General features: G+C 44.3%; 4 protein-coding genes across 6 annotated transcripts; 3 read left to right on the forward strand and 1 right to left on the reverse strand.

Annotated features, from left to right (window-relative positions):
- Positions 1-43,967: 43,967 nt before the first annotated feature.
- On the reverse strand, positions 43,968-50,942 carry PTTG1 (PTTG1 regulator of sister chromatid separation, securin; the record flags this gene model as incomplete). Its single annotated transcript, NM_001310196.1, is given in 5 exon segments — positions 43,968-44,110; positions 44,836-44,994; positions 48,925-49,018; positions 50,320-50,501; positions 50,842-50,942. Coding segments are annotated over 5 exon segments (603 nt in total). The 3' UTR covers positions 43,968-44,033.
- Positions 50,943-54,869: 3,927 nt separating this feature from the next.
- SLU7 (SLU7 homolog, splicing factor) lies at positions 54,870-71,191 on the forward strand. Its single transcript, XM_004737688.3, has 16 exons — positions 54,870-55,000; positions 57,537-57,722; positions 58,991-59,144; positions 59,477-59,557; positions 59,846-60,010; positions 60,887-60,955; positions 64,370-64,417; positions 64,603-64,734; positions 65,007-65,104; positions 65,275-65,342; positions 65,474-65,613; positions 66,478-66,639; positions 68,206-68,310; positions 68,470-68,541; positions 68,653-68,769; positions 69,616-71,191. Exons 1-16 carry the CDS (start codon positions 54,876-54,878, stop codon positions 69,793-69,795), a joined length of 1,902 nt encoding a protein of 633 aa, XP_004737745.2. The 5' UTR covers positions 54,870-54,875; the 3' UTR covers positions 69,796-71,191.
- A 1,666-nt stretch (positions 71,192-72,857) lies between these two features.
- Positions 72,858-79,633, forward strand: ZBED8 (zinc finger BED-type containing 8). Its single transcript, XM_004737689.3, has 2 exons — positions 72,858-73,309; positions 77,220-79,633. The coding sequence occupies exon 2, from the start codon at positions 77,269-77,271 to the stop codon at positions 79,051-79,053; it is 1,785 nt and encodes a 594-aa protein (XP_004737746.1). The 5' UTR covers positions 72,858-73,309; positions 77,220-77,268; the 3' UTR covers positions 79,054-79,633.
- Positions 79,634-98,007: 18,374 nt separating this feature from the next.
- C1QTNF2 (C1q and TNF related 2) lies at positions 98,008-119,959 on the forward strand. 3 transcript variants are annotated; one of them, XM_004737690.3, is made up of 3 exons: positions 98,026-98,131; positions 114,922-115,174; positions 119,175-119,959. In XM_004737690.3, exons 2-3 carry the CDS (start codon positions 114,931-114,933, stop codon positions 119,786-119,788), a joined length of 858 nt encoding a protein of 285 aa, XP_004737747.1. In that variant the 5' UTR covers positions 98,026-98,131; positions 114,922-114,930; the 3' UTR covers positions 119,789-119,959. The 3 variants fall into 3 exon arrangements, with proteins under 3 accessions (XP_044931574.1, XP_004737747.1, XP_044931573.1); XM_045075638.1 differs by lacking the exon at positions 98,026-98,131 and adding an exon at positions 98,174-98,195; XM_045075639.1 differs by lacking the exon at positions 114,922-115,174 and having other exon boundaries at positions 98,008-98,131.
- Positions 119,960-138,433: the final 18,474 nt, after the last annotated feature.

Here is a 138,433-nt window from a genome sequence, read left to right on the forward strand (position 1 = left end):
GTCATCTCTGAGCTGACCTTCAGGCACTGAAGTATTTGCTGAAATACTGGATGAATGGGAGGAAGGATAAGCCAACCAGAAAAGTTAAGAGTACTCTTAACCAAACCCACATTGAATTAAGGAGTTGATGACCTACTTGTGAAACTTTTATAAAAAGCTAACAGTGTGTAACATCAATCAGTGATTATCTTCAGATGAAATGTGAGGTCATTTGGATCCAACGTAGGGGACAAGGGCAGGCTCCCCCAAAATGGGCCACTTTGGCATATTGGTGATTTTAAATAAGTTACCGAAGGGACAGCCTACGTAAGGAGGACACTCAGACCCTTCCTTCTCTGTCCCCCTTGAGAGCAGGAAATAAATCTCCCACGTGAAAGACACCCTTCCTGTACCAGGAGGTAGAGAGACAACCTTATCACCAGAGAGAGGAAATTTAGAGCTCAGAAGTCTGTATAAACAACCCTGCTACCTTTCACTAATTTACTACCGCAGCCCAAATTCTGATTGCAGCTCCCAGAATTAAGTCTGCTTTGTCTTGCCAACTCCTCCCCAATTTATTGCCCCTTTGCCTAAAAAGTATAAAAACTGCCTACCTTGATCATTTCTTTAGGTCTCTGATTCACTATTGGGCCTCCATGCATGTATTATACAACTTTATCGTTGTTGTTGTTGTTTCTATTAATCTGTGTCATGTAAGTTTCATTCTTAATCTGCTGGAAGACCTGGGTAGAGAGGAATTTGTCCTTCCCTTCACCATTAACTGGGACTAGACTCAAACAGAAGGAAGAGGAAGAACCCAAGCCTGGATGGTTTCTGCTACCAAGTCCATTACCCCATTCCAATTGGTTAACCTGACTTCTGCATTCCAAATGGCTCCCTCATGATACCTGGGGCCCATCTGGTGCAGTTTTCCAGACATATGCAAGGGGCAGGATTTAACGTCTACATGCCACCAGCAGTAGGCATCTCCATCTTGTGTCTGCTGCTTCAGTAAGAACAGACTTAAAATCTTGAGCCAGGTTTTCATGGGCAATAAGAAATTTAGCCTCATCCTTTTATGATCAAAATTGATTATACCATTTTTGTTTTATTTTGTTGGGGGCAGGTAAAGTGGAGGCGAACTGAAATACCATTCACCATTCATGGAACCTATATGCCAGGCAAAGAGCTAAGGACTTTTCCTACATCATCTCATTTAATGCTCATTAAATGGGTCTCACCATCTCTATCTCACAAATGAGAATGTACACATGATGGACGCTCCTTCCCAGGTACAGAGTTAGAAAGGCAGTGATAAGAGGAAGGGACTTGTGGGATGGGTGTGAATCTTCCTGCCGGACAAGGACACTGCCTTTCCTGGTTTGGAGTCTCAGTCGAACCGAATGCCACACTATGCTCTTTATGGTCACCCACAAATACAAAAATTAATAGGATTATTGAGTCGGAGCCATTTTCTACCCCTTTACTTGGAGAGCAATGGGAACAACATCAGTACAAAAAGTTTTGAGCCTTGCATTGTTTAATTCTAAATCCAAGCTGGATTTATCAGCTTCCTTTTGAATAATTCATTCACTGCCCCCAACCTCTACCATTGTATTAGACATTTCCAAATGCATCCATATCCCACAGTTAATATCACATAGAGGCAGGTCTTGATTTTGCATAATATTGTATTAACTGAAATGAATGTTAATATACAAGTTGAGTTAAAGCTCATAACGTTCGTAAAAAGTTATGATGCAATGTTGGGGAGGCATTTAATTAAACAGTTGTTAATTTTGATTTATGTGAGTTTCTTTGTGAATTTTGGCACCAGTTTTTCCCCAACGAGCCACTGACAAGCACATATACACTCCTATTGTCCCGAGCCGCTGGTGTGTTATCTGGTTCCATGTGTAAGTAATGGCTTTGCTCCATGTTTCACAATGCACAGACAGGAAACCTGAGAATCTTGCCACTATGCACCTTAAATATCACTGTGTGGGCCCAGGGGTGCAAAAATGTCAAACTGGAGAGAGGACCCTCAAAAACATGCCCATGAGTACCATAAGCATGTCTCCACCTGAGGTCTTTGGCCCTCTGCCTCTTTGATCCAATACTGGGAAATTGTGACATAGAGAGCTATGAAAGAAAATACCCCCAAATGTCATGGTGATGGTTGTGTTTCCAGCCCACTCAGTAGCTAAGATGCTTAGGGTTCTTGAACCCAGGAAATCCCCCAAAGAGACAGCTTCTGTTGGGGTAAGGGTTAGAGTGGTACCTCCATCAGCTTATAGTTCAGCTGGAACCCACAGTCAGGATTCAGACCCCTGTCTCTGCAGGTTCAAGTGAGGGTTGGCTGTGCCTGGTGGACTGCCGCCGCTCTCTGAAGGAAAAGTCCATGTAGCCAAGTGCCCTTCGGCTCAGGTGCTGTATACAAGGCATAACAAGCAGCAGCCCAGCTTCCCCCTCCTCCCATCATAGCACAGTACTGTCCGGCACGAATGCCCTGTCCAATGTTTTACCTTCTCGTCTGTGAATAACCGGTCCCTCCAACAAGGTTAACACCTGTAAAGGCAACAAGGAGTAGTAGAGAGAGCCAAACATCAGACTCCAGTTGAGAAAAACTAACTCAACCTCTAATTAACTTCCGACCCAATCAGGAATAACTCCTACCTGACACAGCAGAGTTAAAAAGTTAAATTTTTAAAATCAATAAAGTGCCAAACATAATACATAGTCCATAACAGACCCTGAAAATGACAGAGCAAGAAGTCCACCTACTAAATATCTCAGTATTTCTCGGGTGGCCCTTCTATGAGCTGGACTCCCAGACAGCTCTCTCAAACTTGGCTCCAGGGAAAGAGAGCATACTACCCTGTTAGAAAAACAAGCAGAGGGGGCTCCTGGGTGGCTCAGTGGGTTAAAGCCCCTGCTTTCGGCTCAGGTCATGATTCTAGGGTCCTGGGATCGAGCCCCACATCGGACTCTACGCTCTGCGGAGAGCCTGCTTCCTCCTCTCTCTCCCTGCCTGCCTCTCTTGCCTACTTGTGATCTCTGTCAAATAAATAAATAAAATTTAAAAAAAAAAAAAAAAGAAAGAAAAAAAACAAGCAGGAAGACAATGATAATGCCAACAGCATTCCTGCATCTGGAGAGTCTGCTCCTGAATTGAAAATGTGGGAGTGGACAATCAAGACTCCCTAGAGGTGGGAACACCACAGCCGGCCCAGAAGAGAAACAGAGTGTGCCTGCCACCAGCAGGAGACAAATGCTGGAGCTCGGACCCAACAAATGAAGGAAGTCATCAATAATGTAGCAAAGATTTTGCCAAGCAATGCTCATAAGTAAAGCTGCTTTAACATCCAAATACTGGCAGCAAATCTCATCCCCCAAAATAAAGAATTGATCAAACCAATTACCAAATAAGCATTATCTACTCTATTTAAAATGATGATGATAAAGAATTCTTTTTTTTTTTTGATGATAAGGAATTATTGATAACATTTTTTTTAATTTTTTTCAAAAGGGAAAAAATACTATAAAATGTTTGTTGTCATCTAATTTTTAAGAAAAAGTGAAAGTAACACAATAAAAAGGTAAGAGTAGTTATTTATAGAAGATGTGACTATGTGAGATCATTCTGACATTCTCTTCGGTACTTGTACTTAAAAAAAATGAAAAATAGAAAAAAAATCCAAGTGTACTACCTTTATAAAAGGGGGGGGATATTAGTTTGAGTGAGAGAAAAAGGAAGGAGAAGAAGGGAAAAAGGAAAAGCGGTCAGAAAGCAGGGGTTCATAAACATCTTCCCAGCAAGCTGCTGCTCCTCTGCAAACATTTCTGCTCCACTCCCTTCAAAGCTTTGGCTGGGGAAAACACCCCTAGCCATGCTGCTAGTAAAAAATTACAGATAAAAGGCTAGAAACATATATCCAACGCATTAACAGGGAGTAAACATTTATAGATCAAAGTAAAATGTAAGAGTTATTTTAAACAAAAAAGTATTTTGTCTTTCCCGTGTACTCCAGAAAGCACGGAAGAACCCGGAAACTATCCAGAAGCTTTCAACTACATGAAATGATCCAGAGAAATATAGGAACATCATTATCTTTCTTCAAAAAAAAAAAAAACACCCAAGACAAAATATCATTTACAGCAAATGGTATTAAGGAAATGATTTTGTGGAGAATTACTTATCAGTCCCAGTCTGGGTCTGGTAAAAACTGTGGTGTAACGTTGAAGAAAGGGGTCCAGACCCAGACCGCTCCGTTGAATTTTTTCACTTCCACTTACCAAGGGGTCAACTTACTTGATCTCTTTGACCTCTGTTGTCTTTTCGTAGGGATAGAAAACATTGTAGTATCTTGTAGGGTGTTCATGAGCACTAAGAGAATTGATATGTGTAAAATGTTCAGAACCAAGGCCAACACACAGTTGGGTACTCCATAAATGAATGTTTGATTATTCTCATTGACAGTTATTATGTACTGGCTGCCTAGCATCCATTTCCCTTCCAGACACTATTCCAGATCTCTTTTATGAAATCACTTCTCCCCTTTTGTCAACCCTATCATTTCGAGTGGAATTAATCCTACACTCCCCTCCAAAGGTGCTCACTGATTGGCTTAAATCACTGTGTGGTAACAAAGATGATTGGCTCAGAAAAGGATGTACGACACATTCAGCCAATGAGAGAGAAGCAATCTGATGCTTGTGAAGAGTCTCAAAAGAGACCCTCTCTCTCTCTCTCTCTCCCACTAGACCATGAACTCTACGAATGGGGGGCTGAGACTGCCCCAGCCATGTGGCTTTGACAGAAGGAGTCTGGAACTGCCAGAAAGCCCCAGGTAAGAGCTGAAAATGAAGCCATCACTAAAGAAAAGTCCTGGGGACAGCGCTGCTGGAGTCCCTGGATCAGGCCTAACCTGAGGCTTGCCTACTATTCAACAATTCAGTTATATGAAGAAATGAACTGCTATTTAAGCCAGTTTGGTCTGGCCTTCTGTAACTTGCACATAAGAAGCTCTAACTGATTCACTTTTCAGAGATGAATCATCTTTTGCATTTCTTTCTCTGGAACCTGACCCATGCTGTAGCCACTCTCTACCTCAGAATTTGAAGGAGTCTTGACTCTCTGTGAAGAAAGTGAAAGAAAATAAGCTTTCAGCTGTCCTCACCCTTTCTGCCCCAACTATTTCAACCGACCCCAATTTCTAAGCTAAACTGTTGGTTCCAAAACCAACAATACGACTGGAAAAATGGTCCAGGCATTTGGAATAAGAAAAGCACAGAAACCAAGTCAAATGCATAAAAATCCATGGTGAGTGTCTGTGTCTTTTAATGCAGTAACTACCCAAGAAGAGAGAACAAGAAATATTATTTGCAACAATATCTTTAACCATTTTGATAAAATTTCACTATGAAATCGATGTCTCTGGGATTTAGTGAGGAGTTACTTGAAGAACAGATCATGTTATCACAGTTTCAAATCACCACAGCCCCTAAGCCAACGTCTCCCCTCCAGCAGACCCCCAAGCCTCATTCATCGAGGGGAAATGCCCACCATTGAGGCTATACCCTGCTCAAACCACCAGTGTCGCCATTTACTCAGCACCCACTGTCCACCAGGCACTTTTCTGGGCAACTTGCACATATTCTTTTAAATAATTTACCTCAAAACACATCTGCCTGGTAGTTACTAAACTCCCATTCCTATTTTTAGAGGAGGAAACAGGGCCAGATTGCCCCAGGGACACACAGGTAATAAACGATGGCACTAAGATTAGAACCCTGACTTAATATGTAAAAGACACACTGACAGTGAAACACACATCACGAGTATGGGGAGAAGAACTACAGATCATGTGGTTATGAGATGTAAAGGTCAAGCGTATTTGAGGGGAGGCAGTGTGATGTAGAGGAAAAAAAGAAACGAGAGCTCACACCCGTCTGCTATGATTGATCTTCATGACCTTAAACAAGAAAAAGAATCATTCATTCGTTTGTTCAACAAATATCCATTAAAGGTCTACTATGTGCTTAATATTCAAGAAACGATAGCAAATAAAACAAACAAGGTCCCTCTTCTAGTGGAACTTGCAATCCCATGAAGATCCTAGAAACGGAAAGGCCCTTCGGGTTCACCAAGTCCAATTCTCCCCTTTGAAAATCAGGAAGACTGAGACCCAGAGCCAGGGAAAGACGTGCACAAAGTTACACAATGAGTTGGGGAGTGGCAGAGCTGGACCAAAGCCCAGATTTTCATGGGACCTCCTGCAAACTGTCACAAGGAGGAAGAAGGTTACTGGCACCCTGACCCCATAAGACTCCCCAAGCAGCTGAGATGGGGAATCTGAAAGTAGTTTACTGTCAGAAGAGGTGCACACAAGCATGCTCATACAAAACCACTTCGATGTGTGCCAAGTAGGGGCTTCTAAGTAAACCATGGCACGTTCATATAATGGATGCTTCTGCACTAAAAAAAAAAAAAAAAAAAAAAAAGTGATAATGCAAGTGTTAATTTTATTGGCTGGGTCCAGAGGGTTTTGAGAAGCAGAGGGGAAAGCAAGTTGCTTAATGGATGTAACATAATCCCATTTCTTATTGGTTTCTTCATTTTAAGAAGAAAACATAGATGTGTTTACATGTTTTATATATTTATATTTAAACAAAGATGTGAAAAAATACACATCATGCGTTTTCTCAGGGATTAGCACTGGAACAGAGAAGGGGCAGATCTTAACCTCTTTACACACAAACTCTTATCATCTGACTTGGTACAAGCAGGTGCACTCCTTACTTTTGATCATTGTTTTTTGAAGAGGTAATATATTCACATGGCTCAAAATTCAAGGGACAAAGCATAGAAAGGAAGAAGTATCCTACTCGCTCTATTTTCCAAAGGCTCTACGTTCCCAGGGGCTGTCAGGTTTTTCTGTATCTTAATGCAAATACAGTGATCTCCGTATGTATACAGACACAAAACGCTGCACTTTGCACTTTTTCACTTTCCAATGCATCTTAGATACCGTACCATCTCAGTCAACTTGGACAGCTGTTACAGAACTGGGGTGGGGGGACACAAACATTCAGTCCATAGTATGGATCCTACTCATACATAATGAGCTTTCTTTTCTATAGCTGCATTTATGTGACTGACACCTCACTAATTGTCACCTAGGTTATTCCAGTCTTTATTTCAATGACCAATGCTGAAGAGTAACTTTTTAGAAATACTGTTCTAAAGTTACATCAGATTGTATCACTCTGCTATTCAAAAACCTTTAGTGGAACCTGGTTTATTCAGAGCAAAAATTAAAATCCTCCCAATGGTCTGCACAGCCCAGTGAGATCTACACCCACAGCACCTCCCAGCTCTGGGACCTGATTTTCTACCTCCACCCCTGCCCAATCCTGTGAATGGCAAAGGCCTCTCTACTGTTCCTCAGAACTCTGTTATGTCTCTACCACTCATTGCATCATGGTTCTGATCAAATCTCAAGATTTGTCCAGGGAGTCCCCCTGCATTTTGAATAACACACACATACCCCAGTGCTGTCTCCCATATGCACCTGCCACCATTTGCCCACAGCATTTATCGCCTTCCAGCATATGACACGGCTTTCTTGTTTAGCATGGTGGCTGTCATCTGAACACAGCAAGTGGCACACAGGACAAGCTTAAAGAGTATGTGTTAAGTGAATGACTGTGAATTGCACACACATGTGAGCATCTTTTATTATACACATATTTTTAAAAATTAAAGGACATTAGAGTATAGAAAAAAGGAAAGACACACTGTATTTGGAGAAGGGGACAGAGGAGTTGTAGATACAGTCAAGTCTTTCAAAACAACCCCTTTGCATCTAACCATAGGGCATAGTTTGTGTGATTTGCTTGGGTCACCTTGTGCACATCTCAAACAATCCTCATAGGAACCTGTGAGTTAAGTGAGCACCGTTGTTACCCCCCTTTTAGGACTGTGGGAACTCAGAGCAGCGCAGTGATTTGTCAAAGGTCACTTAGTTGTGGGGCGGGGCAGGGTCATGGGGGAGAAGAATCCACAGCCACAGCATGGATCCAAAAACGAGGGCCCTGGTTCCAGAACCATGCTTTTACCTACCAAGCTTCAGCTCAGACTTCCGGTCAGACCAGTGGCCCTTTTAATGCAAGTGAAATCCAAGAAAGTCACTCATTTATCACCAAAATCCAAAATCCTTAGCTGCATTTTCACACGTGCCCACAGACTCCGGAGAAGTGCTCGAGGCTGAGAAGTAACTCACTCGAGGCCACACTAGCATGCCGTGCAGACGCGATTTGAACCCTGATGTTCCTCAGTCTTGAGCTTGCCCTTACGCACCACCCCACACTGTCTGTGCCTGGCCCAGAATGAAGAAAACAATAAATAGGAGGGTCATAGGCTCAGAAAATCCAAAGAGCTCCCAGAAGGCTCTTTGTCCCCAGGGACTCCCAGCAGCTGCCCAAGCTGCCATGCATGGTCTCTGGCAAGTTTAACTTACATGGTTCTTTCAACAGGAAGTGTCGCCAGCTCAGATCTTACCGTGATCAGTGCAGTAGCTAGGAGCTCTCGAAGCCACATGGACAGGGCACGAGAGAGAGAATGCCATAGCCACCCTTGAAATGTTGTTTGAGAGGCAGTGGACAGTCATCCTCCGGCCATCAGAGTGACAGAGAGGCAGGTGGTGTCAGCACACATCAGGCCCTCGGGACCCAGTGACTGTCACTCTCCACATCTCCCAACAGGACAGCATAAATTATGTGTCCGTCTCCAGCAATGCATCCTTTCGGGGCAGAGAGCAGCCGACATTGAACGTGCCACTGACCTAGAACAGGCTTATGAATCTCCTGATGCTGTTCGCACTTGTGAAATAAAAATGAAGCCTTAGGGCTACACTTATTTATAGGTGGTTTCGCTTACTTAAAAAATGCCACCAGCCTGAGAGTTAGGAGGCCTGTGTTAAGATGATATCAATTATTTGCTGACAGCCGCAAGACATCTGAGTCTCAGTGTGTTTTTCCATAGAGTTAGAGGCTGGGCCAGGGTTGTGAATTTAGGCTCCGTTCCACTCTGAGCACTGGCCCTGGCTGATCCCAAGGCCTGGGACCCCCTGTTCTCCCTGTAGCTCCATCTCTCATTCCAGCCAGTGCTGGAGGCAGGCTAAGTCCCTAATTAGGGACTCAGAAAAATCAGGGACATCAAAAAAGGAATGATTTAAAAGCAACAGATAGTTGAACAAAAGCGTTGAGGTGGGCCCTGTAGGGTAACATCTGAACTTTTTTGTTATATTAATTGGTGATTTTCACTAACAGGTAGAAGAGGCACACCATAATCATTCCACGCATATACCCTTCTTGTCTGACCCTGTTCTGAAAATGTAGGGGCTTCTGACCTCCTCCCGTCCTCTCTCCTTTCATCTGAAAAGACTGTTCAAAACCTCTGCGCCTTGGTCTCCTATTTTTAAAAGTGGAGCCATTGCCAAGAGTTACCCCATAATGGGACATATATACATGTGAGGGGATGGAGATCACTCACCGAGAGGGTAAAGAAAGGTGTGTGAGGTACCCTTCGCAGCATTGTTTGTAAGAGCAAAATAGGGGAAATTACCTAAATGCCCATCAACACAGTGTGCATTAACTCAGTCATGGGCACATTCATTCTACAAATACTAGGTGCCCTACAAGTGAATGTGGCCAATCCATATGTGTGAAATAGAACATTCTCCAGAACCCATTTCTAAATGAAAAAAATCAAGATGCAGAGCAAGGCATAGTAGACTCCCACTTGTGTTTCTTTTAAAGAAATCTATATTCACATATGCTGATTTATACATGGAATATTTTCAGAAGGATAAACAAGAAACTGTTACCAGTGGTTGCCTCTGGGGATTAGACTAGGCGGCCTGAATGAGAGTGAACAAAGCCTCATTTCCATTCTATATGCTCTTGTACCGATTAATTTTTTTTTATTACTCATGTGCAGAACTTCTATTTAAATAAACCAAAGGGTCACACTTATATGCCCTATTGTTATCAATATTAATGATACAAGATAATGAAAGATCATATTCTGTCAACACCAATCAGAGAGAATTCCTTCATTTCAAAGACGGTGGAGCATTTATTATGTGCAAGGCAACGTGCTGTGTGCACAAGCCACTGGGAGAACCCCGAGGCTGGCTCCTGCCCTCAGTAGGGCACAGTGGTCACCAGCTCCCGCGCACTGGAGGGACGCAGAGTAGAGCTGAGCAGTGCCAAGGATCTACCACTGGGCAAATGTGGGGAAATCCGGTCACCTTGAACTTCTGTTTCTTCATCTGTAAGATGAGGATAAAGAGCCTGCTCCTCCCCCAAGCCCCCCACCTCACTCTAAACCATTGTTGTATAGAACAAAGGAGACCCAGCAGGTGAAACACACAGCCCCAGGGGTATCTGGGTGGCTCAGTTAAGCCTCTGCCCGTGGCTCAAGTCAAGATCCTGGAGTCCCAGGATCAAGCCCCATACTGGGCTCCCCACTCAGGAAAGAGTTTGTTTCTCCCTCTACTCCTCCCCTCCCCGCTGCTCATGCTTGCTCACTCTCCCATAAATAAATAAAATCTCTTATAAAAAAAAAAAAATGCACAGCCCCAGTTCTTAGTAAATGGCAAGGAGCATAGGCCACTGCTCTCTCTATTTGACTGTAGCTTCTGGCTCTTCCAAAGTCTGGAACCTCTTTGTTTTGGATAACCCCTACCACGCCCTATCCAAACCCGCTATCTGAACTCAGGAACAAAACCAACTCAGAGAGAAAAGGGTATTCTTTTTTTTTTTTTTTTAAGATTTTTTATTTATCCATTGGACAGACAGTAGTAGCAGACACAAGTAGGCAGAGAGGCAGGCAGAGAGAGAGGAAAGGAAGCAGGCTCCCCGCTGAGCAGAGAGCCCCATGCCGGCCTGATCCCAGGACCCTGGGATCATGACCCGAGCCGAAGGCAGAGGCTTTAACCCCCTGAGCCACCCAGGCACCCCAGAAAAGGGTATTCTCACACTTAAGACTTAGAAACAGAATCCAATCTCAGCATTGCCAGATAGTTAAGCAGGTTCGGTGGGTGTGGGAGGTGGGAATTCCTTGCTGCGGAAGCAGCAGGGATTAAGAGAGCAAGGTACCAGGCAGCCAAGGAGCGGGTAAGAGCCCAGTGTGGGGACCTGCACCCCGAGAGACCAGTGGACCCATCAGGGTAAGGTTTCAAAGGCTGTGATGAGGAGCTTCCAAAACAAACTGATACTGGGCGTCGAGGAGCAATGGAATTTCTTGACCTAACAAGGGGATGATGAGGGCAGCGGCAGTGAGGATGAAAAGGAGAAGATGAAACCTTAGAGACCCAGGATGTGGACTGTGTAGGGTCTGGATATTTAGCTAGGGAAGATGAGGAAGAAGCTGAAGACAAACTCCAGAGTTTTAGTTAATGCAGTATATCTGAGTTTTCCATAGTGGGTGGCGGGAGAAGTGGGGGACCCGTGTGAGTACGTATAAATGTTGCTAAACACAATTCACTCTTTCTGTTTTAATTTCCAAACTGCTCAGAGGATTTTAATTCATCCAATAAATATTTATTGAGCACTTGAGTGCATTAAGTACTATGCCATGAACCAGAAATATAACCGTTAAGAAAACACAGCGCTTCCGGGTGATGTGTGGAATTGTTGAATCACGAAACTGTACACCTGAAACTAATAGAACACTGTATGTTAACTGGAATTAAAATAAAAGATTTTTAAAAAGAAAGAAAGAAAGAAAATACAGAGCTTGATCTTACAGTCTTAAAAATCTACTGTGGAGTCCAGGCAGGTTAACAGTCAATCACCACGCTAGGACAGAAGAATTCATGCGATATTGAGATTTCATGAAGGGCACTTTCTCTAAGCTGGGGGTCAGTGAAGGCTTAGGAAATCATTTCAAAGCTGAGAACAGAAAGAGAAGTAGGATTTAAGAGGACAAAGAGCCAAGAAAGAATATTCCAGGGTAGACAGCAAACATAATGGTCACCAGATATGGAATAGTCATAGAGGTACAATACCACAAGATAGAGAGTGGGAGGTGGGCAGTGAGCAGAAAGGAGCCCACAGTGGGACCAGATCACTTTGGAAGGTGTTAGGACTCTGTGCATAGGTATCACTCCCTGGGCATTTATTTCTTAGCACCATCATGACATAGCCCAGACCATGCCCCTGCAGCTCCAGTTTGCACAGTTAGAAGGATTGCCTCTGGGCACATGGCCCTGGGAGATTCCCCTCAAAGCCTGTGCAGAAACACTAGTCAGGTCAATGAGTTGGAACTAAGTGGATTTGAAAATGATGACTTTGCTTTTATATCAGATTTCTAAATAGGGATTTTTTTTAGCCCCATCAATGTCATGTGCACTGAGTTCCTTCTTTCACTCCCTCTAAAAACAAAACAAAATAAAAGTCATGCAAAATCCACGTGAAGGTGGGTGGCCCGGTGGTGTGATGAGGTGGGACATTCATAAGTACAGAACCTTGTCTACAGACTTCTCCCATCCCTCCATTTGACAATAATAGCTCCCAAGATTCCTACAATCATTTTCTCACCCTCAGGATACAGAAAGTAAGAACTAATTTTATTTTCAAGTTGGTTCTGATGCTTGAAAATATGGTATAGCTTGCCCAAGTTCATCTTGTACTTTGTGGGTCTACCAGCAGGACAGCCTGAGGTAGCCTCTTTTTCTACTTCTCTCTCCCACTCTCTTCCTTCCCATTCATTTTCTCTTTTCCTTTCCTACTCTCAATTGCACAAAATGGAGATGTACTTCCTTGCCTTTACTGTGGAAGTAGGGGAGAAAGTGCAAGGGAATTAAGGCTGGTCATGGAGGCAGATCTAAGACCTGCAGTGCGGCAGCAAGAAGAGCTGGAGCCTTCCACAGACACTGCTCTGGATCCAAGGAGGCTGCAAGAACAGCAGAGCAGGAGTCCTTGCCCTTACATCTCTGCCCTGCCACCCCTGTGATTCAGCTGTTTTCAGGGAATTGACTCTCTCTCCTCCCCCTGCCAAATGACTTTACAGCAGTGTTTCTCAAAATGTGATCCTTGGGACATTAAAGAGACAAGACAATCGAGTGGAATTCATGACCCTGGGTAGGCTCCCAGGCCAGATAAAGACACACTCAGGATAACTGATGAGATCAGAATAACAACTGAAGAGGAGAGAATAGTATTGTATCCATGTTAGATTTGGTTACTCTACTATGGTTGTGTAAGAGAATAGCCTTCCTCTCGGGAAATTCATTCTGAAGGATCTAGGAATAAAGGGGCTTGAGATATGCACACTACTTTCAGTTCAGGGGAAAAAATGTGTGTCTTTTGTATGGACAGAGAGCAAGAGAGAGAAGCAAATGTAGCAAAATGTTTACAGCCAGTCAATCTGGTTAATGAGTACAGAGAATTTCTTACAACTACTCTTGCAACTTTTCTTTAAGTTTGAAAGTATCTTTAAGTGAAGAAGCTAAGTTACAGGAAAAAAATTAATTTTAAAAAGAAGAAAAATGTTGTCCTGGACCAGACAGCTGCATCAGAATCCCCCATGGAGTGAATTAAAACACTGGACAGTTCCCAAGCTCCAACCCAGAACCATGGAATCTGCACCTCTGGAGCTGAGCTCTGGGGAATGGGCATGGCAAGGATCTCAGGTGACTGAGTATGCCCTAAAAGGCATAACATCCATCAGCCACATTAGGACCAGCCCAGCTGGTCAGCTCTCTCACATATTTCTTATATCAACACTCTCAGTAAAGAGACACCCCAATGGCCTAGCCCATATTTTCACACCAGCGTGCATCACAGGCTGCTACAAACCCATTAATTGGCTACTTTGGGGTCAAATGTCTGGTCCAACATTACTGGCTGAGGACCAGGGTACCATTGTCCTCTTTGAGATACATCTTTTGACCAAACTAGATTTATCCCTTAAAAGGTTATTAAAAGAAAAGCCCCATCATTGACTCATGTAGTACATTCTTAATCATGATCCCCACAGGAAAGCCTTTTAACAGATGCCATGTGTTTCCTTCCCCAAAAAGAATATTAGCTCTGGAAATCACAGGTAACAGGGAGGTTTTACCCAACCTACCTATAATCTTTGACAAACAGAAACTCAGGAAGTCTATGCAAATTGAGAGCAAATATTTTTCCCAAGTACCAACGATTTCATTCTGTGGTCATCGACCATGTCATGCATTTGAGTGTATGAGATATGAAGTGGCCTACCAGTTTACCAAGTCTTCATGAACATCCAGCTTTCCCATGAGGAAATCCCACCTGGATGATACCGCTTGGCTTTAGGAACTATATCCTTGAAATACCATATTGCTGATTTGAATCGAGAGCTTAATTTAAACCCCAGCAGGCAACAGGTCAAGAAGGTGGGATGTGAAGACCATCTTGATTCCTTTGTTTCCCTCACACCAAGCCTCACACCCATTGCTGCCCATCTAATCCACCAGCCAGTCTTGGAAATTCTATTTATGAAACAAATCGCCAAGGCAACTGCATCTCTCCAGCTTCACTGTCACCAGCCAATTTCAAATGACCATTCTTTCTCCTCAACCATATGTCTCCTGCTTCTATTCTTTCCATATACACAGCAACTAGAATTTTTTTTAACTTCCTTATTTTAAATAATGCCAAACCAACAGAACACCTACTGCTGGCCACGATGGAGTAACTGGGACAAGATTTACCCTCCCACATGAAACAAGTGAAAACCAAACAAAATATATGAAACAAAGGTTTCTGAGATCCTGGGCATAAGGCAATGAAAGTCAGTGATGCCTCAAAAATGGGAAACTATTGAGGGAAGTCCCACAATTGCCCTAGCTCACTACATTATGAGACTTTCCAGGTCGTAACATGGGGAGGCACAACCCAGGGAACACCTCAAGTTGAGAAAACATATCTGAAAGTCCTTGAAGTCCACAGTGGTGAGAAGTCACGAGACAGAGTGCTAGCAAGAAGGTGGTGGCACAGAGAGAGCCCCAGAGTTCCACACAAGGTCCTGCTTGAGTGTTCAAGAGAGTACTGATCCTGGAAGGTATGTGAGAAACCTATTCAAGGTTGGGGGAAGAACCAAAGAAAGGATTCAAGTGAAGAGTATCTGTCATTCACTTGGCTTCAGCAAAACTAGCAAGCAGCTAGTAACAAAGCAAAACTAGCAAGCAGCAAAACTAGCAAGCAGATTCCTTCCAGAGCCTGGCCCCACAAGCAGATTGGGAAATATCTTAATTAACTGGGCATAGGGAGAGTAATAAGAAGGGTCTTGTCTTAGTAGAGAGCTATGGTTAACCCTAGAGTAGATGCCAATCTGGTCTAACATTTCCTAAAAAGATCTAAAAGGATTAAACTATTTCTAAGTAACCACATCCTGGAACAAAGCTCAAGAAATTTCCTATAGGAAAAGAAAACTATCCGGCACCCAAAAAGTTAAAATCCACAATGTCTGGCATCCAATAACAAGTTATCAGGCATGCAAATAAGCAGGGAAACAAGACCCATACCAAGGAGAAAGATCAATTAGTTGAAACTGGTCTAACACAAATGTTAGAATTAGCAGACAAAGGCATTAAGTCATCTACCATAGTCTATATATTCAGAGTTAAGTAGAGTCAGAGAATATATTTTTAAAAGACTAGACTTGAAAACTGTATCTGAAAGGTATACTGGAAGGGATTAAGAGCAGATTAGAAAAAATGAGTATTTTTCTGGAGAATCATATTTGTCTTTGGACATTGCTTTTTTTCTCCTCCTCTTTCTCCACAGTCCTACCCTTTCTAAAAAAGTAATCAAGATATATGCTTAAAACTCACTGTTTTAAACAAACGAGTGCAAAAAAGCCAAGAGTTTAATGTTTTCCCTCAAAGTTTCATAACTACTTAATGAAAGAATCCGAACTAGAATCAAGGGAAATTGGCATTCAGAGATATTTCCCTGTTATATAATAGTGCTTCTTCTTTAGGATTAGTTATATAATAGCAAAGCAGTGATGAAATATTTTGATACAGATTAGTAGATAAAACAATTCAGATATTGCTCTTGGAAATGGACCTCAATTTACGCCAGAGGAAGTTGTTAAAGACATAAGAAACTGTGTGCTAAAATTAAAATATAATTGTAATTAGGGCTATTAGATCATCCAGGAGGGCTATTAGAAGTATTTCTCCTCCTGAATCTTTAAAAGAAGGATGTTTTTAAGTCCAACTTTGAGGAATGGTATAGGCAAAATCATGCATATGGGCACATTGTTTCTGCTTTTGTAGTTAAAGAGCAATAAAGATTATAGCTTCTAATTTTATATGAAAACTTTTATCACCATAATTTTTGGCAGTTCCAAAAAATCATAATACATATTTTTAAGATCTTCATTGGAATTCTCCACCCATGTTTGTTCTGACATGGAGTTAATACTAATGATTTTAGATATAAAATTGTGTGTCAAAAAGGAAAAAAATAAAAAAAAGGAGGGGGCACCTGGGTGGCTCAGTGGGTTAAAGCCTCTGCATTTGGCTCAGGTCATGATCTCAGGATCCTGGGATCCAGCCCCGCATTTGGCTCTCTGCTCAGCAAGAAGCCTGCTTCTCTGCCTACTTGTGATCTCTGAGTGTCAAATAAATAAATAAAATCTTTTTTAAAAGGAAAAAAAGCAGATTAGAAATTGTGGAAAAAATATTAGTAAAATTGAAGACCCAGTAAACTACACAAAATGGAGATACACAAAGCAAAAGATTGGGAAAAAATGAAAAGAAGCATCACTGAGCTATGAGACAACTTCAGAGGCTTAATACATACATAATTGCAGTCCCAAAGAAGGGGCTGAGGGAACAGAAAGAAAAGACCACTTGAGGGACGCCTGGGTGGCTCAGTCGGTTAAGTGTCTGACTTCAACTCAAGTCATGATCTCCGGGTCCTGGGATTGAGTCTCACATTATACTCCCTGCTCAGTGGGGAGTCTGCTTGTCTTCTTCTGCCTCTCCCCTGGCTTGAGCTCTCTCTCTCTCAAATAAAATAAAATCTTAAGGAAGAAAAAAAAAAGACTATTTGAAAAAATAATGGATGAGAACTTCCTAAATTTGATAAAAACTATAAACCCAGAGATCCAAGAAGCTAGCAAACTCCACACAGGAGAAACACAAAGAAAACATCATAATCTAATTGTTCAAAATCAGTGACATGGGGGCGGTTTGGGGGTGGGGGAAAGTAGCTATTAAAAGAAAAAGCCGTTGGGCGCAGAGCAACAGGGGTAAGAATAACAGATTTCTCCTCATTGAAAAATACACAAGAGGAGAAGCAGTAGAGCTTCGTCTTTAAAACTCTGAGAGAAAGAAAAAAAAAAAAACTGTCACCCTGGAATCCTACAATAAAGACTTTTTCAGACATTACAAAAGCTGAAAGTGTTCATCAGCTGCAGATCCACATGTCAAGAAATAAAGAAGTTCAGCTCATAGGAGAGGAGACCCCCAGCCGGCAACGTGGGGCGTCACAGGGAGTGAAGAGGGGAGAAAGCATGTTTTCTGATTTCAATCTCTTTAAGAGCTAATTGTTCAAAAAAAATGATGACATTGGAATATGGGATTTATAACATAGGAGAAAGTATAAATTCATGACAATAAGAGAAATGCAAGCAGACTCCCCAAGCTTCTCATGCTGTACATGAAGTATCAAGTGATAGACTATCACCTACAAGTGGGCCGTGATGCGTTTAAGAAGCAGACTATAAATTCTAAAGCAGCCACTGGGGGAAAAAAAAGAAGAAAAACAGCCACACACGAAGAATTACAGCTAATAAGCCAACAAAGAAGTTAACGGAAAAAAAAGAATTACTGTTCCAGGATCAAACAGTAAGTTTGACAGGCGCATCTCTTTAATGGGAAAATGTCCCTCAGCCCTTCTTTGTCTTTCACGACCTTGACCTTGCTAAAGAGTACAGACCAGTTGGGTTGTCTTTGTTGTTTAGTTTTGGGTGGTTGTAGAAGGCCCCTTGGTTTGTGGTTCTCTGTTAAAAGCAATTCTCTTTTACTGTCAATGAGATCGCAACAGGGCCCTACTGAAATGGCACCCACGGCTTCCCGACCCTTCGCACTCAGATCAACCACATTGTCACAGAGCCTTTCCTGATGTGGCCTCGGCCTTCCCCCCTCCCCTGCCCTTTTATGTCCCGTCACACTCACCCTGTCCTGCACCAACCACAAGGCTTGCTTTCCTTCCTTCCTTCCAGCTTGTTCTCACCTCAGGGCCATTGCACATGCTCTTCCCTCTCATCCTTCCTTTCTCAGTTCATAATCACCACCCCAAAGGCATCTTGCCTGATCACCACTTCGAAGCAGCCCTCCCACAGAATCAGCCCCACCACTCGCCACTCCTGGTCACCTCCTTTGGAGCCCTTCTCCCTGGCAAAAATGCTCTTCTGCGCTTGCCTTCTCTTGCCTTGGGCAAAGAGGCGTTCTTAGTACGGAGAACAGTACCAGGCACACAGAAGGCCTTCAGTACATATGTTGGCTGGGAGAGGCTGGGGGAGGGGGAAGGAATGAAGAAGGGACAGAGGAGCCAAGAAAGAGAAAGAAAGAAAAAAAAAAAAAAACAGGAAAGAAACATGCTTTGGAAGAAAAGAGATCCCAGGGACATAACATCTGCTGAGAGTTTACCCACATGCTGAGCAGGCTTCCATGCTCTGGATGTGGACCAGCTCGTTCACAGGACAGTCAGAATCTCGAGTCACTTAACTTCTAAGACCCCAGACCCTCTGTCAGTAAACCGAGGAAGATATCTAACCGCAGCCTCAGAGAGACACGCATGTTCAAGTTACCTCAAGCGACCTGCACAGTGGGTGAAGGCCATACAGAACAGCACAGACCCGTCCTCAGAGGCCAGAATGAAGGTGTGAGGGGGTGGAAACCACCTCTTGTAGTGAACGCCGCCTCGTTCTCCTTCCTGGGAGGGACCCTTAGAGCCATAGGAGGGGGCTCTAAAACCCCCATTTTTTCCACAAGATCCTGCCTCCTGGACTGAAAAATTAAATGTCAGAATGAAGAGAGAGAAAATGAAGGAGCAGCCTGGAGAAGCAGAGGGGAGAGCTGGAGAAAGAGGTCTGATTTTCAAGTACCTGGTTCCAGGCCATTACAGAGGTCTGGCTTCCCTCTTGTCCTTGGTGTCCTGAAACACTTTGTAGCCTCTAAGAATCTTTTTTTAGTAAAGCTAGCTCTGGCTGTTTTCTGTTTCTGCAGAATGTCTGTTGATTTGGAGAGTTGCCTTCAATTATTTGGGGGGCCCCTCCCCCTTCCTGGTCTCAGTGGGAAGCAGAGAGCACCTCCCACCACAGAAATGGGAAATGTCAGTCACTGGCTTTCCCAGTGTCCCTTGCAGCTGGGACGGTTAAGCACATGACCCAGGTTTTAGCCAATGAGATGTGTATCTGCAGGGAAGCAAGGCCCTGGAGAATTCATTTTACTGGGGTGGTGACAACATCTTCCATCCCATGTTCCCAGGGGCAGCAGCATAAGCCTGGTTTGCTTGAGGACAGTGGCATCTATGCCAGACTGGGGCTGCGTCATCACACTGACTGCTGTTGCGACGGACACCTGACCTCCCTTGCCACTGCCCTTTATCTCGTGCCTGATCTGTAGCTTGCCTGACATTTCTGTGAACCACCCAGTGTGCTTTCAATAAATTCCTTTTCTGCTTAAGTCAGAGAATTGGTTTCTGTTACCTGCAACTAAGAACTCCAACAAATCCAGATGCTGTCCACAAGAGTCCTAATTCAAGGACCTCGGTGTCACCTGAGTTTTAAGTATATTTCTGGCCTTTCAACCACCCTTCTCCCCGGCCTCCAGTGAATACTGCCCAGGGAACTCACGCAGGGAGAGCAAGCCCTCGGGTGGAGCTGTTTTGGTGCCCGAGTATATGTTGCAAAGTCTGCTGCTGGCCCATGTCCCACCTTTATGTGAACGAGGAGAAGGCATGGCCGTCAGCCGGGATGCCCTGTGCCAGGAATGACCTTCATGGCCACGAGCAGATGCCCAGGTGGCACATCTCTCCACGGCCTTGCTGGACTGAGGCTAACAGCACAATGTGCTAAGCACATGTTTACAAATGGACAGAACCTTCACTGAGTCTGTGCTCTGTAGGAAAGTCAACTTGGAAGGCACGGGCTTCACAGAAGCTTGTAAGCTGAATAAAGCACAGACTTAGTGGCTGGCAAGTTGGACTCCAAGGATGGATTCCCAGGGGAGTCTTAAAACACCCTGAATTTTATATAAAACGTGTGAGGACATATATTCTTCTGGAGAGGTTGTCTAATTATCATCAGCTTGTCAAAGCCTCTGTGACCTACTCCCCCCCCCCCCCAAACACACACACATCTTAACTCTATAACCACTGGGATGACCTAATCTTTCAATTTGCAAATAAGGAATGGAAGAAACAGAAATGTTCAGAAAGGTCACAGAGCTCATTAGTGGTTAAGTCAGAATAAAAACCCAGGTCCACAGCTTAAATAACAGAATTTTCTCTGCTTTAAGTAGCACACACACATGATCATGCCAACAAGGTAGCTCATTGAGAGAGAATTCTCCCTGGTCTAGAATGTCCCGGAAGTGGTAGCTAGAGCTCACAGACAGGTGTTCCTAAGCCTGGGTAGTGCTGGTCTTTCAATCCTCAGGCTCCCAGTGCCCCAGCCACCCTGCCCACCCCCATCTGGCCTACCACAGGCCTGTGTTAGTGGTAGGGCAGATCAAGGGTAAACCCTGGTCCTCTACTGTTTCCCCCCACTCTCCCGTCCTAGCCACACACTTGCAGGCACCTGTACCTGGAGGCCAGTCAGAGATGCAGGAAGCCTGTAGCCTGGAAAGCCACAAGTTGCTCAGCTAGCGATTTAAAACACCAACAACAAAAACTTTTTAATTTTTTTTTTAAGCCCTAAACCCACATAGATATGCCTGGCCCCCACATTACCTTCAAGGCCATGTGTGGGTGGGACAACCTTGTACATTCACATTCACCTCTGTGGGACAAGGCCTTCCCTTTGCAGGTGCCTATAATATTCATTTCATTTTATCAGTTTAAAAATACTGGGAACAGGGCCACCAAACAGCATCCCCCATGGCTTATTTCTAGGATTTACCAATTCCTTTTTTAAAAAGTCTCTTAGGAATTACAACACACAGGAATAACTGCCAACATATGGGCCAGGCATTATAGTAAGCACCTGACATACATATTATAATTTCATCTTCACACTAAGGATAAATACTATTACCATCCCTATTTTATATTAGGGAAGTAAGGCCAAAGAAGTAGCTTGGTTAAGGTTGAAAAACTAGGAGGAGACAGAGAGAGCAAGGATTTATATCCAGGTCTTGTGAATTCCAGAGCCTCAGCTCTTAGCGGCTCTGTTAAGATAAATTGCCTCTTCGGAGAGAGGGTGCTGGTTGGGGTTTGTGAGAACCCTTGACTTCCTCCAGTGCCCTTCATCAAAATGTCTAAGCTTTACAAAGCGGAAGAATGCTCCCCTCTTCAGGGAGTCTTCAAGGATCAGGTCCAGAAGAACTGCAGAGGTCTCTTCTAACCTTCTCAAGTTACAGGTGAGGACATAAAGAACCAGAGAAGGTAAGTGACAGTGGGCAGAACCCGCCCCCAGTAAGTAGTCCACTGACCCTAAATCCAGAAAAACACCTGCTGAACCAGTGTCCGGGAGTGAGAGACATTTTGTCCTCTGTTGTATGGGAGATGATTTTAGGGACACACAAGAGAAAAGCTTTAAATCATGTGGATTCTCTTAACTAATGAGAAAAATATCCCTTGACTTCTCTTTTAGTCGGGATCGAGGAGTCTCAGCTCAGTGTGAATGTGACTGCAACAGCTCTTTAATACATTTCCTTTTTCCTAAGAGAGAATGGACCTTTGGTGGGAAACCAAGAATCACCAAGAATGTAGCAACACTGCTTTATGTTGTTCTTTATGGGTTACCCTATAATTATGCTAGGTGATACAAGTTTTCCATTACACATTAAAGTTTCCATTTAAGCGTATGTATTTAGCTTACAGAAAAGTCGAATCAATTTAAAGAAAAATATTCAGTGAATACGGATCGCTTGCTGTGATACAAAGTAACCTCGAAAATGTCAATGAAAAGAAAACAAAGGGGTTACTTCATAATCCCTGTTTAAGCAAATGACAGGAACTACAACTTTTAAGCATCGGATTCTAATCGTGTTCACGCGACGAGAAATCCACGGATTCTAATCGTGTTCACACGACTAGAAATCCACCACGCTCACTTGAGGTGGGGCCCCAGGCTCTGCGACTTCCTGTGTGTAGAACCCCGCCCGCACCCCTCAGGGGCCCTGGGGGCGACCCTCCCGCCACCCTGGGAGGAGTCTCTCGGGGCGCGATTACCGCGGTCGCTGCGGAGGGACTGGGTGGGCGCCGCTAACCGCCGCGGCAGGGGTGTGCCGCCCCCTGGTGGACAGCTCGGAAACTGGGCGGCCAGTTGGCGGCGTTCCGGGGCGTGGGCGCCGAGGCCAGCCCGAAAGTCGGCGGTCCTGCGGCCTCTCCCGTGTCTTCTACGTGAGCAGACTTGTAAACATAGACCCGGGCTGCCTTTGAATTTCACGTCAGGATGGTGAAGAGGGTTTTACGTGCGCTAAGACTGAGACCCACCGTCCTACAACAGGAGGGTCGCTCGCTCCTGTGAGGGAGGGGCCGGTGAGCCCCTCGGGCGGACCTCGGCCGCGGGAGGCCGTCCGGCCCCGCCTCCCCGAACCGTCTCCAGCCGCCGTCTTCGGTCCCGCTTCCCACCGGGCTCGGACCTCCCTCGCCGCCGCCGCCGCCGCCGCCGCCGCCGCGCTCGCCCTCCTCCGTCAGCAGCACCTTCTCTGGGAGACGCCTCAGGGCCACCTCCGGAGCCACGCCCCTGTCCAGAGCGCGCGAACGAGCTCCCTCCCCACGGACCCGGACGCGAATCACCTCACCAGGCAGAGCCAGGCGGCCCGGCGTCTAAAACCACCGCCGGGTGTTGCCCCGAGGTCCCCCCCCCGCCCCCCGGGATGATTCCGTGAGGCAGCGAGCCGGGTCCCGGCGCTGCCTGGGGAGGCTGGGGTACCCAACAGCACCCCTTCCGCCAGCCCCTCGCCCCCGGGTGTATTTCCAGAGGCCTCGGGAAATGTCGACTGATAAAAAACAGAGTCAAGATTTTCAGATGAAACTTACCACACTCACCAAGCTGAGACTGTCCTGAAGACAGAATCTGCACTTACCGCCCAACTCGGCTCTACGGCTCCCAATTAGAAAAAGCAGCGAGGACGGAATGAGAAGGCAGGGAGCGCCCCCTAGCGGCGCGGTTACCCTATCGCAGGAGGAAAAGCGGGCTCCGGAAATGCAAAGCGGAGGATTTAGCCTAATTTTCAAGGAGAAGGACAAAGTCAAGTGTTAAACTGAGGCAGGAGGCAGTGATGCCTGAAAGACACAAGTGGGACGTTACTGTCTCCTCAGTGGACCCGTGTGGATGACTTTTTTTATCTGACTTTACCTCACAGGAAGTGGCTCACTCAAGGTCAGGTCCTTACTCAAGGACAGGCCTGGAAATTAAATCCAAGGGTGCCAACCACAAATCTGGAACTCTCTCCCCTGATGGGTGACAACCCCTCCTTCCCCCAGAGTAAAAGCCGTCACTTAACGCATTTTACATCCTTCTCAGGACTTAGCACAGTCATGCATGTAATAGATATTTGATCCGTTATATAATGAAATAGTCATTTTATGAAATGATCATTCTGTGTCCAACACTATACAAAGTACTAATAATAGATTATTCTATTTGCTGTTCATAATAACTGTATTGAGGTAGCCTACTTTACAGAGAAGAAAACCAGTTCTCAGAGAGGTTAAGTAACTCACCTACGATCACAACGCCTGAGATCACACCCAAGTGCACTAACTCCAGAGTGTGGTCTCTTATCTACTAAACCACGAGTTATCAAACTCAGGAATCCTTTATGCTTAAAAATTATTAAGAGCCAGCAGCACCTGCTCAGTCAGGTAAGCATCCAACTCTTGATTTCAGCTCAGGTCCTGATCTCAGGATCTTGAGATCAAGCGCCCATGTCCAGCTCCTTGATGGGCGTGGAGCCTGCATAAGATTCTCTCTCTCTGCCCCTCCCACCAGCTCTCTCTCTCTCTCTCTCTAAAAAAAGAAAAATTATTAAGGACAACAAAGAGCTTTTGTTTATAAGGATTATGGCTATCAATATTCATAGTATTAGAAATTTTTAATTTTTATTTAAATTCAATTTAGTTAACATATAGTATATTATTAGTTTCAGGGATAGAAATTAGTGATTCATCAGTTGCCTACAACACCCACTGCCCTCTTTAATGCTCATCACCCAGTTATCCCATCTCCCCACCCAGCTCCACTCCAGCAGCCCAGTTTGTTTCCTAGAGTTCAGTCTCTATGGTTTGTCTCCCTCTCTGTTGGTTTTTTTTTTTAAGATTTTATTTATTTATTTGATAGAGATCACAAGTAGGCAGAGAGGCATGCAGAGAGAGAGAGGAAGGGAAGCAGGCTTCCTGCCGGAACAGAGAGCCTGATGCGGGGCTCGTTCCCGAGACCCTGGGATCATGACCTGAGCTGAAGGCAGAGGCTTTAACCCACTGAGCCACCCAGGCATCCCCCTCTCTGTTTTTATCTTATTTTTCCTTCCCTTTCCCTATGTTCATCTGTTTTGTTTCTTAAATTCCACATGAGTGAAATCATATGTTATTTGTCTTTCTCTGACCGACGTATTTCACTTAGCATGCCTTCTAGTTCCATCCACATTGCTGAAAATGGCAAGATTTCATTCTTGTTGATGGCTGAGTAATATCCCATTAAATACAATATTGTATATAATTATACATCTGCTTTATTCATCTATCGATCGACATCTGGGCTCTTTCTATATTGGGGCTGTTGTGGACATGGCAGAAATTAAAATGCGAATTTAAAAATCATTGATTTAAACATTGCAAACCCTCCTAATATTATATTTTTTATGAAAAAAAATCACTATTTTCCCAGATTTAAAAAAATATTTAGTGAGAAGACTGTCATTATTTTTTTGGATTTCTTTATGACCTGACTTTTTTTTAAAAGATAGCTAGATTCTCTATCTGCTTCTGCGTTCAGTCTGCTGGGATACCTCTCTTCATGTAGCTTCCACCAAACTCCACTGTCCACTTATAAGAGAACAGGGATGCAAAGGGCAAATAACATCTTAGTATTATTACTGAAATAGTCTTGACCTTATGCACCCCTGAAAGGGCCTTTGGGACCCCTGGGGTCTCGGGCTGCTGTCAGAGAACCACCACTCTCTATAGGGCAAATGAGCCAAGGGCCCTGCCTTCCTAAGAGTCACTTCTGGAGGGAGTTCATTCCACTCAAAGCACTCCTGTGGACATCTCAACTGCATTTCCTTCCTTTTTTCCTCCACTCTTACTCTTTTCCTGGCAATTGCATGTCGTCTCAGTCGACTTTTTCTTCCTCCGTGCCCTGGATGCAGCCTGTCAGGGAGATGATGAACCTCGAGACAGGATCCTACGAGCACTAAAGAGGGGCTGTTTTAATCTTAGATGCCTCAAGCTAAAGACCAAGAAGTATAAACTGTTAATTCCTATCATTCCATTTCTAGGGAAAAGAACTTTTAAAAGATCCTGACTCAAATTCATCAGACTAAGAAACCTAGTATTGAACAATGATACTCCCACTTGGGTTTCACTGAGATAAGTAGTTCTATACAGCCGTATACTAAGACACCCACCACACCTCCAGGGAACCTTGGCTCCCAGGTACCACCCCACCCCCAGCCTCCCATCAGCATCAGTGAAGAGGTCACACCATCCACCACCACCAGGGATCCTCACTGCTGCTTCCAGGCCACTGTCCCTTTCTCTGCCCCAAAACCCAGCTTGGAACCTCATGTCATCAGACTATACCGTCCATTGGCCTGCCTTGTTGTGAAGACCTGGGTCACTCCCTCCCCACCTTGGAGATTCTGGCTCCTGGCTCAGTACCGATCTAACACCACTCCTTCATTCTGTTTCTTCCTCTCAGAACCCTGCTCTCAAAATTACTGGGCTATTCTCCCATGAGCTTGTCCTCCATCTGCCTGTCCCTCATTCCTGTGGTCATCTGCTAGACATGCTCACTACCAATAGCTTCAAACTCTCCGTAATCTGACCTTCAAGCACCAAAGTCTCCATCTTCCCAACTCAGCACTACCCTATTCTCAATAATATTTTGACCACCCCCGCCCAGGGACTTACACTTAAAATCCAAAGTCATTTTTATGGCCTTCAATGTCCTAATGATTAGGCCCCTGCCTACCTCTCTGGCACTGTCTCCTAACCCCCTATTACTCATTGTGCTCCAGCCCCACTGACCTTTCAGCCATTCCTCGAACATGGCAAGTCCATTCCTACCTCAGGACCTTTGTACCAGCTCCCTCTTATGCCTGGATAGTCCTACCCCTGGATATTCTCAGCCTTTCTTTCTCACCTCCTTCAAATCTTTGTTAAAAATTACCTTCTCAATGAGGACCTCCATAAACTATTTAAAATCCCACCCATACACCCATCCCCTCACCCACAGGGCAGTCATCCCTCCTCTACTTTATCTTTCCATGGCACCCACCACTTTCTAGCCTATAGTAGACATTACTATTATTTTGTAGAGAGGTGGTTTCTGGCTGAGGGCAGAGATTTTTATCTGTTCTGGTTAGTGCTATGTCCTTAGTACTTAGAACAGTGCCTGGCACTTAGGAACCATTCAGCATTTTCTGTATGAATGAAGGGAATTGGATTGTGCAGATTTTGAAACAATAAAAATAAGAGCTCATTAAGTCATCTTATACACATAGTTTTAAATAATAAGTACCTGCTCTCCCTGTCTCTCTTTATGCAACTATCTCCTTCAGCATCTCTCCACACCACCCTCAGCCCTCTGCCTCCACCGACAATGTAGGACAGAAAGATGATTTGTTTTACTGCTCTAGTTACATGCCCAGTTTTCAACCTACCAATGCAGAACACTGCATTCAACTAGCTTTTGATCTTTCTAGGAAGATGAAGATGCTTCCTAACTACGCGCTCTCCCCTCACACCTCCAGGTTAGTCTCCCATAGTGCCCCCAAAGGGCTGTGTCCCTTCCCGGGTCAGTGCAAGGGTGCAGGAAGCCAGAGCCAGCTGTGGCCTGGGCTCTGAACAGCATACCGATGGCAGGCAGCTCCCACCTCTGCAGTGGCCCTGCAAGATGGAGGGGAGGGACAGTGCGTGCCATCACCATGGAAACCCCCTCCCACTCCTCAGGCACCAGAGGAAGGCAGAGCCTGCAGGCTGTTCCACTGTGTTCTTAGAGAAGTGGCTCATCAATCCGGCCTCTTCTCACAGGAAAAGAGGCCTCTTCATAAGGAGTGTAGTCACAGATCCTCCCGGGAGCCTGTGCATACAGGCATACTGGCAGCCACTTTGCTGTCTGACTTCCTGCTGTAACCAGTCCCACCAACTGTCCCAGGCAGGGCTGTGGGCTTGAAGGCTGCAAAGATCAAGCACCCTTCAGAGCAGAGGACTGGAAGATGGGCCTCTGATTGCTCCTGTTGCTTGAGCACATGTGGCTAAGGCCCTCCAAAAGTCACCTCGTACAGCCTGTCCTAAAGCTAGCTCTGTGCTTGCTTTGAGGGGCAGAACCAACCACCAGGAGAGGACAGAGGCCTAGGAAATGGAGTGGTCAGCTTTTGATGTCTGCAGGGAAGACACATCCACCGTAGGAGAACAGGTTTCCTCCCCCTCCTGTGGCCAAGACTGGCTCCAGATGAACCACACCTGAGGACCGGGACCTGCAAGAAGAGGGGAATGGTTCTTTGTCCCCCAGAGGCGTGCCTGCTGAGCTGCAGAAACTGTGGGCCCGTCTGGTGCCACCCACGCAGCCAAGCACTGTGAGACAGGGCTCCAAGGGGAGCATTCTGGAAGCCTAAGAATATGGTTCTTTTTCAGTCTTCTTACCAAGCAACGGAGAGAAAGGGAGGATCATTGGCATGTGGGGACTTGAGCTTAAATATTGGTGGCCACTCCTGGTCCCAAGATTTCTCCCCTGTTGGAATAGCCCAGCACTGTAGGGCCTGAAGATCCTCGAATATGGTGTGCCCAGGAAACCTACACCCCATCCTGCTCTCTATGGCCCTCAAAGGGTATGAACAGGACCCCAGTGGCTATTAAGGGAGGGGGGCCCTGGACAAAGCAGTAGGAAGCAGTAGGAAGCCCCACCCAGGAAAAGTACAGAGGAGGCATGGCTGCTATTCTCAAAAGGGCAGGAATCCTCAGCCATATGGAAAGCCATATGGAAACTCACAACCACACACACCTCTACACAGAGTGGAGGCCACCAGCCCCACACAGAGCTCAACATCCAGACCGAAGCCAGGACACTGTCCATAACCAACACGTGGCCTGTCACACGAGCACAATCGTTTCTCCCTCCAGCTGTCTTCCCTAGCGTTGGGCTGCAGGAGGCCCACACAAGCCCAACATCTGCAGGGGGGAGGGGAGGTGTGTTCACCCCACAGGCTCCAGTCCCCGCTCTACTCCATGCAGGGGTGGGGAGAAGAGCTTGCGAGGAGTCTGAGTCTGAAGTTTTAAAATGAACAAGATGGAGGTTTACATTCCAAGTCAGAAACTGATTTTAACCAAGAGGAACCAGAAAGCTATGGAATCTAGTAAGATGCTCCTCTCCACCACCCAGCAGGGAGGAGAAGCCGACCAAACCCCAGTGGTAGCAGTTACTGAAGAAAGAAAACCAGCTCCCATTTCCACCCTGTCGGTTTGGACCTTCTCTGCACACAGGCAGGCAGTGCTAGGAGAACACAAACAGGATGGGAGCTGCCCAGCAGGGGAGGCGAGAAGCTGGCCCCATGGGCATGTGTTCTATCCCTGCCTCTCTCCCTAAGTGGACCTGGGATAAAGGCAAAGTCCCTGGGCCTGACTCTGCACGATGCTAACAGTGAGCTTGGTGCAGTCACTGGGTCTCTAGAACCTGGGTCCCCAGGAACAGATGACACATTCCTTCATTTTGGTAAATACCTGAGAACCTACCATCGCCAGGAATACAAGAACAAACAGGGCTGACCCGAGCTGGCCCCCAGTACAGCAGAAGAGACAGACAAACAGGCAGACACAGCTCAGCAGGTGACATGCTGGGAGGAGTTTCAGTGTCTGGAGTGGAGCAAATAGGAGGGAACCCAGCCCCCTCTTTGGGGTATCAGGAAAGCCTCCTGGTCAGAGAAGTAGCTCAGTGGAGAGCGAAAGGGTAGATAGATGTGAGCCAGCAAATCAGAAAAGGTTTCCTGGAGAAGAATCACACTTCATCGCCCTAGGACCCACGGGGCAGCACTGGGAGTCACGTGGGCTTTCTCCCAAGGGCAGTGCGGCACCATTTAAAAATGAAATGAGGAATGGCTGCTTGATGGGTACAGGTTTTCTGGGGGGAAGGATGAAAATGTTCTGAAAGTAGGTAGTGGTCATGTTTGTACAATACTGTGAATGACTTAAAAACCACTGAATTGTACACTTCAAAATGGTTGAAATTTTTAAATGGTGAATTCTGCGTTATGTAAATTTTACATCAACTCAAAACAAAAGGTAAATCACACCTGGAGGGAACTTTCGATGCTAGCCAAGCTGGCAGAACAAGGACCAATTTCCCTTCCTGCCCAAAACAACTGAAAAACAACATATGAAACATGGTTTCCAGGAGAATTGATATTAGGCAACAAAGGACAGTCGTCCCTGAGGAATGGCGAATAAATGAGGTGAGCCCCCTATGATATGGCCCAGCTCACTGGTCTGAACATTTCCAGGCCAGAGTGGGGAAGAAAGAAGAGCAGAGCCAACTCTTTGAGCTGAAGAGACAGAGTCAGGGAAGACCATGTAGCTAGTCAGCCGGCCAGAACACTGGCGAGGAAGGCACTGCACTGAGATGACCCTGGGAATCTGCAGTCTCCTGTAGGGCCTCATTGCTTGCAGGTGAGGAAACTACCTGAGAGCTAGAGAGAAGAGCACCAGAGCTCACAGAGCACTGGGAAGGCTGTCTGCTCCCAATAGCCAGGCTAGAAAACCTCCCAATCCTTGAACAGTGGATGGAATTTTAAGAGTCTTACTTCATTCCTAAAAAAAAAAAAAAAAAAAAAATAGAACCACCATATGATCAAGCAAGCCCACTTGGGTATAGATCCAAAGACCATGAACACGGCATCTCGAAGAGATACCTGCACTCGCATGTTATTGTAGCACTATTCCCAAGAGCCAAGATGAGGGAACAATGTAAGCGTTCATCAACAGAGGAAGGGGAAAAGAAGATATGGTGTGTATACACATACCATGGAGTACTATGCAGGCATGAGAAAGAAGGAAATCTACCATGTGCAACAACACGGATGGACCTTGAGAGCATTATGCAAAGTGAAACAAATCAGGAAGACAAATACTATATGATCTCATTTACATATGGAATCTAAAAAAAGTCAATTTCAGAATGGAATACTGGTTACCGGGGGCGGTGGGGTGAAGGAAATGGGGAGATGCTGGTCAACGGGCAAAAACTTCCATTTTTCTTTTTTCTTGAGGAGGGAGGGTGCCTGGTGTCCCAATGAGTTGAGCCACCAACTCTTGGCTTTGGCTCTGGTCATGATCTCTGGATCATGAGATGGAGCCCCAAGCTGGGCTCTGTGCTCAGCCTGGAGTCTGCTGGAGTCTGCTTCTCTCTCTCGCCCCCTGCCCCTCCCCAGATCACACAAGCATGTATGTGTGCATGCTCTCTCTCTCTAAAGTAAATAACTCTTTAAAAAAAAGATAGAGCACAAGCTGGAGGATAGGGTGGGGAGGAGCAGGGGAAGACAATCTTAAGCAGGCTCCACACTCAACACAGAGCCCAACACCCATCTCATAACCCTGGTATCACAACCTAAACCAAAATCAAAAGTCAGACACTTAACCAACTGAGCCACCCAGGTGCCCCCAAACTTCCAATTATAACATCAGTAAGTTCTGGAGATGTAATGTGTAGCATTATACACATTACATTGTGATTATAGTTAACAATATTGCATTATATAATTATATAATTGTAACTGGCTAAAAATAGATCCCAAATGTTCTTATCACCAAAAAATGATAATTACATGATATAATGAAAGTGTTAGCTAACTATACACATGTACCAAATCAGCACATTATACAATGTTGTATGTCAATTAGATCCCAAAGCTGGGAACAACGATAACCAAAAAAAGCCTGGCTCCTGGGGCTAGACAGACATGAGTTTGATTCCAGACTCCTACAACCTACCAGCTGTGCCACTTAAATTTTGGGAGCCTCAGTTTGCTCATCTGTAAGATACAGATTCATTTGATTCTTGTAAAGATAAATGGAAGAATATGTTTTTCTTTCAATAAAGCATGACCTCAGTAGAAGGGGGAAAATTAGCCCTTGTGTTGCCTAACAAACTTAAAAGCAAGACTCAAATGAATCAAATTGTTTCCGAGCAACTTAACTACATCCCAGAAAAAGATTTGGGAATGTTTACAGAAGGGACACCTGGGAGGCTTAGTAGGTTGAGGGTCTGCTTTTGACTCAGGTTGTGGTCTCAGGGTCCTGGGATCGAGCACCATGTCAGGACTCCCTGCACAGCAGGGAGCCTGCCTCTCCCTCTGCCTCCTCCCCTTGCTTGTGCTCTCTTGCACAGTCAGATAAATAAAATCTTAAAAAAAAAAAAGTGTACAGAAATATAAAAATACCCAGCACCAAAAAAAAAGGTAAAATTCTTCTGGCATCCAATAAAAATTGCCAGATATAGTACACAGTAGGAAAATAAGGGGGTAAAAAGCCAAAACAATTGAAACTGACACAGATCTGACAACAGATGTTAGAATTAGTAGACGAGGACATTTAAAACAGAGATAACTGTATTCCATATGTTCAAAGTTAGGCATAAACATGGAATATTAAAAAAATATCAAGCTTTTAGAGTTGAGAACTACATCTGAAATTAAAAGGAAATGACACCATCACATTTGCTGAATGGGAACACTCACCCTGGCTGCTCACAGAGAATAGCTTTGGGGAAATCATATGAAAGCAGGTGTGAGAAGCTGTTAGAACATCTCAGGGGAGAAATGGTGGCCCGAAGGGGAATACCAGTAGCAAAGGAAAGAATCAAACCCTTCTGAAATATGCAAGCAGGGGAAGTGGCAGGACTGGGTGACTACTCAGGTGAGGAACCAGAGGACGGACCAGGTGGCATAGATGAAGGGAAGCAATGCACTCCCTCTGCTTCAGAGCTGCCCCTGCCCCCTCAGGTGTAGTCAGCAATGGTTAGAGGAATCAGAAAAAATGCAATTCAGGAGGCAAGAGGGATGCATGTGTCCAGCAGGAGCTGCACCAGGAGCAGGAGTAGTGCCTCAGGAACTAGAAGGTAGGGAGAGGGAGACTGGAACAGGGGACAACCAAGCACCAGGCAGGACTCAGATCATTCAACGCCTCATAGGTTGAGGAGAAGAGTTCACCTGCTACCCAAGGCCCAGTAAGAATCTACTAGAAGGCTTCAAGCAGGGGACAAAAAAGAGTTGCATTTAAAATGTCACTCGGGGGCGGGATTGGGGGGGCACCTGTATGGCTCAGTCAGTTAAGTGTCTGCCTTTGGCTCAAGTCATTATCTTGGGATCCTGGGATCAAGCCCTGCATTGGGCTACCTGCTCAGTGGAGAGTCCACTTCTCCCTCCCCCTCTGCCCGTCCCCACTCCTCACACACATGTGCTAATATTTTAACCCACTGAGCCACCCAGGCGCCCCATGCCTCCCAGATTTTTAATGAAAGAAACACATATATCTACAAAAATAAGGGTAAACAGGATGAAGGGATGGAATATGACTGTAAAGATGAAAATTTAAAAAGATTCTAAAAAAGGAATTGATAAGTTGGTTAAAAAAAAAAAAAGGAAGAATGTGATCATGCTGCAGACTAGAACAAAACCATGTGCTATATTTAGGGTATATTTTGATCTATTAGAAGAAACTATCCCCAAATTTTAAAGAAATAAAAACACATGCATACAAAAATACAAAAAAATAAGTCATATATAATATGACTTTAACAATTAAAAATTTAAAAAGATTTTTAAAAAGGTATTGATAAAATAGTTAAAAATGTTAAAATATGAAAGAGGAAAAATTTAAAAAATAGGAGAAACGAAAATTTAAAAAATTTAACTTTGAAAGCCTAAAGAATCATGGGGGAAAAGCCATGAATTCTATGCGTTGCTTTCCCCTAGCTCAGGAGTTCTGTAGTTCTCATTGATGAGTGAACTTGGTCTGGATGTTCTTGCTGATCTCCTGGCAGAGGGGCCTGTTGCCATGATTCTCAAATGTCTGCCTGAGGCGGAATTGCACCACCCTTGCCAGGGGCCAGGCTAAGTAATCTTCCTGGTTTTGCTCTTGGTAGCTTTTGTTCCCTGAATGCTTTTCGTATAGCTTTGGAGGCAGGGAATGAAAATGGCACAACTGTTCAAAATCTGTGGGACACAGCAAAGGTGGTCCTGAGAGGAAAATACATGTGATATAAGCCTTTCTCAAGAAACAACAAAGGTCTCAAGAACACAACCTAACCCTACACCTAAAGGAGCTGGCAAAAGAACAACAAAGAAAGCCTAAACCCAGCAGGAGAAAAATAAGAAAGATCAGAGCAGAAATCAATGAAATAGAAACCAAAAGAACAGTAGAACAAATCAAGGAAACTAGGAATTGGTTCTCTGAAAGAATTAATAAGACTGATAGAACCCTGGCCAGACTTATCAAAAAGAAAAGAAAAAGGACCCAAATTAATAAAATCATGAATGAAAGAGGAGAGATTACAACCAACACTAAAGAAACACAACAATTATAAGAACATATTATGAGCAACTATAAACCAGCAAATTTGTCAATCTGGAAAAAATGGATGCATTCTTAGAGACATATAAACTACCAAAACTGAACCACGAAGAAATAGAAAACCTGAACAGACCCATAACCAGTAATGAAATTGAAGCAGTCATCAAAAAATCTCCCAAAAAACAAGAGCCCAGGCCAGACGGCTTCCCAGGGTAATTCTACCAAACATTTAAAGAAGAATGAATACCTATTCTCCTGAAACTGTTCCCAAAAATAGAAATGGAAGGAAAACTTCCAAACTCATTTTATGAGGCCAGCATCACCTTGATCCCAAAACCAGACAAAGACCCCATTAAAAAGAAGAATTACAGACCAACATCCTTGAAGAACACAGATGTGAAAATTCACACCAAAATACTAGCTAATAGGATCCAACACTACATTAAAAGAATTATTCACCACGACCAAGTGGGATATATTCCTGAGCTGCAAAGTTGGTTCACCATCCACAAGTCAATCAATATGATACATTAATAAAAGAAAGAACAAGAACCATATGATACTCTCAATAGATGCTGAAAAAGCACTTGACAAAGTAAAGCATCCTTTCTTGATCAAAATTCTTCAAAGTGTAGGGATTGAGGGTACATACCTCAATATTATCAAAGCCACCTATGAAAAACCCACAACCAGTATCATTCTCAATGGGGGAAAACTGAGAGCTATTCCCCTAAGGTCAGGAACACAGCAGGGCTGTCCACTATCACCACTGCTATTCAACATAGTACTAGAAGTGCTAGCCACAGCAATCAGACAATAAAAGGAAATAAAAGGCATCTGAATTGGCAAAGAAGTCAAACTCTCACCGTTTGCAGATGACATCATACTTCATGTGGAAAACCCAAAAGACTCTATTCCAAAACTTCTAGAACTCATACAGGATTCAGTAAAGAGTCAGGATATAAAATCAATGCACAGAAATCAGCTGCATTTCTATATACCAACAAGACAGAAGAAAGAGAAATTAAGGAGTCAACCCCATTTACAATTGCATCCAAAAGCATAAGATACCTAGGAATAAATCTAACCAAAGAGGCAAAGAGTCTGTACTCAGAAAACTATAAAGTACTCATGAAAGAAATTGAGGAAGACACAAATGGAAAAACATTCCATGCTCATGGATTGGAAGAGCAAATATTGTGAAACTGTCTATGCTACCTAAAGCCGTCTACACATTTAATGCAAATATCAAAATACCATCAATTTTTCTCAAAGAAACAGAAAAAAAGAGTCCTAAAATTTATATGGAACCAGAAAAGACCCCCCAATAGCCAGAGGAATGTTGAAAAACAATTGCATCCAAAAGCATAAGATACCTAGGAATAAATCTAACCAAAGAGGCAAAGAGTCTGTACTCAGAAAACTATAAAGTACTCATGAAAGAAATTGAGGAAGACACAAATGGAAAAACATTCCATGCTCATGGATTGGAAGAGCAAATATTGTGAAACTGTCTATGCTACCTAAAGCCGTCTACACATTTAATGCAAATATCAAAATACCATCAATTTTTCTCAAAGAAACAGAAAAAAAGAGTCCTAAAATTTATATGGAACCAGAAAAGACCCCCCAATAGCCAGAGGAATGTTGAAAAAGAAAACCAAAATTTGCAGCATCACAATTCCAGACTGCAAGCTTTATTACAAAGCTGTCATCATCAAGACAGTTTGGTACTGGTACAAACACATAGATCAATGGAACAGAACAGAGAGCCCAAAAATTGACCCTCAACTCTATGGTCAACTCACCTTCAACAAAGCAAGAAAGAATGTCCAATGGAAAAAAGACAGTCTCTTCAACAAATGGTGTTGGGAAAATTGGACAGCCACATGCAGAAGAACGAAACCAGACCATTTCCTTACATCACACACAAAAACAGACTCAAAATGGATGAAAGACCTGAATGTGAGAAAGGAATCCATTAAAATCCTTGAGGAGAACACAGCTAGCAACCTCTTCAACCTCAGCCGCAGCAACTTCATCCTTGAAACATCACCAAAGGCAAGGGAAGTGAGGGCAAAAATGAACCATTGGAACTTCATCACAGTCAAAAGTTTTTGCACAGCAAAGGAAACAGTCAACAGAACCAAAATACAACTGACAGAATAGAAGGTGTTTTCAAATGACATATCCGATAAAAGGCTAGTATCCAAAATCTACTTATCAAACTCAACTCCCAAAGAACAAATAATCCAATCAAGAAATGGGCAGAAGACGTGAACAGACATTTCACCAAAGACATCCAGATGGTCAATGGACATATGAAAAAGTGCTCAACATCACTCGGCATCAGGGAAATACAAATCAAAACCACAATGAGGGGACGCCTGGGTGGCTCAGTGGGTTAAGCCGCTGCCTTCGGCTCAGGTCATGATCTCAGGGTCCTGGGATCGAGCCCCGCATCGGGCTCTCTGCTCAGCAGGGAGCCTGCTTCCCTCTCTCTCTCTCTCTCTGCCTGCCTCTCCATCTATTTGTGATTTCTCTCTGTAAAAAGTAAATAAATAAAATCTTTAAAAAAAAAAAACACAATGAGACACCACCTCACACCAGTCAGTATGATTAAAATTAACCAGTTCGGAAATGACAAATGTTGGTGAGGATGTGGAGAAAGGGGAACCCTCCTACACTGTTGGTGGGAATGCAAGCTGATGCAGCCACTCTGGAAAACAGTATGGAGGTTCCTAAAAAAGTTGAAAGAAAAGCTACCCTACGATCCAACAATTGCACTACTGGGTATTTACCCTAAAGACAAAAATGTATTGATCTGAAGGGCACATGTACCCGAATGTTTATAACAGCAACGTCCACAATAGCCAAACTATGGAAAGAACCTAGATGTTCATCAATAGATGAATGGATAAAGAAGATGTGGTATATAATACAATGTAATACTATGCAGCCATCAAAAAAACTGAAATCTTACCATTTGCAATGTGAAAGGTACTAGAGGGTATTATGCTAAGCAAAATAAGTCAATCTGAGAAAGATAATTATCATATGCTCTCTTTGATATGAGGAATTTGAGAGGCAGGGCAAGAGATCATGTGGGGTGGGGAGAGAAAAAATGAAACAAGATGGGATCAGGAGGGGGACAAATCATAAGACTCTTAATCTCAGGAAACAAACTGAGGGTTGCTGGGAGCTGGGGGGAGGGGTTGGGTGTCTGGATTATGGACACTAGGGAGAGTATGTGCTACAATGAGTGCTGGGAATTATGTAAAAATGATGATTCACAGACCTGCACCCCTGAAGCAAAAATACATTATATGTTAATTTTTAAAATAATGGTAAATAAAATACGATTCACTCTGGCAATAGTGGAGAATGGGTTGGAAGGGGCATGAGTGGAAGCAGAACTGCCAGTTAGAGGGCTTTGGTCATCATGAGAAATTAAAGTTTGCACTTGAGGGGTGGGAAGCAGTGAACAAACCGGGAATAAATACCAGAGGCAGAATTATCAGGCTTGTGATGGGGATGGATGTGGGGAAAGATGGAGGTGACAAGGATAGCCCCAGGTTTGTGGCAGGAGTAAACGCCACTTATTAAGGTATTGAAGGCTAGCAAGGTGCAGACTGGAGAGGGGAAAAACTAGACCTCCAGTTTAGACAGAGGAGACTTGAGATCTAGTAAGCAACTACAGAGTTTAGGGGAGAGAGCTGGGTCAGAGACGGCAATGCGGCAGAGAGGTGGGATTCCAAACCGCAGGACTGCAGAAGATCACGCGGAGTTTGCCACTGGAAAGAGGTGGAGACAAAGAAGGAGTTTTAGGTACAAAAGGGAGACTGCAGAGGCTGGAGTCCCTCCTCAAAACTTCTTGGCCTCCACAGGATTAAGCCCCACATCGGGCTCCCTGCTGAGCAGGGAGTCTGCTTCTCGCTCTCGCTCTGCTCCTCCCCCTCCTTGCTCTTCTTATAAATAAAATCTTAAAAAAAAAAAAAAAGTATGACCTCAGACAATCTCTCCAGCCTCCAGAGGGAGGAGTATTTTCTCTTTCTTTAAATGGTGAAATCCTATAAATATATAAGTTTATATAAGTAGAAGGGGGAGATAACCAAAGAGGGGACAAGGGGACATGAGCCAGGCAAGACATCCGTTGCAAGATGTTGTAGAATACATGGCAGCAAGAAGAGGACATTCCTGACTGTGGGCTCCTGCAGCTTCTACTAGTGGGAGGTTCAGCACCTGAGAGGCAGGGGTGGTAGCAGACAGACTCAAGTTTAAGGAGTGGAGAGGTAGGAATACAGTGGCCTCCAAGTGGAAGAATGATATCAGTGTAAAATTTCCCAGCAATGTTGCGTGTCCCAGTCAACACACAATGTTGGTTGATCATGAATCTGTACAGATGCTGACTGGCGCCACTGGGTGATCTGCCCCAGGAAGGCTCTTCAGCTCTTGAAAGGCACTAACACCAAAGCACCGTCTCCTACCCCAGCCAGCCTCCTATCAGGCCATTTCAGAATCAGCTGCACGAGGCCCATCCCAACTCACGAACTGGGTGTTCAGGCATCCCTGAACCTTAAGGGCTCAAGGTAAGGCTCAAACCCAATGCCCCCAACTCCACAATAAAGCTCGTGGGCAAGAACATAGGGATTCATTTGACTGTTATCAAGACAAATGGGATAAATGTTTTTCTTTAAAAAAAAAAAAAAAATTACTGGGTGCCTGGGTGGCAAGGTTGGTGAAGCATCTGCCTTCGGCTCAAGTCAGGATCTCAGGGTCCTGGGATTTGTTATACCCAAGTTTTCGTGTCTGAGCCAACACTGATGCAATCACACGAGGGTTTATTTGACAAGCTTAAGCTTGGGCCCAAGTATACCCAACACAGAGGAGTAGGGACTTGGACCCCGAGCTGACATGCTTAAGCTTGGGCCCAACTATACCTGACACAGCGGAGTAGGGACTTGGACCCTGAACTGGATTACAGTCAGAGTTTTTAAAGGCAGAGTGGGGGTGGACTTGGCAATAGATATTTGGGCCATGACTGCTGGCTCAGCAGTAGGTGAGGACAAAGGGAATGTTCAGAAGGGCTATCAGGGTAAAAAAGACTGCCAGGATATTGGAGACCTGGTTATTATCAAATCATGGCCATTTCTCCCTCTGATAAGGCACTAACATGACAATTGGGAGTTTCCTGGTGGAATGTCACATTTCTCCTATCAAGTGTTCTTGTTAGTGAGATTTAGGTTTAACTTTGTTTCCGTTTTCTTCCGCCTCGGCCTCATTCAGTTTTATGGAGGGGAGGGCGATGTTAGGGCTAGACTCGAGGTGGGTACAGCCTTGTTTTTCTTGGCCTCCACAGGATTGAGCCCCACCTCGGTCTCCCTGCTAAGCAGGGAGTCTGCTTCTCGCTCTCGCTCTGCTCCTCCCCCTCCTTGCTATTCTTATAAATAAAATCTTTTTTAAAAAAATGTATGACCTCAGACAATCTCTCCAGCCTCCAGAGGGAGGAGCATTTTCTCTTTCTTTAAATGGAGTAATCCTATTAATATATAAGTTTTTATAAGTTTAAGCTGGTCTCCCATATGCACACACAAGATAACCTCAGTAAGGCATGAATGTATGGTTTTATGGATATTTTTATGCTCACAAATAACCTAACCATAATTGAAACTAAAAGACTTACTACAAGTCAAGCTGGTTTTGTGTTCATGCAGTAGCTCACGCACGTACTCTTCCTGACAACCCTTCACGATAAATTCTATCAAGGATCTCACGAATGAAAAAACAGAAGTTCAGAGAGGTTAAATGATATGCCCAAGGTCACAGAGGAACTACGTTGCTGAGCCACAATCTCATTTTTCACTTCTTGTCACTATGCTTTTCTGTCTCATAATATGTGTATTTAAATAAAAGTGAACCTAGATCCTGTTCTGTAACCCACTTTTGATAACGAAAAAGTCCCATGGTTATCTTTTTTAAAAAAGATTTATTTCAGAGAGAGCGAGCGAGGAAGCAAGTAAGTGGAGGGGAGGCATAAAGGGAGGGGACATCTCAAGTCAACTTTGTGCTGAGCACGGAGCCTGACACAGAGCCTGATCTCACAACCCTGAGATCATGACCTGAGCCAAAATCAAGAGTTGGTCACTTAACCAACTGAGCCACCCAGGTACCCCTAGCTCCCTTTTAATGAATATATTTAATTCCAGTGTGCGTCTGTATCATATTTTCCAATTACAAACTATGCAGCAAAAAACACATTTGTAAACACAACTGGGGAACCCCCCCCCACCCCATGAGGTATGCTCCCGGGCATCACTGACTCCTCCCAGTGCTTTCTCCACACCATCTGCCGCCCTGCCAAGTCCGACTCCTGGATCCCTCCTGAAGCCTTATTCCATTCTCCATGGTCACCTCTTCAAGTCATTTCATCAACATCAGCTATGGTAGACTCCAGAGCAGTCTCCCTGCCTCCACAGTGAGGTTCTGAAACACAAACCTCACCCTGTCACTCCCCTCCTTAAAACCTTTCCATGGCCCCTAACATCCCATCCCTAAACAGATGCTAAGCCCCCTGCCAGAGCTTACAAAGCCATGTGGCCCCTGCTTAACTCTCCAGACTCCTTTGTTACCAACCACAGTCCTTGCCCAAACCTTAAGGAGAAAAAGGAAAAAAATAAAAATAAAAATAAAGGCGGGAGTGGGGATGGGGGAGTTGGTTTTCATTCAACATTCGACAAGCTGTGTTCTCTTGCCTCCTGGCATTTGCAGAAGCTGTTTCCTCAGGCCAGAGCACGTTTCTTCCATCAAGTGTCCATCCATGGTTTCTCCTCAGGAAGCCTCCTCTGCCCTTCCCTAAACTGGGCTGGAAAGTGCTTCCCCAGCAGCTGGTTCTTCCTGCCCCTGAATTTATTTTCCTGTATCCTGATAGAATTTCCTGCCAGTGTCCCCCCCCTGGACAACAGGTCTGAGAGCAGGGGCAATGTGTCACTTAACCATCACAGCCCTGGTCCCTAGTACAGAGAGGCCTGTGTATATGATTGGTTAAACTAATGGAAAGAACAAAGTCAACTTGGAAATTTTAATGGTTGTACCGACCCTTCTGTGGCTTGGTACCATTGCTCAGAATTGGTTTGAAAGAATATTTACATTAACATATTTAAAAAGCTTTGTGTTCCTATTGAGAGTTCATCAAAATTCAAAGCCTGAAAAATGTCAATGGAGGCATATGCTAGGTATGGGTGGACTTTTCATATATCAGAGCACCCTTATGGTCCGGTGTGGTGGGACTGCCTACCCCAAAAACAATCAACTTAAAGAATTATCACTTGGACAGACTAGAATTGCAAATAGGACTTCTTGTAAGCTTTAAGTAATGAAGCCAAACACGTGATACTTAGTAAAATGTATACAAATAGCAGCAATCCCCACAGAATAAAAGTTACCTATATTAATGGAGAAACTTCTGTCTAAAGTTCTCAAAGCCACGACCATTAGTCACTTTTAACATTTTACTTATTTGATGGGATGCCTGGGTGGCTCAGTGGGTTAAGCCGCTGCCTTCAGCTCAGGTCATGATCTCGGGGGTCCTGGGATAGAGTCCCGCATCGGGCTCTCTGCTCAGCGGGGAGCCTGCTTCCCTCTCTCTGCCTGCCTCTCCGTCTACTTGTGATTTCTCTGTCAAATAAATGAATAAAATCTTAAAAAAAAAAAAAAGATTTTACTTATTTGAGAGAGCGTGAGAGCCCACACGTGGGAGAACAAGGGAAGAGGAATAGAGAGGGAGGGAGAGGGACAAGCAGACTCTGTGCTGAGTGTGGAACCTGACATGGGGCTAGATCCCAAACACCCTGGATCATGACCCAAGCCAAAATCCAAGTGGAAATCAAGTCGGACAGACTGAGCCACCCAGGCACCCCAAGCACTTTGTATTTGGATTAATAGCAGATGAAGAGAGATCACCAAGGACAGTTAGCTGGTAAAGGACTAACTAGCTACCAGGCTCTCGGTCCTTTGTTCCTTCTACCACAAGAGACCCCTTTCCAAAGCTTCTAAATTTATCACCGAGTATGAAAACCACTCACAATCATACTTTGTTTTCACAGGGCCCTTCTATATCTGAGGATGGAAGATCTAATACTCTTCCTTAAAAACAAGTGTCCTAATAGTCTTATTTTCTCTTTTAGGAGTCTACTAATTACAGAAGTTCAGACTGATTCAGTTATATTTTGAAGATAAAAATTTTTTAAGATCGAGATCAATGTATGTGTTCCTAGTATTTCATGCCTATCTTGCCACTTCCTTGTTTGCTTCTGAACAGTGGAGGCAATAAAGTACACATTGAGGGGTTTAGGTTTCAGGGATAAGTGGCAGCTTCTAAAATAAACCATTAAGGGGTACCTGAGTAGCTAATTCAGTTAAGCGTCCAACTCTTGATTCCAGGTCAGAGTCAGGAGATCAAGCTCCATTGGACTCAGCGCTGGGCATGGAACACGCTTAATATTCTCTCTTTCCCTCTCCTTCTGCCCTTCCCCACTCACACTCTCTTGCTCGCTCACTCTCTCTCTCAAAATAAATAAATCATTAAAATAAACCAAAGGGTTTTAAGTTTTTTTTTTTTTTTAAGATTTTATTTATTTAACAGAGGGAGAGAGATCACAAGTAGGCAGAGAAGCAGGCAGAGACAGAGGGGGAAAAAGCAGGCTCCCTGTTTAACAGAGAGCCCGATGTGGGACTTGATCCCAGGATCCTGAGATCAGGACCTGAGCTGAAAGCAGAGAGTTAACTCACTGAGCCACACAGGTGCCCCTAAGTTTTTCAATAAGATAAATGATGGTCAGATTACAGACCCTAGTCTGTTAAACACTTCTGCTAGCTTTCGGTTTCCAGCAAATTCCATAGAATACCAATTGCGATAACGATGGAAAAGGGTTCAGATTCTGACTACAGATGCTACAGACCTTACAGGAGAGAGGCTTCCTACATAGGCTGGTATTAAATAAGGATCCATTCAATTGGACCCCATGGCCCAGGCAAGTAAAGGGAAGGAAGGGAGCTGGAGCGAAAAGACACAGTAAAAGGACACTTCAGTTGTCCCTTCGGGCTATTTCATTTAGGGTCTATAGCATAGAAAGCTCACCTAAAAGGCAGTGAGCATTCCACTGCCAGTCCAAGTATTCGAAACAAGGGTCAACTATTGCCAGATCTCCTTTACCAAGAGAAGCTCCAAAACCAAAGGTATGTGATACATTGGAATTTTAAATGGTGGCCACAATTTTTTTTTTTAATATCCTCCATCCCAGCCCTCCAAAAAAGAAAATCCATGAGCAACCATTTATAATCTGATATTTTGATCCCAATCCCCAACTTGGGAGCCAAAGTGATAGCTCTTCATGTCTCTGGCATATCAAGGAGTTTCTGCACTTCACAGTTCTCATAAACTTGAAACACAATAATGCTTATTAAATACTTAAAGCAGGTCCCAAAACAGTGTAAGCAACTGAACAGAGTTTCCTATAGGTGAAGAGTGGTTATTACTAACCATAAATTATCTGCTGCACTCTTGAAAGAACCTAATTGAAGATCCCAGGGAGGAAGAGTTCTCAGAAGATTTAGAGCCTTTCAAATTCTGATTACCAAATAGTGAGTATTAAAGTCATTAGAAACCAAATAGAACCAGCAATAAAGAATGCTTAGCAATAGATATTTAATGAGCTAGAAGTGGCTCTTCTAATTAAGAGATCTAATAACTGTCACTAGTTAATGGCCACAGAAAGGCAGTAAAGTACACATTGAGGGGTGTATGTTTCAGGGAGAACAGTGGCAGCGTCTAAAATAAGCTGTTATAACAAACCGAAGGGTTTTAAGGGTAAGCTTTCAAATGAGATACTTCTATTGTCAGATTATAGTTCCTTGTCAAACACTTCTACTAATTTTCATACCATTTTAAGCAAATTCCAAAGAATACCAACTGCAAGATTAGGAAGAGTCTGTTAAAGAGTTGCTTTATTAATACAAAACATACAAACTATTAAACACTAAGTAGTTTAAATATCTAAGTCATAGCAAACAGGTGGCAATTCAACATCCAGGGTCGACAGAACACTTGGAGACTGCAACAGATCTAGAAAACAAATTTTTTTATTCAATATCTGCAAATGCTTTTAGTCCATCTCAACAAACATTGGTTGTCAATTTTACTCACAAATTCTTATTTTCCCCTTTGTCTAATGAATCCCTAGCCCCACCCCAGCTAGACACACACACACACATACACTCAATTCTTGAAATGTGGCTAAAACCCCAGAATTAAACTTCATTAGGAAATAAATCTTAGACATACCTGAAACTCCATTACTCTGAGAGACCCAAGTAAGAGCCAACAATACGACTATGGTAATTTATAAAATAGTATACGCTATCCCATCAGAACAAATCGAAAACATACAGAGGCCTCCCACCTTGGTAGTAAGATTTTGCCGTTCTGTGCTATTGTGCTCAGGTGTCTTGATCCTAGGTTAGCTTTGGATAGAACTTGGAATTCTCATTCCAAACAAGTTGATTACACTTCAAGTTATAAGCTATGAAGCTGTATCCTAAATTTACTCTTATTTTCTGCATCTAAACTGTCCAGATTCCAGAAGGACTTAATTTTACCTGGGCATTTGGGACTGAAAACAATACCAACTGAAAGCAGTTTTCATTATTCTGAAACTTTAATTAATCTCTTAAGTTTGAAACAGAAATTACTTATAGGCTAATCTTCTACACAATTCTGCCCCCACAGTAATGGAACCATTAGGACACAAATAATCCGCAGCCCTTCTAGAAGGGCACTTGTTCACTTACTAGACTCCCATGGTGGAGAGGGTATCTTCAGAGGTGAAGGGGGGCCCAGGTGTAACAGCTTTTCAAGCTCCCTCTCCTCATCAAGGATCATGAGAGGCACTCCATTCAAGGGGAGGTGTGCAATCTGGTGTTCTTCAGGCAGGTCGAAACTCTCAAAATCTGCCACAAAGACAAAGCACTTTATCAAGGCAGTGGTTCTCAGAGTGGTCAGGGGCCCTTTGGGGGTCTGAGACACTTTCAGTGGAACAGTGAGGTCAAACTCTGTGCTTAATAACATTAACACCTTCTTCTGCTGTGTTGACATTTGCAGTGATGGTACAAAAGCAATGATGGATGGAACTGCTGTGCCTTGGCACAAATCAAGGCAGTGGCAATAAACTATATTTTATAGTCACTACTCCACAGTACCATTCACTTGCAGTAAAAAATTGCCAGCTTCACGTCTCACTTTGCCATCTGCAGTAAGAAGTATTAATTTTATTAGCTCTCAACCCTGAAGAACAGTGGTCTTTTTAGTATTCTGTATGATGAAATAAGTACGCCATAAAGCACTTCTGCTGTATACCAAAGTACCAGGTAAGCTCAAAGAAAACGAGATTTGCATGATTATTTGGTTTGCAAGCTAAACTAGAGGCCTTTTTCCTGGAACACTATTTAGTTGAAATAACAATGGATAGACAAACTGGTTACTCAAACTTGGGTATTTGTAGCACATTTTCTGAGAGGAATGAAAGTTCTATCACTTCAAGAAACACGATATTCATTGCCAATGATCACAATTCCAAGAAAAAAAATAAAACTAGAATTCTGGAAAACTTATCCGCAGTCATTAGCTTGCCAACTTCCTAATACACTTTTTCTGATGAGATCCGTGGTGGCATTAATGTGTGTTTGATACTGCATAATGACACACTTCAACATTTGGATGAGCTACAGTTCCCAGTGAATCATTATTTCTAAATGATCAATGTGTGATAAATGCAAAAATAAAAAATACATTCAAAGTGCAGAACAGCCCAGTGTATTTTAGCACTTATTGTCAGAGTACAAAATGTTCACTGATAAGGTTTCAGATTACACATTGCAACCCTACATTTGGAAACTGCCACTTGTTGGGTTTTAGTCTAGTAAGAAAGAAAACTCTCCACATTTATTTGAAAAGACTATTGAAATGCTCTTCTTCCCTTTGTTTTATTTTTTAATTTTTTTTAAGATTTTACTTATGTGAGAGAGAGAAGGATTACAAGTAGGCAGAGAGGCAGGCAGAGAGAGAGCGAGGAGGAAGCAGGCTCCCGGCTGAGCAGAGAGCCCTATGCGGGGTGCAACTCAGGATCCTGAGACCATGACCTGAGCCAGAAGGCAGAGGCTTAACCAATGAGCCACAAAGGTGCCCCTGCTCTTCACTTTCTTAACTGTGTATCTGTATGTGGCCAGAGTTTTTTTCAAGTACTTCAACCAAAACAAGAGATACAATAGATTGGATGCAGAATCAGAGGACAACCCAGTGCTTTATGTTAAACCAAATTAAGCAAGTTTTCAAAAATAGAAAACTACACAATTCTTCTGTTTTAAAAAAGTTATTTTTAGGTCTTAGAAAAAAGTTACTTACATTAATGAATGGGTTTTTTTTTTTAAGGAATTCATATTTTTTATTTAAATATCCTGCATTAGGAATCAAAATTGATAAATGACACACAAAAGTTCTCTGGTGTCTTCATTAGCTTCTAAGAGTTGTGAAAATCCCACAACAAAAATAAGAACTACTGGGTTAAGTCACACTCCTTCTTATAATCCAAGTGCCTTACTTCTTAGGATTAGAGTAGATTTGGGGGGGGGGCACCTGCCTCAGTTGGTAGAGCATGATATTCTTGACCTCAGGGTCTTGAGTTTACTGAGATTACTACAAGAAAACTTTTTAATTAAAAAAAGAATACAGCAGGGGCGCCTGGGTGGCTCAGTGGGTTAAGCCGCTGCCTTCGGCTCAGGTCATGATCTCAGGGTCTTGGGATCGAGTCCCGCATCGGGCTCTCTGCTCAGCAGGGAGCCTGCTTCCCTCTCTCTCTCTCTCTCTGGCTGCCTCTCCGTCTACTTGTGATTTCTCTCTGTCAAATTAATAAATAAAATCTTAAAAAAAAAAAAAAAGAATACAGCATATTTTTCTTGATAGTAACAGAAATAGAATTTAAATATTCTTTCCTCTTTTTGAGAGGTTTAGCATTTCCTCAAAAGAACAAAGACGGAAGGAGAACCCATTGTTTTCTGAAGTGTGAAAGTTCTTTAAAGCCTAAATACTAGGAATTAGCCTGCTCTTTTAAAGACTGACTAAAACCCAGAAGTTAAGAAGGAATTGAGTGATATGGAACTATTTAATTTAAAACCATTTAATTATATGGGGGTACTCAAGTAGCTCAGTTGGTGAAGCCTCTGCCTTTGACTCAGGTCAGGATCCCAGAGTCCCAGAAACAAGCCCCACTTCAGGGTCCCTGCTCAGCAGAGAGTCCAGTTCTCCCTCTTCTTCTGCCCTCTCCCCCTGCTTGTGCTCCGTGTCTCACAAAAAAATAAAATCTTTTAAAAAAAAACAAAAAACACTGAATTATAAAGGAAACCATAAACAGACAAAAGACTCCAGAGGGAAAAAGTCTGCAACATATTAGGGTTAATTTCCTTTATCCACAAAAGCTGTTACAGAAAAGGAAAAAGGAAAGGAAGACCTATTATCAAAGAAAAACAAAGCTACCAACAGGAAATTAAAAAACAAACTATAGGAGGCCGATAATCAAGTATGCTCACCACACATACATGCTCCCCAATTTAAAACAATAAGATACCCATTGCCCTTTTGATAAGTTTAAAACATCTGCTGTTAGAGATTAGAGAAGCAGGCATCAGCCACTGTACATGAATTCAGTAATTTATGCTATTTTGGAGGACAACTTGGCCGTATCTCTTTCCTCAAACACAGCATATGGAAGTCCTCCTTCCTGATCAAGATGCATAAATCTACCTCATTTTCCTTAATGGCTGAATGGTAATCATCAGTATGGAAGCACTCCGTTTTATCAAATCTTAATCACATACCCTCGGAGACTCAGCTATCCTGACAATCTCATAACAATACAATTTCAAGAAAACTGCAGAATTGAATTATATAAAATGTATTATATAAAAGCCAGAGACAACCTGGATGTACAGAATGACTAAATGCCCTTTGGATGAAAGGGCAAAAATGCCAGCTCAGAAACCTAGAAGGTGCTGCAGGACCTGCCCACAGTCTCACCTCTGTCGGCCTTCCCTCTGCCTTTGTCCCAGAACCACTCCAGTCCTTTGTTCCACCTCGGGATCTCTGCACACACATAGGTGTGGTGCTCTTGCCTGGCCCCTCCCTGCTTCACGTAGCTCTCCCCTGTTACCCTTTAAAAGGCCACATCATGGCACTTCCTGAGAGAAAGCCTCCCTGCTCTTCCAGGTGAGGTTCAGTTCCCTCTAATGGGCTGGTTTCTCCTTCTCAATTACAGTGAGAGAATTTGTTCATGTTTGACTTTCCCTCCAAATCATAGGCTCCATCAACGTGGGCCTGTCTTATTAAACACTGCATCCAAAGCCTGGATACAGTAGCCTCTCCTCCAGTGGGAGTAGATTAAAGCTTGAAAAGGTGCTTCTATAACAGAAAATACTCCAGATACATTAGCAGGCTGACGGAGTAAAAATACACATGCTATCACGGACTATGTGGATTTTTTTCAGACACTGTTCAATTTAACATAAAACTCACTTTCTAAAAGGCTTGCCACAAAAAACAGTCCCATTTAGACTTATTCAATGTTAGTGAACAAATCTTATCTCCCTTATGTTTTTGAGGTCAGGAACAATGTTCTCCACATCTTTGTACCAATTCCCCTTCTGACCTAAGATGTTCCTTACAAATAAATCTGTCAACAAGTACGTTTGTGGAAAGAAACCCAGATTTAGACAGTCTTATTACAGTTTTGGGTCACAGTTCACATTCATATCCATATCAGATTAGAGCTGAATCGGATTCTAAGAGAAACTCAAAACTAAAGCATTTTTGTAATACCAAAAGAATACTACCTAAAGGATTGAAGGGAAAGAATTTTTCTATTTCTGGGTAGGTGTCATCAGAGGCAGGAACAGAGCTTTTTGCTTTGACAGTCTTCTCAGTCACCTAAAACCATCCAAGAAAATATGAATTAGTGAAAGGCAAGCCTTGTCAACTGATTAGGACAAAAGATCATTAGTCTTCTTCAAGACATGTGACTGCTTCACCAGCTTTTCAATCTCATGCTGACTTCTAAAAAACCATAATCCTTAGTTCTCATAATTACATACCAATTCTGCCAGCAATTCTAGTGGCATGGCTCAAGAGTTAAGTCTGAAATTTAAGTACCCACACCTCTCAGCACAAGTCACCAAGAAGGCAGAATTAATTCAGAACTAATCAACTCATTCACTCAACCTGTCAAAGAAAACAGCATGACTCACCCACACAGAAGCTAATCTGAGAAGCCATTTTTGGGTTTTGGAAGTGTGATTTCCATCTATGTTTCCCCATCAGTGCTCCCTTAATTATTTGCTTAGTTATTATTAAGTTGAAATACACATACTGAGTAAGATTCAGCAAAAGACAGTTAAGCAGTTTAGAAGCCTGGATAATTCCCTAATCTTAAATTGGCAGATAGGCAGTGTACTATAGCAGGCCAAAGCAGAAGCCTGCACATTCCTGATCCAACCTTACGTCATATGTGCATACCTATAGAAATCCTTAAAGCAGGGTTTCCCCACACTTCAGTTCTGTGTCACATTCTCATTATTGTTGCCATAGCCTTCCAATACTTGAACCTAACATTTCTCTTACTCAACTTAGTTTAAAAAGATATCTTGTTCTAAACCACACCTCAAGTCTTATTTTAATATAAAGTACGAGGGGTTTTTTTTTTTCCTAATACATAATAAAACCACTTATTTTAGCAAATGAAGTGTAAATCTATGTGCTGAGTCATCTTTCACAGCAAAGTCTCCTCAGTCGGGGATGCAGAGGCTGTTAACTCGTGCACACACACTAAGGTCAACATGCTAGCAGAGTACCTGGTGCTTCCTCCAGGAGGCCTTTGGGAGGAGCATGGTACCTCCTAAGCTATTATATTAGCTCCATGACCTCCGGCAAAGAACCCTCCCTCTCAATCCTTTCTATGACCATACATAGATACTACCAATCAATCTTCTCCACACTTATTAAGAACAGGTGAGGCAGAAATATTCACCAGCTGCTTCTGAGACTTCTGATCTTGCGGCACAGAGGAAGACCACAAAGAGTAAGCTTCCCATGTTTCCCTCCTGTTAATCCATATCGGGTAGCCTACATTTCCTTGCATTCACAAGAGAGAAAGCAAAGTAGGAGGCCTATAGTCACTTTAAGAGTCATAAGCGCTAAAGTGTTTCAACAGTGACTTTGTAGCCAACACTTACCTTTTTGGCAGAGAAGGTTGGCTGCTTCTGTTTGAGAGGTCCACTAGTCTTTACTGAATTTTCTGTGGCTCTGTTGACAGTTCCCAAAGCCTTTCTGGCAACTCTAGGTACGGCTGCTTGAGTATCAAACATTTTGCCTACCCGTGGTGTTGAAACCTGAGATCTCCCATCTAAAGCTTTGACTGCTGAGGAAAAAGGCTTACCATAAGATTATTCAGGCAATAAACACGGGTGCAGCTAGAAGGCTGGCTGTGTAAATCAACCCGGCCTCATTCTCATCCCCAAACTCAACCTCCACTTTTGTTGGTGGCATGGCCATAGGCCTAACAGTACTTCGGTTCTGTACCCCCTTAATTATCTGAGGTACTGAACATGAAAAAGAGACCCAGGAGCACGTTGCAATAGTGGTATTCGGTAATACCTAACTCAAGCTGTCAAGTACACAGAAGGCCGCCCCAGCTCCGGGACACGCCCACAATTGATTGACAATACCGGACTCGGGTTGCAGCCGGTTTTACTTACAAGGCCTCGACCCCAGCTTCAGCCCGTCCTTGGGAGGCACACGGGTGCTTGGTTCTCCATTTTCCTTATCAACAAAGATCAGGGTAGCCATTCTGTACCAGCTGCGGGTATGAAACATACATTAGACCCCGGGGGTTATGGAAGAAGACAGAAGCGAAGGTGTAGCACAGACCAAACTTTCTACCCTGAGCACGTCCACGCAAAAACTAGAGCTAAGGAGCGAGCTTAGCCCGTTCTTGAGCCAACAGGCATTTAATCCAGCTCTTAACTCTTGAAACCTGCGCCGGAGGCTCTAAGTTCCAGACGACTGGGCGGTTTGGGGCTGGCACAGGTCCTGGTACTCATCAGATGGAGGACTGCCCACGCAGAACGAGGCCGTGGCTCAACCCGGCTCGGCGACGCAGACGACCCCGGGAAGCCCCAGACCCCGACCTCCAGGCCCTCCGGCTTCCAGCCCCCAGCCCACCGTCCTCCTCGCGGGACCCGCGCTCCCAGCCAGTCACTAACCCACGGTCCACCCACGTCGGGACCAACAGCCAAACTCATCCGAGACTCAGCCTCCAGAGAGTTCCCCGGACTCGGAGTTTAAACCACAACTCACGCTCCTATTGGTTCATCTTCCCAGGAGGCGGGACCGTGGGTGGGGCGGAGGCTCCCAGGAAGAACCAATGGGAAGAACCCATGGTGGGGGGGGGGACCCAGGCTCCCGCAGACCCGCAGGAAGGTTTTTCCCGGGAAGTTGGTAGTTTGCTTGCTGGGAAGAAAAAGACCGAACCTGCGGACACCTTTGACTGTAGGTCATTTAATGGGACTTATTTTAAACCTCTTAACTTTATTTTAAACCTCTGTATCTTAACAATACATTCATCACAGCTGCCTGGAAGGGCCCGGTGGCGGAGGGCACAAAGGCGAGGGAAAGACCTGGGGAATAATAAAATTATAGATAAGGAATTCCAATTCCCAAGATAGGGGGAGAAATAATGCTTGAAAAAGTTAATGACCCTTATTCTATTTTTGTAGTAAATGGAAATAGATTAAACAAATACAAGGTAAAGGAATAAAATCAAAAGACCAATACTGGGGCGCCCAGTGGCTCAGTGGGTTAAGCCTCTGCCTTCAGCTCAGGTCATGATCCCAGGGTCCTGGGATCCAGCCCGGCATCAGGGCTCTCTGCTCAGCAGGGAGCCTGCTTCCTCCTCTCTCCCTCTTTACCTGCTTCTCTGCCTACTTGTGATCTCTCTCTGTCAAATAAATAAAATCTTTAAAAAAAAAAAAAAAAAAGGACCAAAACTGATCTGTATCATCCCATCCCTACTCCCCACAGGTCACTAGATACATGCTAACTTGTAGGGAAGTTGAGAGAGAACTGTTGAGCCTACATTATTTCACAAAAGATTTAGCACCACACCTGGCATAAACGCAGTTCTCAATATATGTTAGTTCATTTGCCTTTCTTCCCTAGTATTTCAGAACCAAAATTGGTTGAATGATTAATTCATTCAATATATATTTATTGACTATCGTTTAAATGCTAGACACTGGGCTAGGCATCAAGAAGAAAAGATCCTAACTCAAGAGGGCAAAAAGGACAAAAAAAAAAAAAAAAAAAAACATGCACACCTTTATTGCCCCTTCCCTGTCCTTTTCCTTTTATTCCCACTCCTCTCCTTGTTTTCTCTCTGTATCTCCCTCTAAATATTTCAACTCTATATTGCATCATCAGCACATGAAAGTGCTCACTTTGAAAACATATCTGTACAGCACTTATAGCTCCGAAGTGGGGAGTCTCTATCTCCTAAGGTCTTTGGATGCAAGATTTCTATCTCCCCAAGTTAAGTCTTCCCTTTATAACAGTAAGTACTGTGTCTCCCAAGTTCATACAGAAACTGAAAAATGCTTTAACCACCTCCTCTTTGAGTGATTGTTGTTTTGGCACCAATGATGCTCCAGACCCACTTTACTACTCCCTACTATTACTAGATTACCCAATTAGTAACCACCCTCCACTTATCACAACACCTAGATGCTAATTAATCCCAGTTTATTCTAATCCTGATTTACAAACAGCAGCCCATCTAAAACTCACCCCTTGCTTCCCTATGCTCTCCTCCAAATCCTCCATGGGGGACCCCAGCCTTACAAATCTATTTCCATCTCTTCTAGTACCATTATAAGATTCCTCTGTGAGATGTGTTCCCTGACTTATGCCTGGTGGTTTTAAAACAGGCCTCAACACTTCCAAGCATATTTCAGAAATTGTTTAAAGAGATGAAAACAAAGTGTGGGTGATTCAGAGACTACTCACTTTCAAACTATTGTCTGACTCTGTCCCTTCACCTATTGCCCTGTAAATATCAAAGTTAGTTATTTACATTCCTGAGCTCTAGGCACTGCAAATTTTTAATAAGAAAAAATATATGTTGTATTATAAGAGGCTTTTATTGAGGCAAGGATGTGAGCTATTTTCACTTTTGCTTTTTTTTATTTTTTTATATATTTACTTGAGAATGTGAGAGAGAGAGCATGATGGTGGAGAGAGGAGGAGCTGAGGAATGGGGAGAATCTGACTCCCCACTGAGCAGGGAACCTGACATGGGGCTCCATTCCAGGACTCCAGAAAGGGAAGGCAGACACTTAATTGACTGAGCCACCCAGGGGACCCTTGCTTTTACTTTTAAAAGCAATACATGTTGGGGTGCCTGGGTGGCTCAGTTGGCTAAGCAACACAGTCTTGATTTCAACTCAGGTCATGATTTCCAGGTGCCAGGATCAAGCCCTGCAATCAAGTGGGAAGTCTGCTTGAGGATTCTCTCCCAATCCCTCTGCCCTCCCCCTGCTCGCTCGCTCACTCTCTCTCTTTCTCAACAAATAAATAAGATACCTGATATCTTTTAAAAATTTTTTAAATGACAACAGCACAAAGAAGAAAAGCACAAGAAATTCTATGAAAATTACTGCTTATTTTCCAGTATTTTATCTTACTTAATACATGAACTTTTTTAAAAAGATTTTATTTATTGTTGAGAGACAGAAAGAATGAGCATGGTGGGGCGGGGGGGGGGGCGGGGGGGGGCAGAGGGAGAGGGAGAAGCAGACTTCTTGCTAAGCAGCGAGCCCCATACCAGGCTGGGCTTGATCCCAGAACTCTGGGATCATGATCTGAGCAGAAGGCAGACACTTAACTGAATGAGCCACCCAGGCGCCCCCATGCCTGTGCTTTATTTTTATTTATTTGTCAGAGAGAGAGAGACAATAGGCACAGGCACAAGCAAGAGGAGTGGCAGGCAGAGGGAGAAGCAGGCTCCACACTGAGTAAGGAGCCCAGTAGGGGACTCGATCCCAGGAAGTGGGATGATGACCGACCTAAAAGCAGGGCTTAATCAACTGACCACCCAAGTGTCCCCACACATGTACTTTCAAAGGAGGCTTGGGATGTCATAGATACTATCGTTTTCCCAAAATAGAAATTGTTTTGTAGTATTTCTTTTCCAATGATAAAACGCGAGATCACTCCGGTGCAGAATGTCACAATTATCAAATAGTGCCTTACGTTCTCATATCATCTGGTATTCCTTTCACAGAGACTTTTTACAACTAAATTACTTGAATAATCATTTTAGTGTTTCACTCTGTATGATGTAATTTCGAAGAAATACTCTTTTTGCTCACCACGTCTCCAAAGTGTTACACAGTATCTGCCTAATTAACGCTAGTTTTATCTGTTTGTTTGTTTGTTTGTTTTAATATGTCACGAGGTTCCCCATTCATTTCATAGTTCCGTAGAGAGCCTTAAGTTGTCCGTTCTCGGTACTTCCAAAAAACAAACAAACAAAAACACACATCCTAACGCTCCCCGAGTCTAAAATAAACAACAGCGCAAACTCTGGGAGCAGAAAAGCATCTACTCAAAATAACCTCCTCCTCTTTCCCGAGGTAAATAAAGACGCTCTCGAGATCCCGCGATAACAACATCGCGTGGGAGGCTAGGACCGCCCCCTCCCCGCCCCGCTCCCGCCGCCTCCGTGTTAGTGCGCATGTGTCGCTCGCCCGGAAACTACCGCAGTGGCTGCGGGGAGAAAACTGAAAGCCCGGAAGTAAACATTGACGGATTGACTTCATTTTTGTCGGGTGATTTCGGGGTGGCCTGTGGCCCGACTGGGTAAGAAAATGTGGGAATTTGGGGATCGGGAGGATCTGAAGCTGGAAAACTCTGGGAAATAGAACAAGGGCTCCTATTTCTTAGACACATCCTTACAGAAGTGATGAATTCCAGGTCGAGGAGGGAACGGGAATTGGGAACCGTGAAGAAAGCCACCGTCCTAGGCCTTAGACACTATACTGGTGCCAAGTCCAACCAGGACTGTGTCTTTTTAATGGTTTTTAGAGTAACAGCTATCAGATTTATTGGAGTTTCACTTCCCAGCTATTAGCTACTTGGGGCTCCTGAGCACTTGATTTATGGCTAGTCTATTTTATACCTGTAAAATTTGTATCAGATTTTAAAGATTTACTTTATTTTTTCTTATGTTCATTGCATGTTAAAATAATATGTTGGGGGACGCCTGGGTGGCTCAGTTGGTTGAGCGGCTGCCTTCGGCTCAGGTCTTGATCCCAGCGTCCTGGGATCGAGTCCCGCATCGGGCTCTCTGCTCAGCGGGGAGCCTGCTTCTCCCTCTGCCACTCTGTCTGCCTGTGCTCACTCTCTCTCTCTCTCTGACAAATAAATAAATAAAGTCTTTTAAAAAATATAATAATAATATGCTGGCTATATTGGATTAAGTTAAAATATTGTAAAGTAATTTTACCTGCTTTTTAACTATCTTAATATGACTACTGGAACTCTTAAAGTGATGTATGAGGCTGGCATTGTATTTATCTTTGCCCTGTATTGAGATTTTAGGCTTGTGTAATGGGATATGACATAATCAAATTTATGTTCTGAAAAAATAACACTGCAGTGTGGAGAACTGATTGGAAAGAAGGACAGGAGACCAATAAGGAGGGGAAAGTAATAATTTTTATTAAAATGTTAGCATTGAGAATAGATAGAAGTAAATAAATCTGAATGCTATTCAGAAAGCCAAAAAAGCAGTAGTGATGAAATATTTATGGAGATTAGCTGGAACATATATGTTAAGGTATGAGTGGTATTTTTCATTAATAGAGGAAACAGTGAATGGAGATGCCATTCCATGGAGACGCTTATGAATTTGAATTAAGATTTGCTGAGTTCAGGTGTCTCTAAGACGCTCTAAATGGAGATGCTGTGCAGTAAGCAGTTGGAATATATGTATCTGAAGAACAGATAAAAGATCTAGAGAGGAGCAATAGGTTGGAGAGCCAACAGTAGTATATTGTGGCTATTGAAGCCTTAGAAAGAGATGAGCTTTCTACTTATGGAGTCCAGAGTGATGAAAGAGACTAGCCTTGTGGAATCCAAAATTAAATAAATGGGCAGAAATAGAGGAACTTGTCAAGAAGACAGGAGCAGCAGGAGAGATTCAAGAAAAACCAAGAGATAATAGTGTTACTTAAGCCAAAAGATACACATGTTTCAAGAAAGGAAGGAACAGGGGTACCTGGGTGGCTCCATTGGTTGAGCGCCCAACTCTTGATTTCAGTTGATGTCATCATCTCAGGGTGGTGGGATTGAGACACAGTCTGCCCAGCTTCCCACTCATCAGGGAGTCCACTTCTCTATCTCTCCTTCTGCCCACCCACCCATACCTACATGCATGCTCTCTTTCCCTCTATAATAAGTAAATCTTGGGTCACCTGCGTGGCTCAGTTGGTTAAGTGTCTGCTTTTGGCTCAGGTCATGATCCCTGGGTCCTGGGATAAAGCCCCATGTCAGGCTCCCTAGAGTCTGCTTCTCCCTCTGCCCTTTGCCCTGCTCATGCTCTCCCTCCAAAATAAATAAATAAAATCTTTAAAATAAAATATTTTAAAAAGGGGAAGGAAGAGAACTGAAAAATATCTAGTGGATTTAGCACATCGATCCTTGATGACTTAGTGGTAACTCTTCAGAGAGATGGGGGTGGAAGCTAAGTTAGAGTGACTGTGGAAGGAAGTAGAAGATGGGAAAATAGAGAATGGATATAGATAACTCTTCAGGCATTTCATCTTTAAGGAAAATGGGACACTGTTTACTCATGTACGGTTAACATGCTAGAAAAGCCTGAGACATACATAGAGAGATTCAGGAGTGTTAATGAGAGAAAGAGTCTTATGAAATTTTAAGTATGCAGGATGTATGCAGGATGCCTGGGTGGCTCAGCCTCTGCTGTCGCCTCAGGTCATGATCTCAGGATCTGGGGATCGAGCCCTGCATCAGGCTCTCTGCTCAGCAGGGAGTCTGATTCCCCCTCTCTCTCTGCCTGCCTCTCTGCCTACTTGTGATCTCTCGCTCTCTCTCTCTGCCAAATACATTTTTTAAAAAATAAAAAAAAAAAAAAGTACACGTGTATGCTTCTCTCCATTTGTAAATTAGAGTTGAGGAAGGAACTGCAGACAGTACATAGAGACTTTTTGTAGAAAGGAAAGAGACCCTTCCCTCACAGATACTTTAATAACATATGAAATACTATGTATAAATGAGACTGCAGTATGTGTTATTAGGGTGTACTTTTGATAATTTCACTGATGAACTCATGAGGGCCTAGTTTATACTAATATATATATATTTCTTTTCGTAGAGGGGTCCAGATAACCATGTCAGCTGCAGCTGTAGATGCAGTTAATGCGGCCCCCCTGTCGGGGTCCAAAGAAATGAGTCTAGAGGAACCAAAGAAGATGACCAGAGAGGACTGGAGAAAGAAGAAGGAGCTAGAAGAACAACGAAAACTGGGTAATGCTCCAGCAGAAGTTGATGAAGAAGGAAAGTAAGTACATTGTTTGCATGATCTGTTCATTAAAAATTCAAATTTATGTTCACTTAGTAATTTCTCATGTTTTGCTTTGACAGTTTTTATTATTTTATCAGATTTTTATATGTAAGATTTAATAATAGAAATGCATTAAAGAACTTCTAATGAACAGCAGTCATCCCTTTCAAGTCTTCCCACTCCCTGTCCCACTCTGCAAAAGTGACTACTTTTAAATCTTTCTATTTTGAGTTTTTCTGGTTGATAGCTCCACATCTCTAAATAATGTATCTACATGATTATTTTAATCAACTCTAGGCATTATTAACTAACTTCTTGATCTTGTATAAGGTTTATCTACTCATATACATCCCTATTTTCCTTATCTCTTTCCTGACTTCAGTTCTGTCACTACTATTAGTTGCTATATTGGAAATGTTTTCACTCTAAAATAAATTACATTGTTTGGGGCACCTGGGTGGCTCAGTGGGTTAGGCCTCTCCTTTGGCTCAGGTCATGATCTCAAGGTCCTGGGATCGAGCCCTCCATCGGGCCCTCTGCTTAGCGGAGAGCCTGGTTTCCCCTTTCTCTGCCTGCTGCTCTGCCTACTTGTGACTTCTCTCTCTGTTAAATAAATAAATAATATCTTTAAAATAAATTACATTCCTTATCTTCAGGTTTTTTTGTTTTGTTTTCTACTATATTATAGAGATATCAGGCATATACTCTCCCCCACCCCACTACACTATCTCTGTTTTTACAGTCTGTTTTGGCTACCTTTGTAATTGTAATACCAATTATTTTTAAACTTTATTTTTTTTTCTTTAAAGATTTTTATTTAATTGATGGAGAGAGAGACACACAGCGAGAGAGGGAACACAAGGAGGGGGAGTGGGAGGGGGAGAAGCAGGCTTCCCACCTAGCAGGGAGCCCAATGCAGGCCTTGATCCCAGACCCTGGGCTCATGACCTGAGCCGAAGGCAGTGTTTAATGACTGAACCACCAGCACTCCTCAAACTTTATTCTTTTTTTTTTTTTAACTTTATTCCTTCTTTTCTTTTTTTTTAAAGTTATTTGACAGAGAGGGAGATCACAAGTAGGCAGAGAGGCAGGCAAAGAGAGAGAGAAGCAAGCAGGCTCCCTGCTGAGCAGAGAGCCCAATGCAGAGCTTGATCCCAAGATCCTGAGATCATGACCTGAGCCGATGGCAGAGGCTTAACCCACTGAACCACCTAGGCGCCCCCACAAACTTTATTCTTAAAAAACATATTTTTTTTTAATTACAGAGACATCAACCCTCATATACCTCAGTATATTTCTTCAGTGCCATGGTATATCGATCCGTCAAAAAGACCTACTTTAAAGCACCAGAGACCACAACCAGAGAAACAGAAGCAATACAGCTCATCTGGAGAATGGTACAAGAGAGGTGTAAAAGAGGTATGTAAACAACTTTTATATATATCCTTATGAAAATGGAAATTTTATTTTAAGAACTTAATTTAAGAACATTTAATCAAGTTATATCAGAATATAGAACCTTTTACCTGGGATTAAAATTTACAATACATACTACTTTTGTTTCTGTGTTTTCTTTTCTACATTTTATGTTGCTAGAATACTTAAACTTTCTCATTTATAAAAGTGTGGAGACTTTAAGTAGTTTTACTCTTAATGAGTAAGTCACTTCACTAGACAATATAGTAATGAGAACCAAAATTATTTCTTATTCAGAAATAAAACATTTTGTTTTTCTTTATATCTATTTACAGAATTCCATAACTACTAAGTACCGCAAGGGGGCATGTGAAAATTGCGGGGCCATGACACACAAAAAGAAAGACTGCTTTGAGGTAAGTTCATCTTTGAGAATTCTAGAAACTTGTCAGAGAGTCTCTTTTTTCCTATCAAAGAGCTTAATTCTATTTTTCTAAAGTTACCTAAATTTTGGTACAAGTTAAATAAGAATTTGAGTGAGATTAGTTTAGCACCATCGTAATTTTCAGCTGGGAGAGGAACTGATAATTGAACAGACCACAAACTCCCATGGTATGTTTATGCTTGCTTTGTAAAGGTTATCTGAAATTTTCCTCTAGGCTACAGGAACTTGGGGAAAGGTTTGATTTTATTCTATTTCCCAGAGACCTAGGCGAGTTGGAGCAAAATTTACAGGTACTAATATAGCTCCAGATGAACATGTCCAGCCTCAGCTGATGTTTGACTATGATGGGAAGAGGGACCGGTGGAATGGCTACAATCCAGAGGAACACATGAAAATTGTGGAAGAATATGCCAAAGTTGATCTGGTGAGCAAAGTAACCTGCTTTCCCACACTGCTTAAAGAATGTACATTAAGCGACTCTGGTTTTGAGTGTTCGAGCAATATAAAAATGGTGGCATTTTTATTATAGTAGTGGAAGGTCTGATAGAATAGTGAAAATAAAGTGTGCTAACCGTATTGGCAGCAGTTTCTTCTTATTTGATTCTTGTCTTTTTTATTTAACTCCCTAATGGAGGCTGCAGAAGATATTGGAAGCATGAGAACGGATTAGTATCTAGGGCTTTTGGATTTTTAAGGTTATGAACTCCTTCCAGCCCCACACACTGCATCTTGTCTGGGCCTGTTTTACAGATGTCTCTAATAGCGTTTGAGAGAAGTGAAAGAAGAACAGGATAACACATATCAGAAAATTGAATTTTATTTTAATTCAACTTCAGGTTTTTTTGTTATGATTTTATAAGCTTTCCCCCATTTCTTCAAATCCACAGTAAGGCTGCTTTTTTTTTTCTTAAGTAGAGTGTACATTTAAAAGTCATGGGATTTATATAATGTAAATTTCATCTATTCTTGAACAGTGGAATATGTGGTAATCCTGGGCCTGCCAGGCAAGCATCAGTCATTTGGGGTCAGGTTACAGCTGCCCCTTTTGGATAGGGCTTGTTCTTTGAAGTTTAATCACTAGTGCTGTTTGGCTCAGTTTACATTAATGCCTGACTCGAATAGGAGTTTGTAAATCCTGTTATTTAGGAATCATACATCTAGAGTTACAGGAAATCTCAAAGAGATGACCTTGTTTATTGACCTTTCTGGAAACTATAAATTTATTAATTTTAAAAATATAAAAATTAAATGTTCATTTGAATGTTGTAAAGTAAATTTCAAATGTTTCCTTTTTTGTTAGGCAAAACGAACCCTGAAAGCCCAGAAACTCCAAGAGGAATTAGCCTCAGGAAAATTAGTGGAACAGGCTGTAAGTAATGAAAATGATCCATAAAAACATTAAACTCGTAGTAAACAAAAAATGAAAATCAAAACAAGAATTCATTTTATATCTGTCTAGTTAGGAAAGACTTAGGAAGAGAGAAGTGCTATTGAGAGGAAAGACTAAAACTGGCACTTCTCTAATATTCATGGGAACATACCTTGATGCAGTCATTTTGGAAAGAATATTGCCATAAGATATTTATATACATTTTCTGGAATTAAGTCAGTAGGTCCTTCTGTCCTAAAGAATTTCCTAGTAATCAGAAAAAAGATCACATATGCAAAGATATTCATTGTAACACTTTTTAAAATGGCAAGAAATTGAAGTAGCCTAAATAGGAGTAAGGAGTTGGTGAAGTAAACTGTCTTGCATCTGTATAATAGAATGTTGCATAGTTCTTAAATGACTTTTATCAACACTTGTAACAAGAATGGATAACACTTATATTTAAATAACATATGAAAAAAATATTGTAATATCACATAGGGAAAAAAAGCCAGAATACTGATTCTCATTCACTGTAGAATTAGTAAATTTTTCTTGGTATTTTTACTAGTATCTTCTACTAGTATTTTCCATAATGACTGGAATAATTTTATAGCTGAGTAAAAAAATCTATAGTAAAGCTGTATTGCCAATTTTTTATTCATTACAGCTTAATAGTGCATACTGTGCTTAGTAAAGGTTTTCTTTTTAACAGATTGATGGCACACATAAATGATAAGTAAAACATTTGGAGTTTAAATTCCTAAAAGGGACTCAGCAAATATGAGTTACAAACAGACCTAAGTAAGTAATTACCAGCTGAGCAGTCACTGAGAACCCCTGGCAAGAAAGTTCACAGCACAGGTTAACAGAGAGATATCAAAATACAGCTCTGCCCCTGGCCAGTTAGGTGGTCACAGAAAAAGTAATTTATTTCTCTGAGCCTCATTTTATCATCTCAAGTAGAGACACCACCACCTACTGCCTAGGAGGCCTAGCATCATATCACAATGTAAGTAAACACTTGATAATTAGAAGCTGTTACTATTACCAGCTCTGGAAAAGAAAACATGCTGTTTCTCTTGTTCTAGTATATTCTCTGTTGTTTGTTGTAACCTGGTCTAATTTATTTCGCTGGTAAGCATACTTAAATGTGTATAGAAGACGGATGATTTGTGCCCACTTCAGTACTTGGATATTAATATTAATTACATGCAGTAGAATAGTCTACTATAGAGATTGAATTTTTGTATGGCAGTATAAATGTTTTTTGTTGAACTAGCAATTTGTGGGAACAAAAAACATTTCTGGGGTGCCTCGCTGGCTTAGTCAATAGAATGTGCAACTTTTGATCTCGGGGTTGTGAGTTCAAGCCCCACATTGGACCATACATAAAAAATAAAAAATAAAATATATATCTATTATGTTAATAGAAATATATATATATATTTCTGATGCTGAAAGTAATACATACTGAGTGAAAAAATAGAAAATTATAAAGAAGGAGAAAAAGTATCTCTTATGTTAATTATTAACCTTTTGAAGTGGGCCTTTCCAGGGCCCACTCCGCCTCCCCACATGTATCTATATGTGTGTAATTATAACATGTTTTTAACATGGATTTCATCTTTACATACTTATTTATCGCCTACTCTTTCAATTAATATATAGTGCAGTGAACTCATGTTTTCACTGTCATTATAGACCTATCTATTTTTATATTAATTCACATGGTTCAAAACTCAAGATACGCAGTTATCTATTAAGAAGATATACAGTAAAAAGTTTCCCATCCTGGCCTCCATCTACCCTATCTCTAAAGCTCACCCTGCCATAATCTGTTTTATTTTTCTTGTGGATCCTTTCAGAGTTTCACAAACAAAAACAAATAATACTATTCCCACCTTTCTCTCCCCTTTTTTTTTAACAATAACTGCAAAAAAAGAGGAGCAGATTCTGTTTTTTTCCTGCAAATTGGATAAAATCACTTCTAATGGATGTTAAGTATTCACTGAGTGCAGTAATTTATGTAACAATTGTCTATTATTAATTTGACTTGTCCCAGATTTTTGATACTATATACAACACTGTAAATAACATTGTTTTACATACCTCTTTATATAATTTATTTATATAATTGACATATTCCCTTAGGACGAATTCCTTAATGTGTAATTGATGCAGTGAGTATTTTTATTTAAAATTTTAATGTCATGGGGCGCCTGGGTGGCTCGGGTTAAAGCCTCTGCCTTTGGCTCAGGTCATGATCCCAGGGTCCTGGGATCAAGCCCCACATCGGGCTCTCTGCTCAGCGGGGAGCCTGCTTCCTCCTCTCTTTGCCTGCCTCTCTGCCTACTTGTGATCTCTGTCAAATAAATAAATAAAATCTTTTAAAATATAAAAATAAAAAATGAAAATAAAATTTTAATGTCATATCACTTAAGTACCATTCAGGAAAGCTATGCAAATTTATGTGTATATATATATATAATGTCCACATATGTATAGTCATTGTGTTTACATAGAGAGGATAGATACATTCGTACACACTCCTATTTCCACATCCCCCCACTAATGCTCTAAGGTAGTCTTTTTAACTTTGAAGACTTCTAAAAGGATGTGATAAGATGCTGACTACTTTGCTATAGGCCTTTTGTGGAGTTAGAGAAAATCCTAACCAATGCTAATGAAGGAAGGATGTCTTTGTGACAAGGATCTCAGACTCTCCTTAAATTACAGTACAGTGGCATGCCTGGGTGGCTCATTGGGCTAAGCCTCTGCCTTTCGCTCAGATCATGACCTGAGGGTCCTGGGATCCAGCCCTGCATCTGGCTCTCTGCTTGGCAGGGAGCCTGCTTCCCCCTCTCTCTGCCTGCCTCTCTGGCTACTTGTGATCTCTCTCTCTCTCTCTCTCTGTCAAATAAATAAATAAAATCTTTTTTAAAAAATTACAGTATTGTATCATTTGAGTAGATTCCTCATTGCGTGATTTTGCAAAAGTTGTTTTGGCTCTAAAGATACTTTTTACATGATTCTAGTAACATTTTCTTTTTAGACTTGATAGAAAAACTTCAGTGAGGCTTGGCAAAAATGGTATATGCCTGAAGGTTAACATATAAGAAATGAATATATATTGGATACATTGGTCATTTTTATGTCCTTCCTACCTTTGTGCAGTTATAATCCTGTATCACTGAAAATTCTCTAGAAATTTTCTGGCTTTGTAGACAGTCTGGTACAATTATTCACAGTGACATACTGGTATTCAGAATTTACATGCTGATTACAATGAGAAATAGGATTTGTTCAGCTAGATTTAATTTATGATGTTTTACTTATATATTTAAAGTGTTAAATAATTAGTAGATTCAATGGAATAAAATTACAATTCTTTTTTCTTCTTGAATGATGCAGAATTCTCCAAAACACCAGTGGGGAGAAGAGGAACCAAATTCTCAGACGGTAATAAATATGTGCCCTGTCTGGGTATACATTAAATTTTTCAATTTTTGACAGCTAATAACAATAACAATAATAATAATAGCTTTAAGAAATATAAGTAAATAAGAGTTTGGTTAGAGGGAAAACAGGAACTAGATGTTGCTCTTTTTTTCTTATTTGTTTTTCCTTCTTTCCCCTTCCTTCAGGAAAAAGATCATAATAGTGAAGATGAGGATGAAGATAAATATGCAGATGATATTGACATGCCTGGACAGAACTTTGACTCTAAGAGGCGAATTACTGTCCGGAATCTCAGGATTCGAGAAGATATTGCAAAAGTAAGCCTTGCCAACTCAACATACACATCCAAGAAAATATTTGTGTTCCCACCCCAAATTTTGTCTACTCAGCTGGTATCTGAGCACTGTATGGGTTGATACATTTTGTCATTCCAAGATTAAGTATCATTCTGTTTTTTCCTCTTCATCTGTACCCCACCAATGCATACACACATGTAATTGATCATGATTAATTCCTCCGCCTAGTCTGCTGAAATCTTTTTTTGACAGACGTAAACATTAATGCAGTCTTAAAACATTTTCCCTTCTAGTATTTGCGGAATTTAGATCCAAATTCTGCTTACTATGATCCCAAAACTAGAGCGATGAGAGAGAATCCCTATGCCAACGCAGGGAAGAATCCAGATGAGTAAGTATCAAGTTAAATGTATAGGTTTCATGGTGGGGGAGGAGTGTTTTTAATCGTAAAACTGAATCTGAGTTAAAATGAACAATATCTATGGCTGGGTCAGAAAAGAATGAACTTTCCTTAAAGAAAGCAATTTCTGAAACAATTTGTTTTTTAACTTGTGTTTACAGAGTGAGCTATGCAGGGGATAACTTTGTAAGATACACAGGAGACACCATTTCAATGGCTCAGACACAGTGTAAGTGTTTCTCTGTCAAGGTATTTTATATCCACTCTAAAGAAATTTGGCGGCATTTTTAGAAGCTTGTTTTCGATAAGTATACAATAAATGTAGCTGAGAACTCATTAAGATACTTTTGATTATTGTAGTGTTTGCTTGGGAAGCCTATGACAAGGGATCTGAAGTGCATCTGCAGGCTGATCCTACAAAACTAGAGCTGCTGTACAAGTCCTTCAAAGTCAAAAAAGAAGACTTCAAAGAACAGCAGAAAGAAAGCATCTTGGAAAAGGTAATTTTGATCAGAATGTAAAGAAAAGAATGTTCATTGACGAGAAATGACCAGTTCATCATTTGATTGACATGTGGAATACAACACACAGAGAGGCTCTTTTAGTTCATTAGAACTAGTTCTATCCTCCTATTAACTTGATCAATTGTATACATTGTCACTATATCCATATCAGGAAGCTTTTGGAGCAAAACAAACCATGGAAAAACTTAGTAGTTTAAAATAAACATTTGTTATTTCTCACAGTTTTGTATGTCAGCTGGGTCTCCTGGTCTGGGCCTGCTCATCTGAAGATGGATGATCTAGAATGGTCTCATTCCAGTCTCTAGCAGTTAGCAGGTTAATTATCCTAGGAGCCCACCTCTGGAACAGCTCATCTGTACCGCATGTGGGCCCTTACCTTGTAGTAGGCTAGTCCAGCTTCAGCAGGCATTCTTGGTACCAGAGACTAGTAACAAGAAGCACGATGCCCCAGTGTACCAGTGCTCTTCAGGGCTTTGCATCGCATTTGCCAGTTTCCAACAGGCCTGAACAAGTAACATGGCCAGGCCCAGATTCAGAGGTTGGAGAAACTATCTCTTGAGGGGAAGAGTAGCAAAGTCATGTGGCAAATACGCATGCATACGAGAATAAAAGGAATTAATGGCCATTTTGTAATCTACACACTCAAAAGATGAATAGCAGCTGGAGACATCTTTTATTTCCCTCTAAGATTTTTGTGCCTTTTTTTGACGGTATTTTGTATAACAAAGGCCATAATGATTATTCCTTTCATGTTTCTGATTGGAAATAAACCCATCAATAGAGATTTGAATGTGAATCTTTGCTGTAAAATGTATTTAATAATGTTCACTGTTCTTTTAGTATGGTGGCCAAGAACACTTGGATGCCCCTCCAGCTGAATTGCTTTTAGCTCAGACTGAAGACTATGTGGAGTATTCAAGACATGGGACAGTCATCAAAGGACAGGAGCGGGCTGTCGCCTGCTCTAAGTATGAGGAGGATGTGAAGATCCACAATCACACAGTATGTGCTAAACCAGAACTATTTGGTGTCCTTGTTAGCATTTTGCTCTGGGTCATATTTTCTTACTACAACAGTAGCGAATCATTGTTGTGCTTTTCTTTTTTTTTTTTTACATTTTAATTTTGTTTTATGAAATTTTTCCAAAAATACAAAAAATGTGGAAGAATACTATTATGTTCATCCACATAGCTACTACTTAGATTCAGAAATTTTTTGCATGTCGGTATATATGCTTTGGGGCATGTACATGCACGCGTGTGTGTGTATGCATGTAAATATAATATATATATGATTTATATATTTTTTAACTAAAACATTTGAAAATCACAGATACTATGATATTTCACCCATAGAAACTGTATCATGCATCTTCTAAAATCAGGGATATTCCCCTCCATAACTATCACACTTTATAAATTGACACAACTCCTTCATAGCATCTAATCTCTGGTTCTTAATCACATTACTAAAATATACACAAAAATGTCTTTAAAGAGGTGGTTTGTTTTTGTCTTGCATCAGAATCCAATCAGAGTTCATTTTGGTTGTTGTATCTCTTTCTCTATCTTCCTCAGTCGTATCTCCCTTTTTTCATGACAGCAACTCTTTAACAGATAAGGTCATTTATTTTTTAAACTGTGTCATATTCTGTATTTGACTGATTCCTAGTGATACTGTAGGATTTATTCCTCTATCTTCTGCATTTCCTGTAAACAGGAATTCAGAGCTAAAGGCTTGATTAGTTATAAGTTCAAAATTATGACAAGAACATGTGATGCAGAATTCATAATTCATACTTTTTATGATGAATTCTACAGAATTCATAATTTTTATGATGAATTGTACTTTTTATGATGAATTCACATCATAAAACATACATTATTTGCTATACTCTTGAAGTACTCAAACTACAATTGTCAAAGTCAGATCAAAAACTGAACTAGCTATAGGAGCCAGGCCACTAAATGTATATGATCGAAGTGACCCAGGCACACACACACACACAACACAAACCCTGTCTAAAAGGGGCATCCAGGGCACCTGGGTGCTTCAGTCGTTAAGTGACTGCCTTCAGCTCAGGTCATGATCCCAGGGTTCTGGGATCAAGTCCCACATCAGGCTCCCTGCTGGCCTGCTTTTTCCTCTCCCATTCCCTCTGCTTGTGTTCCCTCTCTCTGTCTTTTTCTTTGTCAAATAAATAAAAATCTTTAAAAAAAATAATAATAATAATAAATAAATAAAAGGGACATCCACTGGTCACCAACAGCCAGTTCTTGCCAAGTGGGAATGTGGGCCCAGAATTTCCCAGTTCTTAATTTTTGAAGAAAAGTCAGATAATCCTAAATTTTTTTTTATATAGTTATGGGAATGGAAAGCAAGACCATTATAATTTAATGGCTGCTTCTTACACCTGAGGTCAGGCCAGGTGTTACCTTGCCATGGAATCACCATAGTTTTCCTCCCAAATTACCTTGTAAAGGGCTGTATTATTTGGTACTCATATCAACAATATATGAGAATCCCTAGTTTCGGGTTCCTTTTTAAGTAACAACTCTCTCTCTGCAGCATATCTGGGGATCTTACTGGAAAGAAGGCCGATGGGGATACAAATGCTGTCACTCTTTTTTCAAGTATTCGTATTGCACTGGAGAAGCTGGCAAGGAGATTGCTGTAAGTAATTGTCCTCTAGTTCTTAAACTGTAACACAACCAAAGCTGTTAAGTCAGAATCTGTATTAAGTATGTTTTCTCATGTTTCAAATGTTAACTTTTTCTTCAGTGATTAGTGATCACTGACTGTGATACCCAAGTCAAATATCTTTTCCCACAGAATTCAGAGGAATGTATTATAAATGATATAACTGGAGAAGAATCTGTGAAAAAACCTCAAACCCTCATGGAGGTAAGTCTGATCATTTGTCCTGAATTAAGTCCTGGAAGGCTGACTTTAAAATTTGTGCCGGAGCTTTGTTTTTGCCTTAATAACACTGTATATTTCAACCCTCCCTTTCAGATGCATCAGGAAAAATTAAAAGAAGATAAAAAGAAGAAAAAGAAGAAGAAAAAGAAGCATCGAAAGAGCAGTTCAGATAGTGATGATGAAGAAAAGAGACATGAAAAATTGAAAAAGGTCTCTGTGAACTCTAAATAGTCAAAGTGATGACAGTATTCTTTATTTGTAGCAACCTTAAGAAGTGAGGAAATAGGGGCGCCTGGGTGGCTCAGTGGGTTAAAGCCTCTGCCTTCGGCTCAGGTCATGATCCCAGGGTCCTGGGATTGAGCCCCGAATAGGGCTCTCTGCTCAGCAGGGAGCCTGCTTCCTCCTCTCTCTGCCTGCCTCTCAGCCTACTTGTAATCTCTGCCTGTCAAATAAATAAATAAAATCTTTAAAAAAAAAAAAAAAGAAGTGAGGAAATAAGCCCCAAGTCTGGATGATTTGTTTAGGTTACCTTGTATCAGGTCTAGAATGCAAAAGGAGATTTTTGTGTATCTCAGTATTCCCTGTTTCTGGAATGTTTGATAAAAATTACCAACATACTGAAGAAATGTGCTTTTAAAGCTGTTATTTTAGAGTTACTGGCTGCCTAGAAAGAATTGCCTTTTAGCTCTATAATTTGTAAGTTTCAACAAGTCCTTGGGAAAAGTCAGAATGGTAGTTTCCACAAGAAGCATCAGTTGTGGACTTCTGTTAGTGAAATCAATATCATTGAATCTTTGTTATTAAGTAAATTTTTTTTAACATTGAAAATGTGGTAGAATGTTTTGTGCTACATGAAAATACGGTATCGGCCAAGTAGTGATTAGTTACAGCTTGACAGTAGAAAGGCTGACACTTGAAGCTCTTTTGGACAATCTAGGTTTTTGATATGACAATTTATATTCAGTGGGGTCTTTGGTATTCTGCTATTTTAGAACAGAAGAGATCTGATGTAGAGCTGTGGTCTCAGAACATCTCGTGTTTTTCCTCTTACTATAGGCACTGAATGCAGAGGAGGCCCGCCTTCTTCATGTCAAGGAGATCATGCAAATTGATGAGAGGAAGCGGCCTTACAACAGCATATATGAAACTCGGGAACCCACTGAAGAGGAAATGGAAGCCTATAGAATGAAACGTCAGAGGCCAGATGACCCCATGGCTTCCTTCCTTGGACAGTAGTAACTAGTTATAGACAGTCACCCAAGATAGACACAGCTGATACATTCTTTTCAGCTTCTTGCTGATGATTATAGATGGAAAAAACCCATGACTAATACTCTTGCTGCCTGACTTTAATAAAGACTCTGGAAGTCTCATAGCAAATTCATTTCTTTACACACTGAAGAAACAAAAACAAAGAGGAAGTACATTAAGTGTATATTTTTATTTTACTTCCAGTTTTATATTAGGTGATGTGCAAAGAGGCCTTGGCTCTCTACCTAACAAGAACATCTTCTACTCAACATTTATTAAGTCTCTAACTTTATTTCCTCAATTCTTACGGCCCTTTATCTAGTGCTAGTACACATTTTAAAGACAGATGAGTTACTCTTTCTCAAAATCACAGTTTTGTTTTTTCAAATTACTAGTAACTATAGTTGTAGTTATTTGAGTATCGTTTGTTTTTGCCTTCTAAGGTTTTCCTGGTCTAAAGCTAAAAATAAATCAGGTTACTGAAAGGAAACCTTTAGAATATATGTATGACTTTATCCCCCATTTCAGTCTGTATAGTAATAATTCTGTTTTCTATTTGGTTATATAATTTTGATTTTTAAAATATTTCCTTATACTTTATACCCAGAACTAAATGGATTAGTCTTTGAATGGAAAAATAACTCTTTTGTTATCTTCGAGTCACTGATCAGTACTAGGTGTTTTACCATTCTGGACATGAGCCTTTAGACACAGAAACCCTTTCCTCTATCATAGAGTATGGTTTGAGGTACTGTTTGTTGTTTTAATTGTGATTGCCTTTATATAATGATCATGAATATTAAATTTTAGAAGACTGTAGAGTATCCATTGTACCTAATCTTTACAGAAAGCAAAAATTGCTTGTAATTGTATAAAAATTGCAGAAAGCAAAACCTGAAATTGAAGGTTTCTTCAGAGAATTACAAGGATAGCTTATAGGGCTATTAATAACTGAGACTACCATGATCCTCAGGCCTCTTCTAAGAACATTGTGAAGATAATACAGTGAGAGTGGGATCATGAAAACAGCCTGTTTCAAACCCTGACACAAGTAATTGGCTTTTAACAGCTCTCTGGCTTCTAAGCTACCAAAACCCACTAGGATACCACATTAAGTTACCATCTAAGAAATTGTGCTGGTGAGAGTAACAATCAAATTGTCAAGTACTATGGATACCATAGCTAGATTCAAACTAGTACTAGTACGAAGTTCAAACAGCAATGCAAAGAGAGCTCATTCTTATCTATTTCAAGAAAGTCAATGATTTACGTTTTCATACTCCTACCATAATATGGAGTGGTTCAACATAAAGTCTAACAATGTCTACTTTTTATTTTATTTATCTTTTGTTAATAAAGATATATAATTGAGAATACTTAACTGAGTGGTTTATAGTATTATTTCAGATATTTGGCAGAAAAGTAGTTTATGGCAAGGGATTTTGAATTAGAAAATTTCAGGATCTAACTCAAAAAATGTGTCGACTTTTCTGGCTCTCTGTTCCCTCTTCAGTGAAATCTAATTTACTGATTTTAGGAAGACTTCTATACTACCTGAACTCACGTCTTATTTCTCCATTTTGGAAAACAAAGATAACACCTGGAACATCATTCATTATGTGAACTTCGTGTTTATTAATAATAGCTGCCTTTTGAGCGTTGAAACTGTACTGTAATTTTTTGTATGTTACTTCTGCAAAAAGAACTTCATGGTGTAAAGGATAATACCCCTATCTATCTTACAAAAAGCACATGGGCTTAACAATTCCAGGTAGCTTGCTCAAGTCCTGACAGTTAAAAGTGCTAGAGCCAGGACATAAAGCCAAGTAACTCTGACTCCTAAATCCTACTCCTGTCTCCAGTATTTAAGACCCTGCTTTCTGGACCAGGAAGACTGGTCTTTTGCAGGCCTCAGTTGGCCAGGTTCACCCTGGACAGCTGATAATGATGCATCTGTCCCACATTCTTTGATAGTGCCCCTTTCCCCAACCTTGTGGCATGTTTCTACCAATACTGACTATACAAAAATGAATAAATTGTCCTTTCATTAAATTTGTAACAATTCTGGAAGTACTACCACCCTCCCACCCCCACCATCACCCCAATTTCTTTCAGCAACGTTTTCTAGTTTCTGCTTTGGGATTTTTCCTATAAAATCTCTCTAAGGGTGCCTGGGTGGGTTAAGCTGCTGCCTTCGGCTCAGGTCATGGTCCCAGAGTCCTGGATAGAGTCCCACATGGGGCTCTCTGCTCAGCAGGGAGCTTGCTTCTCCCCCCCCCCCACCCCACCCTTTCTGCCTACTTGTGATCTGTCAAAAAAATAAAAAATCTTTTAAAAATAAAATAAAATCTAATACGGATTTATAATTTTAAGATCATGTTAAAACGAATTTTAAGGGGCACCTGGGTGGCTCAGTGGGTTAAGCCCCTGCCTTCGGCTCAGGTCATGATCTCAGGGTCCTGGGATCAAGTCCCGCGTCAGGCTCTCTGCTCAGCAGGGAGCCTGCTTCCCTATCTCTCTCTCTCTCTCTCTGGCTGCCTCTCCGTCTACTTGTGATTTCTCTCTGTCAAATTAATAAATAAAATCTTTTAAAAAAGAATTTTTAAATTGAAGCTCTTTTCTCTAAAGTGATAATTCTGAGGAAATTCATCCTCACGCTCTAATTTATGGAAAGAGGTGACTTGCATGGACAAGAAGACACAAGCTCTAGACGCTCTTATCCACTCTGAGTATCTTCATGGAGTTTACAGCCTGTCGCATTTGCTTCAGTGTTTAATTTGGGAGTTCAATGAGCTTCCTTCTCTTCACTCCTTAATCACACACAGAAAATGCTAATTACTGGAGTGTTAAAAATTTATTTCAGTGCTCTGAAGATCTACGTAGACTTTGCCATACTTTCCATTCCTTCGATTCTACGACTCATTCTTTCTGGCAGACACACACACACACACAAAAAACCTCCTTGCTACGTACACAATTCAAAAAAAAAAAAAAATTGGAGAGGAACAACGCGCATGCTCTTTACTCAAGCCTGCTGAGTCCTCAGCCGGTGGCTAATGCGCCTGCGTGCGGGGAGAATCCTCGCCCCGTCTGCGGGCGGGAAGCCACACGGAGAACCCGGATGGAACCGCGGCGCGGCTGGGGTGGAGGTCGCTGCGGACTCTTCTGTTTCCCTGCGCCCGGTGGGTTCCTGCTCGGGGACCGGACCTGAAGAGCCGCCGCCCTGACTGGTTCCGGCGCCTAGTGGCTGGACCCCAGCCCGATCGGAGAGCGACCTGGAGCTGGAGACGGCCGAGCATCCTTTGGGCCTGCGCCCAGGCTCGGAGACGGGCGGGTGGAGTCCGAGCGGAGTCTTCCTTCCTGGCCGCTGGCGCGCGTAGCTCCCCCGAGCCGCTTCCCAAACGCGCCGTCCTTAATACACCAACAGGTCCTACCATTTACGAGCTGCGTGTTCCTTACATGCATGCTTCATAATTAAAGCTCCCAACAACCCTCCAAGGTAGGTACTATTGTCCTCCCCACTTGAGAAATCGAGGCTTGGAAGGGACCCAGCCTCCAGGTGACAAAGCCAGGATCCCAGGCGTTTGCCTCTGGAGCGTTTGCTCAGCTACTGTTCGGTTTTCTTCTGCCCGTTGCCTTGAACTGCAGAGTGTGTTGATGAAATTCCGTCCCCCAGACACCCGCACCTCCCTTGGACTGGAAGAGGTAGTGGCGAGATAGAAGTTGAATTGGGTTTGATTTGGAGTTTTAGGTTTACAACTGCACTTGGGTGTTGTCACTGCGAAATATATATGTTAGCATTTCCCAGAAATTTCAGTTATGTGAATGCTCACTTTTAACTGGCTTTTCATCAGTTGTGATACTTTTTGTGATCCTTATCTACCCTTATGCCTCATAAACTTGCAAAAACATTTTACTTAGTGATAATCACGTCTTTAACTCCGCATCTTAACTCTCAAAGGAATCAAATTATGTCTATTTTATAAGATAATGCATTTGTTCATTTTACTGTTTACTATGGAACGTTTTCCCCATAACATAAAAATACTGAGTGGTGTAATGTAACAACCATCATTCAGCTTTGTTAACAACTCAAGGCCCATCTTTTTTTTTTTTTTTTTAAGATTATGTTCATTTATTTGACAGACAGAGATCACGAGTAGGCAGAGAGGCAGGCAGAGAGAGAGGAGGAAGCAGGCTTCCTGCTGAGCAGAATGCCCAATGCGGAGCTCCATCCCAGGACCCTGGGATCATGACCTGAGCCGAAGGCAGAGGCTTTAACCCATTGAGCCACTCAGGTGCCCCTCAAGGCCCATCTTACCTCTCCTATCTCCACTCCACTTTGTTTGTGTGTATACAGTATTTCAAAGGAAATCACAAACGTCATTTCACTTGTAAACAACTAAGTCTGTATCTCTGATAAATGAGTACTTTTTTCACACAAACATACCATTATCACATCTGTTTAACAATAATGTCTCTTTTTTTTCTTTTTTTCCTCCCCATTTTTTAAGCAGTCTCCACATCCAGCATGGAGCCCAAAGTGGGGTTCAGGCTCACAACCCTGAGATCAAGACCTGAGCTGAGATCAAAAGTCGGATGCTTAACCGGCTGAGCTGTCCTGGTGCCCCAGTTAACAACAATTTTTTAATACAATGATGCTTTTTTAATGTTTACATATTTTAGGATATTGTGATTACTAAGGAGCAAGTGAAAATTGAGAGGTTCTAAAACACAAGAAAGCCTCTTGGGCAATAAATTCCTCTTTGAGAATCATGAAAATTCTTGCCACCTATTCTCCCTTTTTGAGGGGGATGAGGAGGACTACTGCAAATGAATTTTTCTAAAAATCCTTTTGTTCAAAACAGGTAAATTTTCAATCATACATACATACTTGAGTAGCATAGTCAGGGTGAATTGGAATGGACTCTTAACTGGTCCTGTAATAATTTCTAATGAGACTAAAGGAAAGCTTTTTCATTCACTTCTGCTCCCCAAAACATACGTGGTGAATACACATAAGAGAATATAGAAAGATAAGCATTTTTTATGACAGTGTCATAATTACACTATCAGTCAGGAGGTTCTAAACAGTTGGCCCTATCATCATCACTTGACAGAAGAAAGTTTAAGATCAACTTTTAAACTTCATATCATCTTTCTTGATGGGCAGATACCTTCCAGTTTTTAACTGACTCATACCAGACACCTATATGGTATGTCAACTTACTAACTTACATAGAAGTTCATTTTATAGCTAGTTAATTGTGGCAGAGCCACTAGAAAGTTAGTGTTTTAAGTTAATGTTCTTGCCTTACTTATTGTGAGGGTTGTTTATGGCCAAAGTGGGCATTTGGACTTAAATGTGTCCCTGTTAAATTATCTCTGCCACATTCTGTAGTATAGAACTTTGGAAACAGGGGATCACTTGTTTATTGGGAGACAGAATTGTTTTCAAAGGTATATTTGAGCCTACCTGTGGGCTATACCTTTGCTCATTGCTAAGGAGGAAGAAAAGTAAAAGGCATGGCTTTCTTTCTGTCCCTTAACTTTCTTAGGAGGTTGTTACCAACTCGGAAACTTAGAAGCCCATTAAAGCATTTACTTAGCAACCTAGCATATCAGCAAGCTAGGGTTTGGCCTGAAGGATATGTTTTCATTATTCTAAATCTGACTGAACTAGACTATGTATTAGAACCACCTGGACAGGGGCGCCGGGTGGCTCAGTGGATTAAGCCGCTGCCTTCGGCTCAGGTCATGATCTCAGTGTCCTGAGATCGAGCCCTGCATTGGGCTCTCTGCTCAGCGGGGAGCCTGCTTCCCCTTCTCTCTCTGCCTCTCTGCCTACTTGTGATCTCTCTGTGTCAAATAAGAAAATCTTTAAAAAAAAAAAAAAAAGAACCACCTGGACAAGATTTAGAGCCTTTTTTTTTTTTAAAGTAATCTCTACCCAATGTGGGGCTCGAACTCACAACCCCAAAATCAAGAGTCCCATGCTGTACCAACTAAGCCATTCAGTTGCCCCAAGATTTAGAGTCTTTTGTCCTTCTAGAAAAGAAGATTTATTAGTTCTAAGGGAGGGAGATGTATAATTTCAAAGAGGTTCCCAGTGATTATGATGAACATCTCTTATTAAAGATTACTGTTCTGGGGCGCCTGGGTGGCTCAGTGGGTTAAGCCGCTGCCTTCGGCTCAGGTCATGATCTCAGGGTCCTGGGATGGAGTCCCGCATCGGGCTCTCTGCTCAGCAGGGAGCCTGCTTCCCTCTCTCTCTCTCTGCCTGCCTCTCCATCTACTTGTGATTTCTCTCTGTCAAATAAATAAATAAAATCTTAAAAAAAAAAAAAGGTTACTGTTCTAGTTATCATTCATAAGAATTATCTAAAATGTTTATGTAGAATACAGATTCTGTACCCCTACTGTAGAGCTAGGGGATCAGAATCTCTGGGAGCGGGTACCATGAATCTACATTTTATCAAAAGATTTCACTGATTCCTCCATTTGCTAAAGTAGGAACCATTACCTTCTAATTCCTGTTCTCAGATTAAAATAAATTTAATCTTGGGAATACTGCTTATTTTCATTCCATTGTTGTGGCTTCTTTCTTGACCACTTTTATTGAGGGGTAGCTATATGAAAAAGCATCATGAAATTCCTATTGTAACTAAGGATGTCCTATGAGAGATATTTTTCTGAAGTCTCAGTAACAAAAATAGTTGTGTTTCTCCTGAACAACTTGTTTTGCTTCTCTGTATGGACAATATGAATCATGGTTTGGTAGTGTGTTACACTTTAGCGGCAAGGAAGCTCTGAGCTGAATTTGTATCCTACTTCTGTGTCAAAGGCTACTTAATCCAACCCACTTGAAATTCTCTGCTTACATTGGAATCAGAGCCAGTCAAGAATCAGATAGTATTACAGACCCGTTTAATCCTTAACTATGAAAATGAACTGGCCACTATGTCAAAATATCTCCTTCGTAAAAGTATTTAGTGAATTACTCCCTTCTCTATTCACTCGTTCATAACTGCCTACTGGCGGAGAATGGAAGGAGGGGGTAGTATAGTTGAGATGCCCTTTTAGGGAATACAAAGTGTACCAGATTTGCTTGGAACGTACATCACTGAAAAATTAAGCCATAACTTCAGTTCACCAATAGAGGTTTTATAGGTATTCACCACCTACATAAATGCAAATCTCCCAAATGTAGCTTACTGGTAAGTCATTTATTCTGGGGCATTAGCTGTGAGCTGATAGTTCTAAGTTGGACCGTCATGCTCTCATGGTTTACTTTCAACTGACGTGTTACAGGACGTGTCTTGACATGTACAGATGGCATGTGATGTGGCTTTGTTTTTGTTTGGCTAGCCCGTGGTTTTTAATGTGTGGGTTATATTTTGCTCCCAAAGCAAAATTCTGCAGCATCTCTGGAATACTGCCTGAGAATTTGGGGGTGCCATGTCGAAGAAACGCAAATGGGATGATGACTATGTTCGTTACTGGTTCACCTGTACAACGGAGGTTGATGGAACTCAGCGCCCACAGTGTGTGTTGTGTAACTCGATATTTTCAAACGCTGACCTCAGACCATCCAAATTGTCTGACCACTTTAACAGACAGCATGGTGGTGTAGGTGGGCATGATCTCAATAGCCTGAAACATATGCCAGCACCATCGGATCGGAGTGAAACCTTGAAAGCATTTGGAGTTGCATCTCACGAGGATGCCCTATTACAAGCATCTTATCAGTTTGCATATTTATGTGCCAAGGAGAAAAATCCTCATACAATAGCTGAAAAACTAGTGAAACCTTGTGCGTTGGAAATAGCACAAATAGTTTTGGGACCCGATGCACAAAAGAAGCTTCAGCAGGTACCCTTATCAGATGATGTGATCCATTCTAGAATTGATGAAATGAGCCAGGATATCTTACAGCAAGTTCTAGAAGACATCCAAGCCAGTCCTCTGAAAGTGGGTATTCAGCTTGCCGAGACCACGGACATGGGTGACTGCAGTCAGCTAATGGCGTTTGTACGATACATAAAAGAAAGAGAGATCATAGAAGAATTTCTGTTCTGTGAACCACTGCAGTTAACAATGAAAGGAAAAGATGTGTTCAATCTCTTCAGAGACTTCTTTCTGAAGCATAAGATAGCATTTGATGTATGTGGCTCTGTTTGTACTGATGGTGCCTCCTCTATGCTAGGAGCGAATTCAGAATTTGCTGCTTGTGTGAAAAAGGAGGCACCTCATATCGTGATCACGCATTGTTTGTTGAATCCTCATGAACTTGTCACAAAGACCTTGCCTACAAAACTGAGAGAGGCTCTGTTTACTGTGGTGAGGGTGATAAATTTCATCAAAGGACGAGCTCCAAATCATCGCCTCTTTCAAGCTTTTTTTGAAGAAATTGGAATCGAGTATAGTGTCCTCCTTTTCCACACTGAAATGAGATGGCTTTCCCGAGGTCAGATACTCACCCACATTTTTGAGATGTATGAAGAAATAAATCAGTTTCTCCACCACCAAAGCAGTAATTTAGTCGATGGCTTCGAAAATAAAGAGTTTAAAGTTCACTTAGCGTACCTTGCAGATTTATTCAAACACCTGAATGAACTTAGTGCATCTATGCAAAGGACTGGGATGAACACAGTATCAGCCAGAGAAAAGTTATCTGCTTTTGTTAGGAAGTTTCCATTTTGGCTAAAGCGACTTGAGAAAAGAAATTTCACCAACTTTCCTTTTCTTGAAGAAATCATTGTTTCCGACAACGAGGCAGCAAGCATCGCAGCTGAAATACCACTGCACCTGCAACAGCTGAGCAACTTCTTCCACGGGTACTTTTCTGTCGGCGATCTTGCTGAGTCAAGTAAGTGGATACTGGATCCGTTTCTTTTTAATCTGGATTTTGTCGATGATGGTTATTTGATGAAAACTGATCTTGCTGAATTACGAGCTAGTGGCCAAATCCTAATGGAATTTGAGACGATGAAGCTCGAGGATTTCTGGTGTGCTCAATTCACAGTGTTTCCAAGCCTAGCAAAGACAGCTCTAGAAATCCTTATACCATTTGCAACTACATACCTTTGTGAATTGGGATTTTCATCACTTTTACATTTTAAGACAAAGTCCAGAAGCTGCTTTAACTTGAATGATGACATCCGTGTGGCTATTTCAAAAAAAGTTCCTCGTTTCTCAGACATCATTGAACAGAAGCTACAGCTACAGCAGAAGTCACTGTGAGCGGATACATTTTTAATGTATAATTCTTAATATATTTTTAATTCCATTGTAAAATTAAGTTATAATTGTGTCTCTTTTATATTTACGGTCTACCAAAGCCCGAGAAAAAGTTTAGCATCTGTAACTTCTAATTCTCACAGTTTTGGTATTAAGAACACAGGCAGCAGAGAAGATGATGTATCGCCTGGTGGATACTTAGAATTCTTCAAAGTGTCTGTTGAACCTGCTGATATGATACATAAAAAGACACATAAGCCCTAGAGTATCCAGCTAAGTGGTACAGTAGGCTAGGAATGGAGTCCATCGAAAAGAGAAGATCTCCTAGAAAATGGATCTTCATGTTAAAAGTAAAAGTTGAAGGACAAAATGACAGACTGAGTCCCCACATCTCTGTGAGTGTTGTTATGGGGAGGTTAATGGGATCAGAAGAGGATTGTGAAATGTTATAGTGGGAGAAGGGATGATTCTAGTTTATATAAGATATACTTTTAAATGTGTTCTTTGGAGGTAGTCTTATAATATCCAGTCCTCTCACTCCCATGCTCTAAATACCACGACATTAATAAATGTCCTAATAGTCTATTAGTCACTCTTTGTCTTTTTTTAAATTACAGCAGGACTCTAAGTCATTGGGGCTGCTAAAAAGAGCCTTGCCATAGAGATTCTGATTTAGCAGGTCTGGGCCTTCATTCTCAACCAGCTTCCAGATAGTTCTGTTGGATTCTTTGGGCTTCTGTTCTCATCTTATTTTCCCTTTACCCCAATTTTCTCATTTATTTTACATCTTAAGCTATGTGAATTTTCCTAACTTAGTTCAAAGCTTTTGAATGGACCAGAATATAAATACTAAATAAATTGACATGAAGTCACTGTGGTAAATCAAGGCCATCAGAAAATTTCCTGTGGGAATTTAAATTTATATGCTTTTTCTAGATAATAATTTGGTAAAACCTTAATGTTTACATTTTTATTTCAAAACTTTAATATCTTATCGAAGTGGTAGGCTAAAATATGAGTCCTATAATGAAAAGCCAGTCCCTTTCCTGCCCAATTACTTAACCAATTCTGTTTATCTCTAAGTAATGTGTTTATACCAAACACATATGCCAGTTCTGTGTTTTGGTTTTTTAGTTTTTTAATTAAGCAAACTCTATCCTTAGTATGGGGCTCGAACTCACAACCCAGAGACCATGAGTCACATGCTCCACCAACTAAGCCAGCCAGGCATCCCCACATACGCCGGTTTTGATTTATCAGCTTTAGAAGTTATATATTGACTCCTCTAGATAATAGGTAATTACTGAATTTATAAAATGTTCATTTCCTTTCCTACTATTCCTAATATTTTATTATGGTAGTATTAATTTTAGTTCCTTTGTTGATTATTCATAGCCCTTTGATTGGGGATTTTTCCCTCTAGGAATTTACATTCTGGGAAGAGTCAGGGATATCCTGATTTTATTTATAAAATGGGTAATTGCAGCATTTTTATGATAGTGAAAAATTGGAGGAGAAAAGACTGAAGGGGAATGGAATCTGACTAACAGTTATCACCTGAGTACTACAAACTGAAGTTTGTATTGTCTACACAAAACAACCTGATCACCATCCATCAAAATATTTTTATCAATAAACATAAATACATGGCTTTCATCTAAAAATGTATTTATAAAATATAAGTCCTAATTTTTTTCTAGTATGATCTAACATCAAAAGCAGTGGGAAGAATTTCCAAAGCTAATGTAGGAATAAATCTAGAAGAGTATGTATAAAGTTTCATTCGTGTGTGTATCTAGAGATGGGAAGGAAGAAGGAGGGGAGCAATGTAGGCATGTATGAAGCATGGAACCTAACAATACAAAAAAGCAGGACTAGGATGCACTGCCAGAAGCAAATGACCTTTGATGGCCAGTCTTTCATTAAGTCCACTAGAATTCTCTTTTAAACTAAATTCATTCATTTCTGCTATGAAACAAAAATTCAAAGGATATTTTAAAGGGAATCGCTGAGGTTTTAATTTATTTTTAAATTCTACAATGGTTTATTTTCCCTGATCAAATACAGAGACTGCAATATCTGCTAAAATGAAGAAGAAACTTGGTTTGTTGTTGTTGTTGTTGTTGTTTTTAGTTTGAAAAAATTTCCCGCAGTGGTACATACATTGGCACTTACAAGTCTTGTGTTGGTTTCTTTTTCTCCCAAAGAAGGAGATAATTGTCCTATATTTTTTCTATAAGGGTCATATAATTAAGGTCATTGGTCAATTGCAAAAAAGAATCAGGATAAAAACATAATCTTTATGACCAGCAGATGTCACTCTCTATGCATGATTGGTTGAAAATAAATTTAACCACATAGATTTTGCCAAATACCTTATTTTAAACATCTGTAGAAAAAGTATTTTTAGCTCAAATTAAAAATGCCCCACCTGAGGGGCGCCTAGGTAGCTCAGTCAGTTGAGCTGCAGGTTCTTGATTTTAGCTTAGGCCATCATCTTGGGCTCCTGGGATCCTGCCCATGTGGGGCTCCATGCTCAGAGGGGAATCAGCTTGAGAATTCTCCCTCTCTTTCTGCCCTTCTCCCTGCTTTTGTGCTCTTTCTCTCTAAAATAAATAAATAAATCTTCCTCTTTTTTTTTTTTTTTTTTTTTTTAAAGAAAAACTGCCCCACCTGAGCCCCTGCTGGCTCAAAATTGGCAAACAGAACTATGGTGGAGCATTGGGAAATGAGGGTGGGAAAGAGAAAATACAAGGAGCTTTTTCTCCAAAACTGACTCGAGCATGTGGATGTTTGACATCTCAACTAGTTTTTCTAAGCCACCAAGGGCTACTTGAAGTGGGTGGATAGGTCAGCACATACTCCTTTGCTATTCCATGACAGTAAGGCTGAGAAGTACCAATAACAAAGCCATTCCCAGATAATGTGTCTTTTCCAGTGAGAGTAAATTGCTGTCCTTTCCATGATAGAAGGGATCTAATTTAAGTAATCTGTCACTAAGTGTGCCCATATCAGGGCTCAGTATTGGTCTCTGGTCTCTGCTGTTGGCAGGTCAGGCACTCAGTAGGTACGTCTTGGTGAAGGGAGGTCCATGTCGCTAAGCCTATGTATAAGCCTCTGTCCTTGCCAACATGGCCACTCTTGTCCATGGACCCACTGAACAGTCACTAGGATGACTAGAAAAAGAAGCTGACTAATAGCTACACAGTATGTCATCTTGTCCTGATACTGAGAGCCTCCTCTGTCTTAATTTAGGTTCAGCAAGCCCTTCAAGGAGTCCTCAAGCCAAGACCGGCTATCACAAGAGACCCCTATATGCTTTAGTATTCCTGTTACTCTCCGTCATTTGCTGGAAGCAGCCCAGCTGGGAAGCATGAATCAGCACAGGTGTGATGAATTTCAAGAGCAACAGCTGGGGCCCATGGTCAATTATGTTCCCTATAGTTGCATGTTTACAAAGTACATTCTTATGGATGTACAGTGTCTTTTGGTGAATATTAGCCAGGAGCAAAATAACCTTCAATTCTCTGCCTATTCTGAGAGGTCCCTCTATATACTTTGTTCCAGACCTCGTCACTTGTCTTACATATCTGTTCTTCTCAAATCCTGAACAATCATCCAATCGTTAGTTACTGCTCTTGAACTCTAGAGTTCTTTTTTGTTTTGTTTTGTTTTTTAAAGATTTTATTTATTTACTTGACAGAGAGAAATCACAAGTAGATGGAGAGGCAGGCAGAGAGAGGGAGAGGGAAGCAGGCTCCCTGCTGAGCAGAGAGCCCAATGCGGGCCTCGATCCCAGGACCCTGAGATCATGACCTGAGCCAAAGGCAGCAGCTTAATCCACTGAGCCACCCAGGTGCCCTGAACTCTAGAGTTTTGATGCATACTTCTGGGTAGTGCCCAGTTCAGACATAGCAGACAAGCAGTTGTACAGCTCGGAATTCTTTGGAAGACTCCCTGCATTCGGATCTTTCAGAGATGCACCCGATTGACATTCTAATGCTACAGCAGACTTTGCAGCTTCCAGCTGCACAGCCTAGCGGGCAAAATAAACTATAAACCAGACTTAAATTTCTTGTTAGTCAGCTGGTCAGAAGTAACTCCTCATGCAGCCAAAGTTAAAGACAGAAAAAGGAAGACTTGTAACAGGAGTAGGTGTCAAAGAATTTGAGCCACCTACTCAGGCAGCTTGCTTATGCGTTCTAGACCTGCTTGATCTCTCTCCCTTACATACCACTGCCGCTTGAGGAGAGGGAGCTGCTGTGCACATTCCAGTTTTTGGCTTGCTGAATCACACAGCAACCAGTGCCACACAGCTGTTTCTAAAAGGAAAATCAGTTAGCTTCAAAAGAGGGTATGGATTTGCTCCCTAGCCCTAGAGCTATATGCTCCGCTTCTCCTATCGGCATTTGCCAGAGGCTCCATACGGAATCCTTATTTGCCACACTTAATGTCATTGAATCTACTGGTCTTCAGTTTCAGGGGGCAGAATAGCTGGCCCTACACTTGCTACAGAGCCTTTTCACTCCACTCAAACCGGCAGTGTTATGGTAAATGGGTCAGAGTGATACACTCAAATGTGGTATGTGTTGCCTCCAAAAGCCAAAAAAGCCCACCAAGGATCAAGCCTCCCCTTGCAGTGAGAGGTGATACAAGGTACAGCAACTTACATTTCACCTGGAAAGAACTATTGCAACATGCTCCAAACCATTAGCACATCAGAAATCCCATCAAGGTGCCTGCATCCCTGGATTTGTATGGAGTTTCCCTCCCGCTCTCCGACCTCCCGTGCATTTTACGAAGGCATCTGAAGTACTGGCCACTACCTTCCTACCAGGTCCAATCTACATGTCATCAGTGAAGTGGACCAGTGTGATGGGACTGTGACACATCAAGATGATCACGATCTCTCAGATTATGACAGACAGGAGGCTGAGGTCACCCTAAGGGAAAACTATAAAGGCGGTTTCAGTTCTGCAAGGTAGAAACAAGCTGCTTCTGGTGGCCATTGCAGATTGTTACAGAGAGAGGGGATAAACAGCATTTGCCAGATCACTACTGGTACGTGTAATGCCAAAGGTTATGTTGATTTTCTCCCATAAAGATAGCACATCTCGAGCAGCAGTTGCAATAGGAATCATCACCTAATTACTAATTACTAATCATCACATAATTACCTAATCATCACCTAATTACTAATCCATAGTAATTCTCAGATCCATTGACATTTGGCACAGGACAAACAAGTAAATTTAAGTGGAAATGTGAAGATACCAAGCCTATGGTGGTGGCACTAATCTCTGCAATTTCCTCTAAGGATGTGTTATTACTGTTGGCTTGGTAAGGAGAGATTTTCTAGTGGCTTCTCCTTGGCCCTTTTATACAACAATAACCCTCAGTCCATGGATCAGAGAGGAAATTTGGGGAATCTGCCAGTAATTAAGTATGTCTAGTGCAATGACGTTCAAGAACTAGAGATGTAACCACTGGGTTCACAGACCTACTAGGCTCTCTGTAATTTTAACTTGGGTCAATATTCCATTCATCATCTGACCAACATTAGCCCCCACTTTAACTGGTGGACCAGAGTACTGTTTTAGGTTCCCAGAAATTCCTGCCAGTTCAGGGCCAGTGCTTATTAACGTCCAAAAGATATGAAGGGTTTTTTTCGGTACATGGTCACCCTATTAAAGACTGCAGGTCTCTGGGGAAGTCTTGAAAGACAGTATATAGTAAATACTGTGGCAGTGTTGTGGAGTTCTTAAGAGAACTCAGCATATCCTTCAGTCAAGGGGCTCTGGGCATGATAGCTGGCTTAGGTCTGGAAACCAGAGAAGAGTCTCTCTCTCTCTCTCTTTTTTTTTTTTTTAAGATTTTATTTATTTATTTGTCAGAGAGAGAGCGAGCACAGGCAGACAGAGTGGAAGGCAGAGTCAGAGGGAGAAGCAGGCTCCCTGCGGAGCAAGGAGCCCGATGTGGGACTCGATCCCAGGATGCTGGGATCATGACCTGAGCCGAAGGCAGCTGCTTAACCAACTGAGCCACCCAGGCGTCCCAAGAGTCTCTCTCTCTGTAGTGACTTTAGTCAGACTTCTGAACACCAGACTTAGAGTTTTTCCTAATGTGTAGACCAAGTAATATTTCATAGACCCATCTATTTTATTCCTAGGTCCACTGTACCAACTAGCTACTGTATTAGGGTTCTCCAGAGAAAAAGAACCAATAGGACATGTGTGTATGTACATAGAAGAGATTTAGTATAAGGAGCTGGTTCGCATCATTATGGAAGCTTGGCAAGTCCCAAATCTGCAGGGTGGGCTAGTAGCCGGACAGGCAGGAAAGCAGATGCAGTCTGAAGACAGTCTGCTAGAGATTCCCCTTTTGCTTGGGAAGGTTGGTCTTTTTATTCTATTCAGGCTTACAACGAATTGGATGAGGCCCACTCCCATTTTGGAGAGCAATCTGCTTTACTCAAAGTCCACCACCATCTGAATGTTAATCTCATCTGAGAACAGAAACAGCCAGAGTAATGTTTACCAAACATCTGGGCACCCCGCGACCCAGCCAAATTGACACATACAAGTAACCATCAACAGCTACCGTCAGTGATCCCTGAGAGTCAAAACATTTTGATGGCCATTTTGTCCCTGCTGTGTATTATGTTAAACACGTTCCCCTTATTTCTAGTGACTAAACACTGCTGCTTAGTCTCTGCTACTCCACTCCTCAATCCAGATGAAATTAATGAACGGGAATGAATTGGTGACAGCACCTTTTATGCCAGCTTAAAGAGAACAGCCACCACAGAGATTCTCAAGAATACTGATGCTTGATCAGTAATGCTTGCTACCTTAATGAAGGAGTGTCCACTAGGTCCTCTTGAACCATGTAGTAGAGGACAGTAGTGACGGAAGTTTGAAAGTCACACATAATATGTCTACTCCGACACTTCTCTCTCCCTACAGTTTTCCATTCCTTTCTCTACATTATGCCAGGGAAGTTCTGGAATCTCAAACTGATTCTTATATGTAGGTCAATACTGAGTCCAAATAAGTAAATTCTTAATATAGGTTAACACATTAAATAGAGAATCCCTGATAAGCACACCCATATCAGTAAATCTGGCCTTTTATCGTCTGCCTTCTTGGGTCTAATGCTCTTAGAATCCCATTCTACACATATTCACCAGGTTTCGGCCTATGTAAATTAGAAAAAAATCTTGCGGTTATTTTGAATTATAAAATCTTTTCTTCAGGATCAGACTCTGAACTTGTTTCCTTGTAATATGCTGAATCTGACTCTATTTATGGGTCTAGTGGCAATAAGGGTTAGTACGGTAGATCTTGCAGAGTAAAGGCATCTCCTTGAAAAGCGTCTGCCTCAGGTGAGGTTAATATAGAGACTTCAAGCAGAGGAAGCCTAATCTCAGTCATGGAGGGTGAAGGCAAAGAAGGCTCAGAGTGATTTAGGGGTTAAGATTTTTAGCTTCAGGGGTGCCTGGGTGGCTCAGTGGGTTAAAGCCTCTGCCTTCGGCTTGGGTCATGATCCCAGGTGTTGGAGGCAGGCCCCTGGCCAGGGCGGCCTCTGCCATTAAAAGATGACGCCTGGCTAGTTGCCAGGTTAGGATTGCCTCCTGAGACTAAGCGGAATGCCCAAAGAGGAAGTAAACAGCATTGGTTGCTAGCGAAGTTGTTTGTTTAGGTGCACGGCCTGATTCGCTCCGTCCTGTACCCTCTCGCTGATTGGTCATGTAAGCGTATATACGTGTGTAGCCTTGCGGAAATAAAGAGAGAGAAGATGCATCTGAACTGGGGCTTCTTGTCGTCCTTGCGGGGCGAGGGCGATAAATGGCGCCGGCACCCGGGAACTAAATAAAGGAATCTTGCAAGGTAATCCGCAGGAAAGCGGGGAGTAAAGGTCCGCAGGTAAGCGGGGACATTAGCCACGTTCAAAAGTGGGAAGTCCGCGGTAAAGCGGGGTGTAAAGGTTGACTGAAGTATATGCGTGTAAAAGGTTAATGTGTTAGTTAGTGTCTTTAACATCCGCGTCTGTTGTCTGTGTGTTCATAATGGGATCTGAAGTATCTAAAGTGCGGTTGGAAGGGTCTTTAAAAGACCTGCTGAAAGCCAATGGAACTCCACTAAAAGCAAAAACTGCTCAGGTCTTTTTGAATACAGTGGAAAAGGCGGCTCCATGGTTCCTAGATGAAGGCTTGCTAAACATACCTCAATGGGACCACCTGTGATCCACGGTTTGGCCCCTGTGAAACCTATTAATGCCTCGGGGCCATATCAACCTTTTAAGTTGCCCAGATGCACCAATAACAGGGTATGGCCACCGGAGTGGTCTGGATGTCAGAATACCTTGCGCTCAGTTTACATCAATGAAATGCATAGCTTTACATTCACTCCATGCTTTCCTACTTATAAAAATACTACCTTTACAGGGTACAATTATTCCTTTCAAAATCCTAAGCAAGGCAATCCCTCCTCTCCCTTTGATGCATGGCAGGTCTGTAACTTGCTAGGAGCCTGTACTGATATCTCAGCAGTGTCCATGTTAAATGGTGGCAAATTCCTCAACTGTTCTTATAAACAAAATGACTCTAGTACCTTTGAGACAACAGTTAATGTGTCTTGTCCCAATATTACTTATCAGCCCACTCCCATATGTGTCTCGCCACCGTTCCTTTTCCTCGGAACAAATGCTAGCAAGCTGAATGATATGTTGAATTGCACTAAGAATTGCTATCTTTCCCAGTGCTGGAATGTCACGGCCTTCAAGCTGGCTGTGATTATGCGTATCCCTACCCATGTTCCTATTCCAGTTTCCATTCCAGAGGACAAGTTACTGGTGGTGCTATCCAGAAAGAAGAGAGATTTTGATATCACAGCTGCCATTGTGACAGCATCGGCTATATCTATAGCAGCTGCCACGGCAGCAGCAGTCTCGCTTGCTGCAACTAGACCCACCGTGGAAGCTGTGAACACCCTTGCAGAAGGAACGGCGGCTGCCCTTCAAACACAGACTCAGATCAATGCACATCTGCAAGCAGGAATCCTGATAGTCAACCAGAGAGTAGATTTGGTTCAAGAACAAGTGGACATATTGGGGGCCCTATTGGGACTGGGATGTATAGCACCCTTCCCAGCAATTTGTGTAACTCCCATAGCCTATACTAATATGAGTGACTTACAGAATGTCTCCCGACAGCTCTCCCAATACTTGCGGAGGAATTAGTCCGCAGAATTCCAAAACTACACTCAGCACCTGCTACTAGGCATAACAAGGATAAATAACACCAGAGTTGAGCTTGCAACCCTCCCAGAGATAATCAAAACATTGCAAGATGTGTTAACCTTTACAAAACAATGGGCTAGCGTAATTGGTCTGATGACAATCCTCGTAGTGGGCTTGATTCTACTAGTAAGGAAACTGCAAATTTGGAGGCGACAGCAACCTAGGCAACAGCAAGCCATGGTGCAGGCCTTGTTTTTAGCCATCGAGGCTGGAACATCCCCCCAAGTGTGGCTAAGTATGCTGGATCGGTAGTCAACGACAGGTAAGATTGGTGGGGGAAATATACCAACCTAAAACAGGACGCAGATCATTGATATCTGCCGTCTGATGACGGGTAAGGATATTCCCTGCCACTGACAACCTAAGACAGGCACAATCCCTGCCATAAAAAAGGGGGAGATGTCGGAGGCAGACCCCTGGCCAGGGCGGCCTCCGCCATTAAAAGATGGCACCTGGCTAGTTGCCAGGTTAGGATTGCCTCGTGAGACTAAGCAGAACGCCCAAAGAGGAAGTAAACAGCATTGGTTGCTAGCGAAGTTGTTCGTTTAGGTGCACAGCCTGGTTCGCTCCCTCCTGTACCCTGCTCGCTGATTGGTCATGTAAACGTATATACGTGTATAGACTTGCAGAAATAAAGAGAAGATACATCTGAACTGGGGCTTCTTGTTGTCCTTGCGGGTGGAGGGCGATACCAGGGTCCTGGCATCGAGCCCCGCATTGGGATCTCTGCTCGGCGGGGAGCCTGCGTCCTCTTCTCTCTCTGCCTGCCTCTCTGCCTACTTGTGCTCTCTCTCTGTCAAATAAAATCTTTCAAAAAAATTAAAAAAAAAAAAAAAAAAGATTTTTAGCTTCATCCAAGCCCATGCTGATGTCTTCATTCCAAGTCTTAGAATTCGACACTGTCCCAGCTCTCATCCCAACTTGACTGAGAGACATAGGCTATGAATTCAATTTACATTTAAATTCTGCAGCCCTCCCAGTTAAGTATTGCGTCTGAATTTGCAACTACAAGAGATTTGAGATACTTTTTAGAATCCCCTAACCAGGACTTGAGCTGAGACTTTCAAGAGCTGAGGGTGTCATTTTCTTTCTGTAAGCACTCCCGTGCCCACAGAAGAAGGCATCCCACCCACAGTCCTCCCAGTCATCATTATCCCAGTCAGCCACTTGATCTCAGGAAGTTCATCAGGATGATCTACAGCCAATAATTTGACTAATCAGTGCCGCTCTGTGGCATGGGTTACCAGCATCCCATTTCCGTGACAAGAAGCTCAAGAGTGCACTCAGGTCTAGAGACAAATCCAAACACCTAAAAAATTTCATCTCTGAGGGTCTGTTTCCTGTGACTTCTGGTACCAATTTCTGCATCAGTCAAGATTCAGTCAGGGGGCACAAACTCTACCAATTACATTCACAGACAGAATTTAATATAAAGCATTGTTAACCAGGCATTAGAAAACTGGAAAGGCAAAGAAAATACAGTAGTAAATGCAGAAAGCAGTTACCAGCCCAAAAGCTGGGAGAAAGGAGAAGAGCTTGGGATTAATAAAACCTAATAGCTCGGATAAAGGGACCCATGGGGCTGGGACAGGAAAGACATCTGCCAGCTGAAACCTGTATGTCTGAAGAAGCATAATGAGGCTGGTTCTGAGATTGTGGAAAAAATGGAAACTTGAACCAGCTGCTCCCAAAGGAAATGATTCTGTCATTGCCAGCATGAGGAACTGTTGTTTGGGTGACACTGACAGTAACAGGAAGCAAAACAGAAAGGAGCAAGTTCCTGGCCAAGTCTACACTTCCAGTCTCCCTCTAGTGCCCCCTATTGTCTGACTAACAGAAGACCAGGGGGCAAAGAGGAAGGAATTAGCAGTCCCAACCTTGACATAGAGCCAGTGGAGTTCGAAGCTAAGAGAGTATAACGTAATAACCGTGTGTGTGTGTGTGTGTGTGTGTGTGTGTCCACACACACACGTGCATGTTCTGAACCATGTTAAAGTGAGTTCCAACATTGTGTTCTTCACCCCTGCATACCTCAGCATCCATCTGACAGTAACTCCCTAATACTATCTAACACTCAGATCATATTCAAGGTTTCTCCAATTGTCCCCAAAATATCTTCTTAATTTTATTAAACACCTTTTAATTTTGTATGACATTTGAAGGAATGTCTCACTCTCGGAATTGGTTGTTTTCTCTTATATCATTGAACTAGTGCTTCTGTTCTCTCTTTTCTGCTAACCAGAGGTTAGGTGTGTGTATGTGTAACCTTTTTTCTTCACAAGCAGTAGCACATATAACGATTTTTTTTATTATGCCAATCGTAAAATAAGTGGATGAGACCTATAGAGCTAAGTGTCTTCAGAGAAATCTGTAGGTCTTTCGAAATACAAGATTTAGACAAATTAGTCTCTGTTCACTGCACAACAGCTGATAGACAAAAAAAAAAAAAAAAAGTCTTTCTAGCCACTAGCTACATCTCACTTACACAGTCTAATCGTGCATCATCTCCTCAATCTTAGATTTTCTGCTTTTCTTGCCAGACAAAAGGTAGAGACAGGTCCTTTATTTCTCACAGCCCCTCCCCACATTATGCTGGCAGAACATGGCAAGGCCTTGGTTTCTATACTCATTCCTATGCTGCTTTATCAAACATTGATTCCCTAAAGCAAAAGGTTTCGACTTTCTTAGCAGGGCGTTTCCCTCAAATCAAATGTCTTATTCCTTTCTGGTCCCCACACCGGCTTGAGAAACATCCTCAAGAGCGTTTTGCATTAGATTCCAGAATGTCCCTTCAACTGAGGCCCTTCAAGTTACATCTGGAAAGTGGTTGGATCTTTTCTGGGTCATTTCCTGTTGAATATAAGTGGTAACTATTTTGGTCTGACTTCATTCGTGCTGGGAATCTTGCTAGCTCAGGGCTTTAACTCTACTGAAACCTTGGGCCAAAGGAGCCTCTCCGTGCTCTCTGGTTCTTCTTTTCCCTCCCGCAAAGACCCTGTGCTTGCGGAAGCCATCGCCCAGCTGCAATGTGGCCCCCACAGAAGAACCTATGACTGAACAAGAGCTGAGCTCACATGGCATCTCTGGATCCTGCTTGCCCTGTAACCTTGGGAAGATGGCCAGCTTCCCTGCCTCTGTTCCTTCAGCTGTATAATGGGAGAAATAGTCATCACAAACTTGGAAGACTCAAACACACTGAATTTTTTCTTTTTTAAGAAAGCATATAGTTGTAGGGGGAGGGTTAGTAATTTTAACTCTCCCAGCTCTGGCACAGCCGCAGATCCAACTCATCCATCAGAGCAAAGGAAGAATTTCTAAGGACTATAACACAGTATAGTCTTTTATTTTATTTTATATTATTGAGGGAGGGATATAGAATAAGTACTAGACTCCCATGTTTTAAAAGTCAAATTGCCCTATACAGTGAATAATAAATCTTCCTTTTACAACTATTTTCCAGTTCCCCTCTCTAGAGACAACCTTTTGGGTCATGATGTTTCGTATCTTTCTTGAGGTAAATTATGTTCATACGGTCATGTGTTTTTCTGTGTGTTTTCCTCACCTCTTTTTAACTTGGATGCTAGCAAACTATACACACTGTTCCACTCCTTATAGTCCTCACTAAACAAAGTATCTTGCAGATAATTCTATAGTAGTACATAGAGTACTGCCTCTGTGTAAGTACATATTTAATTAGTTCCCGATGGTGAGCCATTCAGATTGTTTCCAGTCTTTTAGTTCAAACACCGTTGAAATGAATATATTTATGCACATTTCCAGAATAAGTTGTGGAAACAGAACAGCTATGTCAAACATAAACTGTGTATTTTCAATTTTTATAGTCTGCAAGCTCTCCTTGCAGTTCAACTATCATCTTGTTTGATTCTAAGTGACATAATACACAGGGAAGCCAACACTCACTCCAACATCTCAATCTCTCTATGGAAGGACAGCAAGTCCTCTCTTTCAGCAGCTGTCTCCCTAGTGCTGCCACAGTAAGAAGACCCCATCTGGAATGATCTCATCCTGGAGAACTTCACAGCCCAAAGCCCCTTGTTGAAAGTAAGCATTGACAATTTGGGTCTTGGCCATTAGCTATTTGGAATGATTCAACAATCACTTTAAACCCTCTTTTGTGCCAAAATTGCAGAAAAGGGCTGTAAAAGGACAAAGAAGAAGGCCAGGAAGGCCTACATTTTAATCATGGGTGGAAGACAAAAGATGGTAGACTTTCTCTGCCTTGACTTCACAACGAATTACCAAGTCCCTGAAGGTCTCTGTCCTCTTTTTCCCCATGTGTACAATGAAGACCACAGACCAAACTATTCCTCAGGACCTTTCCTCCTTTGGAGATTCAGATGCAGTGTAGGTCAGGGGTCCTTGCCCTCCCAACCTCACCACATTCAAAAAGCAAGAGCTGTCACAAATTGGTACATGACTAATATCCGAGTGGGTGGTCCAGTTGACATGGCATTCAGACAGTGCTGTGCTGGTGAATAGGCTGGAGCCTCGGCTGGGGGAAGAGAGTCTTGATTTGTCACATTTGCTGATCTCCATAGCGTAATTACTCCCACTTTGACGCAAATATGAAGTTCCTTGACTCAGAATTGGAAAGAGAAGCACAGAGGCACGGCATGGGGGGCTGTCTCCAGCAAACCACTAGTTAGGAATTCAAGGACATGTTCTTCAGATGATTCTGTAATGAGAGGCCCTTCATGAAAGAGGAGAGACTTGAAGTGGGCACTGAAGGATAACACTGTAGGACTCTTTGGTAACTCACGGTAACTAACAGGAACAACTCACACTGGCTGGAAAACAGACAGAAAATGAATATGAGAACGTCAATGTTGTCCTGCAAGTATCTGCATAGATTTCCAATAATGTGGTCAGAGCACGCTCTCTCTCCCAGCTGTCGGTGTTTCTTGCACCTGCTTCTATCTGTATGTTGACGTCACTGGCTCCTCCCATAAGCAGGCTCTCTCCAAATGATAGGAAGAATGGCGAGTGCAGCCCAGGGCTCTCTCTTTACACTTAACAGATTCAGAAGAAAAGCAAGTGCCATCTCATGGAAATCACATGGGAAGATTCTGATGATATCTGCTTGGATCTCGTACCCACCATGTGGGTCCTTAACTGGGCACAAAAGGAAGGGGTGCCTGGTCCACACGCCCCTACTCCTGTAGCCAGAGGGCAGGCAGAGCACCAAGATGGACCACTCTTTCCTTACCACCCAGGACACATGAGAATCACCCAGAAGGAATTCCCCAGTGGACAGAGAGATGATGGGCAGATAAAAGCTGTGAATTTCTAGTAGACACATGGGTAAGGCTTTGCGGAGAGGCAGAAGAGTAGTTCGAGGGTCCTGCCTGAGTGGAGGTGCAGACATGTGAAAGGTGAAGGTGACGTTCAGAGCCAGCCCGACCGCAACGGGGCTACCCATAGGGCAATGGCTCACAATGGAGGGCGATTTTTCCCACCTTGGGACATTTGGCAACGTCTGGAGATATCTTTGGTTGTCACAACTGGAGGCTAAGGGGTTGCTGCCATCATCCGGAGAATAAGGCCAAAAGATCCTGCTAACCATCCTGCAATACCCAGGAGAGTACCCCCCCCAGTGAAGACTTACAGTCTCAAGCATCAATAATGCAGAGATTGAGAAATGTTGACACAAGAAAAAATCAGAGAAGTGGCTGGAAACATGTCAAATCACGGGGACTTCCAGTTAGTGAAGCTACAGAAACACCAAGAGGCTGAGGCTCTCTGCTATGACTATTACCCAGGGGAGCATTAGGGAGCTGTTGGGAATGGCTAGTGTGGCCCGTACACTCTGCTCCTTTGGCCTAGCACCTCTCGCCCTCCTCCCCCGACACCTTCGCAGGGCTGGCTCGTTTCCATCCTTTGTGACACGGCTTCGATGTTACCTACTTGAGAGATCTTCCTAGACCTCCCAGGAAAGTAAGGTCTCTCACAGACTCCACACCACAGTTCCCTCTTCTTTTCCTTCATAACTCTTACCACAGTGTAAAATTCTAAGTTTCAGTGCTCCTTCGACACTTGTCTCTTCAAGAGCACCACAGAGGCAGAGAGCTCCCTTGTTTTGTGCACTGCCATGACCGGAACAAAAAAACAGAGTGCCTTGTGCACAGTTGTTGTTTGATATCTAACCAATAGATTAATTGGTCTGAAAGTTGCTTATAGGACTGGAATGGGGTTGAGGTGACATGGAAAGAGGAAACAAAGGTGGGCCTCTGGAGGTCTTCCCTGCTATACTGCTCACATTCTTGTACTGCTCTGACTCTGACACTCACAACATCTATAGATCACAGCATAGTGTATCAGGGTTCATGTGAAGGTTCAAAACCGTTCTAGCTATTTTGAGAAAACACGGATTAATAAAGAGAATCAAGTGAACTCAGAATACTTGCAGAGCAATGCCTGGCCTGGCCTGGTCCTCCGAGAATGATTCCCAGAACACCACACAGTACTGAGTGCCCAAGGGAATACGGTCTCTGCCACAGTCTGGAAGCGGAGGTTCCAGGAGTCACCAGACGCACTCTCTGGCTACAGGAATACATAATTTTAGGTGTAAGCCGGGACCAGGAGTTACTGCCCAAACTCTAGAGTCATCTTGCCCCTTGTAGCTCATTGCCAGCACCATGGACCTTCCCTGGCTACTGCCTCCTCTCCACCAAACTCCGTTGTTTCTCCTAACTCAGTGTTGAATTCAGGTTTGCACAAGCGCACAGGACTGGCTAACCCTAAATTAGGACAGGAACCCTACCAGCAAGGAGTTGGGAAATGGGACTTTAGTTTTTCAGCCTTTATAGTACAGGAAGGCAGACGGAGAAAGGTTTGGGCAGACGGGGAACAAGCCAGTCTGCCATCTCCGGGGCAGGGGCATGTGGCTGCCGGGTTATAGGCTCCCTGTGGCCATAAATGTCTTGGTGTCCTTCATCTCTAGACATGAATAGCATCATGAAATGAATTGAACTGAGGGGCTCCTGGGTGGCTCAGTTGGTTACGTGTCTGCCTTCTGCTCAGGTCATCATCCCAGGGTCCTGGAATCAAACCCTCACTGGGCTCCCTACTGAGCAAGGAGCCTGCTTCTCCCTCTCCCTGTGGCTCCCCCTGCTTGTGGTCTCTCTCTCTCTCTCTGACAAATAAATAAGTAAAATATTTTTTTAAAAATGAATCAAGCTGAATCAAACAAGTAGGGAAATCCTCATTTTGTACACTTTATATGTTACTGATAGCATTTACCGCATTATGCCTCTTAGACTGATTTGTCTTCTCATTCCCTGTGAACAAGATGTTCACCTCCTTGTCCCCACACTCAAGACAAGTAACAAATGTTTGTGGACTGAATTAAAGGCAGAAACAGGCTAGACCGAGGAAGTTCTGAGCCCCTTTCCATCTTTTTTTTTTTTTAAGATTTTTAAAATTTATTTGACAGACAGAAATCACAAGTAGGCAGAGAGGCAGGCAGAGAGAGAGAGAGGAGGAAGCAGGCTTCCTGCTGAGCAGAGAGCCCAATGCAGGGCTCAATCCCAGAACCCTGGGATCATGACCTGAGCCGAAGGCAGAGGCCTTAACCCACTGAGCCACCCAGGCGCCCTGCCCCTTTCCATCTTGAAGCAGCCCCTGCAGCTCCTAGAACAGCCATTTCACGAATATTTGGGATTTCCTACTCCATGAAGCCATCACCACTGGACAAGACCCCAAGGACTCTGTTCAGTTTAAGGGGACCTCGGTTCCAGGTCTCCCCCCAAAGCTGGAAGAACATCCACACCCATTCATTCAGCCATTAAACGTGTATGAAGTGCTTCCCAGGTGCCATTCTCCTGTACTTCTTTTCCCTTTCCTGTACTTCTCTTCAACCCTCGCCTTACCAACAAGAGCATGTCAGGGATTTCAAACTCTATGGCTGTGGACCCCCATGGGTAATACAAGGGAGATTCCTACTCTCTCCTGGAGCCCTTTAGGTTGTGAATGGCATCCACGCAGTCGAGGCAAGGTTTCCTTACCTTTTTCATTCCTGACATATTTGGGAACAGACCAAGGTACCCAGAGGGAGTGGTGAACAGAAGTCCCCTTTCTAGCCATCTAAGAATCAACACACTAAACCCTACTTCACATGTCCAACCTTTCCTCTGTGTTTAGAGCTCACACTCCCCTACACCAAAACAAGTCCCAACCCTCCCTCAGGGCTCGAACCAGGTCTTCCCCTGAACACCCAGTTTCATACCCAGTGTTTTCTTCTTCTGTGATACTCATTTCACTTGTAGCCACTCATGTCATCCTCATGAGACTCCAAGTTCCACGAGGACAGGCACCAGACATTTCTGGTTTACCTCCATATCCCTGGCACCTGGCTCAGGGACTGACAGATAACATTTTGAGGCTTATCAAATGTTTGTTGGATGAACACCCGTTAAGCCTGCTAACTTTCAGTCTCAGCTACTGTTTATGTAATATTAGTAATAATTCTCTACATAGTTCAGTGGCTTACCAAACACCTTTATGGGGGAGTGGGCCATCTTCGAGGGGGAAAGACAACGCAATAATATAATCATTACTCTCTCTACTTTCAGAAGATGAAACACCATCCATGAGGTAAAGGACTTAGGTGGTGGAACCAGCAGAGTTCAAACGCATATCTGCATTAAAATTCTGAATGTAGGTCATATACCATCTGCTAGGCAGATGCTCTGGCCTCGGAGTAAAATGCTGGAAGCTCATAGAAGAGAGTGGTGGAAAGAGGAGGAAGAAGCGAAGGCCGAGCCTCTGTGGTTTTCTTTCTTCTAGTGTCTACTTGCAACCTGTTCAGGTTCTTGCAACTCTGCCTGTTCTGGGACTTGGAGGCAGGGGCAGAGAGTAAGTGAAGCCAGGGAAGCTTTACCTCCTGGGAGGAGGGAGATGAGGGCTGGGACGCAGGGCACTATTTCATATGTGCACACTCACATCTGGACGGAATCTACACCAAGGCACGTGTACATATAAACACACCCAGAATGAGCCGCTACACAGATGCCACCCAGAAATCATGCACATACACACTGGTACGTGGTTGTGCACACCCATACGCACATTTCAACGTGTATGGAGCACGCAGATATCCAGCCACTGTTGTGTACACCCAGCAAATGAAGTGCACTTCAGCGCCCTCCCCCCACTTCCCCGCCAGCAGCAATCTTGGACGTGTGTATATGTGCATACAGGAGCCCTGATGAATGTTTGGACACGCACTTGAGAATGCACACACACACACACACACACACACACCCCTAAACATGCACACACGATTCATAATCACTCAAGTACAGGCAAATTCCATACCCGGGGAATTTACGCTGCTATAGCTGTCCTGCCCACCCTCACCCTCTGGTCGGAAGCTAGATGAATGCTCACGTGCAAGCAATACAGAGGTTTCTTCGGACACACGCACAAATACCCACACCCTTACAAACGCCTGGGTAGCCATCACTCTCGTGCATGGAAACCTTCAAACACTCTGACAAGCTCTAACTACACAGATACCTGCATTGACACACTCAAGCCGTCACCAGCGCAGAAGTTTTTTTCCAAACTGAGGCCGAAGGGAGCGCACCGAGCCGCGGGCGGGCCCACGTGACCGGGACGGCGCGCTCCCGCCCATGACGGGATGGGAAAAGTATGCCTGGGGCGGGCGCCCGCAGAGCAGCCGCGGCAGGAGGCGGGACGCTGAGCTCCGCGGACAGCTTCGCGGTTCCGGAAGCCCCTGGACGTGTCCGAGGCTGCGAGGGTGAGTGTCCGTGCGCTCCCCGCGCAGCGCCTCCGCCGCCCGCCGGCCGACGGGGAGCGCGCAGGTGGGAGGGGAGGGCTCCGTGGTGCTGAGGCCGGGGCAGGGGTCTGCGAGAGTGGGAGGTCGAATGCTGCAAACTTATCCTCTTTGCAGGCCGGCCAGCTCCGGGATTCCTGGCTCCCGACCTCTGCCTTATGAACTATATCATGACTTAACATGTGCTGAGTGCTCTCTGTACGCCAGGCTCCGTGCTAAGTGGCTTCACGGTTGATAGGAACACCACTACCATTTATTGAGCGCCTATTGAGCGCCTATTTTATGGCAGGCTCTGCCAGCCATTTGGTGTGTTTTTCATTTCCATGATGACAGGTTATCCCCTGCCAAAGAGGAACCAGGCTCAGAGACGTTAATGACTTGCTTCAGGTTGCACAGCTAGTAACTGGTGGTAAAGGGATTTGAACCCTGGTGAGTCTGAGTCCAATACCAGAGCTAACAATCCTAGTTCGTATTTACGGAGAGCCTGATCTCACTTACTTCTCACAGCACTTCTTTAATTAAATATATTATTAAACGGGCAAACTGAGCTCAAAAGGTACTAAGCGGTAAGTTGAGGTTTGCAGCCATTCTTTCAACTCCCTTCCCCAAAACTACTTGTCTCTAAGCCTCGTCTTAGTTACTTTGTTCATATTTCCCCAACCCCGCTGTCATGGTCCTATTCCAGGACTGTATCTCTCCGCTGAAAGATCGCTATGGCCCCCGGTGGTCTCCCAGTCCTCATTTGCACAACTTCTGCACAATCCTCCTCTGCTCTTCGATCACAAAACTCTCCTACCTGGAACCATTCAAAATCTACCCCCTTAGATCCACCATCTCCCAGGGACCCCTTGTTCCTGCCCCCACTGAACCAGCAGCAATAGCAACAACATCCTATATATGTCAACCCAAGGCTGGTGCTCAGTTAGCCTTGTTCAAAGTCTGTCGTCTCCTCTCCTCCCAGTCTGCCCCCTCCCCCATTTACACAGTTCTCTTCTGGTTTATTCTGTTATCTGGTAACTGTATCCACTAGACACACGTTACTCTTCCAGCACCCTTAGAACATCACTGCTACCCTTCATTTTAACACAGCAAGTGCACCATGGTCTTGGCTTCTTCCCAGTGTCCGGCTTCTCTCCATCTCCTGCAGGGACACCAGCTTTGCCTGTCTTCTAATACTTAAAGGTCAGGGTCACCTTTTGTTTTAAATGCTATAAAATTAACAGTGCTCATCATAAGAAATTTAGACAGTACAAAAAGGGATAAAGTAAAAAGTAAAAGCTCATTCCTAATTCTGAGAGGAAACCCATTTATCAAGAAGTTGTGTCTTTTCAGAAGTTATTGTGTGTGTGTGTGTGTGTTGTCCTTTTTAACTAAAAAAGATCATACTTTGCATTCCATACTGCAACATGCCTTTTTCACTTGGTGTATCTTGGCCGTCTTTCCGTCTGCATGTCTGGACTGACTTTGTTCTCATAACAGTGTCATAGTTTGTCACTGCACGAGTAAGTGGAGATTTGTGTCACAAGTCTGGGGTCCTCTCAGAAGCTATTCTGCCTCCATCAAATATTCAGCGAGTTCCCCCGGGAAGTGACTGCCTTCTCTGCAAACCCCCCTCTTCTTCCCTATCTTGCTACTCCTCCTCAGCTGCTTGGACGCAGGAGACTGACCCTTCTTTCCTCCTGTGCCAGTCTCTGCTGCTTTCTGCTCCTGAAAGTTCAGCATAGGCTCACAAGTCCGTGGACACCCTCCCAGCCTCCCTCACCCTTCCTCCCAGTCAGAGGCTTGCCAACTGGGTTTTGCCTCCGTGAGATGAACTCCTGCATAAAGCAGATTTCAGTTCAGATTCTATTCTAGATATACTTTTGAAAGGAATTCTGCGCCAAATCTTTTTCCAAGAAAATAAGCCTCCTTGGATGTGTGCATTGCTGTGTTTTAAGGCTTTATGTTGTGGGTTCTATGCCCAAGCCCATGGAAGAGGGACAGGAGCCCCGCACCCTGAGTCAGCAGGCCTGGGTCCCCTCCCAGCTGGGACCTGGGAAAAAATGACTTCACTTCTCTGAGCCCTGTTTTCTCTTCAGCCTAGTGAGGACGATAGCATCAGCCTTACAGAACGGTGAGGAGAGCAAAAGGGGAAAATGAAGGTCGAGCTTTGAATTAAGAACCCACAACATAGGGGCGCCTGGGTGGCTCAGTGGGTTAAGCCGCTGCCTTCGGCTCGGGTCATGATCTCAGGGTCCTGGGATCAAGTCCCACATCGGGCTGTCTGCTCAGCAGGGAGCCTGCTTCCTCCTCTCTCTCTCTCTCTGCCTGCCTCTCTGCCTACTTGTAATCTCTCTCTGTCAAACAAATAAATAAAATCTTTAAAAAAAAAAAAAAGAACCCACAACATAGGTGGAGAACATCCTTTCCCTCCGGGTCAGGGGTTGCCAACTCAGATGCTGACAGGGGTTGGTGTGACCCAAAAGTAAGGAGAATGCATGCCATCAGGGAGTGGTAAGTGCTGTGGACAATGGGGAATGTAGGTTCTGCGTCGTGGTCTGTTAAGGAGGCCATAACAAAGTCCCACAGCCTGGTGACTTAAACAACAGAAAGTTATTCCCTCAGAGTTCCAGGGGCTAGAAGTCTACCATTATGGTGACAATGGGGTTAGTTCCTTCTGCGGTCTCTCTCCGTGGCTTGCAGATGGCCACCTTCTTGCTGGGCCCTCACATGGTCACCCCTCTGTGTGTTGTATCCTAATCTCTTTATGAGGATGCCAGTCATCGTGCAACAGGGCCCATCCATATGACTTTATTTCCCTTTACTACTCTTCAAAGCCCCAACCTCCAAATATTGCCCCATTCTGAGGTTTTGGGGATTAAGACTTGAACATAGGAATTTGGGGGAACACATTTCAGCCCATAACACTCCAAGAGGCAGCCTATTTGCACCTTGCCAAATGTTGCCAGATCCCTTAGGTTCTCAAGAAAACCCAAAGATCTTGATTGTTGAAAAATTTTTTTGCCTTTTCCAACAACCTTCTATTAACCTGTTTAAAAGAGCTGAAGCTATTAGGTTTATGGTGATGACTTTTGAACTTCTTTGGTGAGCCCAGTTGCTTCTCCCAGTGCTTGAGGACCGGCTCCTGGTCGGCTTCCATCTCTTCTCTGGCCCCAAGGCCCTTCTTTCTTGGACACCTTCGCCTCTCACCTCCTCTGTCAAACAGTCATCGGTGCTGCCCCCATGCTCAGTCCCTCCCAGGTCCCTTCTGGTGACCAACTCGGGTGGGTACAGCTCTGTCATGCTGTGGTCACTGTCACTCGCCTCTGCGCCGTCTTCGCTGGAAGCAAGGTTCCCAGGAGTCTTCTCTCCGGCGAGTGGGCCAGTGCTGTCCATCTTGCCTTTCCTCGTCCTCCTTTTGTACCCGAGGCAGGCAGGCGCACCCTCCATACATGGCTCCCATGGAGCTCTCTGGCACCGTGGGCACTGGGTATGCCTCAGCTCCTGCTCCGGGGACTCCTCAATGTGCCCCGGGGTGAGTTTGCAGAACAGCTGGCTTGGGTTCTAGATGCCAGGAACAGTGTGCAGATCCAACTCTGGACTTCAGGTCCTGGAAGGCGGGAGAGACATGGACCAGCCGTCGGTATTTTCAGCAGGTGGAGACCTGGAGCTCAGGCAGAAGGCAGGGAGGCCGGGGGCTGGCAAGAGCGTTTTGCACCTTGCGGGAGCCACAGACTCCGTTGCTTGTGCCTGGAAATCTTGACTTTAAAATCTCCCACATTTTGCATTGGCAACAATTTCAAATTTAAACAAACACAATGCCCCCTTAGCGTTTGTTGCCTTGCTGTCAACCCCTATCAGCTGTTAAAACTGCGTTTGAGCTGTTGTCACAACCGCTTAGCTCACCTTTCTCATATTTTACAGATGAGGCAACGGCAGAACCAGGTCTGCTCCTTTAACCTCCCGTTATATCCTATCTCACATGCTTGTCACCTATTTTCATTATGTCAGAATAACACGACCATTACGGAGTGCTTACTGGTGCCTAGTTACTGCGTCATCTCATTTGATATGCACAATTATTCTATAAGGGAGGTATGAGCAATTTAATTGCTCAGGGAGTAAAGACCTCAAATTATTCAAATTGGTGTCATTCAAACTTCGCCTGCTGGAGGATCGCAGGTACTTCCGCTCACCTACTAGACTAGCGTTGTCTCGTGGCTCTCGCGGAAGCACAGTTGACAATTTGTAAGTCATGCTGCCTTGCAAGGTTCTTGACAAACTTTTAATTGGGAGGCAGGGGTTGAGTTATTTCAGATTTCACACGTAAAGAGAAGAAATATTTTTCTGTCATGCTATTTCAAATCCAGGTGGCTTAAATAAGACATTACAATATGTTTTTTGCCCATTTTACAGACAAGAAAACTGAGGCGCAGAGGTCAAACATCTATCTATAAGATGAATCCTAAGCACCAGACCAACTCTGTGCTTCTCGAAGGCCAGCCCTGTGTCAAATCCTTAGAGTACCCTGAATGTCTGTCAGGGCCTGACTGAAACAGGCTCCATGGAGACCAGCAGTTCAGAGAAGTCCAGGCAAACTTAGCCTTTGCTCCCTAGCCCTTCAGAGTTCAGAATTTCTTCCCTCCCTCAGTTCCTGGGTCTTCAAATGTGGCCCTTTCTATACCATTCCAAGGGATCATCTCACCCCACAGTTCCCTTCCCTTGCCTTCTGCATGGTCCTGGATGCTCTTTGGAAAGAGAGCCTGATTCAAAGAGAAAGGAGGTTCAAGGCTCACTTTCCATCCTGGGCACCCGAGTGGGCCAGGCTAGACCCTCAGTATAACCTGAACATGTGCCCTGTGAGGGTGGCAGCCACATCATTTCATCTCCAGAATCCCAGTGTCTGGCCTCAGAGGCAATAAGTGGCACCATTTATGGGCATCCACGTGCCGAGCCTTGGTACCAAGCCAAGGTAGCCCATGTGGCCTCCTGTCACCGGCTGAGCTAAGCACTGTCCCACTGACTGACCTGTCTGTGCTTTATGGAGCGTGAACACACCAGGTGTCTCAGCGGTGTGGGGCCAAGACAGTCACCCCCGTCCTTCCCTCAGGAGGCAATGCCAGGCCCGGAGCAAAGGCCAAGCCTCCTGGCTTTTGGTGGCAAGTGACAGAAACACAAAGCAAGCTAGCTTAAGTGAAAATGGAGAAAGAGAAGTAGTCAGGGGCCTCCGCCTGAAACGCCACAGGTCTCAGAAATCAGGACTGCTTTTCATGAGTTCAGCTGCAGTTGGTGAGAATTACAGTTTTGAACAAGGTCTTGATTTCTGTACCGTGCTTTACTTTCAACATCCATCATCCTGTTTGATCTTTGGAAGGATAAGAAATAATGCAGTAATCATAGCTCGTGCTTTTGTACCCCTCACCACAAGCCATGTCTTGTCTAGGGACATTATGTCCTCCTAACAACCTTCCAAGGCAGTAGTAGTAGTATTGTTGTGCCCATTTTGGAGAGGACAAGGCTGAGGGAAATAGAATAAGCAAATTGTAAAAGGTCCCACGGCGAGTTCAGGTAGTTCAACTCAAGTGGCTCGGTTTAGAGCTAATCCCGGCCACCACACGGCCGGTCTGCGAGGGGAAAGTACACACTGGGTTGCCAGCTCTCAGTGCTGATTAACAAATGCAAAATGCCTCATTAATCCTTTTTACATCAATTACACATTGAAATGATCTTTGAGAGAGATAAGGCTACATAACATATTAAAATTAATTTCACGGCTTCTTTTTACCTTTTCAACATGGCAATGAGACCCACTTCAAATGGTGGCTCTTGGACGGTGCCACTCAAACACACTCCCCAGACCTCTGGGCTGCCACTTAGGGGCTGGCCCCCAGAACAAGCTGGATACAGGGCTCTGAACACCCTCAGGCCTCCCTCCCTCCCCTCCCATCTGGCACACCAGCTGCATTCTTCTGGCTCACTGTGGTCCTCCGTCTCCGTGCTGGAAACAGCTGTGGGCAGCTCCGAAGCTGGGTGGCTGGGAGCCCTCATTGCACGGGCAGCTGGGATCCAACACGAAGCAGCCGGGGCCTTGTGGGGTGGGCCCCGTGTCCAGCACAGCACCTCGCATGCCGAGTTTGTCGGTTGGTCGAGGTTTGGGTGTATATAGCGGACGGTATAGCGACTTCCAGTGTGCCTTCAGGAGTGTTTGCTGACGTAAACCCTGTGAGATCCCCGCTTCTGGGATCTCACTGGGTCACGCTTTGTCCTTGGGCCTCTTTTTCTATACCCAGCCAGAGGCAGGGAGTATAGTAGCAGATTGGATGGTTTCTGGAACCTCTTGGCAAGTGGGCCCCTTGCCTTTTAATCTTCTGTATTAGACTTGGGTTACTGGAGTATTTCCAAATCCCAGGAAAGGGGACTTTTCTGTGAGCCTTACATGAGGAGCTGTCGCCAGCCCCTCTCCTCCAGGCAGGCTGTCAGCTTTTCAGAGAAGCTGGAGAGGGCTGTTTCCAATCTGCTTCCTGGAATCCAGGGAGGGCAAGGGGTGTTTTTCATTATGAAGTTCTCGCTCCCATCAAAGGGAATGTTCAGAGAGCTTCATCTGCAAGAGAGCTGCACACCATTGCAGCCACCAGCTCTTCCCCTTTAACTCCAAAATCTGGGGAAATTGCTGGCTGGGTCAGAATCAGGTATCAGCAGCCCCCTGCCAGAACCGGCCTCCCCAGACACTCCAGGGGCTCCTAGTGGGAGGTCAGGACTGCTTGCTGTTAGTTCAGGGGTAGGTGATACAGGGCAATTACAATTTTCAGCAAGGCGCAAACTTTTGTATCCTATTTGCTCACAGTGTTGGTTATCTTGTTTGAGTCTCAGAACAGCCCTAGAAGGGAGGCAGAATGAGTGTTACCACCCCCATTTTATAGGTGCAGAAGTAGAAGCTGGGGTAAGAGATGACTTCCCCACAGTCACATACCTAATAAGTTATAAAACCAGCTCTGGGACCCCCGTCTTCCGGTCCAAGACCAGTCATCTCGCTGTGCCTCCCTCATTGGCCAAATGTGGCTTTGTCATCTGCACAAAGCAAATGAACTTTTTTTTTTTTAAGATTTATTTATTTATTTATTTATTTGACAGAGAGAGATCACAAGTAGGCAGAGAGGCAGGCAGAGAGAGAGAGAGGAGGAAGCGGGCTCCCTGCTGAGCAGACAGCCCGATGCGGTACTCGATCCCAAGACCCTGAGATCATGACCTGAGCCGAAGGCAGCGGCTTAACCCACTGAGCCACCCAGGCGCCCGCAAATGAAAGCTTTGATCCTGTTGCCCTTTTATTACAAGGGGTGTCTCGTGCAAGGCTGAGGAACAGCTCTGAGCTGAGCACTCCTTTGTGGGGGGCGATACTGTGCTGGGGTCTGATGACATGATCAAGAGCAAGACAGGCAGGGACTCACTTTCCTGGACCTTCCATGCCAGAGGAAGCACACTGTTAGTGGGTCAAGACACCAATACCTATAAAATCACAGCTCGGTCCAAGTGCTTGGGAAGGAAAAGCAAACTAGCTGGAGTGGGCGAGGTACTCTTGGTTCCATGACCAGACATTTCCTTCTGAGGAGATGGTAGTAGATCTGAGCCCTGAAGGATGAGGCAGGCAAGGGTCTGTGGGCTTCATGGGGAGGAGGGAGGGCTAGTGGGTATTTCAGGCAGAGCTCTCTCTCCAACTGCTGAGCAGTCACTGAGTCACACACTGGGCTTGAAGCTTTCAGGAGGTTATCTCATTGTTCCTACAGAAACTCCGTGAGGTGATTAAACCATTATTGCCATTAGATGGGGAAACTAAGTGGGTGGGTTTCCCATAGCTCCTAATCACAGAGTTAAACACCACCCTACCTGCCACTGTGTCATCACCCAATAACCAACAAGTCATATTTATTTAAGCATAAGGGAGATCTTCTAGTCTCCAAGGCAGGATGGCTCAGAAGAGAGCATCCAGCCTGGACAAGTGGCCCTGGAGTTTCTGCCAGCAGACCACACTCAGGGATAGTCAGCAAGACACTGGTGTCCCCACTTCTGCTCCTTCTTGCATCACAGTCTGGCCTTGGAAATGAATCAGGGGCCGTGTCTTGAGGGCCAAAGGCAGATAGGAGGAGGAGGGCTCTTGCCCTGACAGTGGATTTCAGGCTTGGGCTCATTAGCCAGTGTCTTCCTAGAATATGAGTATTTATGAATCATTAGCTACTTAACGGAGAGGTGAGAAGCCCAGGGACTGGACAGATTAAAACCAGACTGAAGAACTTCTTCCAAGTTTAATACCTCATGACTTCATTTTGGAGGTTTAATCAACTAACTTTTTTTTTTCCCCTACAGCAGAAAGACTGTCACAGCCTTCTTATTCAACTCCCACCAGAAAGAATTTAGAAAATAAGATATTTTTGGTTTTTTAAGGTTTATTTATTTATTTGAGAGAGAGAGAGAGAGAGTATGTGCGAGTGTGCCAGCGCAAGCAGGGGGAGCAGCAGAGGGGGAGAGAGAGAGAGAGAGAGATGATCTTGAGCAGACTCCGAGCTGAGCATGGAGCCTGACACAGAGCTCTGTCTCATGACCCCAAGATCATGACTGGAGCTGAAATCAAGAGTTGGATGCCTAACCGACTGAGCCACCCAGGTGTCCCAGGAACTAAGATAGTTCTTGAAAAGCTGAGGAAGGATCGATACTTTCCCCCGCTCTGATCAGTTGGACAAATATTTATGGAGTACCTACTGCGTATAAAATACTCTGTAAGTGCCATGCCTGGAGTGGGGAGCCTGTGCTCTAGAAGGCCAAAAGGAAGGAGGAATTAGAATTAGATCCGCTTTGAGTTAGAAAAACCTCAAAAGGGAGAAAACTTGCTTTTTTTTTTGAGAAAACTTATTTGGATCCAAGGATTCATTTGATTTAGGCCATTGCCTTGTTTTCTCCTCACTGTGGACTTTCTTGAGGGCAGAGTGCATATCTCACTCATTAATGAGGCAAATGCTTTTTTATTTTTTTTTAAGATTTTTACTTATTTGCTTGACAGAGATCACAAGCAGGCAGAGGCAGGCGGGTGGGGGGGGGGGGACAGGATCCCTGCTGAGCAGAGAACCTTCGGGGGGCTTCATCCCAGGACCCTGGGATCATGACCTGAGCTGAAGGCAGAGGCTTTAACCCTTTGAGCCACCCAGGCACCCAATGAGGCAAATGCTTCTTGAATACCCACTGTGGGCAAGGAAGTTGGAAGGTGTGGGCATATAGCAGGTCTGCTGGGGTCCCTGCTCCCATGGGGCTTCCATTTTAATGGGAGAGAAAACTGGCCCAGTAAGCAGAGGAGAGAGCTAACCCAGTGAACACAGGTGCATCATTGGGCTAGAAAGGCACAGACAAGGAGCTGGGGTCCAAAGGGCGGGAGAGCTGTGGGAGAGGGAGCCTCAGGGAAGGCCTTGGAGGAAGTGACCTTTAAGCAGAAACACAGTGGATAAAGAGCCAGCTAGCCAAGAGGGTGGGGCTCTTGGGCTGGCAGACTAGAGCAGTGGCCTGAAGGAGCATAGCTGGGGGAGGGAGCAGAGAGAGGCAGGGGGAGCTGGCAGGGGTGCAGTGGTGGCAGCAGGGCCCGGGTCACTTAGGGCCTTGTGAGCCACGTCAGGATTTCTGATGTTTGTTGCCCTTACAGCCAGCAACAACTGGAGTAAGTCCCTCCAGGAAGTGATGTGGTGGAGTTCTGTTTGAACGGGCCCTCTGGCTTCACATGGGGAGTAACTGTGGGGGAAGGGGGGCCCTGCTGGGTCAAAGCAAGGAATGAGCTGCTGGGGATGGAGATGGGCTTTGTGCACCCTAGTCTTTCGGTTCTGCTCATGTTAATGGGGGACACTCCATTAATTCTCCAAAGGGGCTTGTGGAAGTCAGGGCCCATGATGGGGGCCCCTCATCCAAGTGTGGGCCTCTCAAAGGTTAGGAGGTTTTCCTTAAGCATCGATTACTCAAGTATCCTGAGGGAGAAAAAAAAATCTCATCTACATTTTTAAAGTCATGTATTATATATACGTGTGTGTGTGTGTGTGTGTGTGTGTGTGCGTGTGCGGGCGCACACGCATACGCTCGCATGTCTGTGTAAACTGACTTTAAAGAAATTTCTCTGTTGTTGCATGTGGCTTTGGCAAATGCTTCAGAGTCTTTTCTGTGATTCAGAATATTTAGGATGAAAATCTAAGAAATGCTGACATAATGGAAAGCGTTTGGGCATTAGGGTCAGCCAAACCCAAGTTCAAATATAACTTCTGCCATGAACTAGTTGTGTAAATAAGAGCAAATTAGCCTCCCTGAGCTTCAGTTTCCTCTTGTATAAAACAGGACAAAAATAGCAGGAGAGGGGCGCAAGGTGTGGTCTTCAGATCCCCTCAGACACTGGTTTGAATGTGCTCCAATTGTGTAACTTTAGGTAAATCATTTCAATTGATTTACCATCGCTCCAATTGTGTAACTTTAGGTAAATCATTTCACTTTGCAGAGCCTGTTTCTTCCTCTGAAAAATAGCATAGTAAGTTTACCACCTTCACAGAGTTTATTATAAACTTCAAATAAAGTAATTAATGTAAAGAGCTTCATACAGTGCCTGGAACACTGTGGGCATCTAGTAAAGTCCATTTACCTCTGCCTCAGTTTCTCTGTCTGTAACTAAAGGGGATGGTCCCTTGGGGACCTCCCCAAGTATGTTATTCTAAATTAATTAATTAATTAATTTATTTATTTATTTATTTGACGGACAGAGATCACAAGTAGGCAGAGAGGCAAGCGGAGAGAGGGGGGAAGCAGGCTCCCTGCTGAGCAGAGAGCCTGATATAGGGCTTGATCCCAGGACCCTGGAATCAGGGCCTGAGCCGAAGGCAGAGGCTTTAATGCACTGAGGCACCCAGGCGCCCCGTTTCTAAATTTACTTAAAAGACCCTGGAAGAGGTAACCTATATGGACGACTTTGGGCTCTGGCTCCCCTCTAAGCCCCCAACACCCAGTTTGTCTCACCACCATAGTGTGAAGAGTTGGCCTGGGGCCAGACTTGGGAGGGCAGGAGAGCAGGGGTACTGGGGCTGGGAGCAGAAATTTTTTGCAGCCTTGTTTTTCTTGGAGGTGCCCTGGAGGCAAGGAGCCTCTCTCTCCCTCCAGAATCTAGTCTCCCCGCCTTTATTTCCAAAACAGTTCCTGGCTCAGACTGCGGGAACCGCCAGACTCCAGCTCTGAGAAATCCCTTCCTCGGTGCTTGTTCCAGAGGCCTGCGACTCCACCCAGCCGCTGGGGCCTGCCCTGGGCCAGCTGTCACTGAGCAGAATCCCCTGTTGTCCAAAGAGGCTGGTGCCAGCGGAGGTAGGCTGGACGGCAGACCTTCCTCCCTCTTGCTGGGCTCTGTGGCCAAAAGTGATCATCAGAAGAGAAAAGGGGGCTCGTAAACCGAAGCAGATGCTTCCTCTCCTTCCTTCCTCGTTCATCTAGCTGTCTCTCCTTCCTGCCTTTCTTCATCTAGCTGTTTGCAGGACCTCCTCTGCCTAGAAGACTCGCCCCCACCCGCTTCCTTCCTCCCTCTCCCTGGTCCAAAATGTTTGCAGGTGGCAACTTTTCAGACCATTTCAAACCTGCTTTGAGGAGTCAGTTTCTCTTGTGGGCACCCAGATGTATCACAGCTCACACGGAGCAGTGGCAGTTTTCTAAGACTCTTGTCAAGCAGACCAGGGAAGGAGATGGAGATGCCTGGTACCTGGAAGGGTCAAGGACACAATTCTTCAAAAGTACATCACGCACATGACACTTCACCACGTTCTCCAGGTCTGCCTGCCACCTCTGCTGTCATTCAGGCCAGTGAGGGGGAGCCCAGGTGACCCCAGAAACACACATTTTTGCCTCCTCTGCCCCTTCATAATGTAGCCAGGGAGGGACCTCCCAGGCCCTGGCATCCACTCCCGGGGAATTACATCTTCAATCTTCATTCACAGGTGAGGCTTCCTCCTGTCCCCCAGCCCAGATGGGAAGCTAGCAGGGCCATGTGCCCCCTTTCTTAGCTCACCTGTTTCCAGGTTGAAGGAAAGAGAGGTAAGGGGACAGGCAGCGGGAGGGCTCTCCCATGCGTCTAGGCAGAGACTGCTCTTGCTCTCTCAGCTTGGCAGACATCAAAGTTACCTCTTTTGTGGGGGCCTTTTGCCGGCTCCTTGGAGCCGCCATATTGGACTTGGACTGTAACAGCCTTGAAGTGGGCCACACACATTCTCTTTTCACTGGCAAGTCCAGTCCTCGCCCTCGGCTTCTGGCTTTCTGGGGTCTGCCCTGCGTGGTTATCGCCGCTGTGGCTCCTCCCTTTCTGTCCAGAGACCCCTCTGGCCCAGGCTGGCTCCTGCTGGGGAATGTCTGGTACCTTCCACTTCCCAGCGAGGCGAGAAGGGAGTCAGCCCCTTCCCGAACTCTCTTCCCCCTTCCACCAGCCAGTGTCTCAGCCTTTCACACAGGCCTCAGAGGGGTGGCGGTTCTCCTCCGTCCCAGTGACACGGGCCACATTTTAAAATCCTTGATCTGAAATGAGTGCCAAGAATCACGGAAAAGCCTCTCACACTGTTCCTTTGTCCGTTTTTTGCTTTGGCCTGACCACTCCTTTTAGCATACAGCCTTTCACGAGTCCCGGTGCCCAGTGGAAGTTTCGACTGTAACACTGTCGTACACTCACCCACTAAGTCTTGCTTTCCCCCCTCTCCAGAGGACTGGATGCCCAGAGCTCCCCTGTGCCCCCATCCAAGTCTCTTTCTTTATGTGGGGCCACAGGCCTTCCTTACGTCCTAGCAGATGCTCTTCCCTGGGCCCCTGGTGCCATATTCCTGTCTGGGGCTTCCCAAGATCTCGGTGCATATTTGGGGCTGGGGGCGGGGGGGGGCTTTAAGAATGGGTACGTACTGCTATGGATGACAGTGCTCTTGGCTAAAAAGGGGTAGTAGAAAGGACTAGGGAGGCATTAAAGATACACTATCACCACATTGAAATTGTTTTCTCCACTTAATCAGGGTCAAAGAAATTGAAAAGAAAGTAATTTTGTTACTATATGTTGTAATGTTATTGAAAGCAGTCACCAGCCAGGGGCTACCTCTATGACAGTACTACCTGGCCAGGGCACCTCTATGAGACTCACCTAGAGAAATCACATAAGATCCGAAGAAGGTGAGCCTTGGAGCTGGAATGCAAACAGGCCCCTAGGTCCAGGGCAGTACTGTGCTCTGGCATTCCCTCGTCTCCCTGACAGCAAAGGCCTGATTTTCTCTCCCCTTCATCTCTTCCCGGGGTAGACATGCCAGAGAGGGTTGAGGGGGAGGTAGAGTCAGCAGTCTGAATAGGCTCCTAGAACTAGGGCAAAACAAGGTCTGAAGGAAAGCAAAGTTGAAGGTCCAGGGGCAAAGCTCAAACTCCAGGACCCAGACCTGCCAGCACCCTGGCACCCATTGCTGGAAGGCTCTGGCTAGGTAGCCAGAAGCCTCACAGGCAGAGTGGAGCCAGCAAGGCTTACATATCTGCAAGAGGGCAGGCCGAAGCCTGGAAGGCCCAGCATCAGAGATGAAGAAACCTGAGCGACCATCTAGGCTCATGGTTCTCAAAATGGGTCCCTGAACCACCACCAGCAGCAGCATCACTCGGAGAGTCACTAATGATGCAAATCCTTTAGCCCCAGCACAGACTGACTGAATCATAAACCCTGGGGGTGAGGCCCAGCAATCTGGGTTTGCACAAGCCCTCCAGGTGAGGTGATCCACGCCAAAATGTGGGAACTGCTGACCTAGTTCAAACCCCTTCTTACTCAGGTGGGAAAACTGAGGCCCAGAGAGGGAAAAGGGCTTGCCCGGGGTCACAAAGCAAGCTATCCTTTGGAGCTCTCCCCATGGCAAGAAATTTCCATGCCTAGAAAGTTTCATTCTTGGGAGAAAGGCCGTTGATTGTGAAGTGACTGAACCAATTTGTTGAGAGATCATGGTCAAGTTGCTTATTCCTGCTCTGGACCTCAGTGGTCTGCATCTTTACAGTGAGGGTCTAGGAGTGCATCATCTCAGGGAGCCACGCTGGCTTAGTCAGTTAAATGTCCGACTCAGTTTCTGCTCCAGTTGTGGTCTCTTGGGTCGTGGGATCAAGCCCAGTGTCAGACTCCGTGTTGAGCAGACAGTTTGCTTAAGATTCTCTCCCTCTGCCCCACCCCGTACTCTCACTCTGTCTCTCTCATAAATAAATACATCTTTATTTTTTAAAAAAGATTTTATTTATTGATCTGTCAGAAAGAGATAGCACAAGCAGGGGGAGCATCAGGCAGAGAGAGAAGCAGCCCCCCTGCTGAACAAGGAGCCCCAGGTACCCAGAGACTTGAAACTTTTTTTTTTTTAATTACTCCCCATACTACTTTTCAGGAAGCTATCACAGGATATATGCCACCAAACTGAAGCCTTAAAAATTTTTTTTTAATTAGGGGCGCCTGGGTCGCTCAGTGGGTTAAAGCCTCTGCTTTGTGTATTAAAAAGAAAGAAAGAAAGAAAGCAAAATACAAAAAAAAAAAAAAAAGTCACATACTCTACTGACTGATTCAGCCACAGTCCCAGGGTCCTGGGATCAAGCCCTGCATCGGGCTCTCAGCTCCGCAGGGGGCCTGCTTCCTCCCCCCACCTCTGCCTTCCTCTCTGCCTACTTGTGATCTCCGCCTGTGAAATAAATAAATAAAATATTTTTTAAATTTTTTAAAAATTTTTTTTAATTAAAGAGAGAAAGACATGGGATGCATAAAACAGGAGAAGTAACGCAGGAGAGAGGGAGAGAGGGGGGCAGAGAGGGTGGGGGAAGCAGGCGCCCTGCTGAGCAGAGAGCCTGACACGGACTCAATCCTAGGACCCTGAGATCATGACCTGAGCCAAAGCCAGAGGCTTAACGCACTGAGCCACCCAGGCACCCTACCAGTCTCTTACGATTTGTCTCCCTCCTGATCCCATCTTGTTTCATTTTTTTCCCTCCCTACCCACACAACCCCCCTGCCCTGCCTCTCAAATTCCTCATATTGGGAAGGTCATATGATTGATGTATTTCACTCAGCATAATACCCTCTAGTTCCATCCACATCATTGCAAATGGCAAGATTTCATTTCTTTTGATGGCTGCATAGTATTCCATTGTGTATATATACCACATCTTCTTTATCCATTCATCTGTTGTTGGACATCTAGGCTCTTACCATAGTTTGGCTATTGTGGACATTACTGCTATAAACATTCGGGTACACGTGCCCCTTCAGATCACTACGTTTGTATCGTTAGGGTAAATACCCAGTAGTGCAATTGCTGGGTCACAGGGTAGCTCTATTTTCAACTTTTTGAGGAACCTCCATGCTATTTTCCAGAGTGGTTGCACCAGCTTGCATACCCACCCATGGTGTAGGAGGGTTCACCTTTCTCCGCATCCTTGCCAGCATCTGTTGTTTCCAGACTTGTTAATTTTAGCCATTCTGACTGGTGTGAGGTGGTATCTCGCTATGGTTTTGATTTGTATTTCCCTGATGCCAAGTGATGTTGACCACTTTTTCTTGTGTCTGTTGGCCATGTAGATGCTTCTTGGCAGAAAAAGTGACTCTTGATATCAGGGTTATGAGTTCAAGCCCACTTTGGGCGTGAAGCCTAATACTTACTTTAAAAAGTTTTTTCGAGGGGCACCTAGGTGGCTTAGTCAGTTAAGCATCTGCCCTCAGCTCAGGTCATGATCCCAGGGTCCTGGGATTGAACCCTGATTTGGGCTCCCTGCTCAGCAGAGAGTCCCCTTCACCCTCTCCTCCTACCCTTCCCCCGACCCTTCAGTATTAGCATATTATCTATTAATGGATATCAATGCCAGAGGAGATAGCTAAAAGGGCATGGGGTCGGGTGTGAGGTTAAGGAGAGGTGGGGCTGGAGACCACAGTTTTTCATTATAAGACTTAGAGTATTATTTGACTTCACAAACAATGTTAAGTGTATTATTTCAATTAATTTTTTTTTTCACTTAAAAAAGAAGTATGCGTTATTGCCGGCAGCAAAAGGACACAAACTCTGTATCTGCCCAGTTTGTTCAAACCTAAGCCCTGCCACTTGCTGCTTGCATGAGCTGGGCTTGTTGCTCACGTCTCTGAGCCTGTCCTCCCTTGCCAGTATCTGTGTGGCAGGGATGCTGCGAGTTAGTAATGTACGGATCGCTCTGAGCCCACGCCTGGCCCCCAGGCAGCTCCTGGTGCAGCCAGGGCTGCTCAGGTGTGGGGCAACTTGACTTGGAACTGGAGCCTCAGTTCGCACCTGGTGCTCCCCCGAGGCCCCCTACAGAAGCAGCCAGAGCCACAAATCATCACTGACGGTGCGAAGTATTTCTGCCCTGGAACTGGCTGCTTGTACCACGTACTGGAATGAAATCATAGCTCAGTTCTCTCTGCCCATGGCTCCTCCCAGTCAGTGTGACTGGGCTGTCAGGTCCTGCCTCCGTTTCAGCTCCTCCAAAGGACAACAGTTTGATGATGAGGGCCTCGCCCCCAAGACCTCTCCAAAGTATATTCTAGGTGCATGACTCAGTTCACCCAAATATGTCCTCAAGGTAAGACAACACTGTCCAGCTACTTGTATGTGACGTAGGAGTGAGCAAGAGAAATATAATGGAATTTCTCCCAGCTGCCTCCTCTTCCTCTGGTTGCATTTCTCCTGCCCACCAGTCAGCCCAGTGGACTTGCCTGCTTACAGCTCTTCTGCCTCCCACAGGTGACCGCCATGATCCCTTGGGTCCTCTTGGCCTGTGCCCTCCCTTGTGCGGCAGACCCGCTGCTTGGAGCCTTTGCCCGCAGGGACTTCCAAAAGGGCTCCCCTCAACTTGTCTGCAGCCTGCCTGGCCCCCAGGGCCCACCCGGACCCCCGGGAGCCCCAGGGCCCTCAGGAATGGTAGGAAGAATGGGCTTTCCTGGAAAAGATGGCCAGGATGGCCAGGATGGGGATCGGGGAGACAGCGGAGAGGAAGGTAAGAGGCCTGGCACCAGCCCCTCCTTTTCCCACCGGGGGTTGACATCCTCTGACACAGAGGGAGTTTAGTTATAAAAACTGAAAGTAATCCCATTTCATTATAAACCGAATCAATGTCTCTTTAAAAAACAGAGCTGTTGGGGCGCCTGGGTGGCTCAGTGGGTTAACCCTCTGCCTTCGGCTCAGGTCATGATCTCGGGGTCCTGGGATCGAGCCCTGCATCGGGCTCTCTGCTCAGCAAGGAGCCTGCTTTCCTTCCTCTCTCTCTGCCTGCCTCTCTGCCTGCTTGTGATCTCTGTCTGTCAAATAAATTAAAAAAAAAAAAAAAAAAAAAAAACCAGAGCCGTGTATTCTCCTGAAAGGAACAGTAGGTACCAGATCTTGTGTTCCTTCCCCAGCTGCCGCATTGATTTGCTGAGTTGCTTTAGGCAAGTCTCCCGATATATTACTCAGAATTCCTTTGGTGGCAGGTGACAGAAACTCAATTTATAGCCCTGAATGGAATTTAATGGCTCATGCAGCTGGGAAGCTCAACGTCTGGGTCCAGAAGCTCAAATGTGTTGTCAAGGCTCTGCTTCTCAAGTGCGTTGGTTTTGTTGTCACAAAGGCTAAGAGTTTTGAAATGGGACCACTGGGCTCGCTCCTACCTCCTCATGGCTTGATCCACAGAGCAAATCTCAGGATGACGAATCTTCCCAAATCACATACAGATCCCGGACCAATCCTTTTGACTATGGAGGCGTGGTATCACCACCTGCCAGGACTGGGTCATGGGCCCGCCGCTGGGTGTGACCATAGGAAGTCATGAAGGGTAGTTCCCTGAAGAAGGAGAAGCCAGGCAGCCAGCAAACAGACCAAATAGTCTCTCCAGGCCCTTTCAGCCTGTTATTCCTTATGTCTCAGAGCCCTTGATCTCAGCAAACATCCCCACGTGTACATTTTAAGCAGTAGAGGCGCCATAATGACTTTTAACGTTGACCAAGCGATTATGAGTATGTTGCTCAACTGGCCATCCGTACCATCCTGTGAAGGAGGTACTATCCCCATACCATAGATGGAGAAACTGAGAGTCAAGGGGGTTCCCCTGAGAGCAGCACATCACGGCTGCAAGAACCGGAACTCGGGACACAGACCTGCATACCTGCTTTGGCAAATGAGTTACCTTCTCTCCATTCCTCAATTGCTTCACCTCTATAATAGAGATGATGACAGCAACTTACCTCACCGGCTATGAAAAAGATGACATATGACAGGAAGCCTCAGTCCCAAGGTAGATACATGGTAAATGGTAGTCACCCCTTCACTGACATGCTGAGCTTATGGAACAGGCCAGGAGCAGACTCCAAATCCAGACCTTTTCCCACCACACCAAATCAAGTCCTACAAAGGCACCTCTTTCCCCAAATAACTTTATCAATGCTTTGACTCGGGGAGATCTCACAGTGTGTCAGGCGCTAAGTGTCATGGTGTCACATTCCCTAACTCCGGTGGTAGCTTCAGTCTGGGCCTGGGCTCCAAGCGGGGCTGGAGAGAGCTTCCCTTGACATTTATCTTGCCGGTCCCAGAGGTGAGAGGGCATCTCAGCTATTGACTTTTTCTCCTGGATCAAGAGGTATGAGGATATAGGCTGGAGGATGCTCTTGGCCATCTCTCCAGTGATGCAGGGAGTCTCTGCTGAGAATTAGGACAGCATAGCAAGGAAGGCAGTGTAAAGAGGTGCAGAGTCCTGACCAGTAAAGCTGGGCCATCCTAGGACCAGTAGCAACCACCCAACTACCCTCCCCCTCACATACACATACAGATCTGTTTCCAGAAGAGTCTTGACAGGTAAAATCAGCTTCGCCTGGAGTTCCTCAAAAAAGTCTCAGGAAAGAGGCACACTGCTTTACACACTGTAGAACTTCCTCAGAAATTCCTTTATTCCCCCATAAAATTCCAATGCAAAATGACTTTTTTTTTTAAGATTTTATTTATTTATTTGACAGAGACAGAGAGATCACAAGTAGTCAGAGAGGCAGGCAGAGAGAGAGGAGGAAGCAGGCTCCCTGCTGAGCAGAGAGCCTGATGCAGGGCTCGATCCCAGAACCCTGGGATCATGTCCTGAGCCGAAGGCAGAGGCTTTAACCCACTGAGCCACCCAGGCACCCCATGACTCTGTTTTTATTCCTCCTCACAGTCCTTTCTGCCACTATTAAGGCAGTAAGTTTTGCTTCTTTTCATTTTTTCATGGAACGGCTTTGTGATCTTAGTTTAATTTTTCTGCGTTTAAAAAACTTTTAATTACAAGTAATACAGAATACATTCTCATTGCGATATATCCAAACCATACAAATAAAACAAGAGACCTCCTTAATTCCTACCCTCCTCATCCTCTCCTCACTTCCCAGAGGTATCTACTCTTAATTGCTTAGATGTGTCTCCTTCCTGGCCTTTTTCTACATAATTTACATTTGTGTGTGGTAACACCAGGCTTTGCCAGCCACTTCAATGTTCAGTGAGAACATGCTATTTGGGAATCTGTTTCCCAATTTCTTAAAATAGGAAGAATTTAAATGCATTACATCTTTACTCAAAACTAAAACACAGTGAAGTGCCTACCTATATCCACATAAGAAGCAAAGTACGTTGTTAGAATGTAAGACGCCTACAATGTTTCTTTCTGATCATTCATTTGGGGACTAGCACAGAGTCGCCTTGTGTACAATAAAGCCAGCATGCCTTTTGGCACCAGCCACCTTCAGAAGCAGGCCCTCGACTTACATTCAGCACTCTTCTCAAACATCTGCACCTGATTCTCCCAGTCTACCAATCGTACCCGTTATACCATTGTGTTTGGATGTGACTCAAATCCTTACCACATTTGTTTTGTTTAAAAGGTTGTATTGAATTTAGGGGACATAAATAGACATGTGTACTCTATAATCATTGGCCAAACAATATTCTATTGAGAGAAATGTACATTTGATGAAATATAGACCTTAAAAACCAAGGGGCATTCTACAGGAAAACGTGACTCGGGGAATGTTCTGTAGGATATGCCAACTATATTCGCAGAGTGTTGACTGTGGGCCAGCCATTCTCCTCTGCAACTTCATGGTTATAGAACTAGTTAGTGTGTGGTTTCCTTTCAACAAAAAAGATTCTGCCACCTGCTTTTCCCTCTTAGCAGCATACTTGAGAGAATTCCTCATATAGTGCACATAGATCTGCCTCACTGTTTTAACTCCTGCATAGAATTGCACAGTATGGGCAGAGCAGAATTTTTGAGTGTTTTCCTTTGGATGAGCATTTAGTTATTCTTAGTTTTGCTATTGTGAGCAATGCTACACTAAAACTCTTACCATATGGACAGGGACCTTGTGCACTAGGCAGGGCGTGTACCAAGATCAGTGTGCTGAAGTCAAGAAGTTTCTTCCCATTCTTTCGTCAAGCCATTCCTGCCACAGCCCATCCAAGGATTGATCTGACAGACAAACCAGACTCTTCCCCAGAAGACAGGAAAAGGGAAAGGGGCAAACTCTTTTTAAGTTATTCTTTTTGGGGACGCCTGGGTGGCTCAGTTGGTTAAGCAGCTGCCTTCGGCTCAGGTCATGATCCCAGCATCCTGGGATCGAGTCCCACATCGGGCTCCTTGCTCCGCGGGGAGCCTGCTTCTCCCTCTGACTCTGCCTGCCACTCTACCTGTGCTCGCTCTCGCTCTCTCTCTCTCTCTGACAAATAAATAAATAAAATCTTTAAAAAAAAAAAAGTTATTCTTTTTGTCCTGATCCACAGTGGTTCTGAAAGGTAAGTACCACCATTCCTATATTCCAGATAAGATGGGGAGAGGTGCCCCGGTTACATCATCAGGATTTGCTCCCATTTCCATGTGACTCCAAAAGGTTCTTGCCTTTTCCATCACCCAAAGGCTCCCGCTCCAAGGATGGAAAGCCAAGGCCCACAGCCTCTGCCTAGTTCTGTGAAGGTCCCTCCCTAACACCAGCTGCTCTGTCTTCCAGGTCCACCTGGCCGGACAGGTAACCGGGGAAAGCCAGGACCAAAGGGCAAAGCCGGGGCCATTGGGCGGGCCGGCCCCCGCGGCCCCAAGGGGGTCAGTGGTGCCCCAGGGAAGCACGGCACACCAGGAAAGAAAGGACCCAAGGGCAGGAAGGGGGAGCCGGGCCTCCCAGGCCCCTGTAGCTGCGGCAGCGGCCACGCCAAGTCAGCCTTCTCAGTGGCGGTGACCAAGAGCTACCCGAGGGAGCGGCTCCCCATCAAGTTTGACAAGATCCTGATGAACGAGGGTGGCCATTACAACACGTCCAGTGGCAAGTTCGTCTGCAGCGTGCCGGGAATCTACTACTTCACCTACGATATCACGCTGGCCAACAAGCACCTGGCCATCGGCCTGGTGCACAACGGCCAGTACCGCATCCGGACCTTCGATGCCAACACGGGCAATCACGATGTGGCCTCGGGCTCCACCATCCTGGCTCTGAAGCAGGGTGATGAGGTCTGGCTGCAGATCTTCTACTCAGAGCAGAACGGGCTTTTCTACGACCCTTACTGGACCGACAGCCTCTTCACGGGCTTCCTTATCTATGCCGACCAGGACAACCCCAATGAAGTGTAGACAGGCAGGTGCTGGGGCTCCAAGGAGGGAACAAGCTCCTGGACTTCTAGAACAAGACCCCTCAGCTCTCTGCCTGGTGGGTGTGGGAACTGCCAGCCTTGGACATTCCTCCTCTGCCCATTTTCCCCTTCATCATTAAATCCAAGCTTTTTTATTCATCCTTCCACCTAACCATTCACTCCTTTTTTTTTTTTTTTTTTTAGTATCTATTGTGTGACAGGCATCATGCTGTGTTCTAGAAGGTGCATCAGGGAACAAGACGGACAGAGGCTCTGTTCTTGTGGGACTTCTATTCTAGTAGGAGGTGCAATATACAAATAAATAATCAAAGCATATAATTACCATGCCTGGGTAGAGATGCACGTGCCATGGTCGAATGTAATAGAAATTATTTATTGCTTTAATAATAAGGAGATGAGGAAGAAAGTGACTTTATTTTTTTAGATTTCATCTTTTTTAAGTCTGCTTACATAAAGTCTACAAATCTGAAGCAGACAGCTCAGTGAGTTTTTAAGTGGGTACACAGCTTGTCACTTCTGTGTAGGTCACAAACACAGTATTTCCCCCTCCCTGACTCCCTGAGGCTCTCTTAAGTGCCTTCCCATTGAGTACCAGGAAGAAGTTGGTTTTCAACTGAATTCCAACGACGCAGAGGGCATAATTTGCATAATTTACATATTTTACACAGTCTGCACAATTTGCATAATTTGTCTGGGAGAAGGGGTCTCTTGACAGAAGGAGCTGTGAGTGCAAAGATCTCGATTTAGGAAAGAGTGCGACATACCTGAGGGACTGGCTAAAGGCCAGAGGGACTGGTGAAGCGAGAAAGGAGACAGGAGGCATGAGGTGTGAAGCCGGGTGTTATACAGAATCTCACAGGCCGAGGAGGAGTTCGCTGGCTGCAGGCAGCTTATTGAAATGCAACAGTGAGCATGATATCAATATGGGGATAACCTTGGATCTGCTCAGCCTCACACTTAAGGACTTTATTATTAGTTACAAATCACAGGCAGGCCCGCTTCTCCATCAGGGAGACCTTCCAGGATATCCCTGCATGCCTGAGAACCATGGCTCTAATGTGGCAGGAAAGAATAGCATAGAAATGAATCTTGCCCCCAACCTCAGGGATTTCCAGAGGGTAGGGGTCTGAGGGATTTGAGAATCCAGTACAAAGTGGCTGGTGCTGAGAGGGACCCACAAGTCAATCACCGAAAAGAACTTTCTGATGGAGCTGGCAGGTTACTCTGACTGACCTCTAGCTGGAAATGTGGGTCCAGCGAGGCTGCCTGTGGTGTGGGGACCCCCCTCCACAAATAAAATGGGTTTTGCTTAAAATAGCTCCATTCTCTCTGGGCCACAAAAAGTGTGAGATTGGAATGTGTTAAATAACCCAGGAAGGGGTGTGGGCCCAAGTGGATTAGTGCGTGGGTTGTGGTGCTGCCATCAGCCCTGTAGGAAGGGGCCAACTTCTGAGAGTAAGGGTATCTTTTTTCTGAAAAGAGCTCTTTTTCCCTTTTTCTTTATTTAAAAAAAAAAAAAATCCCACAACTTTTAAGGAGCATCTTTAGCCACTTCCTCTTCCTTCCCCCAGGGAGTTACTCCTTTGAAGGCAGTTGACTTAACCCTTGGTAGTCTGAGTTATAAATCCTGCCTGAGCAAGATGGGCAGGAGCCCAAAGCTCTGTGGTTGCCCCTTCTGGGACCTGACCTAAACCCATGTGCCCTTGTCAGGACTCCCCAGGGATGGTCGTGGAGATGATGAGGGATACTTAGCCCTCTTTGTGGGGGATGGGGCAGACAGAGGCAGAGACCTGGCAGGACCCAGAGCTGGGGTGTTGTCTTCCTTAGCTGTGGTCCGGGGCTGCTGGAGATTATGAGATCGGAGCACCAGGTTTGTGACAGGTGGGGCAGAAACAGGTGACACTATTGAGGGGGACTCTGGTAGCCCCCTGCTGGTGAGGGTGAGGGCTGGTTCATCTCCTGACACTTCTGATGGGGCTGCCTCCTTGGGGAGCCACTGGAAGTCCTCAGGCAGAGGAGGCAGGACCAGAGAAGGCAGGATGGAGGTCCAGACAAGGAAGGTGTTCCCAGGAGGGGACCTTCCCAGCCACACGGGGGCACCAGCCTCTCTTCCTGGCTCTGGCTGCTTGCCATGGGCCTCAGCCAGCAAGGCCTATCTTTAGGCCTTTCCGTTTGTAGGCATTGATGAAGACCCAGAACGGGGTGCATCTTTCCCCAGTGAAATTGCTCTTGAGCCCAGGGTCTTTTCTCATAAGGGACACACTTTGAAAGGCACCCATTGTCAAAGACAAAGAAAGCTGATACTCATCAAAGTGGTAAAGACAGATTTATTTTTTATTTTTTTTTTTTAAAGATTTTATTTATTTATCAGAGAGAGAGGGGGGTAGAGAGCGAGCACAGGCAGACAGAATGGCAGGCAGAGGCAGAGGAAGAAGCAGGTTCCCTGCTGAGCAAGGAGCCCGATGTGGGACTCGATCCCAGGACGCTGGGATCATGACCTGAGCCGAAGGCAGCTGCTTAACCAACTGAGCCACCCAGGCGTCCCCAGATTTAATCAGTATTATAATCACTCTAACAATAGGGAAAAGCATCCAACATGAACTGAACCCAACTTTGATTTGTACAGATGTGACTGGGTGTTTTGGGGTGTGGAGGGAATAGGGATGAGGGGTTCTCTGGAGTCAGTGGAGTAAAGAACTACAAAACAGAGGAAAAGGTTGGTCCACATGAAACCCACCTACATTTGCTAAGGGCATTTATCCAAAGTAGGCTCCTACCCTCCCACAGAGCCTGGGAGACACTGTCTTCAGATGCCACCTGGAACAAACAATACAGTTTTGTTTGTTTGTTTTTGGGCTGCCTTGAGTTTTTTCCATCAGTCACTTTTTTTTTAAATTATTTTTTTTAAGAATTTATTTATTTGACAGACAGAGATTACAAGTAGACAGAGAGGCAGACAGAGAGAGGAAGGGAAGCAGGCTCCCCGCTGAGCAGAGAGCCCGACATGGGGCTCGATCCCAGGACCCTGGGATCATGACCTGAGCCGAAGGCAGAGGCCTTAACCCACTGAGCCACCCAGGCGCCCCTTCCATCAGTCACTTAAAGGAGGCACTTAGGGTCACAGTTAGGACACGACCCTGAGCTATTAGAAACTATGGTAATGTTCTCATTCAATTCTTTATAGGTCAAGGTTGACAGGCCTAGTCCAGACAACTGCTCCAAGTAGTGTGGCTAGAATTTAGGCCACGAGAGAGTCTTTGTCACCATCCCCTTCTGGAGAAAGCCAACAATGTGCAGCTCTGGTTATTATGGTGCAAAGAACACTGGACCCGTGCTGCCTGAACAGGCCAGCCCTGGTCCTGGCCCGGCCTCCGGTTCACCTGACAGGTGAGGGAGGCTGCAGGTCATGTGTCTGCAGAGTGTTTCAGGACTGACTTCTGGATTAGAACTATGGCTGGGGGCGGGTGGCAAGTGAGGCACTTGCCTCTGGCACAAAATTTCAGGGGCTGCCAAAACCCTCAGTAATATAAATAATATTTCAATGTAATATGTTAATAAATCAAAATGCAAAGAAGCTCTACGATGTACAAAATAGCAGAATTTTAAGTAAAGATGGGATCTGACTGTGCTCTGATTAGGGTGAGGTGAGGGAGGCCACAGATCCTGGCAGCATCACACCCCAGCCCCCAGGCCCTGGAGGGGGAAACTCTTTTCTTCACTTCCTGTCTGTCATCTTCACTCCTTCCACTAGGGGGAGAACGTCTACTGCACAAACCTCCAGGCCCTAGGCTTAGAGGCTGGAAGAGCCACTCTGGTCTCTAGGCTGTTTTCTAGATTCAGAGCCAAATGAGGGGGAGAAGAGAGAAAGAGACTCTGTCTTACAGTACTATGCGGCCATGACCTTGCACACTGGGGAAGAGAAAAAATAAAAACACAAGAGCTGCATGTGTTCCTAACACTTTCAGTGGAAGAATTTCACATACATTCAAAATTGCAGAGATAGCTGGTTTAGTGCAAGGAATACAGCAGTTGTCTGGGAAACAAGAAATCCCTGTTCCAGTCCCAGCTCTGCCTTGATGCCTTGGGTGCCTTTGGCCAAGTCATTTCCCATCTCGTGGCCTCAGTGTTTCCATCTGTAAAATGAAGGGTTGGATCAGATGGTTCCAGCATCCATTTTGGCCCTAAACATCTCTGTTTCTGTCTCTAAAGCAGAGCTGGAAGAGCCTGAAGTTCCTGAAACATAAAGTAAAGCAGCCGGGTCATTCAGGCCGGCGCATCCTGAAAGGTTGATTTTCCACATTCGGCCTTCCGCCTGCATCCAAGACTTTCAGCACTAGGTGTCCTGAGCTGGAAGACAAGTCATGTTATCCAACATCGGCCTTATGCTGGGTTTTACACGCTTTGTCTCTTTTCAGCTTCTCAACACCACTGTGAGCAGCTACTAGCATCATCAGCCCCACTTTACAGATGGAGAAGTTTGAGCCCTTGCAAAGGTTAGGTCAGTGCAAAGGTCACCTAGCTGGTGAGTGCATGGCTAGGCCTGGGCGGGCATTTAAGTCCAGAGGGTGAGCAGGCCCATGTGTGAGCCGCAGACCCTCCCTGCCACCTGTGTATCCCCTAGGAGGGTGGGTGTCAGGCAATGAGAAGTGCCCTGATTTGGAAGCACTCCTGAGTGGTGAGGGGCTGGGCCACAGACACTTCCCTCCCACAAAGCAGGATGGAAGCTAATGATGGATGGATCCAGCAGACAGCTCCTGGGTTCTTGCCAGGGCAAGGCCGGGGAGGGCCCCAGTGGTACCCATGTCAGGAGAGGAGTCAGAAGCCCCCAGGGCAGGGTGGGAGTGTGGGAGAGGGCAGGGTCCTACCTTCTCCAGCTCCTCAGTTTCCCTGGTGGGGCCTGCAGGGGTGAGGATGAGGGGGGATCTGGCGGGTGAATCAGCTCCCCAGCTCATTCTAAAGCACAGCCTGCGTTGCCAGTCCCTGGCCAGGCCTGAGGGAAACGGGAAACCAGGAAAGACTCCATTCTGCTCTTTAAAGGGGGGGGGTGTTCCTTTTTCTTCATTTTTCCCTTTCTTGGTGCCATTTCCAAAACTGCCCTTAGGCCCAGGTGGAAGGTGAATCTGAAGCTCTGAGGAAGAGTTGGAAGGTCGAACTCTTCAGCCGCAGGTCCTGAGGGCGAGAGGAGTGCCAGCCAGGCTGATGGGCTCCTAGTAACATCCGGGAACTTCCTGGCCCGGCCCCTCCCCCTCTCCCTGCTTCAGAGACAGAAGCCTGGAAAAAAAAAATTCTCAGCAAAGGCACGAAGATGGCTCTGGGCAAATGGCTTTTTAAAAAAAGACATTCTTCATCTACTTTATAATTTTCCCTCAGATTGGCCCTGATTAAAAATGAGAAGGAAGAGTTCACCTTTGTCTCTGGGATTTATTTTCACTGATGCCCTTGTCAGTTCAGCGACACTGAGTCATGCCTGTCCCATGTGCTCTTCAAGTTGAGGCTGACGAGGACCCAAAATGGCCTCCTGGTGTAAAAAGTCCACGTTCCACTTGGGCTCCCTTATCGAATAAAAGTCATTTAAGGAATGACCTTAACATGGAGCTCAAGGGCCTCGGAAGGTGAAAGGCTAACAAGGGCATCGGGAACTACTTCTCAGCTGCCCCATCAGCGGGCAGAACTGTATGAGCAAATCACTCTTGAAAAGCTCCCCATCCCCTAGTTTTTGTCCCAGTCAGGCACCATTCAACCAGAACCTGCCCAGGACAGGATATGGAGGGTCTGGAAGAGCCATTTTCTATAAGGAACAAAGAGGAGGGGCCCTCGACCCGCAAGGACGACAAGACGCCCCAGTTCGGATGCATCTTCTCTCTATTTCTGCAAGTCTACACACTTATATACGCTTACATGACCAATCAGTGAGCAGGGTACAGGAGGGAGCGAATCAGGCTGTGCACCTAAACGAACAACTTCACTGGCAACCAGTGCTGTTTACTTCCTCTTTGGGCATTCCGCTTAGTCTCACGAGGCAATCCTAACCTGGCAACTAGCCAGGCGCCATCTTTTAATGGCGGAGGCCACCCTGGCCAGTGGCCTGCCTCTGACAGGAGGGGAGAGTGGGAGTCCCAGTGGTGCCTGCCTACACTTGCAAGGGAGCCCAGGGGTCAAGGGTGCAGACTGCTGTGAGAAGTTCTAGAAGGCACACTTGAACAACTGTTGGAATTTATCTCGTGACCATATTTGGTCAGTTTATTTAGTCAACATCTAACTACTGACCCTCAACTATGTGCCAAGCACTGAGTTAAGCGTTGGGAATACTGGGAGGAGCAAAACACAGAGATGGTCTCTGTCTTCCTGGAACTCAGCCTCTAGTACAGGTGACAGACATTGGGCAAATGACCACCAAATAAAGGTAAAATGTCAACTGAAACATGGTGCCATGAGAATGCCAAGTGAGGATTTTTCCTGATAAGAGGCCAAGGAGAATTTTACTGGTGGAAGGACACCAAAGCTGAGAGCTACATGGTGAATTAACCGTGGGTAGCAGGGAGGGGAAGCATTTCAGGGAGGAGCATCTCATGCAAAGGTCCTGTGGTGTGAGAAAGCATGGCAGTTGGAGCAATCAAAAAAGCCCCCTCCCCCGGGCAGCGGTGGGGAAGGGTGTAAGATGAGAAGATGACTGGCAGAGCCTGGATCTTGAAAGTTTGTAGGTCAAACTGAAGACTTTTGTCTTGTCCCCTGAGAATAACAGAAAACCACAGAATGATTCTAAGTGGGTGGGTGAGAGAAACAAACTTGGGTTTTGAGAAGATCACTCCTGCAGCCAGAAAAAGAACATTTGAAATTAACCTACCAAACAACCTTCTAAAGGAATACTTGACTTGGGAAAAGTAGTAACAATAAACACATTCATCGGCCTGGTATGGAGAATGAAACATAGTGCTGTGTGCTTCTCAGGGATTCATACATTTGGCCTTGAGAATAGCATCTAAGACAGGTGTATTACTTTGATGCATATTTTGTAGATTAGGAAACAGAGGCCCAGAAGGTTGGTTGTGGTCACTCAGTGGGTGAAGGTGCAGAGCAGGAGTTCAGATCCATGTCTGGGTAACAGCAGAGGCCCTGCTATCATGACTATGGTCCCAGAAAGCTGCAGGTAACCCTGGCCTGGTCCTCAACCTTGGCTGCACGTTGACATCGCCTGAGTGGGGTGTTAAAGAGTCTAGTCCTCTCCCCAGTGAGACTCCGTTACAATCAGCCTGGGCATTGGGAATTTTTGTAAACTCCTCAGGTGGGTTTACAAATTGTGCAACCCGATGGAGACCCCCCTGCCCTCCCCCTGGGAGAACACCTGGGAATGTTCCATTTCCAAGGTTGGAGCTTACAGCAGTGTCTCTGGCTGCACTCAGTGACCTCCGAGTTCCCTGCCAGCTTGGAGAGGCTACAGTTTCATGATCCACCAGTTGTGCTGCCAGAAGCTTCTCTCCCAAGGTGAATGGGTTTCTGGAACTGACAGATGGAGGCCAAGGGACCTTGGTAACACACATTGGCTGTAACGCCTAGGCAGCAAGAGCCAAGTCCTCAAGGCTGCATCTTAAACCCTGTCAGGCACCTTCCCCTCTGGCCCAGACCCAGCCTGCAGGCAAGCTGAGAAGAGGAAGAAAGATGGTCAGCTAGTCCCAGGTGGGCATGGCCACAGCTGGGTGTTGCTGGCTGTTGGCCCCATTACTGGGGACTGATCCACTCCTTCGAAAGCATCTAGAGCCTCAGAAGATGGGGGATCCCTCCAAAGCCAAGGCTTCCCAGAAGTCAGGGGTGACCATGCCTGAGGACTAGGTGGTGAAAAGAACCAGGAAGCATCCCTCACCGGCCCCCTTGGGGGCTCCTTGTCTTCTTGGAAGTATTGCTGCCTGGATGAATATTTGACTTCTTCCCCTTCCTCTCTCTAGCCAGGCTTGTGTGCTACCACTTGAAGCTGCCAAGTTCATGCCCCCATCCAGGCCCTGCATTTGTGATCCTTGGTAAGCTTAGAATGCCCTCGTCCAGCTATTGTCTTGGCAACTCTGGGCCTGAAACCCAGGCCTGGCCACTTGGCAGAGCTATGAGAGCAGACTGTGAGTTGCAGGGCACAGAGGCAGGCCATGCCTGAGCCCTTGCTCCTCCCACTTGCCTCTTCCCTAACATCTGGGGGGCCTTCCTCTGTCCCCAGGGAGGCCAGGCCCACCTGAACCAGCATCACGATGGCAGTCTGGGGATTCAAGTCACAAATGCTCACCTGACCCTCTCTGAGTTCAGGATTGCACAGCCATGGGAGTCTGGGAAGAGGTGGAGCAGCGAAGAATAAAACCACCACCTCACATCGGTGGGCTGCTTCCTGGCTTTTCCAGGCTCTCCTGGAACTATTGTCTCATTTATAAACATAGAATCCGACAGCCCCATGCCAACCACATATGTCTCCCTCGTTATAGAAATAAGAAACTTAGAGGACCAGAGATGGTATGCTTATTATAAAGTCATGCGATCTCAACTCCAACCCAGCCAGTTTGGATGCACCTTTGATTCTCAGGATAACTCTGCAAGTATGGCAGAGCAGACCATCAGCCCATTGGACAGATGAGGAAGCAGAGGTGCAGAGAAGAATCAGTCCACCCAAGGTCACCCTGGACCTCACTGGTGAACAGAGACCAGAAATCTGTACTCTTGGCTCCTGCCACCATTACACTGCAGAGCCCTGGTTCTGAAGGGCAGCGAGAAGGGCGAGAAGACAGGTGGGACGTAAATAATGTGAGCGGAAGTGAGTTCAGGGGGAAAGCTGCTTTTAGGACTGTGAATTGGGAACTTCTCAGAACTAGAGTTTGCCCCCAAAGGTCAATCTCAGCCCAGTGTTTTTCCTTCACCCCATGAGTCTCAGTGTTTTCATTTATTTAAATGGCAATAAGTGATAGAACTTACTTCATAGGGTCATCATGAAGATTAAGTGAGATAAAAGCCCCCAAAATGTATGACCTATCCTTAACAAGCAATAAAGAGTAGTTGCTATTTTTATTTTAATTGCCATTATTATAATTTCCATTATAATCATAACCATTCTGGAAAACAATCCATCAAAACAGCTTCTTCCAGTAATGGGTCCTCATTTCCAGCCTGCTGGGCTCCTAGCTGGTAAATCACCCCAGAGGGAATCTATCCGTCTTTGCCCCTTCCTTGTTTCTTCCTTGAAACACAGTGGTGTGCTGGAGGCAACCGGTACTGGCTTCGAAGGCCCTATTGTTAAATTTTCAGGAATTTTCAGAGCTGGTAGTTCAACACAAACATAATTAAAATTAAATTATATAAACCGCTGGGAGCCAGTTCTTCATGGGTCTATCTCACGTTAGTGGGTCTCACAAGTAGAGGCACTGACTCTTCATTCTGGGCTGTCTTTTCAAAGTTGTTTATACAATGTCTTCTTCCAGAGGAGAGGGCAGGTTTGCTTATCATCCAGAATAAGAAAAATAACGTCCACCTCTGAGCATTGCAAAAGATGGTAACTTACCGGAAAAAGAGATTCAGGGGGCACCTGGGTGGCTCAGTGGGTTAAGCCTCTGCCTTCAGCTCAGGTCATGATCTCAGGGTCCTGGGAGTGAGCCCCGCATCGGGCTCTGTGCTCAGTGGAGAGACTGCTTCCCCCCTTCCCCTGCCTGCCTCTCTGCCTACTTGTGATCTCTCTCTTTCTGTGTTAAATAAATTTTAAAAAAAATAAAAAAGAGAGAGAGAGAGATTCAGGCCCCTAAGCTCAGGCTTCCTCTCTTGTGTTCAACCTGCTGCTTGTGCAAGTGCCAGCTGGCTCACTTTGCTTCCGCCCTGTGGGAACTGGGGCTTAGGGAACTAGTGCAAGATAATGCTGACACTCTGATTACCGCAGCTGCTGTGAGTAATAAAGGCCTTTGTCTCTGACCTGGGAGTCTCATGTCTTCTGTTGGCATCTGTGAAACTGACAATTTGTTAGTTTACCGGTAGAGTAGATTCTTAGAACTTCCGAAGTTCTTGATGTAAAATTAAATAAATTACACTGAAAACAAAGGTAATTAATACTCCAAACTCCTACTACATTTTTTTTTTATTATCTATACTTCATCTATGTAAGTGTGGAGATACAACGTATTGGTGTGCTTCTGAGCATCTCCTCCCAACTCCGCGTTCAGACGGAGGTACAATATAGGTAGCTTGAAATCAACTATGAAAGTCGTATTTTTACCACAGAAATTGCCCTTCCTCATCTGGAACCAGTTGTGAAACATTTACTGTCACATCACTGTCGAAATCCTACAAATCTCTCCCCAGCAGTTCTCAAATCTTCACGTTCCTGAGGAGCTTGTCAAAATGCAGGTGGGGCGTCTAGGGAGCTCAGATGGTTAAGCGTCTGCCTTCAGCTCAGGTCATAATTCCAGGGTCCTGGGACACAGCCTCCCCTCAGGCTCCCAACTCAGTGGGGGTCTGCTTCTCCCTCTCCTTCTGTTGCTCCCCTGCTTGTACATATGTTCTCCAATAAATAGTCTTTTTTTTTTTTTGGAAGATTTTATTTATTTATTCGAAGGAGGTGCAGAGGGGGAGGGGGAGGGACAAGGAGATTCCACAGGGAGCAGGGAGCCTGACAGGGGCCTCTCTCTTATCACCCTGAGATCAGGAGCTGAGCCCAAATCAAGAGTCAGACACTTAACCAACTGAGCCACCCAGGCACCCCGATATTGAAGAAATTCTTAAAACTCAATAGTAAAAAAGCAAGAGATCCAATTAGACCATTGGCCAAAGACATGAAGAGACATTTCACCAAAGATAAACAGATGGCAAATAAACACACACAGAAATGATGTTCAAGATCATTTGCTATTAGAGAAGTGCAAATTAAACCCACAACATCACTAAGCACCTATCAAAATGGCTAAAATAAAAAATAGGGACGATACCAAATGGTGGCAAAGATGCTGAGAAATGATCATTCTTTATTGGTGGTGACGTAAAATGGCACAATCCCTCTGAAAAACAGTTTGGCAGTTTCTTTTGAAAAGTAAACAAGCACTTACCATACAAGCCAGCAATTGTTCATTGGTGTTTATCCCAGAGAAGTGAAGATTTGGGTTCACAAGTACAAAATTGCAGGGGCACCTGGGTGGCTCAGTCAGTTTGTGTCTGCCTTCAGCTAGGGTCATGATCCCAGGGTCTCAGGATTGAGCCCCACATCCAGCTCCCTACTTAGCAGGGAGCTTGCTTCTCCCTTTCCCTCTGCTCTTCCTTCCTGCTTGTGCTTTCTCACTCTCTCAAATAAATATATATAAATATATATTAAAATATATAAAATATTTTTTAAAAATAAGGGAAGGGCTGAATAAACTCCATCTCATGGAACAGTACTCAGCGATAAAAAGGAACAAACCATGGATACATGCAACAACAGAGGAGAAGAACTGTAAAGAAAATATCTCATCCCTTTGGCCCAATAGTCCTACCTTGAAGAAGTGGGATGCTAAACACAGACAGATTACTTATGTAAATAAAGATTAAGATTAAATTAAGATTATTTATGTAAATAAACACTAAGTATATACATGTTCCAGGCTCTGTTCTGGACACTGGGGATAAAGCTACAAAGAGAATAAAGACTCCTGCCTTCATGGACCTTCCAGTCTAATAGAGAGAGGGGCGATAAACCAGGTAAACAGACACAGCAGTATGTTGGATGTTCCTGAGTACTATGAAGAGAAAATGAAGTGGAGGAGAAAATAGGAGGTTGGTTGGGGTGGGTTGCATGTTTGGTAAGGTGTTCAGAAAAGGTGTCACTGCAAAGGTGACATTTGAGTAAAGACCTTTTAGTAGGTGACATGTGAATATCTGAGGGTATTGTGGGGGAGGGGGGACATTTCAGCGGGAGGGAACAACACATGCAAAGGCCTGAGACAGTGTATGGCCAAAAAGCCACTGTGGCTGGAACAGAGGGTCAGGCAAATAATGGTGGCGCAGGTCATGTATGGCATCGTGTCGTGGACCACGGACCTGATACTGGCTTTTACATGGAGGTGGAGAGTGATCTGGAGTGTTTTGAACAAAGGGTTTACATAAATGATATACATGTAAACAAGAAATAGATGCAGGCCCAGGTCCCCCAGCAGAGAGCTGGCTGGGTGGGCCAGATCTGACAGCGTTCTCAAGTAGGTTTCATAGTGATCAACAAAAAAAAAAGGGAGTGGGGTAGAAGTCAGCTCCAGAGAAACGCACATCTTTGAACCTAGTTACAATAAATTACAGATAAGAAATAATCCTGCGGAGGAGGGAAGGGATGTTTTCCCTCTCCGTTCTCTTGCTGTGCTCTGCCAGGCTTTGGTTCTGCTGGATGACATGAAATCCACGAAGCACGTGGGACTGGGAAGTGGGACATCAGCCGGCTGCAGCTGCCCGTCCTTCCTGCTTCATCTCCACCCTAGGTCCAGATACTCCTATTCCCCTAAATGCCTTGCACACAGCTTCTCCTTTCTAATGGATGGATGGATGAATGGGTGGCTTTTATTTTTTTTTTAAGATTTTATTCATTTATTTGACAGAGAGAAATTACAAGCAGGCAGAGAGGCAGGCAGAGAGAGAGAGAGGAGGAAGCAGGCCCCCTGCAGAGCAGAGAGCCCGATGCGGGACTTGATCCCAGGACCCTGAGATCATGACCTGAGCCAAAGGCAGCGGCCTAATCCACTGAGCCACCCAGGCGCCCTGGATGGCTTTTATGTTTAAGTAATCGTACCTACACCCAACATGAGGCTCATTTTCAGTACTTCAATCTTCACAACAACCTCATCAGCCAGGTCCTATCTGCTTCATTACATTTTAAATCAACACCAAGAAAAAGAATTTCTTCCATTTCATACTTTTTCCATTTAAAGACTAGCACTACCTCTTCAAATGGGTCCATTTGAAGACATATTCTCAATACCAGCGATGTTAAAAAGTGAATGACAGAATTGAGGAAATTCAGAGTTATAACCCCACTCTGAAGGTAATAAAGTTGAGGCTCCTATACTTAGAGGTGTAAAATCGGGGTGGGGGGAAGCAGCATGAAATCAGAGACTTGAACACACAATCATGGATCCTGGCCCCAGTTCCCTCGTTTTAGTAACTGGCAACCCCATCCACCTATGTGCTTAGCTCAAAATTGTTGGGAGCATTCCCTCTACCACAGTATTGAGAAGGAGAGTTCATCTTAATCCTAAATGAGCAGGACCTTGGCTGGGCAGATGGAGCCTCCTACCACAACTACCATCTGTTGATTTTTCGCTCCATGGCCCAGCTCCTGAATATTGCTGATACGTTTTAATCATCAAAATCTATGTGACTTTGCCATTCAACTTATTAGCATCTCTCTAACTGTAAAACATAGGAATAAAATATTTTCCTTAGGCAAATTTTTAAATAGTATTGAAACTTGAAGGAAAATGGGCCACGGCCTTGGGGACCCAGCACGCACTGATAAGTTGATCCATTCGGTTGTGTGTTTCCAATTAGTCAACCACAGCTTGCCGCTTGGCAGATACGGGTAACAGATGAAAAGGTACTTTGTGTGTCAGCATTAATGCCTCACTGAAAGCAAGTCAGTAATGATTTGTAAGAGGAGGCAGACATCAAAGAGAAAAACCACCATATCATCGGGGTAAGCAAGGGTTTCTGTATTTAAATTGAAGGATGTGTTTGGAAGTGTTTTTGGCATGCTGCTTATTATAAATTCCTAGTGTTGAAAGCAATGATGACTTTTCACTCTTGCAGTGGTGAACTAAAAAAGATACTTTTATTTACGTATGCCTAAGATACATATATATTTATTAATTATCATCTTTGTCTTGGATTTTACTGTTTTATCTTCAAAGCCATCTCTTATTTATAGGGATTGCGGTTTAATCACAGGTGCTGGGGTGGAGGATAGTACTGCAGTTAAATTTGCCAGGTCTTTCTTGGGTTTTAGTGCACTTAGAATACTTGTGGTCATGCTAGCTCTTGTTCAATGAGCCCTTACAATGTGGGGGGTCTTGTAAAAAATTCCCCCCAATGTCACCTGACCTAATTCCTCGCTCTCCAGCTTCGATTTCATGGTCCAACATTATACTCACTCCCTTCCACAAATGGCCTGAATGTCCTTATCTTCTCTTCCTATTATTCTTCACTAACAAAACCTTGATCTGGCCATGCCCAAGCCTCTCCTTTCTCCATTCACTTATTCCTAGCTGGATGTTGAAGAGAAAAAACTGTGCCGATTGACCTCACTTTATTATTTTCTTTTTCATTTGGCATCACTTTAAATTCATGTCTTCAAATCTCAAATAGCACGAAATGTAGCTTAGCAATTCCATCAGCTTCCCTCCCAGACCCCCAGCATTCTCAATGAAACGTTCTTGAGGTGGGAAACAGCACAGCTGGTTCGAGGACCTGAGTGATGGAGAAGGGAAATTGCGGGGGAGGGGTAACACAGAGGTTACAGGGGCCCAGATCATGTAGGTCCTTGTGGGACCTTAGAAAGTTGCAGCTTTTATGTTGAGTGAGTTGGAGGACCATCGGAGGAGTGGCGAAATCCAACTCAGATTTTAACAGCATCACTCCAGTTACTGTTTTGAGAACAGACTGTAAGGAGCAAGGACAAAATCAAGGAGAAGGAAGATGATTGCAAACACCCCAGCAAGAGGTGATTGTGGCTTGGTTCCACGTGGTTGCAGGGAAGGAGGTCAGACGGAACCTGACTGATGCTGCCTTTGAAGGTAGAGCCAACAGGGTTTGCTGACGATACACACGTGGATTACGATAGAAAGTGAAGGTTTGGCCTGAGCAACTATAAGGCTAGAACTGCCCTTTCCTGAGAGGGTAGAGGCGGTGTGGGAGGAACAGTTTCAGAGGGTGAGGGCGTGGGGAGGGGAGTAACCGAAGACTGTGTTCCAGACATATCAAGTTGGAGATATCTATTAGACATCTCTCTTAGTTTCCTAGGACTGCTGTAACAAGTTAGTGCAAAGTTGGGGGCTTCAAAGAACAGAAATTTGTTCTCAGTTCTGGAGGCCGGAAGTCTGAATACTAAGTGTCAGCAGAGCCATGCTCGCTCTGAAGGCTCTGGGAGGACCTGTTCTTTGTCTCTTCTAGCTTCTGGTGGCTGGTGGCATTCTTTGATTTGTGGTCACACTGCCTGTCTCCCATAGAAGCAGGAGAGAGCCAAGGGACTATGATGCTGGAAGCCAAGTGTCTCAGTCCATTCAGACTACTGTGACCAAGTATCATACACTGGGTGTGTCATAAACAACAGAAATTTTTATCTCATGGTTCTGGAACCTGGAAACTCCAAGATCAAGGAGTCAGCAGAATCAGTGTCTGTGGAGAGCCCACTTCTTGGTTCATAGACCACCATCTTCCTGCTATGTCCTCATATGGAAAGGGCAGATGCTCTCTGGGGTCTCTTTCATAAGGGCACTAATCTCAAGTTCCTGAGGGCTCCACACTCATGACCTAATCATCTCCCAAAGGCCACATCTCCAAATACCATCACACTGAGGTTTCAATATATGAACTTGAGGTAGACACAAACATTCAGTCTACAGCACCAAGTGAAGACACTGTCACAAAAAGGAAGACATGATCCGCCATGTTGTAGCATGGATGATGCAGCAGGAAAGGTAGGCTTAGGACCAAGAGTGGACCATTGGCTTTAGCAAGATGGAGTTCAGGGGAAGTTTTTTGGAAAGAGTCATTTGGGAGGAGGAGCCATTAGAGGCAAAACATGGCTGGGGAAGATTCAAGAGATAATAGGAGGCTCCATCTTTGCTGAATCTGTTCATTAGCTCTAGTAGCTTTCTTGGAGAGTCTTTGGGATTTCCTCTGTGCAGGAAAAAATTCGGAAACCGTGATGATGGTTGCACAACAGTGTGGATGTGATTAATGCCACTGGATCATACACTTACCATGTTTAAAGGAGCATATTCTGTGTTATATTTTAGGACAATAAAATGTTAGAAAATAAGGCTGGGTGAAAAATTAGAGGCAGTGACTACTTTGAGAAGTTTTGTTGAGAGAGATTTTGTTGAAAGCCAAGAGAGGTAGCAAGGAGGGAGATTTGAAATATTTCTTTCCTAAGATGGGAGAAGTTGTAGCATGTTTCGATGGCAATGGGGGTGCCCCCCCGCCCAGAGGGACAGTTCCTCTGTAACAACGGGCAGGAAGGCAGCAGAAAGGCAAGGAGGAATGCCAGGGAGCTTGGGCAAGTTCTTTTCTGACCGCTCTTGTTTTCCCAGTGAGATTGTGAGGCCATGTCAGCAGTCTAGAGTGAGGATAGGAATAAGGTGTTGAAGGTTGAGAAAAGGTGTGAAATTGTGGCCATGGTTCTCACAGGGGTCTTCAGACCAGCAGTGTAGTCTCACCTGGGTACTGTGAGAAATGCAAATGATCTGGCCTACCCCTTCTTATCAGGGATTCGGGACCCCACAGAGTGGGACCAGATATCTATGTTTAATAAGCCCTCCCGGAAGGTCTGAGCTTGGTCTGGTCTGGCCTGAGAAGGTCCAGCCTATTGAAATGTGTTATCATTGCTGGGCATTAGCAACCCTATGAGGTCTTCAGACCTGAGAGGCTGGTGTCCTTGTTCCAAGTGTGGGGTCTCAAGCTGGGCTCTGTTATAATTCTTCCACTTAGTTGTGTGATCCTGGGCCAGTCCCTTGACTTCTCTGGCCCTCAGTTTTCTCACCTTGAAAATGCTGATGATAATAATTCTCATGAGAATTAAATGATTTATTCTATAATAATGACTTATTCCACCCTTCATGATCTCAGGGTTCAAAGATCCAAGACCCAAGTCAGGCTCTGTGGCAGCATGGAGTCTGCTTGAGATTCTTTCCCTCTGCCCCTTCCCCTGCTCTCTCTCTCTCTCTGTCTCTCAAATAAATCTTTTAGAGTGAGGCCTTCAGCATGGTTCTCTGTTTTTATTGCAACATCTAGTTGCCCAGGGACAGAGTAGATGACAGTTGCATTCTCTGCAAGGCTGGACTCTTGCCAGGTAGAAGTCATGAAGTGAGAAAAGGCAGCAGAGTTGAGCATCTGGACAACAAAAGGGTTTAATGATAAGCTCTGGAATCTGCTGTCTACAGAAGCAATGCTTGGGCCTGATAGCAGGTGCGTGGGACAGTGAGAACGTGGAGGACCAATGGATGGAGGGCCCAGTGGGATGGAATGATTGTTGGAGTTGAGGGGCTGGAGGGGTGAGCTGGGAAGACAGGTGGGTGGTTTATAGTGTGTGATGCCTGAAATGGATGGTTTACAGTTATTAGCAATAAATTCAGGGTCTGGGCTGAGTGTGAAAGACAAGATCGTTGGAGAAGCTCTCAGGAATTGAGAGTCTTGGACCTTGGATCATGACCCACGATAATGAAGCCAATGAAATGAGCACAAACTATGATAAGACAATGGTCAGGATAGTGACGATGAGGCATGGCCTCAAGTCCTCAAGGAATGAGGAGAAATGCCTTTGGGCCTTAGGACATTGAGACAACGTGATCTAGTCGGATGATGTAAATTTCTAAGCAGTGACAGTTTATGACGGAGGGAATGAGAATGGTTTGAGTGTGCCAGTGAGGCACAAGGAGGTCACCCCCCACCATTCAGGCCCCCTGGTATGAGGGGAATAGAATAGAAAACAAATCCAAACTAAGGGAGAAAAAAATCCAGGGTAAGGAAGCTAGAGTGGAAGGACATTCTCAGAAAGGAGCCAGGTTTTAGGTAAAGGGAAAACAAGAAGAGAATACTGAAAGAGATTGATAGTATAAGTTCATTCTCTGTGCCATTCAGCTGGGTGTGGAGACAGTGAACAAAAGTGTAAAATATCCTGTCCTCATCGACTTTCTGTTCCACCTGGGGAGACAGAGTAAACAAGATTGAAAAAGTCAAATACACAGTCTATTAGTGCTTAATATTAGAAGAAAAAAATAAAGCAGTGGAGAGAGAGTACAGTGTCAGTAATTGGGAATTGAAATGATAAAGGCCCCCTGAGAAGGTGACATTGAGTAATGACTTGAAAGATATGGAAAGCTGACCAGATATCTGCAAACAAGAAGAACAACAAGTGCAAAGGCCCTGAGGTAGGAGTATACCCAGAATGTCTGAGGTAAACAGAGGCCAGTGTGGTGGGAGCAAGTGGAGGGATGGGGGTATCACGCTGGTGGATGAGATCAAGACGGAAACAGAGAAGTGGGCCAATCATATAGAGCCCTGTGGGTATCAGTAGAACTTGGCCTCTACTCAGAGGAGATGGGGAGCCACTGAAGACCTTGGGAAGAGGAGAAATGCACTTTGACGAGAAGATTCTGGCTGTTATGTGGAGGGCAAAGTGGTGGGGTAAGGGCTGATGTAAAGAGACCAGTTGAGAAATTTTGGCAAAATCCCACCAAGAGTTGGTGGTGGCTTGAACCCGGGGCAGTAATTGGGCCATGGCCTCAGGAGTCCAGACAACCAGTACATCCTTACTAAGAGCGAGCAGGTAGGGAGAGGGTGGGGGCACAGGAGCAGTAAGAGGGGGCACAGGTGTGTTGTAGAAGCACCTCCAGTTTCTTCTGGTTCATAGTGAATAAGGAAGCAAACTGCATATGAGGTGGGA

Source organism: Mustela putorius, unplaced genomic scaffold (genome assembly GCF_011764305.1).
Source record: "Mustela putorius furo isolate JIRA1106 unplaced genomic scaffold, ASM1176430v1.1 tig00000145_pilon_pilon_pilon, whole genome shotgun sequence".
Lineage (NCBI taxonomy): Eukaryota > Metazoa > Chordata > Mammalia > Carnivora > Mustelidae > Mustela > Mustela putorius.

Excerpts from the sequence above, each read along its gene's own strand:
- SLU7 (XM_004737688.3), top strand. The coding sequence starts at position 54,876 with ATGTGTCGCTCGCCCGGAAACTACCGCAGTGGCTGCGGGGAGAAAACT. Across the intron at positions 55,001-57,536 it reads GTGGCCTGTGGCCCGACTGG|AGGGGTCCAGATAACCATGT; the intron begins GTAAGAAAATGT and ends TTCTTTTCGTAG. Across the intron at positions 60,956-64,369 it reads GAAAATTAGTGGAACAGGCT|AATTCTCCAAAACACCAGTG; the intron begins GTAAGTAATGAA and ends TGAATGATGCAG.
- ZBED8 (XM_004737689.3), top strand. The coding sequence starts at position 77,269 with ATGTCGAAGAAACGCAAATGGGATGATGACTATGTTCGTTACTGGTTC.
- C1QTNF2 (XM_004737690.3), top strand. The coding sequence starts at position 114,931 with ATGATCCCTTGGGTCCTCTTGGCCTGTGCCCTCCCTTGTGCGGCAGAC. Across the intron at positions 115,175-119,174 it reads GGGAGACAGCGGAGAGGAAG|GTCCACCTGGCCGGACAGGT; the intron begins GTAAGAGGCCTG and ends TCTGTCTTCCAG.